Below are 140080 nucleotides of genomic sequence, written 5' to 3' on the forward strand. Positions count from 1 at the left end.
GAAATCAATCGACACAGGAAGCCCAGCGGCGGGAAGCTCCCCTTGCAGATTCGTATGGCCCTCCGCTAGCGACTGGTCCCGAACTACCTGCACCAGTGTACGGTGCTCCAGCAGTTGCTCACTATCCACCACCTCCGCCAGACATACCACCGCCCGCTCCCGCTCCTCCACCAGTGCCAGTTCCTCACAAGGAATATGGGGTTCCGGTGCAAAGTTACGGGCCTCCAAATGTCAACATTGAGTATGGACCACCGCCAGCACCTGTTCCGAAGCCCGTTTACCATCCACATCCCAAGCCTCAGTACCATGGACCTCCACCATCGCATCACAAGAAGTCTTCATCTTTCCTTGAACAGTTGTTCTCGACGTTTGGCTTCGGTGGAAGCGATGATGACCATCATTCCCATCACGGCCATCATCATCACGCTCCCAAGCCTGTGTATGGTCCTCCCTCCCAACCGGCACCGGTCTATGGGCCACCCTCAGGACCCGTAGCCCCACCAAAGCCTGTCTACGGACCACCCGCACCAGCTCCGCAGCCGATCTATGGTCCGCCAGTCCATCACGCACCTCCCAAACCTCTGTACGGTCCCCCCAAACCTGCGTATGGTGCGCCATTCCAGTCTGGTTTTTCCGTGCAGTCAGCTTCCTTCGGACACCAGTCCGCTTCCTTCGGGCACCATCCCGCCTCTCCAGTCCATGCTCCACCGACTCCCCCGGAGATCAAGTGTGACGGATGGAAACCTATTGCCGGTCCCGTCGTTCAGCCTGAAGTGCATGCGCCTGAATCATCCTATGGTCCTCCGCCGAGTGGTGACTTTTTGGGCACGCATCATCAGCTTGAGTCTAGTGGTGCCAGCGTGGCAACCAGCGATATTGGGCTACAGTTGCCCAAGCTAGAGCATGGGCCCGTCTTCAACGCCCACTCAGAGCATCATGCCGGTGTGGAATTGTCCAAGGGTAACAGCTATGAGGTAAGATGCCACTGTGCAGAACTAATTTCAGCATAATAACGTTGTTTTGTCACTCACCCCACAGGTTCATTCGAACTTCATCAGCGACTCTTATGGAGCTCCTCCGGTGGATTCATTCCTTCCCGGCAAGTACAAGCCTTCGTTTGCTAAGCCATTGGCTCCACCGCCGCAGAAGCTCCATTTTCCACCGGCTCCCCACTACGGTGCACCGCTGCGACATCCCGGTCTTGGCATTTCACACGGCAGCGTGAGTGGAAACTTGAAACCATGGCCCGTGTCTGGCTCACCGCCTCGCCATCCTATTGCATACCGCCCACCGGTACCGCAGGGTCTCATCGAATCCATTGGACATGCCGTTGAGCATCAGGAAAATTTTGGAACTAAGCCAGCCTATTCCGGCGACGTGTACCTGCCGCCACCAACGCGTGATGTGGCTCATTCGGGTCCGTCGAACTTGGAATTGAATGCACTGCCATCGGAACAGCCCGCTAGACCGTTCCTCACTCAGCATCAGCTGCCCGAAGCGCAATCTTACGTCCAGGAGCCACGCTACCAAGCGCATGACGTTGTTTCAGTCTCTAGCGACTGTGGACATGGCCCCACCTCTGTGGACGTCCAACAATCGATCCAAACGAACCAACTATCCATCGTCGGGCCATCGGCTACGGCCAGTTACTCAGCAGATTACAGCAACAGTCACAGCGCCCAGGAGCACTACGCTGGCGAGAGTTCGAGCAGACACGTCCAAGCATCCAGCCTGCCCGGACTCGACGGAGGTCTAGGAGGGTTGGAGCTGATTTCAGCCCAGAAATCCCAGAGCCTGACCATTCCGGTGCAGGGCCAGCATGGTTCCTACCATCTGCAGTTCCAATCGGCCGATCCGCAAGGTGCTGGTTCTGCTCCACATGAGCAGATCCTCTCCGAAGGGCTGTTGCAGTCAATTTTGAGTGCTATCGAACAGCCTCAGCAGCATCGTGCCACGGAAGAGCAAGATTCCTACGACCCCAACATTGATCACAGCGAAGTGTCCGTGTTTCTGAAAAGTCCCGAAGGTCAGAAAACGCTTCAAGATCACCCGAACGGGCACGTAGGTCACAAACGATGAGCTACCACGACATGATGGAATCAAGTCCCTCTCCCAACCACCTCCATTGTTTAACTTATTTCATTCCCCGAACCATCCTTCTAAGCAATCGTCCTCCAATATCGATGCTTCCTTGCGGCACTCCCTTCGTGCGGCTAATTATCAATTATACCCTGCATCGAGCATTCCCATCGTCACGAGGGCAGCATCGAGGAACGTGCCGCGCAGAGACCGCAATCTTTCATTAAGATGTCATCTTGGGTGGCGTTAGCTCAGTTGCACCGGTATTAAACAACCGCTATAGCCACGCGTTTCATCTATCATGTGGAAAGCTAGTCGGTTCATCAAACCAATGTACGAGAGGTGTGTTACACCTGGGCGGCCTTTGTGACAAGATGCTGCAAAGTGCGGGGAAAAATGCACCGAAATGCAGCGTGAGATGATGGTGTAGAATGAGTGTGCAAACAAGGAAGCATAGGGTAGCAGAAGGAGATGTGCGTTGTAATTAAGTATTTAATTATTTCATCTACCGTTGAACAGCGCTGTTCCGCGGTCGTTACTGTAAGGGTCGCATGGGTGTAGTGCTGGTGAGTGTATGAACGTACGAATGTATGTATACGTGTGTGAGTGTGTATTCGTATATGATAATTGTAATGTGCGTATGCTAAGTAGGTGCAAGCAACATGTAAACTACTTGGAAAAAAATAAAATCATAAATATCACGGGAGGCACAGCGTACATGCATATTAATGGTGTCGTAAAACATACAAAAGCTGCGCCACGGCCCCACGATGACATGGCCATTTTGGTGAGCAAGCGGTCCCATGGGATGAAACATATTATTACAGCTTCCCGTGTAGCAAATATCATTTGCTACAGACAATGTATATCACACCCGACTGCTACAACCACATACGCCGGCTGCCGGGAGAACAGGTTCGCCGTCGGTAATCGTAGATTTGCTCATAAAGCAGAGATTTCTTTTAAGTCAGTCACAAAAAGTTGACATACTAGCGAACACTGTCGGGCAAATGTATTCACAAGAGTTGCGTTTTATATCGCTTTTTTCATTCCCGAGTGATTATTTAATTTTTTTTATAGTCGTTTGTGCAAACGCGAAGGGAAATCCGTTGAATAAAATATTCTCCCAGGCAGAATTACTAATGAGTGCACTTTTATTTTTTTACATTTTCCACTTTGCGTTCAAATTTTTTTCTACCCCACCCATGGTCGCATAATACCATTCAACCTTCCCTTTTTTCTCTTCCGTACGCATCCGGTTCTTCAAACTGACCTACATCAGCTTCATGGTATTGATCTTGGCTTTGATTTGGCTTAACAGACCATCGAGAGTATGAGCAAAAAGTGCATGCAATTTTGCTGTAATATCGAAAACTCGTTTGCTTTAACGAATTGCCACGGGAGCGAATTGAAACGCACCAGCAAAACCAGCAGTAATCAATCTGCGTTCTCTATGGAAATAATTAAAATGTCTATCGAGTGTTTATGTTTTCAGCGCATGGCTCTCCGCCGATAATAATGGATCTTTTCCTGCGAAGCTCAGTGAAAGCTGTTATGTTTCTCCGACAATCCCTAAATCCCTTGATCGACAACTGCAATCGCACAGGCCCGGTTGTCGCGCTGCTACCACTGTGTCCCTTGAGGTCGTTTTGCTCTTTCCCCTGGAAGATTTACAAGTTCAAATCCCGGTCGTTTCGAGCTGAAAAACATAAATGCCGCGTCGTGATTTACTCCCACTTAGTGTCCCACTCCCGCATGCCGGTGGCAAAAAGACGTCGCAAGTTGGCCGCCGTAATCGCCATCTGGTTTCCATTTCCAGCTGACATGCTGTCGAAACGTGATTGGCGCGCAATGCAACCGAGTTTCTTCCATTATGCCAACGCAGAAACCGCCTGAGCTGTTGCATGACATTCTGTCCGAAAAGCGGTTGGCGGAAAGCGACTGTGCCGCCCAGTTCTATCGCATAATTTTCACTTTACACAATCGTCTGCTTCCGGATGGAGCTTGAGACTGGCTCAGTCCATGCCAAAATAGCAAGCAGCACACAGACAGAACCCGTTTTGTCCCGCTTGGAAGCAGCAGGAGGCCGTGAAAGTGTTTTACCAACCAAACTCGTTTCCTTCGAGCGTGGCTTGGTGTGTCGTATGAGTAGGAAGCTTGGCGTAGAAATCATAGTTTTATTTTAGTAATGCATTCAATATGGCAGTTAAATGGGCAGATTTATTGCATAAAATAATAGATGAGAACAACTTCAAACTGTATGCAACATTTAATTGTAATTTTATTTTGTCTTAAGGGTGAGCCACTAAAACCGAACCACCATTTCGTTTGACGCCAAACACACCCGGTCGTTCGTCGCACCGTGCTCAACAGCTTGCAGCCCATTTCATGCTGCCGAACAAAAAATATACCACAGTAACCAGCAAACCATCGCCAATACCCGTGTAATTACCGGTGGTGTCTGTGGACATGGCGTGGTCAGTGCAAATTACCGAAGCGAAAACCCCATTCAAAGGACGTGTCCCCATTGCGCTGCTATAAACGTACACCTTCATTACAGCCATTTCAATAATCTCACGGATAATCAACGCTTGGTAAAAGCACGATTATCAGCCCTCTCTGACCAGAAACATTCAAACACCTTCGCATTCTATGCTCTCTTGACTACGCTTTCCATCCGTTGTTCGATGTTCTTATCTAGTAGCAGCACAGGCCAGGCCAGCACACACTCCACTGCCCCAAACCATGCGGGTGTGGGTGTGGGGACTGCCCGAGCGCTTGGCCAATATGAACTCCTAGCTTCACCTTCTGTAGATATAAAAAGCAGATAACACGTTCCAGAATTGTCCTCACCTGGGATACTGCGAGGTTCGGGAGGTTTGCGGTTTATTCCTTTCACTCCCTCCATTGTATTGTGCTGTTAGAATGCACGTATTGTAGGGGGACGCGTGCTATGCGTCTGGTGCTATCGATCCGTGGCTAGATGTGTAGCGAAAAACCTGGAAACTCCACATTCTGATTATAGAAATATATTATTCATTTAATCATAAATTCTTGCACTCCAAATTCCACTACAATCCAGCAACAATCGTTCATTTGATATAGATTCGATTCGTGTTTTTGTTTTGCTACCAATCACAGGAATGTAATGCTTCTATCGTATATTAGACTTTTTGTTGAAGCTGCAACTCAGTTTCAAACCCGCCAACTATTGCAGATTATCCAGCACATTCATTATTTGAAATTTGCAGGTCGCAGATACATTTCATCTGTCGCTCCCATTCTGCTTTTTTTCCTACTACTCGCTCTAAACGATCCTACCTTTTTGCGTTGCTCTTTTATCTGTCTTGTTTATTATCATCAAAATTAATGTTTCTGAGCGCAGTTAATAATCGTAAAACGCCAAGGTTAAAATACTTACTCTGGAACTTCCTGCAGGATACTGCTGCACCACAACGCCGACGGTAAGGTGCTACCCATCAAAAAAGTAGCTTTTATTTCCATTGCATCCGGTCGAATCTTCATCCATTTCGAAAAAGGCATTTTTATCGTACCATTCTCTCATTCTGAAACCGAGCTATTTCCATTACCCGGGTTAGTGGGCGCATCGGTACGCGGTACCGGCGTACTGGAGGTGAACCGTAAGCCAGCCCTAAAGCTTGAAGTGTAGCACTCCTACCGTCCCAAAAGTACTCTCGTGTACTAACCGAAATATTGTCCAAAAATGATGCAATAAACATTCCGCCATATCTGAAGCCGAGTGGAAGGCTTTTCAAACCACAAGCAGATCTCTATTTACCACGAACCGTAAATACGTCCAATGATGAAATTCGTCAGTACAGTATTCTATCTATCGCTGGTTTGTACCTATGGATAATACACTTTTGCCTCTGCTTTGACTTTTTAAATATTGTAGACCTCGGTTGCTGTGCCAAAGAAGAAGAAGAAGAGGACACTTTTATATACCGAGCTACGGCGATAATGACGGCCTTTACAGACTTTGGAGACGTAAGAATAAGTTTCCACGCACCAGAATGGTCACAGTCCTTAAGTACGGAGGAACGGTCTCCATGTGAGTCTTGAACCCACAACGGGTATGTTGTTAATTCGTGCAAGTTGATGACTGTACCACGGGACAGCCCCGCAGCTGATCGATTGTACGTGAATTTCTTGTGAGCTATGAAAACAGCTACCTATTTTGGTGTATCACTAATACCGTTTCAGTGTGCGGTTAAAAATATCCGCAACATCTCGCGCTCATAAATCGTGCTGCTAATTTCACTTCGGCCGCTGCAGACAAAGAAATATGTGCAAAAATGGTTTCTTCAATATTTTATTACCAACTACATGGTAAGAATAAAATTCGCTAACACGTAAGAATAACAAAAACGAGCCCGCGCTAAATGATGGCCCATGAAAAGTCACGTGCATCCGAAGCTCTCGATGCATATGACGCCATTCGCTTACCCCGTCCTCCCTGCCTGGCACAGTGCATCATCAATCACCCGTGCTCCCGGTGCCGCATTGTCCAAAAGCGGAATTTGCATCGTTTATTTCATCTCGCCAAAACGAAAGTTTCCTTCCCGTCCAGCCGACCGCGTCTCCTTCTCAGGCTATCCCACCACTACACCCACGATGTCTCACTATCATGATGCATTTCACCGCTCGATGCTGCAATATCCAGCAGATCCGCGAAAGATTCAAGTGCACCAAGCAGTTTGCAGGAAATGCCACCGGCATGGGTTGATCGAGTGCCGTATGCTCTCCTCCCTTCCCTACTGGAGAATGATCACTGAAAGGCGACATGATGTTGCAATAGTTTGGCCGGAAGCATGGCGCATCTTTTTTCCCATCTCTTCCATCACCCCTTGCGCCGTGCTCCTGATCAAACCCCCCGGATCAAGCTACTTCAAAGAGCGTGCTTCAGCTCACGAACCTTGGCTTGCCGGACACGGCGAATGCCACATTGGATATTCCAGCACGGTGTTGTGAAAGAGAGGCAAATTGCCCGACGGTAGCTGCGCCCGTCCCTGAAGGAAATGCAACAGGACACAGTGGAAATAATGCAGCGAAAGGCCACACACATCTACGATGCATCCGAACAAGCGTGACAACCCGCACCTTGGAATTCTTTGCCGCGCTATTCGTTCCAACGGCCTGTTTTAGAGGGCGCCAAAAACTTTCACTTTTTTGCGCGACAGCTAAATTCGCGCCAAATCCTCCTAGAAACCATCGTGCAAAAAGTGAATGACTATCATAATTCATAATTATTGTAACTTTTTTTACGTTTGATTTGTCGCGGTGTGAATGTTTGAAGCGTCATCATGATGCACTTGGACAAAAGTGCGATGGCAATACTTTTCCCACTGCACTGTCCCAATTGCACAGAATATGTTACGCATCTTTAAGGTGTACACTCTTTCGCTGTATTCATCTTCCTGGGGGATGGATCGAACGATGTGCTTTGCCCACACAAGGACAAGCCTCGCTCGGGGCAATGCAGAAGTTACCGTTACCGAATGCGGATGTCGCGAAGAAGAGGATCCAGCATAACTGGGAACTGCAGTTTATGTTTATTGGCTCTCTTAGCAGACTATTAAAGCATCATGACTCTGTCGCAGCTGTTGGCCGGTTTGTAAAGAGCGGTGTGTCTGGTCTGCCGTGGCAGTCGCAAGATCGTACCGTTGCTCCACTGTCAGTGCAGTACGTTGGAGGCAGCACCATAGACGATAGGATACAATTCCCAGCCCGTATCTCTGTGCCGGGTACAGCGTAATGCCTCTCGATTTCAACGATTCGATTGAATTACCTCATCGTTACGATGAAACCGGCTAAGATAAAACCCAGCCAAGATTTCATCAGCCAAAGGGCGACACGAGCAACTTATGAGCATCCGGGGCCGTAGCTGCCGAAACCGTCTTCCGTCCTGTGGATGCTCCGGGTGCGACAACGAAACATTGACCTCTGGGTGTTTATCCGAGCGATGCACGGGGCTCCTCATTCGTTGCTGTCACGTTGAACTTGATTAAATTTGCAATGTCACCATGGCATCGGATAGATTTTCATTCTCCACGTGAACGAGCCTCTACAAGCAAGATATGGAATTCCCCGGAGCACGCTGAACCATCGTTGGCGAAACATTGAAACGAACAAGTGGCACATACTGACAGTTAATTGTATTCACACAATGAATAAATCATACTAAATGTCTTCTCTTCAGGTGAGAATTTGCCTTAAAGACAGTTAGTCGTTTGATGTAGCCCACTTATTGCCTTCGAACTGTGTCACAATTTCATACGCGATGCTGGTGATGCGTGAGCTTGCAAATGATTCTGGTATAAACGTTGTGTTATGCCAAATGCTAAAATGGTTACAACCACTGAAACAAAATACTAAAAACAAACTTAGACAGCAACTCAACCTATATAGTAACGCATTGCAGAATGCTGATTTGAATCGATTCAAAACGTTGTTACAGCTCAAGCACCTTACCTTACTTTCCCTTATCCATACAGTTCACTAATGATGACAAACTTATTATAACGTGCATATCCGTCAAAATCAGCAACCCACAGTGTAATGTTCCGAGAAAAGTTCATTTACTCTTGCAATACCTGTTGCAGTGGTACCACAACATGTTGTTTTTTTTTTCTTTTTGCATGCCAACCCAAAGACTGTTGAGATTTCCTCTCATGGAACGACCTTTGGCTTTAGCCATAGTACTTACTCTGGAATAGTCAGTTTTGTAGCACTTTTATTCGATGTATGAGAGATTTGTATTTTAATCGGAAGCACCTACCACGCGTTTGATCAAACAACGTCACTTAGATGCATCAAATAACCACCAGCTCGTGTAATTGGCGAAGATAAAACATCTATGCAAATAGAGCATTATGAACCTCACTTCGTCACGGGCCAGAGAGAAAAATATTGGGTAATGTTTCGTCCATTGGCCTCGAGCAATGATACAGAGTGGTCAGTGAACATTACCTAAGCGGCACTAGAGCAGTCGGTTGATGCTGTTGCTTCCCTCGATAATGATGTTGATCTTCGCCCCTGCAAGTGGCCAACACTAACAAACCCCGCCATTCACTGCAGCTACCCTCGCAAGTTCAGTCGCATCGAAGCTTCATCGAGACATAGGGCAACGAGCTGAAATATGGTCCGTTTATGAAAATGGACCAGGGCGAATATATTCCATGCTTATGTTTGCATGCGAAATTGTTCAACTATCTGAGCCGTATTTACTATGCGGGGCGGTATGTGGTAACGGTCAGGGAACGGTGACGAGATGCTTTCAGACAGACCGGTAAAAGAGAAATGTAAGCCAAGGTTCTTTGGTCCGGGTTGAGTCGTGGTGGATGGCTTTGTTTAGCTATGCACCGGATGCAGAATAGCCACCAGTACAAGCTGCCCCAGCGGTGTGGTCAAACATGCAGGCACGAGATGAAACAGCTGGACCAGCCTGCGACGTACGATGTATTTGTGGCGAGTTTCGTAGTCCATCGCACGCTTGAAGCATGCCAAAAACGTACTGTAAAACTGGATCCATTCTAACACGGTCGGCAGGACGAGAGTTACGCTTACAAATAAGCGGTAAATAGGTAAATTTTATGGTCATTTTGGTTTCCAGCACAGATGCTCTTCTGGAAAATTTAACCATCGTCATTACCCAGCATACCAACGGAGATGTTGGTAAGAGTCAAGACTTAAATATCTCCCCGATTCAGCTTTGCTGATGCTCTTAGTGTAAGAAAGCCCTTCCAATAATAATAAAACCATATCAAAGTGGAAATGACATTCACTTGTGGGTCGGTGCTAATAAATGCATTTAGAATCATGTTTGGAACCGCAATTGTAATTATGTGACTCCTCCTCTGGCTGGTATGTTAATTATATTAACTGGTCTTTAAGCACCTGGAAAGTATAATAGATATATATTCTAAATTTGAAGATACAATAGCAGTCTATTACCAGTTCATGGTCATATTATTGCCATTGTCTCCTCATTCCAAAGAATTAGCTAAAATGATACGATTGGTACACTAGCATAATAGGTTTGCATACTAATTACCTCTGCAATTAGCCAAAAGTGGCAATCACTTGCAGTGTCTCACGTGACATGAATATGGTCAAGCTTTGGGCACTTCACGCAAAGAGATAATTACTATAATATACATAATACCATGGTCAAACCGTGTCTAATGTAGCGTCCAAAACATCGCCACCCACATCACTATGGCAGCGTTCCGTCAAAAAGCTACCCAAACAAACACAGCACAGCACAAGGCAAATGCAGATCTGTCAAATGAACCTAACATGTTGAAAAGATGTGTATACGCAAGGAATTATATGCATTTCATCGGTGTCTGATTTCCTTCACGTCGTACCGGTGCGGTACTGTCACGTGACAGCGATTCTCCATTGATCCCATTATCGGTTCTGCTCGACTGTGTAATCTTTCGATGGAGAAGATTTCACAACACGTGGCGTCGCTCAGCAGTGTCCAGCATCCCGTGGTACCACATGGGTTGCGGATCGCATGCAAAACGTCAACCGTCACATAAATCACCTTCCGTTCCAATAAGTTGTACCCTGGGGAAACATCGAAACCGAAAGGCATCGGGTTTTCTCCGGTCCAGTCTCGTCTGCAGCGGGCTCGTGGCAAAAGGGTGTCGGTTTCAAAGGACCCCTCCCTTGCCTGGATACAACTCTTCCCTACGTCTCCGGTGAAACGCCGATACCCCAACCGGGACCAAACCGTAGGGGAACGTAATTCAAAATTTATTGCCACCTCTTTGCCGCTCACTTTGTTCACCACAATCGCATTACATTGAGCCACCATGGAAACCAACGACACCGTTGCCTGAGGTACACCTCCTGAGGCTCAACCATCCTTCCTGAAGGATCAGCCAAAATGTCGCCTTAGCCACCCCGCAACTACTCCCCTTTACGGGGGATGAAGCACGGGCAACCGGGAACAAGAATCCTGCTCTCACGTGGACAAACCGAATGCCGTCTACGACTGCACTTCGCATTGTAAAACAATGTCCAACATCATCCTAGCACCCCAAGAGTCGCCGCCTTGGTCAACATCATCAATATAAGCAGCATGGGCGACGGAATAGCCCGAGCAACAGAGGGGGAGAATGAATTAGCATATTATTGACGATGCCGAGGGTGCTCCTGGCGTTGATGGATTACCAGCACAGTGCTTCGTTTGCGGCGTTTGTTGCATTAAATTGGCCACGCTACCTGGCGGGTAGTGCAGCGTGGCACCGTCTGTTACGAAGCCTTTAGAAAACAGCCGCAAGGATATGGGAACACGACATAATTTATTTCAATCACTGTCGGGTGGTTAATAACGCTTGGCTTCCACATACCAATTTTTTTAGTACATTGAAGCTAACTCAATGGACTGCATTTCCAACCCATTTCCCATGCATGTTGTGTGCCTTGTTACAATGCAACAACAGCAAATCCTTGGAAATGGAACAGAAGCTATGCTAAAGCTGAACTAATGGAAACGGTGCTTGTCCGTCAAAAATGAAGGCTGAATCCTGTATGATCAATTTTTATTAGCCCAACCGTGTGCACGCTATATGAACATACCATTAAAACACGATCTATTACCAATTATTTTCCCTATCATTTACTAACTAGCTTAACATTACGATAAACCCTTTTAAATTGTGTGTTTTGTTAATCTGCCACTCAATGCATACGACACAACTTTCAAACGCTTATTTAAACTAAACAAACGCCTGTGTCCAGCCTTCGTGTAGGTGTTATCCTGTTAAAATTAGACCGCACGGGTTGGCATTGTATGTCTCATAATGGCTTTATTTTTGGTCGCTCGATTCAATGGCCTCTCTTGTAAGCATCAAAAAAGAACGAAAAATATCCCTGTGATAAACCTGTGAGCGGTTTCCCGATTGTCCTAACGGCTGTGCGCTCCCGTAACTTCTACCAGCCAACCGAACCAACCAGCTCCAATCATCAATTATCGTTTACACCCACGATTCATCCATTAATCATTTCCACCACCGATGTTATCGGCGGTTTAATGTGACCCTTTTTGAATAATTAATTCTACCCATCGAATTCATCTGGTTCCGGACGGGCGAGCATGGTCCCAGATCATTCAATGGTGACCAACTGACTGAGAAGTAGTCGCACCTTTTTTCCCCCCAGTGAACGTGAAGTGTGAAGCGTTTCAAGCGCGATGAGCCGATTATTTGAGGCAAAAAGCTTCGTGCAAACTCTTCGAATCTTGTACTACATCGCCAAAACCTTCGGTCTTATTTCGTTCACTACAACATTTGATACAGTTGGTATTCGGCGCAGCTTCAAGGATGTGCTCGTTTTTGTCGGGTTCATGTTTTTCAATTGCTACATTGTGTTCAAATCGGGCATCCCACCAAAATCAGAAAGTCCCTCGTACTTTGACTCTTCGTTGATCCAATTCATCCTCGGTCTATTTCTTACGCTGCAGTTAATTGCCTTGATCGGTATCCCAATCACCAACTATGTGCAGGCATACAAGTACGATCGTCTCATCTGCTGCATCATGGAAGTGGACAAGGGGTTAGAGGAACTTTGCTTCAAACATGATTACAGTGTCGAGTACTTCTATAGCACAGTGTACTTAAGCGTAACGCTCGGGCTACAGCTTAGCTGCCTTACGGGGACCGCCTTCACCAATCCTTTTCTTGTTGATTATGATACATGGTGCAATTTCACAGCTCTCGTAGGCTTCATCATGTGCAACTTGGTGTACATCATGACCAGCTGCTTTTGCTGCGTTACACTTTGGGCAATTGTTTACCGATATCACAAGATTAATGCGACTTTTTGGTACGTATCACTCCACCAACCAGTTTGTTTGATCGGTTGCTCTTAACCATGTTTTGCTTAACTCCTTCGCCAGCATGTACTTTCATACCGAGTCTGAGTCTAACAAGCAGCTGTACCCATTATCCGAGAACGAGACTATCAAAACAATCGCAATGATTTACATGAAACTAGGAACGGCTGTCCAAGTGTACAATCGGTGCTTTTTTATTCACATATTCTACATAATTGCAAGTGCTTTCGGTCTTAATTTGGTATCATGTTTCACTATCATACACGTGTACTTGGCTAGCAGTAGCTACAGCATCGTTGATCCTATTATGATCTCTCAACTGTTTCTCAGTCTATTCTTCATTTTAATCATCATGCAAGTCATGTTTGCTGGAAACTTACTTCACAAAAAGGTGAAAATATATTAACTTTAGTAAGGCTCTTTTATTCATGACAAAAATGGCAACATTTGTAGGCAAAACAAATAGCGATACTCTTGCATAAGGCTGCTATCTATAACGATTGTGGTTCGCAAATTATCGAACAAGTAAGTAGCAATGCAATGCTGAACTACACCTGTGCTTATCTACTCTACTTGTTCTAGCTACGATCATTTTCCGTTCAGCTCTCTCACGGCATACCTAAAGCATCATGCTATTTCTATGATATTGACTGGACATTTCTGCTCTCGGTAAGTTAGGAATGCGCCTGGGTGACCTTTCTACACTTTATCCATTCTTCTACTCTATTCCTATAGATGATATCTTCGTTTGCCACTTATCTAAACATACTTGTACAGTTCGACATCATGCAACTCAGAGCATCGGGTGCCAACAACAATGATACCTTACTGTCGTTTGAAAGATCTTAAACCCAAATCCTTTCATTCTTTAAATAAAGTTATATGAAGTACCGTCGTCTCCCTATCCGAAACAATCCTGAGTATATTAACACTCAGAAAAAAACCCTTAAACTTCCATTTATCTATGGTAAGCTTTTCCAGTGTAATGCGCCTGAATGTCTGCAATATAATACCGATATCCAAATTGAGCATAGCTCCCTTTTTGTCCGTCGTCAAGGAAACGCTCCATTGCATCCATTCATCAGATCCATCGTTTTGCGCTTGCCACTGCGAAAGAGCATCCGCATTATCGCCTTCATTGGCGTCATTTGGCATGATTCCAGTAATAGTTTTACAAAGCCAAGCAGTTATATCAAAGCGGAAGCAATTGCGCTGATTTTGATGCAATTGCATTCCCTTAGTTTTTGTCCACTACTCGTGACTTCGAGTACAGATTTGTTCCTCCACTTCCTGTATTTACATTGTTACGAATCAAACATCGTTTGATTCTCCATTTCGCTTACACTAAAAAGTAACAATAACAGCAACAACTTAACTTCACCACTCATTTATCATATATTTACATAAAGATAGCAAGATTACTGTCCATTTTCCTGCTGCCACATTTTTTTAAATTCATTTAAATTTTACACATTTTAATTACTTAACCATTCGCCCTTTGTACAAAACGATGAAGCCAACCCATTTAATTAAAGACTCCGTTTCAACTGAATTCTTCGTTTCGTGAACAGCAAACGCCTTCTTACAATTCACAGGTCAACTCAATCAAAAGCGCTCATTAAATATTCATAAACATATTTATTATTAATGCAAATGAGGCATGAAGCCTCTTAAAATGTGGCTGCTTACCGCCACATTAACTGTCCCTGTCTTTGGAAGCAGTAAAAAATCGAAAGATGCTTCTCGGTATTCAAGCAGACTCTTGTTCATTTTAGAATGCTTCTTGTCAACATTTTTAGTTTAGTTTGTGGTTTGATTTTACCGATTTTTCTAGGGTTTGAAACCATGACAGGCATGTTATTGCCTCGTACGAGTTCATGACTGTTCCACAGAACCTCCCCATTCCCAAATATTCTAACTATTGACAGTCAATAAAATATACCTCTGCCCGCAATTTATCTAAGGCTATGATAAAATGTTAGTGATTGACCCTCGGCAATAACGTGTTGCATTATATTCTTATTCATTCGGAAGACTTTTCCTTTCGCAACTGCTAATCTTTTCTGAGATCCAACTACTTAAAGCTGCTTCCAGAAACCGACAAAAATAGCATTTCTACTATCGAATTCGTTTGCACCTCCGCTGGTCAGCTGAAAACTGTCGAAATCAGCTCACGTACAACAGGCAGATAATTTTGCCTTCGACAGGCCAGTCCTTCTACCGTCGATAGCTATACATCCTTTGGCGGTCCACAATGCCACTTGATTTGCTTGTGTGTGATTACCTCGATAAGCAGCCTCCACTCGCACCAGCCAACGCATTGTCCCTTTTGATAGCCACACTAAATACGGTAAGATGGAAGGATGGAAGTGCAACCAAGCCATGAATAATAGATGACGAGCTATGAAAACAAGACCGGATGCGGTTTGACAGGGCCGGGATTGGCAAAACGCACTGACGCCGACGCATGGTACGGCGTGTGGCCGCCAGCGATGGATCCACCCAGCCGAGCTTGCGTTGGGGTTTTTGCTACGTGATAAATTTCCTGTCATTTTGGTCGGTTTCGCATTCGTCCTGGCAGTTTCCTATTAACTTATGCGAATTGCGTTATTTCTGTTATATTTCTGCTAAACTGTGAGGCGCTTGAACCAGCTTTAGACACCCAAAGAAGCATCCGGAACCCTAGATAATACTCATCCCAGCCATGATATCCAACATATCGTCCTGCACAAGTTCTGCAAAAGATATATTCGATACTGTCACTCACTGCACCGACCACTTCTTATCTTTCTCGAGCTTAGATTGCCTTTTCCTGCAAAGCTGATTTGTTGAGTCGAAAGATGGCAGCAAGTTGGATTTCAGGAGCATTAGCTGCCAGGGTTGTGGGATTTAAACGCTAACTTTTCAATTTTCAGCTCTTGCATCTCTCTGCTGCAACGCGATGCACTCACCATAACTAATGCTTTGACGAACAGCTAAATGATGGATGCATCGGCTCTTACGAACATTAATCTTGTGTAACTTCAGAAATTCTACACCATCGTTTTTGTTACCGTTGATTAATAGCTCCGCACATGGGAAAGCAGACGCTTTAATCCAAGAAACATGTGAAGGAAATTTTGTAGAAACACATTCCCAATTTGCCCCACATAGTTACATCCCTAATGGACTATGACGTAGCGGTGCTGTGGTTTCATACTTTATTGGCAATAATTGACAGATCAAATTGAACGAGAATAACGACATGCATCACAAGCGTAGCAGCAACCTGCAATTGAAGAGTTTATACTCAGTGAAATGTGTTGATCATTTGTGGAAATTTAAAATATCTTACCGAAACTAGAAATGGCCACTCAAAATCAAACAACAAGCATGAAACACGTGGCGCAATGCTCCGTAGCTGCTGGGAAAGGAATTTAATCTGTAGAAGTATGGGCATATCGTAGTAACCGTAGCATACTGCTTTGTGAACAAATATTACAGTTCTTTTGCACTGTAACAATAAACATAAGCGCATATTATCCAATCAAGACGTACTGAGAGCTTACCCGGCTTTGCTTACCTCTTTTGTCACTAAACTTCCCGCAACAACAACCTGAATAATGAAGGATAGATAGATACAACCGTACACCATATTGTTCATCGATACTTGATGTGATTCATCTGCTTCTACTTGTGAGAATGCGTGAATAAGGCCAAAAATGGAAAACAGCGTATAGCCAAAGGCAGATGCCATCATCAAAAGTATTTGTAGAGCAAAGCAGTAGTTAAAGTCGACTATGGTTTCGCTAAGTTGTTCGTGGATGTCTCCAATACAACGCACGATACCGACCACTTCCGTCACTGATGAGTTGCTATGTTTGTAGGGATCTGCCGTCCGTGACGTTGGAAATTTCTCACTGCAAAACAACAATGTTTACCTACTCCTTAGCACAATCAAACTACACATATTTTCTTACCTGATCATTTTGTTCAACGCACGAAAGCGCATGTAAATTGTTGTCAGAGCTACAGTAATGTACGATCCGAAGATCGTAAACACAAGGGATGATCGTAGAAAAACTACCATTTCTGTTGCAGTAAACTGTTGCGATGATTGATCTTGGACAATAAAAAATGTTGATATCATCAAAAAAAAATTGACGAGTATCGGGATCGCCATGTAAATGCAACTGAGTAGATGATTCAATTGATGATTCAACCGGTAACCATCGCGTTTGAGGATTTGATCCACGCCATCGAGTGTACTAAACATTCTGAACATCCGTCCCACAACGAATCGATTGCAGAGCGAAATGCTAAGAGAAATGATAATTCCCAAATTCACCGAGCAATAGATTCCCACATTTAAAAGGATCGAATTGGAGAAGCTGTACGATACTCTAGTTGATACTGTAAGAGCATACACATCCATCAGAATCGCCACTACCAGCAAAACCTGATCCCGTGTATTTGTACTCAGCAGTTGTCGCTCGAAGTCGATTGTGTGGGTGAAAATTCCTATCAATTTACCCGCTCGATACACGGGTCGGATAGAGTCATATACTGAATCTACTGAAAACCACTTCATTTTTATTTTTATCAATTGAACTAGAATCCAAACTGCTAAGTGTGTACAATATACCATGAACCTTCGAATATATGTACTTTTCTGCATGTATCGATAGCTTTCCATGCATATTTTAAGCCAAATAACCGTGAATTGTTTGCTTTAAGAGGATAACATTTTTCTCTGTTGATCTTCAACGGATAAACAGGGCATTGCCGACCTTTGTAGGAGTTTTATCGTATAGCCGCATCAAATTGCAACAGAATCACCAAATAGGACACCAAAACCGCTATAGTCTGTGGGAGATATGGAATGTTATCGAATCGGAAGCAATTATGTATACTTCAATTAGCTTATTAAACGCACTTGAAATATGAACGGCCAATCTATTACGATGTTTCTTGATGCGATAATAGCTGACCTGTTACGGATCTGTCTTGAGAATAGCATCATAGATCGTATCAATGCGCCATTAGATTCATTATTCATAGCCTTGTGTAGTAGTACGCCCGTTAGCTTGCTCTGAAATTGTTTTCACTCGAAAGAATCAGTAAATACAGCGCAACACTAACCCAGACCCACTTAGCCTTGCACAAAACGCCTCACCTCTTTGGATACCATTTGCGACAGTCCAACGATTGGCAAGAACATCAAAGAGTAAAACAACCCACCACATAGGTTAAACACGGAGAACATTAGTGTACGAGAATCGTCGCTGGCGTAAACCTTAAGCAGAGCAAAGATATTAAATACGCTAAACATTAGCATCACTACTATATTAAGCGCCAGCACATCTGCAAACTGTCCGTTCAACTGAAACGTGATTTCGGTAAGCTGATGGTATATGTTGGCAATTTTCTGCACCGCTCTTATGCGCTCCTGTAAACTTCCACCGCGATGACTGTTTTCACCCAGCAAAAACCCCTGCCGGTCGCCATTTGATGTGTCAAATCGAAGCTTCAGTGTTTGGTTCAAATGCACAAACCGAAAAGACATTATGTACGACATGCAAAAGAAAAGGCATACAATTGAGAAGTACACTATATTGAAGTAGATCTGTCCAAGTATCATTTGCCACGAAACAGTTTGATCTTCAATGTGCTTCGTAGTGTTAATGTTGTAGAAGAGCAGGATGGATTGATGTAGAAACAAGCTCAGACCGCTGCCTAGCAGGATGTGTTGTCTATGGGTAGTGAAATCAACTGGATGTTTCATCAACTGAAACTGAATCGAAATCATGCATTTTATTCCATTCTAGACATCAATTACAGCCACCAACGCTAAACGTTACCTTCAGATCTATTTGGTGAATTTCTTGCAAAACACGAATGACTGATTTCCAGTTCCAAGCATAAATCATTATGACGCCACACGTTCCAAACATGCCACCAACAAGTAGTGTTCTTATACCGTACGTCACAAGTATGGACCCATTATTTAGAAGATCGTACGGAATGTTCGCATGTACAGCGGCTACAGCTACAAGCAGCAGATTCAATATCACAAAATTTACAACCTTCACAGTACTAAGCCTGGCATCTCCGTTCGCCGGATTGCCAACATATTGGTAAATGTTTATTCCAAGTATACTACAGAACAGTTCATGATACTTAAGAACATCAAACACATGACGTGGCTCCGCGTTAAACCAATTGCTTATTCGTTGACCCATGTTCGGTGCACTGAAGTCAACTTTTCCCTGTTGCTCGTGTTTTTATACCGACAACTGGAATGCAACGCGTTAATGTCTTTTTAATTACCTATTTAATCCATCTCTTTTATAATGGGAATGTAAAGCACTGCTACTTAATCCACAACAGTTTTACTGTGACCAGTGCAACAGTACGGTTTTTACTGTGAAGGTGACAATGGATTTGTTTGGGTTGGAAAATAGTCGAGAGCTCGTTGTGTCCTGGTGGCCCAAGATCAACGATGTCGTTCACGCGATATCACCCATTTGGAATACATCTCGTGCATTTGGCATTCATGTGCTTCGTTTTGATACAACAACAGACCGACCGACTCTTCTTGAGCTAGTTTTATCATTCGCCATTACTATTATACGAATATACATGATCTACATCATTTTAGTGACGGATGCTTGGGACTTGATCTTCATGTCCAGCTCTCAGCTGGTTGAGAAAGGCTTGGACATTGTACTCAAGATTCCGTTTGTCATGATGCTGTTTGTTCCATGGATATTTTTGTTTAGGAAAACAAAAATTTTCTACATATCTCGTGATTTGGACATTTTTGACGCTTTGGTAAATGAAACATTCCTCTTTTTTGTTCTTACTGGCTGTTTTCCATTTTCTGCTATTATATTTCTTTTCATACAGATTGCCAAATACAACTATCCTGCAAACTACCAATTTTTTCACATGTTTTCAACCTTATTTGCTACTGCTGCCATCAGCATTCCACTTTTAAGCCTAGCATCTATTCGGGGATTAGAATTTTGGATGGATCACTTCCTCGTGCTGACGTTTGTTGGATTCTCTTGGTCAGGTGGTTTGCTGTACAATAACATTTGCAATGTGTTACTCTTCCATATTTTGTATCGCATTGAAGTAATCAACGATTTCCTACGGTAAGTCTATTGGTTTCTATTGCTATGCATCATTTTTCTTATTTATTCATTTATAATGTAAAGAAAAAGTATTACTCGCGATCGGATAGAAGATGATTTGGGAAGCATTTTACAACTCATCAAATCATTAATGCGTCTACATGACAAATTGAGCGATATCTCGACCAATTGTTCACAATGTTTTGGATTCTCGGTAGGAGCAAGTGTAGCAAGTGGGTTAAATCGGGCTTTGCTTACTTTTCTTCTACTTTGTTCCAGGTTTTCATAACTATGATTCACGTTTTGATTTCGCAGCTGATTACTACCTTTGCCTTTATTCGCGTCATGTTTTATCATTACAATGAAACAGAGTTGAACGATTGCATAATTTACACGATTGGTACCACAAGCTACTGCTGTCTTCCGATCATTACGATCTGGATTGCTGGCCATATCAAAAAGCGAAATGTCATCACATTCAAGTTAGTGCATCGTATCATCAATACCACCAATGTTGTTGAAATCGAAGATCTTCTTCAACAGTTTTCGGAGCAGATGAACCACCGTTCACCTAGTGTTGATTTTCGGTTTTTTGATGTAGATTGGCCACTGCTTGTAAAGGTAAGTTGATAAACAAGCAACAAACTGTACTGCATTTTAACCGGACGATTTTGCAGGCATGCAGTGAAGCAGCCACATATTTGATTATCATGATACAATTTGAAACAAAAATATAAATCCAACTGCAGATAGTGTAGTTCCATCTTTAAATTCAATACTTACAAACACAAACGTGCTTCGCCAAAGAGCCATAGAAGCTCCATTATGTTACAGTTTCTGGTTTTATTCACAAGGCAATAAATTTATAGTTCAGTGTTCAGCACAACATTGTGTCGTGTATCATAAAACTGCTACAAACAATAAACTCAGAAAACCATCATAAAATTTGCGTACCGTCCTGCAACAAATTTTTATGATTTGGTATCGGTATCAGTTTAGTGTCAAAACTAATCAAATTAATATCAAATTCCCTGCCTTCTTCACCTTTGCGGCGTGAGTTTTGAACGAAATAATAGATGACAAATCAAATTAATGCTCCGAAATACATTTAACTGAACACCAAAGCTATCCGCAACGCGTCGTCCCAAAGGAATACTCAATTTATCAACCATGACGGTAGATTGTGACTGCAATCAAATATGTGCCGCCCATATAATCCTGTTACGATATACGATTTTACGCTTGCCATGTGTTGCTGAATGCACACAGCGAAAGACGGCAACGATTAATTTGCCAGAAATTGTCAGTGGTTTTAATTTGCAGATCAGGTGATGGGCTATCGAAATCAGGTTCACACGCAACAGATGCCTTTGTGAATTGGCTAACGTCAGGAATAAAGATTTTTATTTATCAATTAGTGAAGTGTAGCTTTTTTCGCAAACTTTCACACAGCAATGCCGTTAATTAATCAGATACAATTAAGCTGGTGGTAGTGGGACGTAGCAATACAGGCGGTTTGATTGGAGAAGAGCCCGATGATAAACGGCATAAAAAGTCGCAAAAACATTTAAAACTTCATTCACTCAATTAATTTCATCATTTACGATGGAATCACATTTTACTCGAACGCGACTGCCCCTGCTGGTAGACTGCATTCTCAATTCATTGTATCGCTCTCTGCTCTTTCAATCCCGTCGCATGGGAATTTGAATAGTGTCCGAGTTGTTTCATCTGTTTGTTGCCTGTTGTTGTGGTTGCTTTTATGATGTTAAAAAATTCTTTTTTGATGCGTCGTCTGAGAATTTATCAAACTGCAGCAATATGATGAGATAGGTAACAACAAACCCCAACAAGCATCTGTAACAGTTTCAGCATGAAATCTAGAACCAATCTTCGATTGAGATTTTCTTACTTACATTATACATCGTTTTCCAGTCGTAGTCGTAAAAAATGCAGCGCAGCTTTGGTCGTCGAAAGAGTATTTGCTGAGAGAACCAGATCAGCTTTCTTTTCGTCGAAGAGTCTACCACTCGCTGGATAGCCTCGTGCAGTAAACCCGCAATGTCGTTGCTAGTGTTTTCTACATCCACCCCGGCGAAGAAAATCAGCCCAATCATGATGATGTAAACCACACAAGCGGTCAGTAATATTAGAGTCAAACGAGTTTCTCTCGTCCTCCCAACATAATAGCTAAACGAGGTAGCATATATCACGAAAATACTAAACATTCCTACGCCAGTAATTAAGGCTGTGATTTGGTTGGAGTAGATCCGATTGACTCGATCAACTACATCAATCAGGGCAGCGAAGTCCTCCGCAAGTTCTGATACTACATCCACTGGGTCTACCCTGCGTCCCCAGCGTTGCTTCTGCTCAATACACCATGACCCTGTGTCCAAGTGTTTCTTGAGACTGCACTTTATTGCGTCCAACCGAAACGAAACAAGCCGAGCAGCGGCGACAAAATGAAAGTTCACTATCGTAAACTGGATTCCAGTAAAAGCATAGGAAAATGAGTTGATCAAGTGATTACGAAGAGAAAACTCAGAAGTTGTACTCATACCAAGTGCAAACACGGTCCCCACCGCGATGAGCATTAGTACCACGAACAGAATCCTAACAAGTGTCACATATTGTCGCCTGTGGTCAAGTTGATGCCCAATACGTTGCAGATATCGATCTACTTTAAACAACTCTCCTATGATTTGGCAGGTTGCACCCCGACGCATGAAATTATCAATCGCCAGCACGATCATAATGATAGCTCCCAGAGGAAACAGAAAACCAAGCCCCAAGTTCATCACCGCGGAACCTGTCCACCGGGACGACCGGCTGTTGATGACATTTATATAAACACAGAACGAATTCGCCACAAAATTCATCAATAAAGCCGCGTACTCAACACCAGTTACTTTAATCTGTACGTACGGCGGTTCACCCACTATGGAGAATGCAGTTAGGCCAAAGTACTTCGAGAATGCCAGTAAAGGCCGTAATACGTCATAAACGTGGCGTGGATTTTTATACGAGCAACCCATGTTTTCTTATGGCTGCCGACAAAGTACTAGCTATTGGCTCCAAAAATAAGACTACAATTGGTGTTGGTGCTTAGTGCAATGAACAGCCGAATAACTCATAAATGGCTTTTCATCATTAAGCGAACTTCCCAACAGCCATAAGCCAAACATTAGTTCAGTTCAGGTATTCACAGCAAGTTTACTTTTGGTCCTCCCGATGGTATTGATAATTGAAGCTGATAAGATAAAAGCCTTGGTATTATCAATTATTTAATATGCATTATTTGACCACCATTATTTGATCGACAACCAACAAGACAACGGGCAGCTTTTCGAAAATACTTTACGATGTTTTAGATTGTGGATCATCTTTCTGGTCCATCATTCATTACTTTGGAATCAGATTAGAATAGAGTCGTGTACAAGGTTGAGAGACCCTTTTTCTAAATTATTCACATCAAACTCATGACTCCAAATTATCCAAACAGCTTAAATAAAGAAACACTACAACTATGAATGATTGTTCATTCTTCAATTATTTCAGTTGAATTAGCTTTGAGTATCATATTTCTAATTGAATAGAGCTTACTATACGTTTGACAACCTTCATTCTAACAGACGCTTCATTCCATCGCGTATGCATACTACTGAGTGTATAGCTTGTAGTTATGTCACCATGTATCAAACATGAAATTGTTGCCTTATCGGATCATCAATGGTTCTCCCAGGTCTGATGGGATGAAACAACAAACACAACAACAACCTACCATTCTGTTGTCCCCATGGGACTCTTCCATGGTGATAACGCGCTCAATGTTGTACCACTTGCTGCTATGACGATTCCATCCGTCTTGCTTTGTATTGGTGCGCTTGTGCCAGACTGACCTCTGCCATTGCCGGGATGCTGATCCCATATGAAATACTGATAGCATTTCGAGCCAACTGATTACCAAGCAGTTCGGCGGAACGGATCGAGAGGCTCTTTATTTGTGCATAACAAGTGAAAGTGATACGTTCGCCCATTCCAATAGACCGTCGAGAATGCAAAGTTCCATTCTTCGCCATGTGGTGCGATCGGGATATAGCCGTGCCTCCGGTCCTGCCACCCGCATAGCACTAATCAGACACCTTTCCACGGATAAAACTCCAAGCCGAACAGCTCTCTACGAATTCCATCAGAAACATGGTGGGAAATTGGTGGATTTTGCCGGCTACTGGCTACCGGTGCAGTATAACGATCAGAGCATTATTAAGTCGCACCTATACACACGGCAGTATGGCTCCATCTTTGACGTTTCTCATATGCTGCAGACGTATCTGAAAGGTAATAACCACTATCTGTATCTGAAAGGCCTACCATTTGCTCTTAACGGCTTAATTGTAAACTGTTTTGTACTTTAACGCATATATTATAACTGTTTCAGGCAAGGATGTGATCAGCTGCTTCGAATCCATCTGCACAGCAGATATCAAGGGCTTGCGCAATGGAACCGGCACACTCACAGTGTTCACCAACAGCTCCGGAGGCATTCTAGATGATTTGATCGTTAACCGAGTTGCGGATGATGTTCTGTACGTCGTATCAAACGCATCAAGGAAAGATGTTGATATGGCCAACATATCGAACGCCGTCTCGTCCTTCAAAACCAATGGGAAAGATGTGTCAGTGCAGTTTCTTTCCTCCGACGATCAGTCGCTTCTGGCCGTCCAGGGACCGAACGCTGTCAAAACATTGCAGAAACTATGCTCGAAAGATCTTTCGCAATTGTTTTTCATGAACACCACCACTGACACGATCGCAGGTGTAGAAGGCTGTCGTATAACGCGCTGCGGTTACACGGGTGAGGATGGGGTTGAAATCTCGATTCCTTCAGCGCAAGCAGAACATATTGCTACAGCTTTGCTCGACCCAACCATTGGCAATCTAAAAATGGCCGGTCTGGGAGCACGAGACTCACTGCGCGTTGAAGCCGGTCTCTGTCTTTACGGCAACGATATCGATGAGACTACGACACCGGTCGAAGCTAATTTGCTGTGGTTGGTGGCGAAGCCGCGGCGTGTCGAGAACAACTTTCCGGGATCGGACAAAATCAACGCTCAAATAAAAAATGGTGTCACACGCCGACGGGTAGGCTTCAAGATGGATTCCGGAGCTGCTCCGGCACGACAACACGTAGAAATCTACAACAATGAACAGCAGAAGGTTGGTGAAATTACTAGTGGCTGCCCCAGTCCATGCTTGCAGCAAAACATAGCGATGGGCTACATTCGCGAAGAATACAAAAAGCTTGGAACAGAAATTACCCTGAAAGTTCGCGATAAGCATTACCACAGTGCTGTGGCAAAGATGCCATTCGTAGCAACACACTATTATCAGGCGCCAAAATAAGATTCATAGTTAGTGACGAAAATAAATTGATTGTGATAATGAGAATAAAAAAACATACCACAATCATATTCGAATGTTTTTATTTTAAAACGTTAAACCAATTCGAACAAAATAGCAATTTTACAAAAGAGTTTCCACCTTCACCCTTCCGCCTGGCCGTGTTTTCGACTTCAACCAAATCAAACTATCCCGCACTGGTGCGGTCGAATTGAATCAGAATTATTAGATAGGAAATTATAGTGCCAATCATCTAAGAAAAATCAAACAAGTTTATTAGTTTACAATAATTCCATCCATTAGCTGTGGAAATCTTACAGAAAAAGCTAGCTTCCAGTTCAGTTCCACTGGTCCCACATGAAGTGCTACATTGTCGCGGTTTACTTCATCAGCGCTGACCTTGATCATGCTTTCGAATTCAACATTGTTAAGGTTGGTAAAATGATGAAAACATTCAATCAGTCGTTGAGTCTGTTAAGAAATGAAAGTTTTTTTGTTTTAAGCAGTAAGCAGTAAACCACCATTGACAACATTACATTACCTCATACTTGATACTGGTGGAAAGAAAGATCAGCAAAAAGTAGGCCATCAAATACATCATGCTCGATGCAGCCATGGTAATAATCAAGTTCTGCATGTCATAGTTTGACGTCATAAATGAACGATACATCGCAAACAATGCCAATGTAGGAGACGGAATATTTGAAACAGTCATACTAAGCAGCTGTACTGAGTACGCTCTATGCATAAGGCGCACAGCTTCTCGCAGTGTATCGTACAACTCCATCACAGTGTTGAATGCAGTAGAGTCCGCAAGACGCCGAAACTGATTAACAGTTGTCAATTCACTAAGAAAAATCAAGCCAGGCTTCCATGGAAGAAAATTCACTTCATAGAAACGACGTAGGTGATAAAATCTATAGCTGGCCAAATACATTACTATCACGATTTGGCATAGCATCGATACGATAACCATTACGAAAATTATTATTTGCGTAATAGTGACAATCTGCAGCAGAATGTTTGAATAATTTGTAGAGATTGCAAACACAAATCCCAGCATAAAACTCGAAACACCTACGACAAACACCAAAGTCCACGCCACGATCACCAACTTCTGTGTACGATGATCGACAGGGGCGTTAAGTATCTGCATACGTTTGTCAAACCTATCGAGGCAGTCTAGGATGGCCCAGATTCTTCTTCCAACGATTGCATTACTGATGGAAATTACTACAGCAAACACTCCCGAAAATCTTATCAGTATACTGGTCCCCCGATGAAGATAGGTTGCGTCCTCCTTGCCATACGACCGCTGAGCAAAATATCCACCAACTACAAGCATTATCAGACAGATCAATTGCGCTACAAAACTAGCGAAACTTTTCCACGACACATACAACTGGCCAGTGCTTCGATTCCGGCACACAAAAAGCTCGCCACATATTTTCAATGCTATCAAATGCAGATTTATTACGTCGTACATGTTTTCATGCCTGATGATATACTTCCAAACACCTTTTACAGAAGCCATCAGATCTAACCGCGCCATTCTGTGCAGTTGTGAAAACACTTTCAATCCTAATCTTTAGCAGGCTTCTGAACAAATTCATCAACGTCGTTCGTGTAAACTGATGTCAATATTGTGAAAATGCTTTGCCGGACCTGCGCCATCACGCAACCCAATGCATAATTTATGACCTAGCACCACAAGTTTATGGAGCGTGAAATTTATTGTCTTAATTAAAATGAAATCCTGCCACACGCGCGTTACATGATCGATAAGCTCCGTTACGGAATGCCGGCTATTGATATCAAGATTCTCGTTTCAGATTAGCATTGACATGCACACCTCAAACTGCCATCAATTTATGAAACGCACATGATAATGCGTATGCAATGATTATTAGTTTTTGTGCATCTTGACCACGCATCAAGGAGTTATTTTAATCATCCGAAAGCGAGGTAAGGCGTGTTGGGGCTTATTATCCGTGTTCTATCGTGTCCGGATAATAAACGCAAACAGATAATTAAGGTGATAATTTGAAACCATTTGCGGAATAAAAAAACAACTACTCGAATCAGCTGCTGGACGAAGCCGGTAACCTTACTGAATCATTAGTCTAGCTGTTTCGTTAATTAAAATGGCACACCTAACAAACCATATCACTGGCAAATCGGCAGTGTTGTAATAAGATGATTTACGAAGCATCTTACTCATCGCCGGTCTCACACACACACACAACCGACGGAAGAGAGGCCCATCGAAAGGGTTAGATTAATTCCGAACGATTACAAGCAAACGGTGCCAGACTCGCAGTCAACTTCTGGTAATTGATTCCGAAGGTCGTAAATCGTTTCTCACCGGGTGACAAAGTGCGTTGCGGACCGGGTTGAAATGTGGCAAGCAATCACGGTTGCCTCCCATCGGAGGTGGCGGATTGAAGCTCTCTTAATTGCTTTTGTTTGAAGTTGAATGAGACTGCTGGGAGATAGATTTTACAAACTGTATACCGTCTGCTCGGATACCGCCGCCATGTTCCGCTTCCGCAACAATACACACCGCACGCACGCTCAATGGCTCGTGATGCGAATCCTTCACACAGTCCGGAATGGCTCATGGTGAAAATAATCGTAATTTCTCACTCATTATCTGAAGGGCAAGTGAATTCGGCTCGTCCCACGGAGAGCTGCTCGGTTTACATTGGTGGTTCGCGTGCTCGCAACACATCCCACAACATACTTAAGAAGACTTCATTAATTTGCCTCTTCGCCAAGCGCACCTCGGTTACCGTTTGCCAACACACTCGTCGAACATCAGGGCGGTATGCATATTCACCTGCGAGTGACAAATTACGGCAAATTATGGCCCAGACTCACCACATGGCGAAACTTTCGTTGAACCCATCTTTGGCACTGCCTTCGTATGTCTGTAAGGCTCAACCAGGGCAGGCAGGCTCAGTGGTTAGTTCACTGCGGTTTTACAACGATAAGTACACCCGACAGGACAATTTACAGGAAACACAACAGTTCAGGACATTTCACATTCTATGCAACACTGTACCACATACCAGTTCTACGCTATATACTATTGTATCCTGGATCCTAGTTTTGATTTTACCATTGTTTCAATTCACAGTCCACACAAAAGGGTTAACTTCAACGAAAACAAAAAAAACGATATCCCCAAAAGAGATATCCCAAGTTTTAAACGTCATCAAAGTGCAAAGCAACTGTTGAACATGGAGCAAAAAAATGCATCTAAACTACCATTCAGCGTTGCAAAAATCCCACCTGAGCATACTAAATAGATAACTGCCACCTCGTTTGCAAATCGTTGGTCCTTCGGGAGGTCCCAAAACAGCACGACTCCAAAATCTTAAAACACTCTTTTGCATTCCGTTTTGGGATCGTAAGCAATGAAATGCGTCTTTTGCATGAACTCTCTCGCGATTGGTACGAGCGTGTCAATTCGGTATCGCACGACTGACTTTGTAAATTCATACGGATCCTTCCACCTCCTTCAGCGGGTACACAGGAATAAATAAGAGGGGATTTTCAAGAAGATTCATTCCTTGCATGAAATCTAATAAACGATGCTCTAACGATGCGAACGTGGCTAAACATTTATAATTTCATTACGCGATACCTGCCATATTCTGAACGCCATATTCTATAGTAGTAAAAAGTGCTTGTTCAGAGCGCGCTGTTAAATTATATTTATTCAATTATTTTCAATGCTTGATGCAAATACTTTATTCTCATCTCATGAGCTCACATTCCGGTGGAAAGTTTGAAGCGTTGATACTTTGAAAAAATACGTTGCTTTTCCAGACTGTCTTAGGAATGCAGGACAATAAAAAATTAGAATATTTTACAACCAGTATTGATTTTTAATCTATTGACACTTCTAACAAGAAGTCCTGCATTGTCCTACATACTGAATAAAAAACCTTTTTCTCGCACAAACCAATTGTATTACACCGAGGATGTGAAATCTCGAACAAAAGCCCACAAGATGAATCTTACGAATCCAACAACGCTCTGCTATATTACTTCAAACCCCATAACTCCGTATTGAGATTTGCGCATCTCCTTTTTTACCTGTTACATCGAAGAACTGTTGAAACATTGTATTTGTTTTCATTTTACCGCGCGAGTTTCGTTGAAAGTCTTCCTCGGGATTGTATCGACAGAAACCGCTACCCATCATGCTTGGAGGACCTACGCATGCACATACTTAAGGCAATCAGAATTAATGAAATCAATTTTTCATAAACCCCAATTACACTCGCGATCCGTATCTGATCGTTCGCTCTGGTTCACCATATCAAAACCGAGCAGCGTGAAAATTCTCATAGTCATTCAAGCGTTAAACGCAAGCACGGTGATAAGGTTTTTTTGTTACAAAATTGGCTGCCGGTGCTCGGGCGCCTTGTGAGAATGGAAAACTTACAATTCATGCTGCTCCTGGCACGCCTTTTTGGCTGCAACACCTACCTTTATCACGAAACGAACGATGGCTTCGTGGCAACACTTTCTTGGTCGGGAGTTTGTTTCTACGTCGTGAACATACTGCTGTACACGTACTTTTCCGTCGCAAATGTGCTCAACCCTAAGGTATACACCTACACTGGCTCGAAAACTGTAGACATAGCAGGAAAAATCATCCTTGAATTAGGTTTCTGCGATTTGATTCTGATTGCGACGGAACGAGTGTATCGGAGCGGTTGGACCACGGAGCTGTTGAACGCATTTCGCTCGGTCGATAAGCAGATCATCGCTTTAGGTGCTCATCGGATTCGTTCCATACGCAACAGTGAGCAGCTGAACCAAATGATTCTACTGACACTATGCACTATCAGTGCAATCGTTTACTCAGTGTATGCATTCATACGGACGAACATCATTTACAACATACCCATGTTTGTCGGCCATCTCCTAGTTGGCGTTTCGTTGATAATTATTACTAGCATTTTCTACGCAGAAGTTTACGAAATACGCTACAGATTGAGTGCTGTTAATAGCCATATCAGGTGAGCACGCATGCTTCAAGCGGTAGAAAGGGAAATATCGATTACCCAAAACAGTCTATCCCGGCAGCAAACAGCTATGCGATGAGGATTTCCACAAACTGCGACCAAATTTTGGAAGGCGTATGATAAAAGTAAGCAGTAACGACGAAATCAAACTGCGAAAAGATTTTATCGCGCGCGTGGGATTGATCTACGAAGAGCTGCACAGCATTGCTACGAAAATTAGCAATCGCTATATGTTTGAGGTATGTGTGCCGATAATTGCTTTTAAACCCATCAGTATATAATGCAGTTGTTTTGCAGTTTTCAGGATACTGTATAGTGAATGTGTTTTATGGCATTATGGCGATCTACATCTTCTATCGAGCTGTTTTTGTCACTTTTTACGAAGCACGATACTCCATCAGTATATTTCTGGTTTGGGCATTGATATACAAGATTAGCCTTTTTCAAATGATTTTTAACTGTCACTTGCTGCATGCAGAGGTTAGTCAAACCAAAAACACCGTTCAAATCCTCAAAAGCAAAGTCTCATTTTCGATATTTAAACAGGGCAAAAGACTAGGATCGATCATGAGTTATGTAGCGTCACAGGAAAATGATGTGATTTGCATCAAGAAGGTAAGGCTTGTAATTGCATGCTAGAGGTTCCTTTCAACAAACGCTCGCTACAGTTTATACCTAAATATTGCTTCCCATGATGCCAGATGCATAGCTTGCTTTGCCAAATACAACATAATCCCATCAAGATTACCACCTACACTTTTGACATAAATTTAGGCGTATTCTTCGGGGTAAGTCTTTTTCAACAAATTACTTCAATCGATTCAACACTAATCTTTCTAAATCGTTTTGCTTCTCTTTCCTTATCGCTACATACAAGATTGCTAGTACCATCCTAACATATTTATTCATATTGCTACAGTTTTCTCTATAACTAGTAGCTTCACTCCTAATCCGTCTATAGGAAACCAGACAAGTGGAATAGTTACTTCTCTTCTGATCTCTCTCACTCTCACTTACCGTCGTATCGTTCTCATCCGCAACCCATATCCATGGATGATGACGAATCTAAAGCTTCATCAATTCTTCGCATCAAGAATCCCACAGCCCACAATCTGTTTTTAACTTCCAGTCAGCCGCCTCTTCCAATGGAGCCGCCTAGCCGCCGTTTAAAGTTGTGAACCGCTTTCAACCTGTTCCATCTAACTCTGCGACCATCGGGAAAGAGAGAGAGAGAGAGAACCAAGGAAAACACGAGTCAACGTATATGTGCCTCGAGCTACTCTTTTGTAACAGCGCATGTCCAACGAGCATGGTGCACGCGGCGAATGCCGGCTTCGGATCCATCGCTCTTCCGCTCAGGACACGTTCGAGCGGAAACGGATGTTTAGAACCTTTCCAGTCTCGCCATAACCGTGGATCAGTACATTCGTTCCCACGCGTGTGTTTTAGCGATTGTTGGGCACTCCTTTGTGACGTACTCTCACCCTGAACCACCTTCAAGAGCGTAGACGTGGGTGTTAGCGATGTTTTCGTAATAGTTCCTCAAAGCGTTTAGTCCCGCACAGCAATCGTCCCGGAATCAACGTTCAGATTGTGCGCTTAAGTTACCTATCGCAGCATCTTAGCATGTAGTGTACCGAAAGTTTGTTTTGTCATACATTGATTATGTAAATATAGCTTACGGCTGTTTCGTAAGGGCATATGACAAATTTCTTTCGATCGTTCGTCTTGAAGTGCGTGAAAGGTGTGCTTTTCAGTGAATCAAGTAAAAAAATATAATCCCTGCAAGCCGGGTACCGCCACACACGGCAACAGTGCAAGGCTAACACATTGCATCTGCTGGATTATTCCTCATTACCATGTCATCAAAAGAAGATACAAAAGGTGGCAGCTTGTGAGAGAAAAACAAATTAAACGTGTCATTGAATGTGAGGTGAAAATGGGCACGAATGTTTCATTTTTTTTAATGGAGTGTGTGCTATGTGGATTGTCTAGTTCAGCGAAGATGATGACAAGGGTAGAAATGTCGTAAGCTAAGCCGTCGCTGGTTGTGTCATGAGTTCGGTGTTGAAATAACTTCAATTGCAATCCACACACTAATAAGCTCATAGGCGGTTCCATAGGCATTTGCAACTAAATGGAAAGTTTTCTGCCAAATCGGAAGTGGTACGGTGAGGTGTGATACAGTGAAAGCGGTTGTGTTCTAATGTTTTCCCCGCTAAGCGAATAGCAGGGTGATAGTAGCCCAGAATCTGTACGGTGCTATACCGGGCGCAATGCCGAGGATACGACACGAAAATGGCAGTTAAATTGTGCGAAAATTGATCCAAGTTTGTGGGCAAAAGAAACTTCCAGCCTTCACGCCCATACCATCGACGAGGCCCAGGGGTGCCGTGTTTGTTATGTATTTTAATGTGTGATGACTTCTCGTACGGTGGTGGTCTGGCATGGCCGAGCGTGATAGAACGTAAAACGCATCGTACTGGGCGAGGTAAGCTGGCATCTGAGAAAAGGAAACTTTAAGTAGGACGTCATGTGAAGCTACGAGGTTTGTTTATATAAAGACAGGGCAGACGAGCATTACCGAAGGGATACGTGCCACGCCAGGCTAAGCTGGAGCTGGTGGATGGACATAAAATCGATAAACTTTACTTTTCGCCCGTTACAAGGATGCGGTTCTGTGCCATACAAACCAGATAACGTTTCTATTGCATGACGCCGGTCAAGCAGGAGTAAAACTGTTTCAAATCGCTTATGGATTTATCTTTTCCCCGCTCCAGCGGTAATGGACTTTTGTTCTTGATGTTTCTATACACTCATTGCGTTAAGGGTGAGATTGTTTCTCCTCTTATGCTTGCGATACACTACAGACTGTACAGATAAACAATGAAGCTTTTCAAATTATGCTTCTTTCCACGTAGGGCGTGGTTTCCATGCAACCACAACCTGCCCTCATAACGAATGCCAAATTTACTCGTTTCACACTTCGCCATGAGAGTTATTGGTTTTCTAAATTCGGTATTGTGTTAAAATTGCTTTTCACTCCATCGCACCCAATCTAACTCCCATCACGTAGCGGATTCTCCCTCACACGCTCAGTACACAGTGAAACCCCGTCCCCGAGGGACAAAGTCACTGAAAACAATTTCTTCGCTCTTTAATTGACTCACAAAACAAACGCCTGACAGATGCTTGATGTAACCGACTAACCATGAAAACTCAATTATCCTTTTTTCCCGTGCTGGGTTGCAGCGACAGGGACGAACGCCTCCCTTGACAAACTCTTCACCAGCCTACATTGGTCAACTTTCCCACCCATTTGGCCTAGTACGGTAATTTTCCACAATGGTGAATACGTAACATTGCCAGCAAAACAAAAAAAAAATATATAACCAAAAAACCAGGAGGCCTGTGAACAACGAGGATCTCGCGTACGCTCTCCGTTTGCAAGCTGTCCTTCCAACACGGACAGCTTCCCGGAACTGTCCACTGCGGACCAAACGCCGCTCTGAATTATGGTCGTTTGTTGTGCGAAGGTCGCTTTGCTCTTTTCTTTTCCGCTCTCTTCATCCACTCGTTTGTTCATCGGAACCACCATCCAGGCAGGATCGACAGAATTAAACCAAGCTGGTGGAGAATGTGTGGGAATCAACTTGAAGGCAGACTGCACTGCACTCAAGCTCATCAGGGTGCTTGTGTCCTGATCGATCCATCAGCTCTGTCCCTGCCCCATGGCGTCTCTGTTTAGTTTCCTTTCTTCCCCGCCAACGCCGATGGGCGTGTGGCCTCGTGTGATAAATTTACTACACCCGCTGTTGCCGCCACTGCTGCTACTATTATTATTGCTGTTGCTGATAGGAAACTTGTCCAGCAAGAGCTCTATCTTTTCTTATCAAACTTCCCCCTCCGCCTCTTGAGCTTTGAGCACGATTTTTCCTAAGCTATCAGTTAGAAAAACTGGATTCAAACGCAGAACACATCAAAACTCAATTACCCATGTGCTTCCGCCTGTCCAAGCAAACCTCCATCAAGGGGGTTAACCTAGAATGCGCTCTGGCATGGTTTGTATGTATGCATGTATGTATGCTTGTGAGTGCTGATACGGCAAAGTTAGTACCGTACACACAATCGCACATCTAGTTCGCTTTCTTGTCGAGTCGCAAATCGCTTACCACAAGGGCGATCTAGACACCCGAGTGGTGCAGTAACAGTGGAAATGAGCCGGTAACCGGTAACTGGTTGAGTAAATAAAAATCCCTCCATGTCCTCAGGCACGGAAACGCTCTGGCACCAACAGGCCCGGAACAAGGAAATAACCACTCTGTGAGTGGCTCGCTCGCTGCACAATAGGAGTGATTGATTGGGTTATGGATTGAATTTCTTCCCACCACTCTTACGATGGGCCTTTGGGTACGCCCATCCCCTTTCCCCACGTTATGCATATCACGTTATGGTACAGTCGAAACCGACTGTCCATCGAATCGGAAACTCACTTACAGATGTCCGCACGACGCACACGTGGTACAATCGGTTCGATGCAGTTGAAAAAATACTTCCATGTGTTCAAACCACTTGAAACCACCTACGGGACATTTTACGAACCCCATGCCACGTTGCATTTACAGTGAACGAATAGAACCGACAAGAAGAAGAATAATTCAATCGTTGCATTCCGACACATTTCCCACACATCATCATTGAACCGTTCAGGGTGGCTCAATGTCCTTCGGGACACTGCAGTCGCCTGCCTGCTGATGAGTTCGTCAAATCGCCATCCTCAGCAAAACGATCATGGGCTACCGCTACCGTTAGTCTAGCTACTCGGCAGTATTTGCCACTTCAGGAGACACTTCTACTCTGCTCCAGCTACTGCAAAGTGGCTCAAAGTGACAGGCACTACGTCAGTTAGCAGCACATTCACTGTCACTTCGCCGTCTCCAGACGAAACAAGCAACTTCCGTTGGCAAACCGTCTCCAAGCCCTCCCTTTGCTTCTACTGCCAATTGCTATGCGAGAAACGTTGTCATTCTACCCCCTGCCAGAATGGTAAAGAAGAAAACGACTCAACTCATCTTAACGTTCGCTAAGGATAGCGGGCACTCAGTGAAAAAAATAAAATACTCGCAGCCCCATCGTCTCGTGGGCATGTGCGTGGGTTTGATGCCTTTTATCTGTATGTGGCAGTGTGCACCATCCTCACACATGTACGAGAAGCCCAGGGATGTTGCCCCAAAATCTTGGAACCATCTTGTAAAAAGCGAGCGACAGACATCAGAGAGGGTTGCTAACCATTGCAAGGATAATTGAATAAAATGGTATTTTTATATAATTTACAGTTTTCCCTTGGGCCATTGCGTTTCGTTCGGTTTTTCTTTGCTTTCTTGTTGATTTTTGGCCAAAAGAGGATTCTCTGTTGAATGAGTACTGAATACAACCAGCTTTGCTTCAAACAAGAATATACAGGGTAATGGGATAACCATTCGCAAGCAACATGAATATCTTTTTCGCGAACAAATGTTATCACTCACAGATCAAGTTATGTAACACGTGAATTTTTCATCTTATAGCATACAAGAGATGGACATTTATTTGTAACATTGTACCACATCAATATTTTAATATTTAATAAATATGAAATACATCCAAAAGCTTGCTTACAACCAACAAACATATTAACAATTATAATGTAAACGATTCCAACTTATTGTTCCAGAAGTTTTCATTTACTTCAAACGAACTTGATGTTGTTTTATTTCATTAGTCACATAAATATGAACTATGTAGTGCAATTCAGTAATTATTTGAATACAAACATTCACTCCACTTGGCGCAATTGTAGCTAATTTCATTCCCCGTGAAAAACCTTCGCTCGTGTCGCGAGTAACCACTCAAATCTACGCCTTCAAGAAACCATCAAACCATAAACATCTACGTCTCTTCCTTGCAATTAACTCTACGATCAATTCCAAGTCCATTCAATCAACAGACCCATAAATTTCCACCACATCGAATCCGAATTCAGTTTCCAAAGCCACAAATATCATCTCACCTTCCTTTACTCCTACCTTCGTTCTCCCGAATATGTGCTCACACACTACTAACTTTTCCTGCCATATTCCGGCCTCTCTATATACTTCAACGTACCTAAACCACTACGACAGGCAGAGTTTGTGCTTGACTTACAAATAAATTAAGCTTATTTAGAGGCTGCCTATGTCGATGGTTCCGTATGGTTCGGTTAGTTGGTGCGGGTATATTGTGGTGCCGGAGCGGGTAAATGAATTGATAAATGAAATAGCTCCGAACTGAATGCAGCATTTTTAGAAGTAACAACGATGCCAATCTTGTTTTTCCAACCAGTACAGAAAACAAATCACCAACATTTTATTTCACAATAAAACCTACACTCAATCGCGAAACACTTAGTGACAAACCTTCCCTTCGCAGTATCTCGCGCTATTTGAGCATTCTAGACAAGACTTAAGCTCACTGAATGATACAGATGTTCCGATATTTCTCGATTAATAAAGCTCTCTAGGGAAAAAGTTCAAAATATATGACTTATTTCCGAGAACACTTAAGGCCGAACGAAATCGATAGCGATCTTTGAAAATTTTTTGGCCTACAGCGTGCAGACAAAACCCCAAATCAAGCACTTAAAGATTGAGCGATTGAGTGCTTTTATTTATATTTATTACAATCGATTGCCGTACTGGGACCAACTTTTTGCCGAGGAAAGCTATTAAATTGATTTTTATTTTATATCTGCTCTCGTTAGGGCTAAATGGTTTCCATTTCTTGTGCAAAGGAAAAGAAAACTTCCCCTGCCGAATCTTTGCTAATGTTCCTACGTTACAGCCTCAACAAACGAATGGCAATGTTAATGTATCGCATCGATTTTTTTATTCCTTTGCCGAATATATCCATTTAGCGATCGGTTGAATGCGTACCCATCGACGTTTTTCGAAAGCCTTACACCGTGTATCCGAGACGTTGCTATTAGAATGATAAGAATCTTCCCATCAGTTGGCAGTCCAGTCCGCGAAAAACATTGCGGTTTTCTTGTCTCATGTCAACAGCAGTGTTTACAACAACTCCTACTGCTGCTGATACGTCATCCATGAATAGTAGATTTTTTTATGATACACGTCATTGTCATAGTGAAACCTCAATATCTGATTGGCGCCGGGATGACAGAAATTTTGGAAATGTATTGTGTTGCTTTTTCTCACGTATACGACACTATCGCATGCGGTTTCTGTCTCAACTAATTCCTTTATTTTACTTTATTTTTTCCAGTCCACTGATGATCATCAGGAACCATTCAACGAACCAAAAAAGATCTATTTCTCGGACTGGAAATACAAGAACATGTTCAAGTTTTAAGCTTTTGGACCACATATGCGGAAGAAGCGATTAATTTGCAGTGTACGAGTGGACCTATATTCGATATTCGGGATTTCTTTTTAAATTTTTTCTTCAACAAACCACCAAGGCTAAGGACAAACCAACAATATAGTACCATCAGTTTTGCTACATTCAGCCAAACGAAACTGCCCCAAAATCGTACAGACAGCCGGGAAAAACTAAATTATGGCAGCAGAGGGCTGAGGAAATAACTTCCAAAACAACGACGTTAGACATTGAGACGAGTAAGCGATGGAAAGCTATGCTGATGCAAACTCTACTATTCCAAAAGACGGACTCAACTTAAAAAACAGACAAGATTATTCTTCTTTCTAGCTCTGGACTCATGCAAAAGACACCACCAGCACTTAGGATACGCACGGCATCACTCATCGACAAGCATAGACTGGTGAAACTGACTTACAAAAACAGCGTTTCTTTAAAGCACCGTACCGTACTGCATATCTGTGACTGAACAGTTTCTTCATGTTTAAGGAAACTACCGTGAACCACAATGAGATACACTATCTTCTTTTAGGTTAAGTTTCTTACAAAAATCGTACTGTATGGTTCTTCTGCCAAGAATGTTTCTTTAAAGCACAACACGATCGATACAACAAAACACTGTAGATCTTTTAAACCTTATGGAAAACCAAACAACGGTTGCTATTTTGGTTGCTTTTTGAACATCACATTCACGAGGGCAACGTCAGACAAACAACACCACAGCACCACGATACCCCATTAAATACTGACGAAATATGAATGTCCTTTCCATCTGTCAATCAATCGATCTGTCTGGTGCAATTTATCGAAATTGATGGCAGTGTCGCTTAGGGAACACGTTAGCAATCATCAAATCTTCCAATCAGAAATCAAAAGTGTTAAAAGTTCGGTCCCGCCTCAGTGAAGAACCAATCAATACATCCGGTGATGCTAGCAAGTGTTAGTGAGTGTAAGAGCCTTCATCCTCGATGCAAACGAATTCCCACCCGTCAAAAAGGGCCACAAAAAGGACGCCTACGGAGTGAAAAAATGTATATTTAGCTCGCACGTAAAAAGCGTCTGGCTCAGATTGGCACAATGTGAGAAATTTGTTGTCAGGTGAAAAGTGTTTGAATTTTCCTTCCACCACACCCTATGCTCATGCACGTGCAACCTGTTCGCGAAAGAATTTCTCGCCCTAAAAAAGAAAAGCTGTTTGCTTTCGATGTGCCCTTTCATGAGTGTATGTGTGTTTGGTATGTTCTCATGTGTGTACTTCTTCACTACTTAGCAACCGTGTCCGGTGGTATCGTTGTGTGGTAAGCAGCTGTACGACGGACGACAATACTGGGAAAGTCAAACCATACTTAAAGGCCAAACGGGGCGCTTTGCGCCTCAATCCGAAAGTGTTTCGCGAGTGTGTATTTGTGAGTTTGTGTGTGTGTGTGTGTGTCTTTATGTGATGTGAAAAATGATAAAAAAACGCGCAAACAGCTCATGCAGTCTCCGCCATCGCTCCCAGGTTTCTGTTAGCGAGTTCCCTGTAGATGCATTGAGCTGTTGTTGATTTTACCGTCGGCAGTGTTGCTGTCGTGGTTTGACTCGAACCACTCCACTGTTGGCAAACGCCACGCAGTCAAAGATGACTTTGAGCGGAAGTAAAATGACGGGGAAAAACATGGCATCATTTTCTACGACATTTCTACTACTAATATGGAGCACAGGTAAGCAACATAACAGAGCTGAACTAGGTTTAGAAAGCATATACAAAATGTACTTTTTGATCATACTTAAACATGTGTTTGATGCGTTGTTGGCTTAGATAGCTTATTTGAATGCTTATCTTTACATGCAACAATACTAAAATTCAAACATACTCAGATTTAATCGCGATCAACTGCCATTAACTGAGATTATTCGTTGTCATCTGTTCAATTATCTATTGTTGGTTGATCGGAATCAGTTACCAGTTTATAATCAATTCATGAAGTTGGATTGCGACATCTATCAATTCATTTCATTTTTTCCAAGTTCAAACGATTGCTCGTATTGCTACTGATAATTAGTTGCTATGTTTACATACGTTTTTTTTCATTACTACCTATTATTCGAAGTGTCCATAATATTGTTTGTTTAGAAAATGTAAACTACATTTCATTTGGGATCCCGCATCCCGCACCAAACACATCATTGATTTTATACTACCTACATTTTGCGTTGCTAGGCAAAGTTCATTTCCACGCACACAGTTTTACACCCACAAACACACACTAACACCATTGCAAGTACAAATCATACTAATCGCGAGTAACGGAAGGCACGCATACCTGTCGACTTTACGACGACCCGTGACGAAATTGCATGACATTTTATGAATAGCTCTTTGTGGTATGATTAATGACGCTACTTAGACCCCTAACGACGTGCCCGAAATCTTTTTTAACCAACCTAATATTTCTTCCCCGTGACTTTTGTCATTCGTATACTTCTTTTCCCCAGTGAAACAATATTGAATCTCTGGCAAAATGTACTATGAAAACTGTCTGTTTGTATCAGGGCGTGATTGATTGCAATACAGAAATCAAACATTTTGCATTAAAAGTTGTGGAAAGACAATATAAAAAAAAATACATGTGAAGAGAACGTCATGGACTGTAATACCACGTGAACCTAAAGCTTTTGGTAGTCGAGTTTTGTGTTTCTAATGCCTTCTAACTTTGACACTGAACTATTCATTAAATAAAGCACAATAACATGGCATATGCTAGACAAAACCCTTTGAATATTTAGCATATAATTATTGAACAAGTTTCATTGACTGTGATGAATTTAAATTTGACTTTAGTTCCTTTTCTCAAACAATTTTCTTCTTCCCATTCTGATTGAACAGTTGCTCTGCTTTTTATTAGGACAAACAATATTCTCATTCGTATATACAGTTTAATTTCATGTTTAACTAAGGGTTAGATTATTAATATTTGCTCAATGCCTATGGACAAATGAAGCGGTGATTTGCGCAATTAGTTAGTACAATAAAAACGATGAATCCTTTTCTCCCTTACTATCGACGATTGCTCATTTCCTGCTCTGTTTTCACAACTTTATTCCCTTCTCTCCAGAATTAACCATTGGCAGCATTAGAGTGGACGAAAATCGGGATAACAGCGAAGGTACCTATATACAATATTGCTATAACTTCTCTTTTGCGTTTGCGTCAAATTGCTTCTTGCTTGCATTTCGTAGTTGCTAGCGCTCATTTTGACGGTAGAATAGCGGTTTCCTTTATGCATTTTATGATAGCGTTCGTTTATCTGCAAGATATGTTGCAGAATGAGTACCTTTCACACTGACCTTTGTGGTATACAATGACAAGGAAATCCAAAACTCATTGCCAAAGCTTTTCACTCTTCGCTTTATAGCTCTACATACAACAATTCGCTTAGCACCTTTTTAAAACTGCATTGCTTAGCATAACACTCACACGAATATTATGTTGATAGCCACCAACCTCCACCAAAACTTTCTAGCCATGAAAAATGCAATATCCTTACGGCTAATCATAAACATGAAACATTATCAACGACTCATATTTCAACGGCTTTTCGTCGGTCCGAAAGCTTCTCCGGCAGTGTTGAATGGCGGAAAACGAACTCAAGGCGCTCTACAACCACGAAACGGCCCGGCAAAAATGACTTATGAAGGAAACAACACAAAAATGGCACCCAAACAGCCAGCCAGCCCAAACGCCGCAGCAGGCAAATAATGCCAACCTTTTAACGGAGCTGATTATGATAATTAATTCATGTATTCTTGGAGTGTGACTTTCAACCGTTTTGTTTCTTTCCCTTTTTGTCTTCGGGCTGCTTCCCGCCGTCGTACGTACGTATGCCACACCGCCAATATGCGCATTCTCCCATTTGGCAAATAAAAATTATTTCCCTAATTGTTTCAGTATGGTCGGTCTCAGCTGTCCTTTCGGAGCATGATAGCAGCTCTATGCAGGAGCTTTAACCAAGCATTGTTGGCGAGAATGCCAACAGTAGCCGTTTCCCGATGCGCCTTTTTAAACATGGAAATTATTTTTCTCGCCACCGCTTCTAACGCGCGTTTTATTGCTTTTTCACTCATAAAATGTTTCCGTTTTAAGCCAAATTTCGCTCCCGTTGCGCCCGACATTTCATAGGTAGCACAGTTTTTTGTTATCTTTTTTATGGTTAGTGCATGTTCTGGAAACAGCAACTGTTCTCTGACACAACAAAACAGATCACAAAACATAGCAAACTAGACATATACGTTTTATTATTATTATTATTATTATTTATATATTTGTTTTACTTGCACTGAAAAGCTTACACCTTCATTTTATTTACATTCCATTCAAAGTTTCGTTATTTGAGATGCTGTATGTTGCTCATGCATTCTTAAAAAATGCCCACTTTCTTTCAGTATGACTATACTTTTTTATCTCTTGGCATTCTCGTTATAGTCTTCTCGGCATAGTCTCGTTCATACTTTGTAGTTCCTTTCTATACATAAAATATTATTGCCATCAACGTCACGATCACAGCTAAAGAGCGTTTTTTCAGCGTATAATCAACCTTTGCTATCCGTTGTTGCATCGTTCAATGAAGGATGTATTCAGCTGAAACCGCAACGCCACTGATTGCATTATCGCGCGCGACGCTATTCAAACGCCATGCGAGCTTCCTTTCGCCTTGATGACACCGATGCTGCTAACCCAGGTTGCCGTTCGATGCTTTAATTTGCCAACCCCTTTTCCTTGCCACTAGACCCTTGCCTTTTCAAAGATAACTGATCTTGTAAGGTTCTCGCTCGACATTTACCCGCACGAGGTATCCCTCGGTGACATCCTTGTTGGCACATTGCAGCGAATACGCTTTTATACGACATACACATACACAAACACAGAGTCAGTGAGCAAACTAACCGACATCCCTGTTGCCTGACCAATCCTCCTGTCTTCATCCTCTTTGCTTTACTTTGAGATTGGATTTCCTCAAGCATAAATAGCGCAACCGCGGGATAGCGTCAGCGTGCTTTAATCATGTTCCTGCCCTCACGTAGTCTACGCTGACATGAATAAGTTCTGACGATGGTTCCATTTTAACACCTGTTCCTGTGCTTCGTGTCGTCCTAATCCTTTTTGGTGATTTTTCCACCGGTAGCGCTAACCAACACTCTAGATAAATGAACGGAAGCTGAGCCAAAACTAGTTACAACAAGATTCTCAGCATCGCCATTCCAGCGTTCAACGTGTTCAACGGTCGTACAATTTTCCACAATCTTTTCTTTCGTCTTTCAAAGATGCACTACCATTCACGAAGAGTGCAAGCATCGTGCCCGTTCCTCCGACTTTCGTCTGAAGACCCACTTTAGCCCAATGCATTTTGCAAAAGTAAATTTAACGGTTTCCCGGTTTTACTGAAAAACATAATTATCGCTTTCGTACAAACACATCAGTGCACACACACACACACACTCACTACATGTAATAATACCATGTGAATGTTCTTCGCCTGACTCGGAGAAAATTGTGTTCATAAACTTTCCTGTCTCTAGATTCGCTTCAAGCCCGTCCTTTCCATTGTTTCCCGCTAGCACCAATGTCTTGCTTCCTCAAGACTGTGCTTAATTCTTTACTATATGATCAACGGAGTAGAAGAGAGAAAAAATGGGAACTCTTCTCCCGTAACATTCGCGTTCATTCCAGCTAAAAGGATCCGGTTTCGCTTGAACCAATGCTGGCAACTGTAGCAAAGCATCGATGAGACAAAAAAAACAACTCAGTGACAAAACTTTTCATACCATCTCCCCTTTTTGCTCACTCTACACATTTCACCTCAAACTCTCGGGTAAATTGAGCTTCGCACATCCCTTTCCTGATCCTTTCGAATTTCTCTACAGTATTTTTCCTTCCGGAAACACTCATCTTGCACACGCCGGTAACACTCTTTTGGTTTGCACCTCTCAGAAAAAGCATGATGGTGCGAGTACAGTTACGGTAGCCGAATACCTTTGAAAAGAGCATGGTACAACATCTAGCTACTTGGAACTCCTAGTTTAACGTATTTAAATTCAGTTCCCAAGCCCCCGCCCAGGAACGGTACGGAACGGCACCGAGAGTCCAAAGAATGAGCAGAGAGGTGAAATGAAAAATGACGACATACCTTCAAGCAAAACTTTCTCGCTTGTTTAATTTAGTCGTTAATTAGATTATGCATGTCAATTGTGCAATTCTGAAAGGACGAATCATACCCCGCTTACACTGCCAGTACCGACCAAAGAAATGCTTCAAACAGACAGCTCGGTGTGTCTGACAAACATGCCACGTAAATTGCTTCAGTCCATGCGGCTCACGCTTCCTCGCTGTGGCCATTTCTTTTCGATGCTTCCGGTTCAACTGAATGAGCCACAAATTCAAGCCGTCGTAGCAAAATGAGACAAAATTAAGAGGACAAATTTCATTTCGTAATTCGCGACACTGACAGGCGAATGGAACGGAACGGTGCTGTATTTTGCCGTGGATGAATATGCCCGGTAATGGGAATAAATGAATTTGCAACCAAACTTAACACCGTGACTTTCCTACAATTTGTGACCATGGGAGGAAATTAGAACGAAAGACAAACACACACAATTAATTTATTTGTTTGAAATTATTTCATTATTAAGATTATACTCGGCAGGAACAGCAATGCAATAGGGCGAGCTCTTTGATGGTACGAGTCTTTTCGAATTATACATTACCACAAGGTACATCTGTCGTTAGCAATTCAAATGACTGAAATTAATTTCTTACTCATAAGTTTTTATTGCTTCACGCATTCGAAACAGTTTGTAATCGTTCAAACAATTGCTCTTCCCTTAATTAAGAAACACACTTAAACTAAAGTCTTAAAATTACCTATTTTCACCTTCATGGCTTACTAATAGCCATTGCTGAACAGTTAACTGTGCAAATGAACGGAAGAAAGTCATTAAGAGAGCAGAAACTGTGGATTAAGTAACAATTGAATGACGGAAATGACACGGAAATCGGACCATTTTTTCTTCCGATTAAAGAACTTCATGACTCCTTGTTCGTAGAAAACGAAGAGATTTTTAATTATTGCTGAAAATTAGTAGGACTTAGTAAAATTAACTTTCAATTAACATTTATGCTACGTCACTTTTAAAAATAACTCATTTTAATTAAGCAAAGTGAATATTTCATCCTCCTTCCAATAACTCTAAAATTGGAGAAAATTTCTCAGCAAATCCTCAGAAAAAAGATCGCATCATAAATCAAAGATATTTTTGAGTCTATCGCCGGTCTTCCATTTTCGTTCTCGTATACAAATCATTGAGTTAAGCAAGTTGTTAGCCGTGAAAAGAGGATTTTTTATCTCTTCCTTTACAAACAACCATCTTGGCCGTCTCTCCATCGCCCTGCCATACACAAGCTGACTACTGTCGCACAAGTCGTGTGCCAAACAATTGTGTTACAAAATTGTGCTCTAGCACAACTGCGTCTATGCTCGCACGCCAACAATGCTGACCTTTTCGGGATGCTGTCCCAAAATCCCCCAACACCAAGCGAAAGGATACAAGCATGGGATAATTTATCGCTATTTTATGGAAAATTTACGCACAACACTTCACGCGTCGTCCCTCCGCCGGCTTATCATGTGCCTCGTGCAACAGCCACCCGTTGTCGTCTGCATGTACAGCGACACTGTAGGGCTTGCGCCGACTGGGGGCGCCTCGAACACGCATGTCCTTGGCGCGTACAACGAAACACCAAAATTCAAGGACCATGTTAACTTCGCGAAACAGCCTGTTTCAGATGCTTAGATTTATGATGATTACCAATGCAGAAGGCTAACGACATCGGCCATCCAAAAGCTGTGAGACATTCTTGCTCTCTACCTCCACTCCTGGGGTAGCGGCAACAGGATACTGGACAACCTACTGATTGCAAATGATTACTGCTGTGATATTTGATTACAATGTTTTATGATGATCCCACTCTGATGGGATAGCCAATAAAAATAATCGCCGAGCCAACTGTGCATGGCCACACGCATCACAGGTTTGTCTGCTTGTTTTTCATTAGCTATGGTGTACATTTGTTTAAGTCGTATCTCGTAGAATATTGTAATTTGATCAAAATACAAAATCTTCTATTCCATATCACTAAACTTGTATCCAAGGGGCCCGTGGTATCCTCTGGAACAGTCGTCAAATTGCACGTTTAACAACATGCCCGTCTTGGGTTCAATCCTCATAAAGCCTGCCCCCCCGAAGCAAGGGCTCACTATACGGGTGCGTGGTATCTAATAAGTCTCGAAAGCATGTGTAGGCATGACCGGCGCAAATCGTTACGCCAGTTAGTAGAAACTGGTATCCTTGCTTGAGAAAAAGATAAGTATTGAATCCTTAAATTCAGTTCCGAAAATCACTACATCTTCTTCTTCAGTATGTATTGGAGTACTTTTAATCGAAAGCCGAAGGAATGATAACAAAGTCTAGGGATGGCAGTTTTTTTTTCTAAGAGAAACTGTGCATATTTTTGGAAAGACACTCAAATCAAATAAAGATTATCACCAACAATACCTTTAATACTTAAAAATAGTCATTCGTTGGATTCTTTAAATACTGCGGAGAAATGATTATCTAGAGCTCTTTGGAATCCACATCGCTTATTCACACATAATGCATTGAAAAGATGAGTTCAGGTTTCCATCTCGCTAGGTAATGTTTGCCCTTAAACACAACGGTGAATCGCGTAATTGGAACTTCCTCCACAACATGAATCAATTAATAAACAAAAACAACCAACCATTGATTATTTAAATAAAATAGAAATGTCAACACTTTTTGCTCATATATGCTGAACCAGCAAGTCGTTAAACAATGTATTTTTAATTACAATGCAATGGTATTACAATTTGTTACTCTCCCACAAGCCTCGCTAGAGATTCCCGTCCAAAAGCTACACTTTACACAACAATGGCACAGCAAGTAAACCAACACTCTACCCACGTGATACTTTCATTATCAGCGTGATACTTGTGATTATTTTGCAACCAACAAAACCACTCATCGGACAGGTCATCGGTAGATACCGACATGTTTTTCTCCGGTCATCCAACCAGTACTGCATTTCAATCACATTCTCACACAGCATCTGACATGATTTTAACACTGTGGCAGCCACTATCACTGCTGTGCCAACTATTTATTTACATTATGCACAGTTGATGCCATCGGACGAGCTGTCCCCATCGATCCGTGACCAAGGCAACATATTGAATTTCGAAGCAACTCGATTGCAGAATCAATTTTCACTGCACTCGGGATATTCCTCCTCGCCATCCTGATCCCGCTGCAATCGACAACGTAACTAGTTCTTGGAAGGGGACGCATACTTGGATCGTTTTCCACTGAGCGTTACGTGGATGAAAAATCGAAATGCAAATAAATTGCTAGCAGTTCTACGAATTTAGTAAGCTATAGATGTCTACATTTTATGATCTAAACTCTTTGTGCAAAGCTATCCCAACAAGGGTTACTATAAACATTATTTACCGTGAATTGCAACAGTGAAACAAGCATCTACCCGTCATGAGCACCAATCCTGCTGATAAATCTCAACAACATTTTCGCTTTCATTTTCTACTTAGTAAAAACTTTGACATTCAACTGTCCAAAGTTGCTGCGCCTCACTGGCCCAGCATCAGGTGCTTCGGAATAGCATGCCCAATTAATCACGACAACAAAACTCTTTCAGTCAAACGTTTTGCTTCCAACTCCATGTCAAGATAAACTTTTCGAACTCTTATCCAAGTGTCAGCGGCTCGATTGAGCGGCTTCAATAAAAACTGGCCTCGGACAAGATGAAAAATATTTGGTAGATGATATGGGTAGGAAAATGTCCTATCCGTTCTTCTTTTGCACTGTTCCGGGTCATTATTTACTGAAAGAAACACACAAAAAGCTAGTTCATTGTTTCATTGACGATTAATAGTCTAAATATTGCAAATATCTATTCAAAACAATGCATCTCCTAGTTAATGATAACATTGATCGCTATTGCGCAGTTCATTCCACAGAATGCTGCCAAATAAGCTCAACAGTGTTTATCTCATGTGCGCGAATGAAGCATTGAAAACGTACAAATTTCAAATATCAGCCAAATTGATAAATCCCACTGATGTAAGCCAAACATTTCTACATAAACCCTTCAAACCCATACCTACTACACATTCCAAACATCCATCCCTAAAGCTAATCATTTCAATCAAACTAACGTTCTTTCGACGCCACGGCACCTATTTTGCGATATCGAAAGAACCATCAACCTCCAAAGCTTTTCGCACAAAAGGTTACTACCGTTCAAACAGCTGTAGACCTTTTAAAGCGCTAGACTTTGTTTTGTATCGCAAATCCCTCGCCAGCACGGGATGGAATGTTGCAAAAAAGGCTATGAATTCGAATTTGACACAACCTTTAGGGACTCCCTTGGGCTATCGGGAACACATCGAACGAGGTCGACCTTGCGGTAGAATCTTACAACCCACAGAGGAAACATATTCCATCCCTTCCGACAAAGATGATAGTACCAGCAATCCAACGAATTTCGGTACAAATCTTTCCAATATGCGTGAAATATGCTTCCGAAGCCATTCGCTCCTTTACGCTCAGGCCACTTCCACAACTAGCTCACCTTCTCCGCATCCATCATCAAACTCTCAGCTTATCGAATTTCCATCCCATCTCACAGTTGCAGCAGAGTACCGCATAAAATACGCCGTCAGAGGAGCGAGAAAAAAAAGGCACCATCGATCCCACATTCCCCCGAGAGCTCACGACTCGGTGCCGAATGTTGGTTGGATATTTCGGTCCGATGGAAGCGTTATATGAATATTGAATGAATTTTGCGATTCCAGTCGGATTGCCCAGCTTCATACTGAGGAAGGGGTCGTCTGCTTTCTGCCTCCTTTCGTCGCAAACCTGACTACCCTGACCTCGGAAAAGCCGCTGAGCCTAGGTGCTGATTGTGCACAGCGAAATCGCTACGATCGTCGCACACCGAGCCAACCATGGAACTTGGCAACGGCTGGAAAATTGAACCAAGCGTGAAGAAGGACGAGAAAAAAAAACTCAGGGAATACGACCCTGAGGGAAAGTGGTGTTAGCTGTGGTTGGCAAAGCTGTTGAAAAGGAAAATGACGATCGAAAACTTGGAACCACTCATCGTGTCGGAATGTTTGTGTCAGTGATACAGGCTGCATGGTGGACGGGGAACGAGATGTAGCTCGCGAAGTAAGCCTTACACCCATTTCTGGAGTCACCAAGCCGACAACTTTTCCATACCTCACGTGTCCGCATGAACACACACACACACAGATATTTTTTGTTACACTCATTCTCAAACATACATCATTCAGCAGAACATGCCTGAAAAGCAAAGAAAACTTGTACCGTCAAAGGCGGTTATGGCGTTCTTCGCTTTTTATTTATGCGTATTTGCTATCTTCTCTTGATGGAATATATGGATTAGCTCATGAGAGACCTAGTTGCAAAGTTGGAAGAAGTATTATTCGTGTAATGTTTATCTCCTGCAGAATAAAAGTATCTCTTGCTGCTTGCTTCGCTTTCATTACCAAACCTCGAAGACTAACGAAATGTTACGAACGATCACCAACGCCAAACAGTTTTCTACAGCCTCATCAGCGAGCCTTTGTCATTGGACTTACGGATCATGTGCAAAACTTTTCATCATGTTGTGTCTACCTTCGATCAGCATTTCCAAACAGGCTCAATCCCTCCTGTACCACCTTGCAGAGCTTACCATATACAAAAGCCCAGTTGCTGTTACACCACCTGACATTTTCGATGGGGTACTTTTTTTCCTTTCTCCGATAGATCTTTTGATGTTTTGACAACCAAAAACAGCGAAACATTTTACAGCACGGCACATTCACCGATACGGTGTTGTGCAAATGTTTGAATATGCGCACCGAGTGCGTGCTCAAGTTTTGCATTGCGTTGCCTCACATTTTGTTATTTTGCCATTCTGTTGATTTGCTGTCACCGTTCGTTTGTTACATTTTGCAGATATGACAGACAACATCACAAAGGCAAACATTGGAGTACCTTCTGTCATCGATACATGTGTTTACTTTTTATTATCACTCCTTGTTACGGATTGTTCAGTAGGCTGAGCAGTATCTTTCGCTGCTGTTCGGATATTTCCACCCTGTCGTATTAAACCTGATTCCAATACAGATGTAGTAATATTTGTTTAAAACAGCTGTTCAGATTTTTCTCTGTACATCCATTTGCTTCACGGAAGCCTTTGATGCCAGTGCTTTTCTATAAACATACACACCTTTACGTTTTGAACTTGACGGACCTGGATGTTGCGTCTACATACATCGGTTAACGAACAGGGACATTCTCGAAAGGCAAATATCCACTTCTACCAGATGGCACCAGATGGAAGTAGTCGAAAATCTATCCAAAATAAATTCAATTATTTCCGCCCGATAGAGCTGTCCTTTGCTAGGCTACAGATGACCATTTCAAAACTCGTTCTGTTTGCATCAAAACTCCGACGTTACCTTACACTATCATTTCTGTGACAGATTCAATTTCGTACCAGTCCCATGGGAATCATACCACTGGGCAGTTGATCTAGGACATTCGCTTGACTCTCCTGGCGGTAATGTAAATAAAAAAGTAGCATTAAATTAAATCAACTCAAGTCGTTAGCAAATCAAAACAGTGCCTAACGAACGGGTCACGGTCTCTGGGTTGCGTTCAACGTTTTTGACAGGTAGCAACAACAAAAAACAAAAACATTTCAAACCAGTTTAGCTGTTTGTACAGTCCTTGTTTATCGATTCCATGGGGTCAAACGAGAAAAAGCCGTCCAGGATACAGCCTGATTTCTTTAGAAATTACTTACTTCATCGGAAATGACGAATGAACAGCTACTGTTCGCTCCATTTCTTTGCCTACATTCATGTCATGCGTCGTTCAATGTTTAAATTGTGTTAGATTGGAATGGAGTCTGGAAAAAAATGCTGAAGATTTGACTTTAGTTACAGTTACTGAACAGTTACAGTTACACTCAATCTTGAGAATATTAGATGATTCTTGTGACATGTGTTCCATGAAAAATAATTAAAATTTTCTCCAGCGGCATTTATCATTTATTCCAGAGAAATCCCAGTTTACTGAAAAGGTTTCATACACAAATACAGCGAAGATATCAAAAGTTTACCCAACCTACATCCCGTAGTATTTCTCTTCGTACTGCTTACTTTCTGAGAAATCCATCAAATATTCAAGCGTTCGCTAACAATGTCCCCAGGTTTTATTCAATCGTGCGTTAGTGCATTGGGTCTGTTTAGGGACAAATTAAACTTTTGCCCCAAAAATAGACCTGCGCGACGCCCCTTTCATAACACCACATTTCTTGCTTACTTCCTACATTTTTGACAAAACTTTAGACCCACGCTTGGTCAAACCTTTTCTTAAAACATTTCTCTATACAACCCGCACTTCCAGCTTCCAACCTTTTAGAACCTCTCTCACTCACATCACATCAACAATGAACCTCCATCAAGGGCATGTCGTACTGCTGCCCGGAGGAAATGCCAGATTTGCCCGCACTCGTTATAGATACTACAGTAGCCGACCGGGATCATTCCGGGTCCTTTTATTAATTAAAAACTTTCTTCCGGGTCACTGGAACAGTGGCACTGGAGCCGCACATAGCAGAAAATAGGACCGACCACTTAATTTGAATGCCAATAAAATTGCCGAGGCTAATTTCTCCCCCTCTATTGCGCTCGTTCCAATGCTTGGACAAGCGGGTAATTCGTTAATTCGTGGCAAAAGTAAAGTTCGCGTTCCGGTCCGTCTACGTGATCCCTTGAAAAATGCTGTGCCGCCATTTTCCAGCGCACAAGAAAACTCCCGTAGCTAAGGCACACTTCTAACCGGGCGGGCATCACACATAAATCGTATCGTACTAATTATGAAATTAGCGCCGTTATAAATCTGTTATCTTCTGGGCCTCTACCCTCAAGGAAGCGTAAAGCTTTACTGTAGGAAAAATCTTTTGATAGGAAGGAAACGCCATCCTCCATATCAGCATCTGGGCCCCTTATTCTAGCACGGAGCAAAACGGCATGTTTTATGGTGCCTATTTCTCGGTCATCCTCACACCTTGCGCTTCTGCTGCTGTTGCTTTCAGCGTATCCTTCACGGACCTCTTCCGGATGATCGCTACGTGCGAACTAAAGTCAAGATTAAAGGCAGACAATAAACTTTACTTCTTTTCCTTGTGCAAACCTCTCTCATTCCTTTGCATACATATACACATAAATCCAAAGTTACGATACACTGCGGAACCGCAAGAATTATAGCCCGGAAGGCAAAATTTTGTAGCCTTCGAATGAATATCAGTGAATAATGAGCAATAAAATGCTTCATTGCTACTGCTGGTGCCCTTTCCAGTGCTCATCCAAAGGCATTCTCTGAAGCATAAACACATACTTTCATGCTCCAACCCTAGTGCATTTGCAAATGGTATGCGTGAGAACTACAACAACATCATAGTATTAAATTATTTGCACTTTAAACGGTTTCAAACTGCCATAAGCCCCTGATTCAACATTCAAAATTGTTAAATGTTTGCGTGAAAAAATGTGTTACATTAAAATAGGAGCTTCAAAATTGGTTGAAAAGTCAGAACGTTACTTTGCTGGTGCTTATCGCTATCCGTCCCGTTACGCTAAACAAAATCAAACCAAATCGATAGTTTTTATTCTCAATAACTATTTACTAGTCTCTATAGTCAACGTGCTAGATCGAGTCTACGTTCGTTTCTCTTTGCAAAACTCATTTCTCCATTTCTTTCTGGTTGGTGTTCGTTCAGCTTTATCTTAAAGTGTAGATTGATGGCATCTCAACATGAAAGCTTTCTTTGCCACGATTCTCTCGACGGCTGCGGATACTAGAAAACAAACCTATTGAAGCGTCTAAACAAAGGTTCTTTTATCACGATTCATCTTTTCTTTGAAAGTGAAAAGAATTGTATGTTTCATCGTGTTGCTTCTTTTGCATTCCAGCCTATCTGAAAACAAACAGTCTACGCATCCCCTATTTATATAATACACTGAATCCAGCGAATACATCACTCTCTTGAAAAGAATTTGCCTAACTGTGCCAGGCATCAGTGTACCAACGCCAGCAAGATAGAACCAACATACCCCACCAGCGCTATCATCACCATCACTGTCAGAGTCATTACTGGTTAGGAAATTTTCAGCTACACCTTGCTATCCGGTTCCACGTACCTGCATAAAGCCTAAAAGCCTTACACCCCTTTTGTTGCTTGAATGTCCTAGACTAAAAGCGTTGCGGTTTGGCTGTTTGCTGCGCGAAACCACTATAAAACGAGAGTGCACATAAAGGCGGTATACTACAGAATTCACGCAAGCATCGCTCATTTCTTCTTCATCGGAGACCTGACGCAAATAAAAAATCATACTCCATGTACCAATACAGTATGGTTATGGTTATTTGAAATAATCTTTAACATTTTACAGACCATGACGTGATTGTTTTCCAATATTATCACACCTTATATGCTTGAAATGTTGGCTTTTATCATGCTTTGCAGTTCACATAATTCATTGCTTGTCACTTAAGGCTGTTAATTATACGAAAAAAGACAATCACTACAAACATGCGAGTTTACTTAACTGCTTCCGGCAAGCAACAACTCGTTTCCATAAGGCATGAGTTTTCTTTCGTGACAGATAGCAGCACAAAGCCCGTAAGATATTTACGAAGCGAAACGGAGGTACAACCGTTGCTGTTCCTGTTGTGCCATGGCCAACCATTTTCTCTCCTTCTCTTTAGTTCTGTTTATTTACTCCTCTTAGCTTTGCTCGCTCAGTCTCTTGCTTTCCTACTCACACACGCTGTTTGTAAAATTATTATGCAACAAAAGAAACAACCCAAATCCTTGACACAAACACGCTGCAGGCATTGTTGCCAATGCTTCCTTTGGTGTATCGAAACAAAGACGCTCGTTGGAAATGTTACTCCATTATGTTTCTTTTTTGTCAAACAAGGCTTCGGATTCCCCAGCGGGAAAGTAGATCGATTTTGGCCGTGAATATTTTCAAGTGTTGGTGATAGTAGTAAAATCTGATTTTTTTTATGAGTGGTTGACAATTTACTGCTTAAAACAGCTTAAAATGTATACAACAGTGCAATTCTATGGTTACGAGAAGGATCTATGCACAATCTAGCATCAATGAATGTGACAATCGCGCTTGCAACCCATCAGTTTTAATAAATATTCCTTACATAATTCGCTTTCTGCTGCTCGTAACAGAATCTACATCCTGCTACATATCCTTGCATGCACCATTTACTGTAAAACCGCCCACCATTTGGCGCATTATCTCCGCGATTTCGACGTATTCTGATCATAGAGCGATTAATAATCTTATGTTCACGATTCAAAACACAGCCATGGTCATAACTTACATAGTGGACTTTGCCTCCGAACATAATTTTATACATCCACGAACGCCTAGCATAGGATGTATGATGCTCAATAAATTCCCCAACAATCCATGCGTTTATGCTCTCTACGCTGATTGATTCGTGGTAGTGGCCCAATTTTAGTATCGTTTAGATTGTTCCGCTAACTGCGCCCACAACCGGTCTACGGGACCAGCCCCAAGCAGTAATGGTTTGTTAGTTAGCACTGTAACATTTCGCACATGCCACATCGCACATACTCGCTAATTCTGCCCAACTTACAGCGTTCCAATGTTCCGTGGGTACGGTAAAACCGGGATGAGTAGCAGGATATAATTATGATTTATTTACCACCATAATTCTCGCATAATTGCCCTTTGCCCTTTTACCTTCATTTTCTTTCGGATACGCGCATCGTCCGAACCGAAACCGAATGCAAGGCAACCAGAATAATGGACTGCTGCCTGGAAGGTGCCTCCTACTAGTAGGCCACATCGTGTCTTTTCATTCCCGCTTGCGGTTTCCTTGCATTCCCAAAAGGGTTTGGCCTACGGTCTGACTTTTGGATCGCGACAGGGCCAACATTTTTGTCCCATTCCACGCTCTGTGCAGCCGTAAAACGCGTTACAGAACCTAAGGCGAAAAAGGACGAGCACAGCAAAACCAACCCTCACGCCGTTTGCGCCACGCAAATAGCCACATACACACACACACGGAACCATTAATTTAATGAACGCTATGATGATCTATCGTAATGATCTTGGCACGTTTTCCAAGGGTACGAAGGGTAGGATTTGCCTGCGGAGCGGGTATTGTGGTAGGATACGGCTGGTCGGTTTTTGGGCCGCTTGGATGATGACGGAAATGATGAATACAGTCGTGAATTGTTTGAATTTATGGAATTTGTTGCCGGCTAATTTCCAATGCTGCCGAAGCGGCCCCGCCAGGATGAACTGGCGAAATCCTCACAGCAAATAGAACGGAAGCCGTCCATAAACACGGAAGTGTGTAAATCATACCAAACGCATCCGCAGACGAAGCAGAACGGAGCGGTAATTGATTCAAGCGGACCATTAACACGATACAGCGGGATGGCTTTCGTGGGTCCCAGCTATCCGAGCAATTTGCCGGCCACCAGACCCAGTGCTCTCTGTTGCTTTGTTTTTCTCGCTAATGTACTATGCCCGTTCCACGTTGCAAGCACGTTGACACTTTTCTATCTCTTTGTTACGTCGCAAAAACCAATCAGCACGTCCGTTTAGACGCCCCGGTTCAGATGGGCATCGTCGGAAAATCAATAACGTCATCAGGGCAAACAGGCAGAAAGAAAGCACTGCCCCAGCGTTCGGCGGGAAGAATATCTTCGCCACTAATCCGCCCACGGAACCATGCACACAAAAACACGACAATGTTTGCCATGAACAACAATCAAGATTAGAACAATACTCACATCGGCTTTGGTTTCGGTGTTGGCTTTACGACTACCTGCCTGCCTGCCTTATCTTATTCTTTTATCGGCGTCATCGTGTAGGCTGAACGAACGAACACGATACAAGCTATCTCGACGTCTGCTGAACGAACGAACTTTTAATCTGAAGCTTTCTTGCTCATTCTTAGTCATCGGCGGCAGCTTATCATACCTTTTCTTGAACACGTCCCAACGAAACTCGAGACGCTTCTTCGAACGCCCATCTTCGGACATGCACACAGCGGCACCGATCGACTTATGAGCGAAAAGTTTCCTCCATTCGTTCCGCCTAATTGGCATCGCAGCTTACTTTATGATGTATCCTGGGGGTCAATTTATTTCGCTCTAGCCGACCAGGGCCCGGAGGGAAAATTATTTTTCCACGAATTTGCATACCATTTTTCATTGGACTTTAACAAAAGTTCTATTTCTTAAAAAGCGCTCATAGTTATCGCCCGATGGCAAAAGACAACACCGAAAAGCGATGGAGCTAAACAGATACAAACCCTTGGCAACAAACTGACTGTGTACAAAACATACATATTTATTATCATCAAGTGACAACCAAAGCCATTTCCATCATTTTATTTTGCTCGGGACCGGTGTTGATAAAACAGTTTGTCGATAGAATTTGATACAGCAACGGTTCTTTTTTCGACAAGGAGCGGTAGTTCATATCACGAACTATTTATTCAACAACCATATTGCCCACGAGACTTGTACACAAGGACAGATGATAGAATTGTTGTTTTGGGAATCTATCTCAAGCACCAAAATTTGCTCACTAATTGGAGCACTGCTCCAATGGCAGAGGAAGTTTTCCGTCTAATTTATTTAAAAGTTGTTCATCTACAAAATATGACCCAAGGGTTTCCCGGCCTGTGTGCGCAGGATGAACCTGCTCATTTGAAAGAATTGGAGCTGCTTTTTTGGAAAGTGCAGACATATTACGACATCGCCCAATGAGCTATGACGCTACCTGATCGTAGTTATGTTTTCCGGGATAAACGGTTTGACGAAACAATATTTTTCAAGATTAATTGAATCATCCTCCATTACCGAAAACAACTCAATCTGTTTCATCCTGTCCCGGTTCCACCAAATTGTTCCTGCTATTAAGCTATTGGCTGATGATTCGATTCATTTCATTCCGCAAACCAATAGATTGGAAATGGTTTGATTTTTTGTCTCGTCTCTGAACCGATTATGGGAGAGATTTCCTTCCCCTTTTTTGAACCGAAAACACAGCTCTATGGAACGCCGAACACCGCAAAATCCAATGCACAAAAAAACCCCACGCTGACCTTAAAACCAATTTGGGGAAAAGTTCAAAACCCAATTTCGAATGCTTCACCGGTGTCGGGGTGTATTGGGAGCGAAAGAAGGGGGGCGAAATTTCTCAATGAACCTTTCCGTTCTTAATAGCCTTATGCGAACGCTAGCCTCCGAACGCATAAAACATACCGCTCCAAGGCACATGTACCGCCACATGTGTGTGCACACGTTTCGTGGAACGAAGCACGGAAAGTAGTGGTTGATCTGATATCTAGTATACATTAAACTGGATTTTATTTATTCGATTCGAGCTTCTTCCGGGGTTTCGCCACGCCACCGCGAAACGACACGGTACGGCGTACCACGCGCAAGCCCGCTGAAACTGGATAAGATTGCGGACCCATCAGCAGCAGCAGCAGCAGCAAGCAACCCTTCGATCCACTCTTTGGCGAAAAAAGCACCCCGAATAGCCAAGGGAGAAAAGTCAAACTACAACTACCCTTGGGTAGAGCTTGAGTTTGTGGTGAAGAATAAATTCTTGCTTCGCTTATCTTCTGCCCTGCCCCGAGCCAACGCAAGCCCCGAAGCCTGGCTTCTATTGTTTTCCCTGGTTCTTTGCCGAGCCTGTGTAGCCGCCGCGGTGCTCATGGCACGTTCATTGGGCCATCTCCATGATGGGTTTACGAAGAATTTTATTTTCTTGTTGACTTTCGCTGTCGTAGTCGAGTCATCTACTTTCTCCATCCCGTCCCCGTCCCTTCAGCCTTGCCAAGATCCTTCCGACTTTAACCAGTACACAGCGCCATAGGCTGTTGATTTTAAGTGGAAAACATTGATTGCACAGCCCCATTGCATGCTGAAGCAAGTAAAATAGTAAAATTTACATCATCCTACATAAAAGCAGTTCTCGCTCACGGAAACGCTCTCCCTCCAGCAGTTACTAGCTTGCTGCTTCACAATGCAGTTCCAGTGGAAGCATATCGCGTGCCGGTCTGTGAGCGAACCAAACCTGCCAGGCAATGGTCGTAAAATCTCGGAAACCTTAAAACTACTCGGTAGAAAGTGAAGCATTTCATTGCGCAATAAACATGCAGTAAACACTGAAACGAAAATCTCCGAGCACGTTTCTTCATGATAACAACAGATTTCCTCCACACTTTCCCGCGCATCTCCGAAAAATGTATTAAAGTTGTTGTGATCTATGCTGCTCACAGCTCCGAGGTCAATGTATTAGGATATAGTGTACCGGTGACACTATCGTTACATTTTCACGATAACACGCTCCTTGGCCAATCGGTGAAAATGTTTGCTGCAGAGTTCTAAGTATTTGATTCAACTTTGTGTTTCTTTTGCTAATTAGTCGCAGAGGAAAAACTTTCAGAAACTTCCATTGTTACCCGTTTTTCTACATGTTATCCTTCACACACTGTGCTACCGAACAATCAGACCGAGCAATCTTTTTGCTTCCATAAATTGTTTACTTGCTCGGCAACCCACCACGGTTTAGTGGCCAACCCCGAACAGAGGGTTATTTCCGATTGTTGATTTTTGGTTTTCACCACAAATTTTCCTTTCGCTGCACAAGCGAACCAATCTGGCGAAGAATCATGTGCTCGTATAAAAACCACCGTTCTGCAAACGCCCCGTATTTGCCACGACCATCAACCGGAAACCACTTCGCAACTCGGATGTTAGTTCGCGGTGGCACCGATGGATTTGGGGCGGAATGGAAGTGTGTTTAAAAAAAAACTTTCTTCGCACGAAACCATAACAAGCACATTCGCCGTTTCTGTTGCCGAATGGAAGACGGCAAAATTGATTTCTGGAAGATTTATTGGATAACATCCAGTATGATGCCATCGGATAAGCGACGCCGAGCGATAAGCTAGTTGCAGAAAACGTTCTACTGCTTTTCAAACAAAAGCTGACCGGCAAGCGGTTCTGCGGGGAAATGAGAAATTGAAAATGAAAAAACAACCAACTCCAACTCTCCAACCGCAACAGGCAACATCACACACTACGGCACCATTGCCTCACTACAGCGACGCGTCCTCACTTCCGCCCTTCTAAAGGCGGAAATTTCTGTCACTTTCTTTAAGGCAAACTCTTTCACCCGTTAACCCCACAACCAGTCAAGGGAATATTCACCGCAACTGTGCTTGCTCCAACGCTGCGCTCACTTTCCAGCTGTCGACATTCGTTTTACTCAAAATGTGGCCACAAACTTTTGGAACCCATCACCGTTCAAGTGGATGTAATCGATCGTTGTCAGAACGTTGGTCATGCGACACCACTGCATTGCCCGAATATGTCTACTCTACGATGCAATAGCGTGGCTTATTTGTATGCTCCATCGGTGCGGAATGGTGCCGTCCTGCTCTGTGATGCTAAAATTATAATTGATGGTCCGCTTCGCAATCGTAGCGAAAATTGATGACCTTTCCTTAACTTACTTTCAAAGCACTTAAGAACTGATGCTAGCGTTCACGGTTTATCGATTTAGCTTGAAAAAAAAAACAATCTACTGATTGCGTTTTCAACAATAAATTTGTTGAAATAACATTCCATATCAGTACATCATTCTTGAAGCGTGCAGCAGCTCTGTATTGTTGGCAATTGTTATTCATTATTCCGGCTATAATATTCTAAAAACGTACATTGATTCTCGAACGAACGTATCGATACATGTGTCGGTCGGATCTCATTTCCATTCCTTTCATCCAGCGCTGCTATGATGATTTTCGATCGACTCTTTAAATGCTGTATCAAGCTTTCACAGTACTCGGTAAGAGCTTCATAACACAAAAGTAGCGAAACCTCCTGTCCATCCACACACCAGCATTCATACACTGCAACAACACAGGCCAACTCGGGCCGTTCGATTCTTGATATATGCAAATGTTTTCATTCGAGCAATGCACATTTTACGCTTTTCGACTTTTTCAAGCACTTGATGGGATTTTAAGCATCGTTTCAATGCCACCGCTCTACTAAAAATAAATCTATCATCAAGTCCTTAGCCAGCATTAGGAAAATGGCTTCGGCAATTTCTAACCCCCATTGTCTAGTATTTTTACCGTCGTTAGCACACCACCCCACAATCACTTAGAGTTTTTATGGTTCCGTATTTCACTCACTATTTTCTATAATCCGCTTTTGCTTCCTCTTTATGGTGTTGGCTTGATCTACTTAAACCAGAGCTAGGCAGCTAAGTTTTTGTAGTCATTTGCAGTTTATGCTGTTATGCACAGCCACAACAAAACAAATAATGCAAGAAATGGTTTCTCCAAATTTACACCCATCTATAACGTTTCCTTTTTCTGTTTCCGAACAAAATTCATCATTGACATTAAACATTTCAGTCTATATTTCTTATCAAAAGCCTTTGTGTTGGGCCATACTCTTTTGTTGCATATATTTTCTTTTGTCTCTGCTCAATATGCAAATTTGGTGCCATTTTTCAATGTTGTACGTGTGTCCTCCCGAGTACTCAACGCTACCGAACTCAGAATCTCAGTCGCACAGTATAGCAACACTAAAACAAAGATCGTTTTATTCTAATGTCAAAATCCCAACATCACGACCCTCATAGAAATATTTTTGGTACTGCCTTTTTCTGCGAAATTTCTACATTGTTATATCTCGCACATCTATTAACACGATAAAAAACCCCGTGCAAATTGAGACCATTTGATTTAGAACCATACATCGTTTTCTATGACAATCAACTAGGAAAATGAGGGCAACCAGTGTATGGCGAATGTATTCGTGTAACTTTCATTGTCAATGATAGCAAAGATAAAATGAAATATGTTTAGTATTCTTATTCAATGTTTGAGTGTCTTTACGAAAATCATAACGTTTCCAAAGGTCATTCATCCACTACGCCCATTCAGCTTTGTACATCCTCTACATGCATCCTCTGCAGTACAAATGAGAAAGGGTAAGGTTAATTATCTTAACATTCCTTCCAACACATCCCTATTCATCCGTAAAACATAGCAACCACTTGAAAAAACATCGCTACAAACACTGATACCAGGTTGAACATACCATAACCTTTCCGTTGTTTAGTCACATGCTAATACACTCGTACAAGCACTGAAATGAAATACATTCCTGTCCGTTTGTTTGCTATGTTTTTTTTTTTTCGCCCATATATCTAACGACGGTTGATTTTGGTCTTCTTGAGACGTGATGAATTTATTTCCTGACCTTACCGGCATTTCTCCCAACCTGGAGCGTACGGAACGGTACGATACGGACGGATGATGGCATTCGTCTTATCACTTGTGTTCGAACGCAGCCCTACAGCACTATCTTACCACTGCCGAATTTAAGACCGAACAAAAAAGGTACTCATGTAAGGATGGAGACTACGGTAAACCTGGAAACTTCCGGACGACACAGCACAGCGTTCCCATTCTCGTAGCAAGTAGAGAAGAAACATAATCAGCACCAGAATAAATAATAAGCTCCGATGTCCTCGAGACGTGATTGTGATGATTGGTATGGTTTGCTCCCGCTACTATGCCTTTCACATAATACCTAACAAGTCTACTGAAGCTCAATGACTTACACCCTTAGTCTGTGGTCAGTTCGCTGGATTGATAATTCGCTTGGACGTTCCTACGGCAATGACGGATTAGGTAGGCTTTGATACGAATATGGAATGTAAGATTGGATGATCAATTAGTGACACCGTTTCAATCGATTGCCTAAATTTTCATCTCACATGACATTATAATCCTATCCGTAGTATTCCTTTTACGAAAAGAATCTCGGATCAGCGCTATTTTTTTTTTACAGGCCTCTTTTACATGCAAGCATCTCAAAGCAGAGATACACAAACAACGCTACAATACAGTACGCTCACGTTGAACACAAGCTTACATAAATCACCACACCAATCCACCTTGCTCTAGAATCAATTAACTCTCCTCTTCCTTGGGCTATTCTAACTTTCTGAGATATGTGTTTGTTTCTAGTTCATATTGTTGAATTATTTCACAGCGTTAAGTTGTCCTTCCCCTGTCAACATAGATATAAAATGTCAACCCTCTTTAGGATGACATGTTGCATTCTTTACTAAAGCCTATCGAATAAGGGTTCAATGACATCTAGCTGTCTAAGCGGTCTGACCTAATCTATGAAGGGCAGTAAAAGAAATTCAGTCCAGTGTTTGGATCCACTAGCCATTACCATCAATGCTTTCAAATAAAACTTAATCTTCCATTAATCCTACGAAGTTTTACGACCTAACTACTGAATGCTGGCAACGCATAAAACACGCGATTCCTGGTACGCGATATCACGGGGTCGAAAAGCAGAACGGAATCAATTTACTCATTAAACACTTCGGTTGCATAGTCTTTCCGAATGGTATTTTTAATCCTCCCTACAGTAAGAACTTCAAATAGACTGTGATCCAAATTGAAAGTAAATACTTTCTTCAAGATGTACATTTACTCTCTATAAGCTTCGTTTTAATTATACATTCTATAAACCGTTGTATTTATTTCGATTTTCTGAGCACGTAAAATGCTCCCAACATTTTAATGACTGTTTCACTCCGGCTGTTTATTTTCTAACCAATTTCTACTTGCTTTTGTGCGGGTGGATTAGTTTTTTTTTTTTTGGGTTTCTCTCCACAATATACGTTTAGTAATATGCTACCTTCACAAACATTGCCGTTTCTTGTTCTGTTTATGCCTCTGGCACTGCATAAAAAATGCAAATCCATTGCAAGCATAAACTCTTACACCGAAATGATCGTGCGTGTAAATGAGTGGGCCCTTTTTCATGGTTTCGGCACTGCTTTGGCTGGTAAATAAAAAAGAAATACGAGAAAAAACAAGGCTTCCAATTTACACGTTGTTCTTTCCTTGCCAAATCAGCACAAGCACTGTTCTGTGTTGCGACGCATCTACCGTTCTGCCATTACGCCAGGTTAGAACGACGACGTAATCGTTTCGATCAAGAAGCACGCCATTGGTACCGAAATGTGTGAAAATCTCAAAACGTGCTCTCGTGCTCATTTCCACACATACCATAGCAACTATAACAGAGCATCCCCGCTCAAAATGTGCTTGCGAAGCAACAGCAACGGTGACAATTTTATGGTTCCTGCATTGGTAGGCAAATTTCCATGATTTCCTCACACTCGAGATTCACTGTGGGGTTGATTTTTTTCTCTTGCTTTCCTCTTCAACCACTTCAAAACTTCACCTGTTTCATATGACCTGTAAATGTATCTGTAACTTGTCCCCATTCCCACACCAAACATCACAAGGAATACAGATGAATGCACATTAAAGCTATCTCTAACATGTCCAACACTTTATAAGTTGATGTACAAAATAAAACCAAACTTCACTCACCATATAATTACAATTATGTTTATCAAGCAAGGTTTTCGTTAAGTTTTTTAACATTGTTTTTTTTTATTTCGACCCTATATGTGCGAACCTAACCTTTCTCAAATAAAATAACAATAAACTTTGCACGCTCATCGACATTGATGCAGCACCAATAATGTTACATCCTAACTACAACCCATGTTATTGCTTTTGCTCTACCGTATCCTTTATGTTATGGGGATTCACATGAGGTATGAAGGGATACCGTGCTCTGTTGTATCACGATAACAACGAGTCTTAAGCCCACATGGAGCAAGTGAAAGGAATTGAAAACGGAAATCCTTTTTATCTTTATTGAGTTCATTTACAATACACATTAAACGTACCACCCTCCCACCTACTCTATAACACACAATGTCTCTGGTCCCGCTTGTAAGCATCATCAGTCATGAACGTATGCAAACGTGATCGTGAGACGGATTAGGTAAATACTATGTCAAACATATTGTAAGAGTTTCTCACGTTCCTACCAAACCCGACCATTATCAGCGCATGATTTTACCAACGTTTAACGACACTTGTTTATGGGAAAACTTTCTCGCACTTCATACGCCCCACTGCAAAAATGTTCTTTGGAAGGATGAGATTTTTACAGCGCACAGCCCAACTGTCACATTCCGATAGCATAAATGATGGCAATTTTCATTGCGGTAACTTCCACCAAGCCACATCACAATGTATGTTGGTTCGATTTTGAAGCTCATATTTTACTGTTCGATGTTATACTGCTCCTCCTAGAATTAACACCAAACAATTCCCTCCCCTTCTCTCGTTATCACGCACGGCTATGTAGGAGGATGGCCAAAATATCCACCTCCGAGAAAGTTCAACAGCTTAAGCACTTTGGTTGAAAAATGTTAACCCCTAATGCCAAGACTAACTTCATTATGTTTCATTAACTTTTGCCTTTTTGTTGCACGTTACTGTTCGCTCCGGAATTTGCCAGTCTGTCTCAACACTCGCCCACCTAGTACGGCTTTTCGGTCACCGCTTTCAACTCTCTGTCGTTCGGTACGCAAAAGAGCATACGGGTGGTTCTAAGAAATCTGAAAAACATTTTCTACCCACAACCTTCCCAACTCCCAGGACGATCAATTGTCGCTTGTCGCAGGACATTTTTCTCCTGCACCTACTGTCCGCATACCTTCTCACGCCTTCAGCGCTATGTTCACTTTTACTTCCACGGCACTTGACCCCGTGGCCAGGAGGAGCAGCGCATGGCCTCTGCAGTAGTGGTGAACGTCGAACCAAACGAGGCCCCTGACCGTTTTATGAAGGTAAAGCAGTAACGAAGCATTCAGAAGGAACTTTCAAACGCAATTCGCTTCCACCAGGGAGGTCCAATTGAGCCCACAGCCGTAGCCGAACGGAGCTAAAGGAGTTGCGATTCTTCGCCTTAAGCCAACATCTTCCAGCACAACGTTTCATCCCCATCTACACCATAGTATTCACTTTTGCGTTAGGAAAGTTAAAAGCAGGAAGCTTGTATTTTCTAGCTGAATATCCAAAACCTCAACATTCTATTCCGATTTTTTTATCGTTTCCCTAATTTACGACAAGCGACTAACTTACCAAAGCTCTGCAGTCCATTCCCAGTGGGATGCCCCTGAAATTTACTGCTACAGTTTGCTACAGTGCCGCTACACGGTTGGACGCGGAGAAAATTCACAGATTCACCACAGGGTGAGAGCATAAAATGGGTTTGAAAAATATTAAACGATGGAATCCCATTAAAAAAGTTTCCCTTCTTCGATATTCCATCACGGCGCCCGTTGTGATTGTGGCCCCCGCTAAGGAAGAGCAACACAAAATATTAACTGGCTTAAGTCCTACCGACGCACGTACGCATTGTGATCATAATTTATGATGGTCGGAAGCCGTTTTTGACATCGTTACTGATCTATATTGTTTCACCGTGTTATGCAAATTTGAATAAAACCTCTTTATAATGATAAACAATCGGTATAGTTTCAAAGCAAACCGGGCATGTTGATCCCGTTGCTGGTCAAAGGCACACCGCACAAAACTGTGGATCTTTCCTCTGTGTGGCCGTTGTCCTCTTGAAAATTGTTTTCTGTAGTTTTGCGTCTCCATCCCCAATTATACACTCAAAAACGCACAAACATTTACACAACCGTAAACCAAAAACCACACGAAGGTTTCTCTTGGGTCGAGCAACAATACCTCGCCGGAAATGGCAGCGTTCTCCACACAAAACCTCATCATACAGTCGCATCCATGTAGAGCGGAAATAGCGAAGCCTACGGTAAAAAATGAAACTCATTCATCCACCTCGCCTCGGACCCGACGGTGCGAAAGCAAGTGGAAGAGCCCTGTGTTCCAGGGCACACATTTCCCTTTATGTGTTTGTGTGTATGTGTGTGTGTGTATCTACGCCCACACGTGGTTTCAATACCGATTGAAACTGTTCCCAGTGTGCTGCATCACATACTCTGTATTCTGATCTACGGACGACCTCCGGCAAGCAAAAAAAAGTTAACACAACATAACAAAAAATGCGAAACATGATTATGACGAAAACGATTTGTTTGCCCCATTTTTAATTTTGCTCTCCCCCATAGACTCATTCACACCTAACTGCAGGTGTTTTTCCTGTTTTTACTACGGCACTAGCAAAGCTGGAAGCTTTGCTATGCAAAAGTTCATAAACCAATCCCTAACGAATGCAAACACCAGCACATCGATTGGATTAGATTTATTGAATTTTATGATTGTGCACAATAAAAAAGGAAACTCAATACTCTGATAAAAACATTTAAATGTCATTGAAGCAGTGCTATACTTTTCAATCAACATGCACGATATTTGATGTTCAATGCTCAATATGATATTTAAAAATCTCAAATATATTGCATTTGTTTAATCCTTTCATTGTTCGTCGAGGGCTTTCTCCGCAATTACCCAACATCAAGACCCTTTCTCAAATGAACAGTTTTGTAAAGATGAATCCAACGATCCAACAGACCGCAGCATTTAAAAGAGCCTCCTTAAAGAAAAGGCTACAATTCTTAAGATATTTCTTCCCATCAACTCATTCACCACTTCTACTTGTTCGTTTGAGTGCTGCAAAAAAACCCTCTTCACATACGATTCAAGTCTTTATCTTCCCAACAGCACTCTGCAAACCGAACCCTTTACATATCGCTTGCTCATTTTCCTCTGTGGTATATGAATTCTTGCAAAGTGTCCTCCAACCATCGAATTGGAGAGTTTTTTTTTTTTTTTGCTTTTTGCAACCCAACCTTATCTCTGTCGCTCAGCTCATCTTGATGAATATATTTGATCCTTCCGGATTTTGGACATCCATCTTACACGTTCCTTCGTCGATTTTCCTACCGCTTTCCTCTTACTTGTTGACCATGATTTCTCCATCTTGTCTATCACCTTTCAACGACAAGTGTGTGGTCTAGGTCAAATATCATTGCCACACGTCACGTGTTTTTGCACGACATAGGACATAGGGAATGTACGTTTCTCCGAATACTCAAGCACCAATCTCAACCAGCATGAGGTTTTTCTTGAATTTGGATAACATGCGGTGCAATTGGTGTATAGCTGAATAACATGAATTGATGATCTAATGATGTGCATTGTTTTGTGAGCTTTTTGCGGACCAAAACTAAAGATACATTTCATGCGTTGAATAAAAATTTCGTTCGAATCATTCTGTTCCTAGTATTAAACGTAATGCTGCACAAATATATCTCTAATATCTGTCTTGTCATAGAGCAAACTGAAGGTGATTTCTGTTCCAAAGTAAATGGTTTTTATCAAATACTAGCTTTCGAAGAAGAAAAAACCAATCAAACCTACAAAATTGCTAACGTATCTCGCACAATATCACAGCTCTAATTCCTAAATGTATCACAATTGCCACAATCCATCTGGATTACTAAAAATAAAGACATCTCCATGCTCGCTCCAGTTTATATACCTGTATCGATTTTTTTTTCTTTTCTGGATGATTGAGCGCACAAACCGAAACGATGCGATCTCAGACGAAAGTAAAAGCCAACAGAACTATGTTATCTCGACCCGGTAACCTTCTCCAAAAATGGCTGCAATATCGAATCCTTCCTTCCGGATTGACTACCGTTTCTTGCACCTCGCTGATCATCTTCCACAGTACCGAATGCTCGCTCGTCTTTCGCTGTAGAAGTGTAACAAAATTGTGAGTAAGCTACAGGGTGTGGAGGCTTCCCGTACAAACAGCGCCCTTTATTGGCAAACAAAATTGATAGAGATAAAACATCTTTTCGACATTTCTCAACCCCAGAGTTACGAGTCCATTCGCCTGTCACATTACACTTGTGCGTACCAGCAGTTCGTGCATCGTCATTGCCACGATGGGCCCAGAGACAGAGACATGCTTCTTCAACACAACTGTTGGTTTTTCTTCATTCAGTGTACTCCGTTCGATGCGCGATGAACCGAAAGCTTTGGTTGCCACTTCTTTAGCTGCATGAAATGAAAATGTCTCAGACATAAACGTAATAAACTTGACTCGCTCCTGAAATTACACAATTTATCAAACAGCTCCCATCGACAGCACATGTTCCGAAAGGTGACCTATCTAACCTACATTTGGTGTAAGGAACGGGGTAAATTGCTTTGATGGATACCTCCGCCAGTGTTGGATGGAAGAAGGGTAAAAATAAATTCATCTCCTTCTCTAGTGCCCAACACTGTGCCAGTAAATTTTGACACAACTCACTATCGTACCAAGCAAGATGGATACGTAAGAAGCACACATTTCAGTCCTTTGCCATACGAAAAGTATCTGCCGTTGGTACATACGCACGCACGAACACGTGTTATCTCCAGCGTTTTTGCGAAGAAAATGATCATTTTCATGTGACTTTTTTTTGTACAATCTTACCCAGAATATCATCTGACCAATATATCTGTTTTGGTGTTGCACAACAACGTGCAGCAAACCCTAGCTCTTTATGAAATTGTGGGCTGCTTATATTTTGGGACAAGCGTTTGCCATAAACCCCCGAAAATGCTATACGGCTACCCTCTGTTTGGTAATTTGGTATGAGGGCAACAGCATCACTTTATACATCAACCTCGTACGCATTAGACTGCTGTAATGTAAATATACCATTTTAAAGGGATCAAAATAATATATCATATAATATATCATGTAATGTATCATGTTAAGAAGGAGGAGGGGAGATTACCATAACCATAACATCTTAATGACAACTGAAATTGTATCGATTAGTATAGACGTAAGACATAAAAAGCTGCTCGAATGCAAATAAGTCTATCTGCAATACCCTTTGGACTTTTAATGAAGTCCATGAATGAATCCTAGTGTACCAAGCGTAGTGTACAGTTTGAGAATTCAGCTCTTTAATAACTTAACTTTCGTTAACTTTCGTCAAAACCATTACTTACCAAGGTTCCATTGTTATAGTCGGAGTTCAAAGTTCGTCTTTGTCCTTACCATTCCTAGAAAATCATGCATCTGAACCAATGACCTTGACACTGCACAAGTTTGGTAAAGGTTATTACAAGCTATGCTGTGCGAACGTACAATTTCGTTGGAACTTTAAATCTATGTTTCGTACCTCGTAACTTGGCAGCTCATGCTATCAATGTGCATTCGACAGACAAAATCCATCCTCGTCACAGTTCTTACTTAACGCCAATTATTGCAACCATCAAAACTTTTACCTACTCATTAATCGAAGTAGTCAGTTTGCGTTTTGTGTTTTTCTTGTAATTACGTAATCGCGCGTTCGAGTTCTTTTGCTGTTAAAAAATAACATTTATCTCATCTGCAATTAATTGTGATATGATATACTTCTTTTAACAGAATGTATTTACAGGTAAAGTAGAAAAACATGTCCTTACAATTGCAGTTTGAACAGAATGCTTAACGTTTACTGTATTTTTCTGGAAAAATATGAAATTTAGACTCTATCAAAAACTGAAATCCGATCACGCTCTCAAAATGCTTTTTATTAACTGTAAGTAAATTTGTTTAAAGTATTGTTCATACATTCTCATCGTGAGGATTTATATGCAATCTTTATGCACTTCCACTTACTGATAGAATTTCGCACAAGTGAAAAACAAAGAGTCAAAGGTGGTTCAACAGAGCCACTCTTCAAGCTAATACGCTTTTCAAATTCAGGCAAGTGTAATAAACATGCACTCGTGTATGTTGAAAAACTTTTCACAAGTGAAATCTTCTTACTTAGCTAACTATAGTAACCAAGCTAGGAGAGCAGCTAGATACGCACAAGTCTTGTAAATTGCAAAACTTTTGCATATTGCATGATGGTTCTTCTTTGACAAGTTTTACAGAATCCGCGCAATAGATGTTGCTCGTATGTCAAAAGAGATACTCGTCGCACGACTTAACAGCATGCCCGCGTGCCTCATAGTAGAATTGACTATCCTGCTATGGGTGATCAATTAGTCACTGAGAGCCAAGCCCATTAGTGGCACAGGCTGGCCTTCACTACCAACGGTTTTTGGGTCACTAAAAAGAATATAGCAAAAAAATAGTAATCAGACGTGCCGGTTCTTACAAGGCTAGAAAAGATCCATTCCCGTCCACACTGAAAACATTGCTTAAATTCATTTTTGAAAAATATGTCCTGTTTCATGTCCGTTATATATTCAAAACCTTCCCCAACCACCATATCGATCGAACAGACACACGAACAGTCGCTCCTAGTTCCCATTAGGGAACAAAACTTAATGCATGCAGCAATGCGGAATGTGTTGGGTGTCCTGTCAACTAGTTTAATTTTAGGATTGTACCCACTTTAAACCACCAACATCCGTTTGTTTTGCTTTTTATGTCTAGCATTGGGCTATATACCTCCATAATATACGCTTGGAAATTGTTTCCTAATCTATTCCATACGCACCGTTCAGCCCAATTTGACTCTGCCGAATTTCCCTTGTATTTAAAAATTCCTCTCGACTTTACCTTATTTTTAGCTCTGTCTTATTCACTATTTCTCTCATTCTCTCTCTTTCTCTCTATCTTCCTCTCTCTCTCTATTTCTCTCTCTATTTCTCACTGGATTGCATAACCTAGCTTTGATAAGAAAAAGAGATATAAGCATAATCGACCCTTATCTTGCTTTTATATATTACGCGCTCAGTCTTTCCCTTCCATTGCAAATACAATCCTTTTCGAACTCTATATCTACCTGTCTCTATCTATTTTAATAGTCACCGACCTACGTTCAACGATCAAAAGGCCCCCGCAACATGGAACCTAGGTTCAAATAAACCGTAAAACCACGTACCCCACACCATTCCCTGCTAACACCCTCCAAACACCCACTTCATAGGATCGGGGCGAATTTGTATATGATTATGATTATTGCCGTATCGTTTATTTTGAGTGCGTGTCGTGCCATTCGCTATTAAAAATGTTCCCAACCAAAACTCGCTGTCGACCCACACGCACTCACAAAAAGGGGTACGAAGGTTAGGCGGGGATTGTCTGCCAACCTCTGGCTTAATTTGATTGTCTGCTTTAGCTACTTTTTTATGCCCCTTTTGCGGAATCCTTTTTCAATTCACAATACATGGAAAGTATTTATACACGCACACACCGAAACGTAAGCAATCGACAAACGATCATCATCGAGATTCCTTTCAGGTACTAATCTGGGGTCTTTTCGAAACTGGCAATGGACCAAACAAGAAGAAGCTCACAATATCCTCACGACCCTTTTTCTAATGGCTTAGCCCATTACCTTCAGTTTGAAAACTTTCACCATTTTTCTCGTGCCAAATAATACACAATTAGGCTCTTATTTGTGGCAATTTAAGCCGGGACCTGTTTACTGCACTTTAAAGCAGAAGCATATGCTTTCATTCAATCATTCCCATGATTAGGTTCCTTTATATTACTCTTGCACATCTTACAAAACAATGACACAACTAGCAAATATGGTATCGTATGTGCAAATATATCAACAAATAAAAATCGTATATTCAGCACCTTTTCAACGCCTCATTCACCCATTACAATGAAGAGCAGCTGTTGAAAAACCTTGACAACCGAGTCATACTCACGCTACACCCATTAAAATCAGTTCGGATGTCGAGTTAAATGGATCGTGTGATATCGCCAAGAGCATGTCTATCTGAATGTGGTTTCTCTTTTGCTTTACAAAAGTATGTTTTACGTGGTAATAGCAAAATGAACGAAGAAACTACTTATCCTATCAGCATATTTTTTCAACCACTTTTTTTTAATGGTACATTGGCTGCATTAATGGTTGTTGGACTGGATTTCTCGGCGAGTCCGTTTGATACACGATGTTCTGCACTGAAAACATCATGTGAACTGTTTGCCCATTTTCTGAATCACCCATTCCTGTAGCCCGTATGGTTCCACTTGATTGCAGCACTTCCATTAGCCAAGTGCAATAAATTTAAATCGACATCCCTGCATCAGAGCAAATCTGCACAACTTCCAAAACATGCTCTCTGCCAAATCCGTTCCGGAAAGAAATTGATAAATGTCCTAGACAGCAATGGGCTTGCTGTGCTAGAAAATGCGCTGTTGCGACTGCTTCCATGGGAATTGCGCATTCTAACATCGTTCCATTCAATGGCCTTCTTTTCTTGCAACTGAAGATTCAGGTTGTTTTCCAACACAGCGTCACTGCACAATCTGATGCACGACGAAACGGCACGTCGTATAAATCAATTATTGTCACTTTTTGTAAGCATTAGTTTTTGTTATCAAATTATCAATGGAATTTTACCATGAGCAGCCATTTCACCGTGTACGAGAGTCTACTCAGATAAGCGGCTGCTTCTTGGGTTCTTTGAAATAACATCAAATGAAAAATGCATTTTCTTTACAACTCATGATTTTTGTGAACACCGGAGTGAAAACTGCATCTCACTTAGCATACGGAATCTTATCATAATCGTGTTCAGCAGTAAATCTCCATTTTTTATTATTTTTGTTGTACTTTCAAAAGCCATTACAGATGAGAGCCAAACCCCTTTCACTCGATGGGATCGTTGACGAAAAGCATTGTTAGCAAAAAATCATACCACTGTACGCAGAATACGTCGTTTTTTATGCGATCCTTTACACAAAAGACCACCAGTACCTTAGTGTAGAAGGCAGCGAGACATATTTACAAGGACCCGGATTCAAAGGATTTGTTTGTACCCGCTCTCACATCCAACAAATGCCTGACAACTGATGTGCCACCCTCAAATGTTCAATCCTGCAAAGCTACCGTTTCGGAAATAACCGCTTGCTGATTTACCTGCTCATACTGCCAAGAACCGCTTTCAATAATAAATGTAGACGAATTTATTGCGCAAATATTGTATAAAATCCAACAGACAACGTAGCTACAATAGTTGAATCTCTATTGTGATGATGGCATGTGCACTACATGATAAACCACGCGTTTGATACATTCAAAGCATTAAAAAAAGTTTCTTGAAGTAACAACTGAAACTATTCGTAGAATTATGTATAAATTACTTCAATTTGATGTGAATAAGACAATGACCTTACAACTCTTTATTCAAAGATATGATTTTTTAAACAACAAAAAATACAACGCTCAAATTACGAGCTTCTCAAATTCTAGCAAAACAACCAAAAATTAACTTACAATTAAGGTGTGTTTAGAATAAATACACCAACACTTGTGGCATTATCGTTCTTTCAGTCGTTGTTGAAGGTCTGTCGCTGTGACGAGACTAATGAACATTTAATTAGGGCGTACCATACGGGGTTTTGGCTCACATGTTTGCAGCTGACAGTTGTAAGATCAAAGTGGAAGAAATGTAAGAACTCATTCGCAACCAACAGCCTCGGATTCTGTTATGACAAATAACCGGCTAACCGGGTACAGCTAAAGACTTCACGCCGGAAATTAGCCCGGAAGCGTTACACCCGAATTCTATGGGTGATTCATAATTATATTGTCCAACTGACGTTAATTGCTTTCGAAGTGCCAATTCTTGCCCGTACCATGAACCGCTCCTTGTAACTTGTGAACAGAAATTTGTTGAATATAAGCTAAGTGCACATATATTAATCATGAAACACCCAAAGCAAATGTATACCATCCATCAAGAGATGAAAGTGATCGATTGCTTATCGCAAATGGTTTAAGCTCTGGCAGAAAAATCACAAACCGTGTCCTTTCTTTACATTTTCCTTGTGCCTTCCAATTTACCGATGGCACTTTTCCAAAAAACCGCAGCCAAATCAAATACGATTCTGTTCAACTGAATCCGTGATCCATCTTAGATGACACATTTCCATTATCTTTAAGAAAATCTAAAATGTATAAAAAAAATATCAACCCGATGCGTATGATATACTTCATATAAAATAAGACAGAGTTGATTGTAAAATATGTCTTAGATTTTCTCAAAAGTTTCTTGTTTTCTGCGTACAATACAATCCACATTGCACGATAAGCCATTATCTACTTTTGCTAAAACGAGCAATGTACCAGCTGCATTCACATCATGTTCCGGCTGCTCGTCTACTTATAACATGTTTGATAACTCTGCACACAACACTGTTTCAGCAGGAACCACAACAATGTATCTTATTTCCGTTTCAATTTTACAACCAATTTTTGTGTCAGCTGCAAGGCTTACAATTGCCAGAAGCAAGAATCATTTCGCCCGGCTGGGAAAGGAAATGAATGGAATTATAGCGTCACAAAGGAAATGAAAATCTTGCCAATATTTTCCCATCGTATGTCTCGACTACAAACGTATACAAATCCTACATTCAATGACTATTTTATCTCCACGTTTCCATCAATGGGATTTCAAGTTACCCCTTTCATCGTCTCTGTATGTCAATGGTGTGTGGACAAAAATGACTGAAACTTGGCACGAGCACATGTCTCGTCGTTTCAATGGTGCGGCTTAAAAATTGCACTGCTTTCAAGCATGCTTTCATTAAAGATGAGCAACCCCAACATTTCATCTGCGTAATCCATTACAAAACGTTTTCAACGCTCAGTCCATTCTCGGTCATATGCAATATTTATGCTATCTGTACGGAACCTCCGAATCTGACCAACTTTCAGATAAATTATCAATTTAACACTCTCGAGATATGCTAGGCAAATTTCATGGAACGCATTCCACAACTCTTCCATTTTGTAACCCACCATGGATTGGGTACATGGAAAAGCTAACGAATTTAATGCCGGCTAGATTAAATCGAATTTATGTAAATAACACATTATCCTCTTTGTCGTTACCTGATCTGATTAATTCAAAAGCATCGATACAAACAAGAACCCAAACTGCCCAATACCGATTGCTTATTATTTAATGCATTCAATCGCGTGCATCTACCGCGCTACGTGCAGAATGCAGAACCTGCTGCACTTGCTGGAAACAAAAACAAACATCATCACCATGCAAACAAGTTGCCGTGTTCGTATGTTTACGAAATGCACTACCTTTAATTTTTGCATCCAATCTATCGATTTAATTCAGCAAATTCGAAGCAAAATCAAATTGTTTCAATTGAATCACCCTCCGCCTGTAGAGCGACCTCATACACGAGCTCTTTCCTCTTGCGTGACCTTCCGTGCTTTGAGCGATTGCAAAGGTAGTGAGTATTTACATTATTTGCACATCGTTGCACACTCAGGTTGATTAAAAAGCTGAACTCAGCATTACATTCTGCCTTATTGATAGTGAAGTAAACTACTAACCAACACGATTAAAAAGCACCCACTCCGCCTGCGGAGGTTTCCTATGTAGATTAAAAAACAACAAATAAACAAGCCATTCCTGCACCATTGGACATTTGGGGAAAGTTAAATTCAGTACCAAAAGTCCGGACGAAAGATTTTCCAATTACTGAACCTGCCATACCCAACTGCCGACCAGGCGTCTCCAGCAAATCCATTCAAGTGCTCTCTCATGTTCATGCCCACCAAAATAATGCTTTCCGCAAATGCTCCATCCCTTTTGCAAACTTTATCTGGGTTTTAATCTCATCGAGTGCGCTATGGGTCCCTCGGACTGGCGGCTGTGTGGCACGGTTCATTCATTTAATGTTAATCTCGGAACTCGTGAAAGCGCGCTCCGATACAAAAACATAGCCTCAAATCCTGTAAAAGCCTAACAAGCGTGCAATGGATGAATGGCATTATGTATCGCGCATGATGGATGCCTTTTGAGCGCCTTCGCTCCGCTGTTTGCGATAATTATAACAAACATATTCGTTTAACCATTATTTTCATTTCCCCTATTTCCCTCTTTCGCAAAGCATATCGCCACAAAAAAAGCTATACAGCGCACGGTCCCCGCGGAGGTCAGGGCACAGTGGACACAATAGGGGAAAAACAACAACCTGGAATGAAATCACGTTGCACGGTAATTGAAAGCCAAATCAGATCAATCATTCTGCTGACATGGTCATGAATACACACACTCGAAAAAGGGATCCCGCGTGGCGCGTGCAACAACAAGGGAAGAGTTTATTTTTTGCACCACCCGTAAATGCCCCTGGGAACGTTTCTCATTCCCTTCACCGAACAGCTGTCTGCGAACAGCTACACGAAACCTTTGTTTTTACGGTTACCTTTGGGTGCACTTCGTTTCACAAAGTACCCCTGGATTGGATTGTTCTGTCACACTGAAATCCTGACAACGTCAAACCCTTCGCACCGTTGACAACAGATGATACTTTGGGGCAGTAACGACACAAAAGCTCACCTTACCGATTTTTTTCTTTCATTATCTATCTTTTTCTCTCTCTCTCTCTCTTTATGTTTTATGGTACTGGCTTTCAAGTAATATAAATCATCTTTTCGAATTTTTAAACTGTCATTACCACGCAATGTTAGACGCAATGTTAAAACATCTCGTTCAATTCTAGAAATACTTAACAATCTTTTACCCTTTACTCTGTTCCACAAATTTTAAAATCTTCTATTACTTGCTTTGCCACAAGCGAAACAATTGTTTTTATCCTTTGCATCGCCAACGACGCTCAAGTTACGTCGACATTAAATAAACTTCCATTTCGTTTCGACTCTCTAGCACATTACCTGCAGTGCACATTACCTTTTGTCACAGCATTAAAACATGACTCTGACATTTTCTAGTCGACACGTTCCAATGCTCCTACCCCTCTCATTTCACGGTAACCTAAGTCACGTGCTGTTTCAACGCCAAATACGCCACAAATGCCAAATACGCCAGCGGCAGCAAAAGAATAATCCTCATTGCGCGCCTGTCATTTCATTTGTTCTCGGCTCAACAACGCATAAAGAAAAACTCATTCTTCTGCCCTCGAAGTCAGCCACGCTTCTGGGATGAGAGGCACATTCACATCTTCTTTTGCGTATGCGAAGCTTTCTCGTTCGCGTTCGGGAACACCACGGCACTTGTTAATATTTAAATTCCACTTCTCGCAGAATTATCGACGTAAGCTTAGACATGACGCCAGGGTGCGTCACGAGCATGGAAACAAATTCTAAACAATCACTGGCAACGGTAGCGAGAATGGTGGATGTGGGATGTGGAAGCAAGCGCTTCCAAATAAACAGCAACAAAGTTTAATGTTTCAATTTGTTAGCAGTTTTCTCTTCTCTGCTTTAGGTGCATGTTACGCAAATTCTACCCCCGACGTTTTGAGCTCAACTTTTAGCTTTCGAAGTTTTGCCTCATAGCCAAGAATATACATCTAGACTATGTAGACTTTACCAGCATCCATAACTAATGCCACAGATCTCTTCTCTATTTTTTTCTCTCCACCGCTCTCTCTTTTGCTTTTTCTCTCTCTATATATATTTCTCTCTCTCTCTTATTATCTCTTCATTGTAGCTGAACTTGCCGGTGGATCCCGAAAATTTCGCACCGAATTCCTCCAGGAGTGGCCAACGCCAGGAACTGGGCCTTATTTTGATACCACCGTTCCAAGCAACATCACCGGTTTGGTCGGCAAGACGGTCCTGCTAAACTGCAAGGTGAAAAACCTCGGCAATCGAACGGTAAGCTATTGAATACTTCATGAAATCATATTTTCCAATATCTTCCGGCAAACCCATAATCTATCACTGCAGGCATCTTCAGGTTGTGGAGCCCAAGGCTTGTAACGCTACTAAGAATGTTTTACCTCCAGTAGAAAAAATCCCAACATTGGAAGCATTTTGGCCGTACCAGCTAATTAACGCTGGGGCGTACCATTCCGTCAATGTCCGGGATTACGGTGCTAATCACAATCTCACTCCAACGATCCAGCTAAACATCCTCTTTGCTGAGTCCTTCTCGTTCCGGTGCAGCATTCTCGCGGCTCGTTTGAGAAGATTGCTTAATCTTCAGCCATGGTCTGCACCATTGACATGGGTTTTTTTGCTACCAACGTTGCAGCTTCCTTCGCCTGGAACTCGAGAGGGCAAGCAGTTTCAGTTCGGAATTTGAAGCAGGATTAGGCCGGATGATAATTATCGTCATCTCCGCTTCTATTCAGTGAAATCTGCTTAAATCTCACCTAATGGGTTAATGCCAATGACTGCTTCGAGGCGACACATTTCTGAAAACGAACCTTGTTTGCTGTTTTCTGCTGTGAGATAAAACCGGTTAGTTTTTCTCTTTGCGAAGCACCAGTCATTTAAAAACATCCCAAGCTCAAACAAAACGCACTGAAATCGGATAATCATAAGCGTACGTCAGTAGAAAAACATGGTCACATGAGATTCCATGGAGTTGGTCTCCATCTGCAGGTTGGTCTGTAGTCTGAAGAGGTTCTGGTTCGCAGTAAAAGGATTGTGTCGATGGTTTCCGCGTACTGGCTGAAAATGGACACTATCCCAACAAAACGAATGGCTACATAAATGTTTGCCTTCGTTGCTAATGCCTTTAGGCGTGACTATCGTTTAGCCAAACAATGGTGTAACTATGGCAGCATTTGCGTTTTTGCTTCAGAATCTCTTTCATTATTAACCATGCGATACACTCGGTATGCCAACTAACGAGTATTACACCAGTCGGTAGAGGTGCCTGGATTTGCGCAACCCATTGTTCAAGGCTAAAAATTAATACACAAGTTAGAAAAACCTTGCGTTCACACTAATTAAAAACTCACTTGCAGCAAGAGTTCATTATTTTACTGCCCGAGTTTTTTGCTTTGGTTAATCATGTGCCTGTTGCGCTCACCCACTTACCCGTAGAAATTTCGTTTCACTGACAATTAATTGAAAGGTTCACTTTCAAAACAAACTTTTCCCATTTTGTACACTTGTGTGCTTTCGACACCGTTCATTGCACTAACAAACAATATACATCGTTGACCTTATTGACTCGATCCAATTCGCCATGCTTATTCAAACGAAAATTAGAATAAATGTTCATCCTGCAGCGTTATGTCTCATTCTGTGCAGGAATATCATGTTCATATCAGCCGTCTAATACCACCCGGCCAATTGTATGAGCCGGTCTGTCGTGCCGATTTTCTAAAGAGTTCCAATGACGCCACGCTCGCTGGGTCTACCGTCCATTCATAGCCGTCTCGCGGTTCTTCCTGGCCTCAGGAATGAGGTTACCTCGCGAGTTCAAGTGCCGGTGTTGAGAGAACAAAAATTACCCACTTATTATCATCGTTGCCATTACTGTTATTATTATTATTATTGTAATAAGGCTTTGCTCCAGCCTTTTAAGAGTGAATGTACGCATTCACGGCGGCAACGTACGAGCCACGCTCCGTCGATCACACACGTGCCCGAGCACACACAGGCAAACATCAATTCATTCCACCGTAATTCATCGTCTAACACACGTAATGAGAAAAAATAACACGGTCGGCATCCGGCAGACTCCCGCGGCGTTGAAATTTTCCACGTGAGCCACAAAGGCAAAAACTGTGCAAGAAATAACGATGTTCGCGAGATTTCTGAACAGCATCGCGTGGGGCTGGTTACGGATGCCGCGAACTCAGCTAGGATGCCTCTTAAAGAGTCACCCAGCGTGGCTAACGTCTCCAGATGATTGTGGTGTTGAAGTTTTCAAAAGGCTGTTAAGCATGAGCACGGTGAATTGAGGATGAGAAATGTCGATGTTTTCACATCCTTGTTTGTGTACTACCCACCGACCGTCCCGGAACCCGCCTAGTCATCCCAAAGGTGCCAAATTGCTTTGTTCCGAGAGAAAAGGGTAACCTACTTCAACCAGTGGGAGACTGTAGAAACTGCAGGCTTTTACAAATTGGCTCCGTTTTCCCTCACAGGCCACGTTTTATACAGCACGGACCCGATTAATTTAATTCCATTTCATAATTGGGTTCATTTGTCCCACACTTGCGATCATTGGCTTCTGTTACAGCAGCATTGCGTTACATTTATACTGCTTCCAAGACTAACGGGGCCAATAAATATGTACTTATCGTATGGACAATCTGAACTCCGAAAGTAAATCGTTGCTACAGACTACACGCTAGCTAAGCTCCGATTCAACGCAATTTCTCTACCATCGATATGCACTTCCGAAATCGAGACATTTCTATGACTCTGCAAGGATTTCTCTTTATGAACATCGACAGTTCAATCCGATTTCAACCTACCGTCTGTACGTAGTTCGCTCCCCTCGTCCAAAGTATGCAACCGTTGCTGGTAGAAAGCTTGGAAAAACAAACACTGCTTCTTGTCTTAGCTTTCTAGCAAGCATTTTTCCCACGTAGCACAACATACACACCCCTCGATCTAGCGTGGAGTATCGTTTCGTTACGATTCTACATCTCTCCTTTTTCTTCCTCTCTCTCTCACCCACACACTCTTTCCTTTTATTTCTACCTCTCTTTTTCTCTTTTCCATCAGGTTTCGTGGGTTCGACATCGAGATATTCACCTCTTAACTGTCGGACGCTACACCTACACCTCCGACCAACGCTTCGAAGCGATGCATTCACCCCACACGGAAGAGTGGACACTCAGGATTCGGTACGCCCAGCGCAAAGACTCTGGCATTTACGAGTGTCAAATATCGACCACGCCACCTATAGGACACTTTGTCTATCTCACGATAGTGGGTGAGTATTACGTAACACCTTGAAAATCGTTCCCAACCTCTCGATCCTCGACAGTCCCGATCAACTTTCCGTTCCAAAAACGCACCACCAAACTATTTCCAATTACTCGCCTTTTTCGCCTTCTTGACTTGCCTGCCAAAGAGCAACTGTGCGACTGCCGGGCACACTGTTCACTTGCCTACGGGGAAACGGCGAGCTTTTAGCACTGGTTTTCGATACCTTCCCAAAACCTTTTCCACTGGGCCAATCCACCCTGCACTATCCCCGTGGGAGTTCCCAACCCGAACGATGCTGCATCAGCAAAATGCACGAGCAAAACTGCTATCATTTCGAAGGCGCCGTTTGGCGCAGAAAATTGCAATACACGAAAAAGCATGGCGAAACTTTTTGACTTCAACATTGTTTCCAGCATTTGCGCGAGCGAAGCAAGCAGAACGGTGCTTCGCTTTTTTTTTGTTGATATTTCGTTTACCGTTCTGTTTTGCGCTGGCAACATGCTTTAAAAAAGTGGAACTCCGTTTGAGCGATACAGCTATGGATAGACACACGGATCGCTTTAAAATGCTGTTTTTGAGCAACTTAATTTCATTTTTCACTCGTTCCGGGTGGCTAATTTCTAGCTTCCTAAATTCTTCAAATCCTTGCGTCGTACTGCGCCTTCCCGCTTGTCATCCACGCAATATCCTTGTGTGGCCGTTAGCTGGCATCGTTTGATATACAAATAAAGAAACACAATCCCTGCCAGACGTAGGCTACGGGTTTGCTGATTTCTTCCGAAACATGTGTATCGGCCCAACGAGGTCTACTACCGCTCGAAGCCAACAAATGGTAAAAGCAACATTAAAAGCATTCCTTCTAATATGCTTTCCCCTCGTGTGCACATCCGAATGGGCTGGCGAGCAAACCGCACGAAGGATTTGCCACGTGCAGGCGCTGCTGGCAAGCGAGCACCATCGACAAATCAGTACGCCGGAACCGGAACCATCGCAATGCGGAACTGCGGGTGCGGCCCGGTACGCTCGTAGAAAACATACGGCTTCCGGATGTTATGAAATATGTAGAACATGTACAATATTATGAGCAGCTGACAGTTCTCGTATTCGGCCCCACGGGGATTGAGTGTATTTTTATAAACCCCCACCAGACCTCACCTCATCCATAAACTGCTACCACTTCCCATTCAACTTACAGTCCCAATCAGTCACCACCAGTGCTTTCCCACGTCTTCCTGAATATTCTGTATAACTCTTCGCCCGTGGTGGTGTACTGTTGCTTTTATGGATGCCTTTACCGCACGATTCACGATTTGTGACCCAATAAGCCCGGGAAGATATAACCTTCACTACTGTTCACTCACACTAGCCACAAGGATTGGCCAATATGAAAACCTATGTTTCCTTTGCGAAAATTATGTCGTTGACTAGTAACGAGTGTTACACACACACAAACACACACACACATACAGATGCACCCATCAGTGCTTCATGAAGCTTTAACAAATGTTAGCCTTTATTACAATCACAAGGCCACAATTTCGATAGCACTTACCGATGCTACTTGGTAGCAACGCAACAAGGTGGCAATTTGTTTTGGATTCATCCCACAAAAGTAACACGGCGTTAAACCTATTGGTGTAGTCTGCAAAGTGCGACACTGTACAGCTCCATCACACTTGTCGTGTTTCATACATTGTTGTATTTGTTGTATTTGCTTAGCACTCGATCTACTTGTTGCCGCCCAAATGCTGTCCTCACACGCCAAAATTGATTGTTCATTTCCCTAATAATTTGCGCACCATCATAATGGCTCCCCCTGCACAGAAGCATTGTTTAACAAAGTGCGAAAAACATGTCACAAATTGCCCTCCTACTTTGCGCCGTTGCAAGTCTAGAAGGCACGACGCCACACTTTTAACGGTGCTACGTTTATGATACTTTTACGACAGTCCGCGTCCTAATTTTCCACCGTCATCGGGTACCCTTTGGCATCGTAAAGAAAGGTCCCGACGGGCGAATGGCAAGTCACTTCACCGTCATTTTACCATTTTCTTCAACGGGCCATCATTCTTATTCGCCTAGTCTCTCTCTCTCTTTCTATATCGTTCTTTGTCAACCGCTTTGTGCACCGTTTCGATGCTAAATGTATATTTAATAAACTTCCTTATTTTCTTTTGCTCTTTCCGTTTCCGTACTGTCCCCTCTTCAATCTGTCAATTTTGACGTCGTTTGCTTGATTGGGGACCATTGTGCGTTCATCAAATCCAACAACGATTTCTCTACGCGATCGCTCCATCATTGACCCTGGCACCGCAATCGCCGACCACTGTCCCACTGTGCCACTGGCCAACACTTCTTCCTTCAAGAACCAGTGACAGAGATTAACGGAGGACCTGATTTATTTATCAATAAAGGCTCGACGATAAATCTCACCTGCATCGTGAAGTACGCCCCCGAGCCGCCACCCGCCGTCGTGTGGAAGCACAATCGTGATGTAAGTACTCACTGGCTCTCGTTTTGCGACACGGGGTGCCGGTGGGTCCTTTGGGGCCTACGGTGCGCTCTCGAGCGACTTTTCGTTCAGCCGATAACCGTTTGTCGAAACGTTTCGCTCTCGCAACCTGCTCCGATTCTTTTCGCAGGACATTAATTTCGACTCACCCAGGGGAGGCATTTCGCTCGTCACCGAGAAGGGCATCCTGACGACTAGCCGGCTGTTGGTGCAGAAGGCCATCGCGAGCGACTCCGGTCTGTACACCTGCGAGCCCTCGAACGCCAATCCGGCCTCCGTGCGGGTGCACATCCTGAACGGTAAGTGTTCTCCCGCGTTGGGTGTGTTGTCCAGGCATTTTCCTTTCACACTTTCCAATGAGCTCATCGGCCGCTGTTACACCGCTCTGCTAGTGAAAACATTCCTCTTGTTCCTTCCCATTCGTTCCAGGAGAACACCCCGCGGCAATGCATCACGGCATCTCCACCATCCTCTCCGGACCTAGCTTGGTCGCATTCGTCCTCTCGACCATTTTACTGTTCTACCATCACAGTATTCGATGGAAGGACTTTCGGCTAACGTAGTAAATCCACCTAGTTCTTTCCGTTTGCCTGTTCCTGGTTTCGTCACTGTACAGAACATTTGAGTGTCCACGAGTGTGCGTTCATGTCAATGAGTTATTTCAACACACAAATGAAACAGCCATAGAACCATACTATCTTTAAATTCGTTCCATGCACCCATCCGTCATTGATTAATTGGGCTGTGTATTATGGTGACATGGCTTCGTGCACATGCTCATTTTTCTAAATCATTACATGACGTTTTATCGATATGACACCTGACCATAATTGGTGCTTATTATTTATTACTTACACACATATGTATTGTGTGTTCTTTGAAAAGGTTGCAAATAATGCAGATTATATCAACGGACGCAACCAAACAATCAGTGGTTTATAACCATTAATTTCGTATTACATTTATTGGCTTTTCGCCGAAATGCTTTTTTATCAGATTTTGTTTTGTCGAAACAATATGTTTACATTCACTCTCACTCGAATAGCTTATTTATTAACAATCCCCAATGTATTAGCAGTTAATGTACGGAGACGGTTAGTTAATTCAATTATCTAATTTGTACAGCATCAAATTTGTAAATATATCTCGTTTAGATGATAAAATACTATTTGTACAAATACATTTAATAAACAGTTTAGTAGATCTCTGAAATAAACCCATATATAGAAATAATAAAAATGTTAGGAAAGTCCCCTAACCCGAAAAACAAGGTTAAGGGAAATACAAGTATTGTTTTTAATTTAAAGGCACGAAAGATGAATAGCGAAATTTGTTAGACGTTTTCTATATTCGTCAAAATGTCAAAAATTTTAAAACATTTTCTAACCGTTGGAAACGTAATTTCTATTAAAATGTGTTCAACAACACAACAATAAACGAATTTATTGCTTTTAGTTCTCACTTAAGTTTTTGAAAAGGGATGCGAAATTCTCAAATAGGAGTTTGCTTTTTACACAACAAATGTTGACATATCAGACAAAATTATGAAAATGAAATGAGAGAGGAAACAACAAAATGGTACATACATCGTCGACGACTCCTAACTGTTCACCGAATTCGCCGAATGATTCAACACTCTTCTATACGTCATAGATTATGTAGCATCAAAGCTAGAAAAGCCGAAAAACTGAGCACTACGATGTCGAAACTTTTGATTTACTCGATGTAAACTCTTCATCTAAAATATCAAACCTTAAAAAATCATCAAATGTTTCGGACTAATCGCTCAGAACACTGTTCAGGCTTTCGTGTTGAAATTCGCGAATACCAAAAACAATCAATAATCGCGAGTAACAAAACAGGCATCTCAAAGTTGAAAACAATTTGATGTTACACCTTTTGGTTCAAACGGTTCAACGGTAAATTACCAACAAAAAGTCGATCGCTCCGTAGCCTGCCCTTCACTCTCGAACTTGTTCAACAAGACCGAGTGAAATGCTAGATCGACCCACAATTACCAGATGAGCTGATTGCTATGTACTCAAAAATGTATTTAAAAAATTCTGGTCGAATACATAAATTGCTATTGATTAAAATCCAACTAGACCAGAAAACAAGGCATTAAGGCAAGACTTTTTTAACAGTAAGTCCAAGTAAAGAGCAACTCTGACGTAAATACGCGATAGCAGAAAAAAACAATTTGTCCAATAGGCACTAATACTTTAGTGAGAAAGGCTTGGTGTAGTCCCCACTGATTACCAGTAACAACAAATGTTCCCCACAAAATCGATTGATGCCTTCGCCAGATCTGCGTTATTCGCCAACGGAAAAACTAATTCTGAAGAAGATTCATGTTTGCTTCTTTGGTATCAACGCTCTTGTAGCTAAATTGCGAACAATATGCTACATGAAAATAAAAGGCGATAAAACGCTGCGGCATCGTGAAAAGCCTCTCACTCCAAGGCGGTGCTGGGACAGGAATTGTCATAAAACTGTAAAGTTAGGACATTCCTTCATTGGCTCAACATCACTCCCTGTACCCTCGTCCGACGAAAAGTTTGTACCATGAGTTTCACAGCAACTCCCAACGCCAGGAGAGGCTAGTGGCCGTGTCTAGGAAAGAATAACGGCAATAAAGCAGACACGATAAACGAAAACCATGCGCGAGTAGCAAGAAGCAAGAATCTTTTAGATACGCAGGTAACCAATAAAATAAGCTAGAATGGTGCGCTAAAAATGAATGCGACAAAACAGGACACAAACGAAAAGTTTCGGTCCGTTTGATGGAAACGTAAGTTCAAAATTGTTTACTACACAAAACAGAGCAAACCGTGTAAACCACTTTAAACCACAAACAAGTTGCTCACAAATTTTGGAGACAAAGAAGCAACACCATTCCAATACAAAATAAGTACGAACAAAAAAGTTGCAAAAGAACTATAGTCATGAAATGTCGATTCGTTACGACAGACAGGGGAAAATAGTCAAATAATGTGCACACGTTTTGCAACACTTTGTATCTAAAATGTGTAATAAATTAAACACAATCGGAAAGAATATTGATCAAAATAATAAAGATGAGAGCGAAATCAACATTAAACCTAAAGCGTTATTGATGTAGTTTTATTTATACCCTCCTTCTTGTTATTATTATATGACACCCCAATCTTATCCGATCTAGGTCACCATACCCACTTATTATCTTGACTATCTATACCAGTGCTGTTGGTGTGCTCATAAACAAAATTCTCAAAGTTCTGCTCTTGCTCGGTCCTTGCGGAACTTGAACGCATTACGGGCAAGAAGTTAGACATGTGAGTAGACGGCTGTACGACAAGATTTTTGTACAGTTTTTTATATATATACAAATAACAATCACATCAACAAGGCATTCGGGTTGATTTCATGGTAATAAAGTAGTTTTATAAACATTCTCGCAAGGCCTCTTAAGCCTTTTTTTATACAGCACATTCAAATCTAAACAATTGTATACAAATGAAAGAACAGACAAGTAGTGCACTAATACAGTAATACAAAGTAGATGCAATACTTTGAGCTGCTAGTAATCAGTAAAGCATAAAGTTGGGTGTTCTCTTCAAAAGAAAGGAAAAAGAAAAAAAAACAGAAACATAACAAACTTCAATCTACATCTAATGATGGTTTCTTAGTAAAATTGTGTTATTTGTATTACTTACAGGCGACGTATGTTTCGAACTGATAACACGCCCAACCACAGCAGTCTCATTTTAATCTTCTTCCATTTGCTGATCAGTTCATGCGCACGATGGCTGGGACGCGGTTCGTTATACTAACTCATTGCGTTGCTTCTTTGTTTTTGTTAACTGTAGCAAATGGAGCTATAATACGTCTCAATTGTGATACCGTTGATGACAAGTGTTTGTTAAAGAATGTCTTCGCATCCGAGGATGATCGCTTCAAAGAAATTCGCAACGAGAGATACCAGAGCATCATCGAGTTCTTCGACTGTCACATCCACACTTTACCACCAATACCCTATATTAACAAAGTGAAAGCAAATGCGATCAATCTTGTTCGAGTCGAGGAAAACACCTTCAGCACCATACATCGTTTGGACGTTTCCTACAATAGACTGCGTGAAATTTCAACAAAAGCTTTTGAATATCCAGAAGAACTTTTAGAATTGAATCTAAATGGCAATCCAACACTCAAAGATTTTGCTTTTCTATCAAAGCTTACTGGTCTGAGAAGTCTTGATATGGCTGACATGAAGCTGGAGCTGGAACTCTTGGATATCAACACATTTGCTGGCATGGCGGAGCTATCTACACTTAATATGAGCGATAATAGAATTACCTCGATACCGGTAGGAATGTTTGCTCCACTCGTCGGATTAACTGATTTAGATCTAAGCAGAAACTCTATCACAAAAATTGCATCCGGAACGTTTGCAATTGCTACAACGCACAGCTACCTACGTGATGGAATATACCATCAAGCGCTTAATTTTGATCTGTCATCAAACAACGTAAGCATCATCGAGAACAACGCCTTTTTGCACGCCTCTAAGGTCAACCTGCGAAACAATAAGCTAATCGGTATCGGTCAGTACGCATTCGACAATCAAACAGCCCTAGAGCATTTGGATCTTTCCGGTAACGATCAGCTGAAAAACTTTGACTTCCTGCACAATCTTCGTGCCCTGCACTATCTCGATATGTCGCACATGAATTTCTCCTTCGACGGCGTTCCACGTAATATCTTCGATGATCTCGATTCACTGACAACGCTCGATCTGTCAAACAATCGAATACTCGAAATTCCAATCGGAATCTTTGCCGAGCTACAATCGCTAAACTTTATCAACCTGCGACACAATAGCATCTCGCACATCGAGTTCGGTACATTCTCTATGCGCAAATATGATCTAATAGACGAGATTGATCTCTCATACAACAATATTAAAGAGTTAAACTTCCTAGTCTTCGTGCCGCTCAAGTACCTCAAGACGCTGCTTTTACATGGAAATAAAATATCGTATGTTAACGCCAAGCAGCTGACTCGCAACAAAAGCCTCTATAATTTTGGCATTCAAAATAGCAATGTGCGCTGTTATGACCTAATAGACCTGCTCGGATCGCTAAAGCTTGTACTTGAACCAAATGAATTTATTTCACACCTACCAAATGTAGACGGAATTAGATGCCAACCATAAGGCTGGCAACAATGTTTCTTCAACTCGATTGTACAATAAACATGGCTTTAAGTAATCATGGTTTCTTTTCTTTGTTGTATCATATTTTAAAATGATTTTAAATGCTTTCAGGTGTAATGTGACATCGATCAAACTCATCATAATACAAACTAGCAGGAGGCCAAGGAGATGTATATCTTTCCATGATTATTGTAAAATGTTAGCTGAAAGTGTGTTTTCGCTTTAGTCATTGCGGGTAAGAATACAAACAGTTGTAGTTTATCTTTGGAAACATTTGATTTTCTTTTCACGACAATACCCTTTAAGCTGTTAATTCATTCAATGCCATATCATTTTGTTTCAGTAATCAGTCCAAAAAATATAGTACTAACTTTGCATGTAACTTTGTATGTAAGAATTCCATCAGAAATTTAAAATTATTCATTTTTACAAACTGTTTTTTTTTTATAAATGATATTCAGTCTAGAAATGCTCGTGAAACCACCTATATTTTAAATAACAGGATGATACTTAATTATACTTAAATTTCAAATGTACACCACTCTCCGAATCTAAATGATTTTCCATCGTACCAATTTGATATCACATCAAGTCGTCCACATCTGCAAATAGCTAACTCAAACAACATTCATTAGATTTGAATTCTGCGTTCGAATTACCACTTTGTAGACGCCTGGTTACGCCATTTGGACATTTACATAATTCGATTCACTGTTTCAAAATCGATGCAAATACCCCATGCGCACCAGAACGGAAATGGCGACCCATCGGATCGATTCCGCTAGTGTCCCAAATTGCACTAGCACTCCGCGTTCCGTCGTCCCATGCGGAAAGGGGTGTTAGTAAATGGCAAAAAGCTTTACCCAATAAAGGTAACAGCGAAAAAACTTACACCAGAAACAACCAAATGCTCTCGATGGTCAGTAATTTACACTTTGAAATGGTTTTACCCTTTTGAAGCATAACATCCCGTTACCGTCCCTCTAGGATCACGAAATATATGTATGGGTGTGACCTTTTTTATGGTCAGTGTGTGGCGCCAACGGTTCTGCTGTAGCTCTTCATGAATTTTCTGTCGTTAGTCACCCACGAGTAAGGGTATTAAAAGTAAATTCTCCCACTCTGTTGTTCTGTAACAAAATCAAACTCGTCCCGCGTGGTTCGGTTGAACCGATCTAGTGCTACAATCCATGCACTCATGCCCATACATTGGAGCTCTGGATCTGTCCTACAGCATCTCACCACAAGCAACGAACCAATGGAAGGAAAAAGGGAAGGTAGCAGCTCTAAATCCCCCACCACAAAGAGCCTGCGCGGGTGCGAATTGGCGTGTGAATAGCTCGCAAGTTGAGCGCGAGTGTTGAATTTTAATTAATTTCCAAATAAATTACTTTAATCGATTTCTACCGCTTTCATCGCTTGCCACTGGCGTTCACATGCGTATGCACTCTGGTCACGTGACTTTGGTGAGTATAGAAGTGTAACAGAAAGGATTATATCTCCAGGATCGAGGCAAACGTAGTACAGGCATAAAAATGTTACGCAGGAGAAAAAAAAGAAAACCATCTACGCAGCTATAAATTTTAACTTTATAATTTCGGTATCCCTTAGTGGCATCCATTTCGCGATCACTAGTCAAAACATTTGTGTGAACAGAACATGTTCACAGGCAATAATTCGCACAGTTTGTGAAATTGTGCTCTGAAAACGTCCCTAGGTCTATTTTACCCTAGGTGTAATATTAACGTCCCACTAGGTATATTTAACGATGGTACGAAATACGTCTATACGAGATACTAATCAGAGAAATATTACCTTTATAATGGAATGTAATTAACTCTGAAAAAAATATTCCATTTCATTTCAAGTACATCAGTTTTTGTTATTACTCCGACACACCTTGTCTATTTTTGTTTGGAGAAGTTGGTGGAAATATTATATCCCTCCTCAACGATACATACATATATCGAATATTACACTTAATAACTAATTACATACATATAGAGGTTTTTAAGGGTTCTCATGTTGTTTGGACACTTTCTTTTTTCTTTTCCTACGGGAAGTGAAGTTTACGTTATACTGCATATATTGTAATCATCGCACGTATAATATTATGTTTAAAAGTTGTAACATTCTACTGAAGAACATGCCAAGAATACCATTTGAGACAGATGTCGAAACTATTGATCCCTTCACAATCAGATTTTTGGCAAATGATGCAAGCCCTTTTTGGTGAAATGATAGAAGAGTTACAAAAAGGTGCCACCGTAACTTCCACAACGCCGTACTTTACAAAATCTTCCAGGGTCCATTATCAAGTGAACGGACCAACCACCTCTAATCATTTCCGACCTATAACGTTCTTGCCAACCGTTAGGCTAACCACAACCAATTCTGACCAACCAATAACTACCACAGTCTGAAACCGTTTCAGAAAGTGCTGAACCGTGCTGTGGTTTCGCACGAGTTTCTTCCTCTGAACGAACGAGCGAGATTTCCTTACGAAATAGTTACGAGAATGGCTTCATCCTCTTTTTTCAGGAAGCAACAACGGTAAATCAACCACTTAAATTTTGCATCTCTAACATACACTTCAGACCCAAACGATAATCGATATGGTTTTGGTTTACTATCCTAGTTAACTATCGCGACGTTATTGTAATTTATTTCAGAAGTAATTTAGTTCAGAAATCATGTAGCGTGTGAACAAGAACTACGACACTGACTATTCAAAACTGCTCTAAAATCCATGCTTTTATAGGCAAATTGCAAAGATTCATCTTTCATAGTGGTTTTACTAACTGCCATAGCATAAACATTTAGTCTTGATATAAAGTTACTTAATAGTGACAACACAAGTGTTTTCAACTATAGCACATTAGTAGACAATGCTGGCATTTGAGACAGACATACTAACAATTGTACATCTCGTAGAGTAAGTGCACCTTTGATTGTTTTTGCGTGCTGCAAGGCAACTCTAAACCATTTTATTTAAGCGGCAGTGAAATACACCGTCCAGTTTCGAAAATCCTTCACCTAAAAGCATGGTTATCCGTGCTGGCATCTGGTTTCTTGCTCCCTTGAGATTGTTTGCTACGGTCGAAAGCGATAGGCACGATGCGCAAATGTATTTTACCAAGAATGGGCAGAAAGAATATGTCCAACCGTGTGCTGACCGGTAGCACCCGCAAAACTTGTCAGAATGGGAAGCCGCTTCGCATCCACAGGGCTCTCCACTGGACACCACGCCCGCAGTCATATTCTGCAAAAGCCTTTGGGCGTAAAATAGAGGCAGACAGCACAAACCACCACCGGAAAAACCAAGCGTGCCACCTATGGAAATTTATCATCGAAAACTCTTTAGTTCACTTCTCTCACACGCTGCTTCTCTCATTTTCCCTCTCTTTCGTTCTTTTTTTATTACCTCCCTCTCTATCTCTCTCTCTCTCTCTCTCTCTCTCAGTCTCTCTCTCTCTTTCTTTCTATCTCTCTCTGTCATTGGTCACTCGCTCACTCTAATTCATTTCCCAACGGGTTGAAGTTGTCGAGTTTCGGGGACTCGATTTGCATACGACCAACTCGTCCGGTCAATCCAGCCAACGTGCGCCTGACGATCCATGCGCCATCTATTTCCGTCCTCATGAGGAAATGGGGGAGTTTCTTTGTCTCTCGAAGTGTGGAGGCCCAGTTTTCCGGCTGAATGCCTTGTACGATACGGTTGAGTTTTCTCTGTTCCGTAGCCATTCAGCGTATCGAGTCAGCTTGTCTACCGTTGCTAAACTGATCCTTTCCCTCTGCATGCCTCCCTCGGGATGAAATGACGGCTGAAGCCACTTTCCCGATAATCAGTACCCGAATATCAACGATCCTTCGTAGAGAACGCCGGACAGGTTACGCGTTTTGAGGAGAGTCAGCGAATTGAATTACTTTCGCCTCGGACAGTCGACCGATGTCCGACCCGACCCAGGAGAACATAGAAAATCCCACCGGGGCAACGGTCGGAGCGAGGCTACCCGTCCAGGAATAATCTGATAGACGCACTTAAGGATCTGTGGACAAACCCACAACACGCCCATACTCTTCATGGTAATTTCACTTGAGGGAAAATTCACGACCAGCAACGCACATCCTTTTGGCGGTCAATCAGCGAAAATTAGAATTAATTTCCTTCGTCACTACGCGTCAAGCTGTTGGTAGACTCATTCCACGGGACGTTTTGATCCTGGCGCGCAGCCTTACCAGTATCATTATTTATTCTGCCTTTTCAATTTACTTCACTCTTTTTTTAACAATCGGTAAGGAAAAATTCTGCTAACAAAAAAAAATAACAAAGGCGGTGCACCAAGGTAAGCATTTCGCAACCCTTTTTTATCTGTCCTGCATGTTGACCCCTGATATGGACAGTGTAAAATTCATCCGAAAAAATTAGCTTTGTAAAGTATTCTTTTTTGTGTACTTATATGCTGGCAGGTTCCAAAAATGAAATTTCATTCCTTGCCCCAACCAATCAGGCTCCTTTATCTGGTCTTTCCGTTATGAGAGGTTTTTATTCAAATTCTTTAACGATGTGTCCCATTTGGTAATGATCCTTATCCTAAAAGTAATTCAAGGGTCGTTCGATCTTCCATTTTCCCCAGAACAATTCTATTGTTACTTAACGTCACATTTAGAAACTAAAAGAGTAACACTGAATATTAAAAAAGCGCTTTACTTAGATTTGTATGTAGTGGTTCTCAGTTCTACCTAGCAAACGAACAAAGAATTTTTATCCCCCAAAGCGTGGTTCTACTGAATCTTCACTTTTGTGTTCCTAATCGAATTAGAATTAATCACACCATCCCACCCTTAATCGAACCCCCTCGTGCAGTTAACTTTTGCTTACATTTCTCATTAACAACCCGACCATGGTCGTCCGCAGGGCAACCATCTTCATCCAAACTCTAACAATTCCTCTTCAAATGCAGACAAACAAAGCCGCTGGCTAAGAGAAGGCCAATGGATTTTGTGGAGCGGATTTACTCCACCGGCCAACTGGCGCTAGCAAAAACAAGGGCCGAAGAACTTATAATTACAGTGCAAACCTTTTAACTTCTTGCAACCCGCAGTACACACCTCCTTATCCGGTGCCATCACGTTCCCGGCATATTCCGCCGGCAAACAGACGACCCCGACTCAAGTACGAATTTCGCTTCATTCCAGAACCACAAAGGATTCTCTTAATTCGACCATTCTACTGAATATGGGTGATTGTAAATCAACGAGCACTTTTCAGTTTCTTGCACTTTCTAGGCTAGCCTACTCGGAAAAGTAGCCTGGCGACAATCGGCTAAGGACTGAGAATACTTTAACCTTGGTACTGTAGGCAAAATAACAATCATTCATCTCGCTAACTGACATCGACTAAATGCGGCCCCAAATGAAGAAGACCTCATGGTCCATATTTTACGCCCCATTCGTTCTCGGATTTTCCAACAAGTCACACTTTTCCAGTCAAGCTGCGTATCATGCATTCTACCAAAGATACATCCACTGCAGTTCTGACAAATCGCCACTAAAGCACGATGCCACTTACTAACGATCCATTTTCAGCGCATTTATAACTGCTAACTGCTTTCCTTTTCGGTTTTGCATTCACCTCGCTTCAATATACACTCACGTGCTAGGATGGTATTTGCAGTTTGCCAGAAATTGTCTCGATGACTTGTTCAGGCTCGTTCAAGATCCGCAACCTCTTAAGTACCATTTATCCTCCGAACCAATGAGTTTGTTGCAATGCTTCTGCTTTCTTTGCTGCGCCATCTGCCCAAGTCGTAGAAATTGGGCATTGGTCCTGAAATGCATGAGTAGGAAGAAGCATTTTTTGTCTCGTTCTGGTTCTGGTGCAAACAAACCATCCATTACTAGGGCAAAACAAGCTGGCAGCGAAACGGAATCTCCGTGCTAAGTGGCACATTATTGATTTGAACTCAACCGTTTTACCTAGGCTAGCTCTCGTTAAACGACGTAAAACTAGTGTCAACCTCAGTATACCACACACGAGATGGTGCAAAAGAAAAATGTTCAACGCTTTTATCGCATCCGGTACTTGCACCATGATCCTTTGTAACGAGCTATTTTCCTTCAGCGCATGCATGCATTGCTAATGCTTGATCATGTTAAACAAGCGCATATTGGCAACACTTGGCAATAGAAACTTGTTCCATTATAATCCAGAGTGTTGGCATTGCAGTAAAATCAATTTAGTAGTTGAAACCTGTCAGCAAGTACACTGGTTCACAGTAGCAGAAACTTATGCAAACGTATGTACTTTAGAATATCGACTACAAATTGATAGCATTTTATAACATGATGAAACTTGATATTTATTGATTACTCATAGATTTAAAAAAAACATATGAATACAATTACCATTATCTGGCAAATTTCCGATAGCTCTCACATGTTCAGATATTAAGTAGACTCTTTCCTCGCTTCCAACAACCATCATGTAATACATATTCGCCTCGTCCGACATCCACAAAGAGGATCCATCGAAAGAAAAATACTGGAAAAGGCGTTGCCAAATCGAATTGTGCATCCCAAAAGCAAAACTGTCTGTTTGCATCCCAGGATAATCGTGCACTTTGATGGTAGCCTTCGAACGATACCTACCATTTGGTTGCTGATAGCTTTCGGCCGTTTTTCGGTCATTATAAGCCAGATAATAGATGACATCAAGTATTTGCTGTTCAGGGCATTTCCTTTTTCCAATGTGCGCTGGCTGAACTAAGCTAAGCTGGTCATGGAGCGTTTGCCTGCTATTTGGAAAATCGTTTCCGCCATCTTGTAATAGACATTTAATGTTCTTTTGCTGGCAAGTCGTACCCTTTCCACCTGAAGCCGACCAGCGATCAGCAAACGTTTTAAAAATGGTTGAACCAATGCTACTTCTATTACTGTGCCCGACGGTTCCGGACAAAGGAAAACATAGCAAACGAGCGAATAGTGCTGCGAAAACTCATTTGCTTTTTCCTTTCCTAGCAATACCTTTCATGGTGTGCCATTTCCAACACCATGAGAACACTTTTTTACTTCAATAGAACTACGATGCACTAAACCCTTTGCGAGCCAACTACATCCAGTAGTTTCGTCAAAGGGAACAGCTAGCTAAAAACTTTGCAATCTTAGTCTTCAGCACTTAGTATCCTCGGCAGAAACGGTTGCAGTGGGCAGAGGAAGCTGGAAATATAGTTATTAAGAGCTGGAAAAACATCGTTATTATATCTGCTTTACCTCAACCCCGTACACTAACTCTTCAGCCCTTATGGTTCTCTGTACTATGGTGCCAGCACTAAGTTCTAACTGGCTGCCGTTAGTGCATCGTATGTTATTAAATACTCACCTCACTTCTTACACTCCAATCCGCAGGTTTGGATCTACTGCTTTTCCATCCTGTTCACGCTTTCAGCCATCATCATCGACCACAACCAGTGAAGAGTGAAGAAAATGGGAAATTTATTTCCCACATTTTACCCTCTCACAACTTTGCGTCCTGATTCACTTCTCTCAACGCGAAGAATTGCCGCCATTTCTCGCTCAAAACATACAAAAAAATCTTGTAGCCATTCAACCAGAACCGATATCGCGCAGCTTTTAATGAAAAAAAATGTCAAAAAGATAAAAAGCTGCCATACCCGGTTGTTCTCCCGAAGAACGAAGCATAACTCTGTGGCCTTTATCACAGCAAATGGAATAAAATGCAACCACGCTTAAAACACTTGCATCACCTCTATGCGCTTTCGCTACTTTTGCTATTGACTTCCTGTTTCTGTTTGTTCCAAACGTTTTATTGGTTCTATTGGATAAAAACTATTCAAAGGCTGCAACTTCAGCGGCAACGCAGGAAAAGATATCACAAATCCATTTAAAGTTGCTATCTCCAAAATTATCTTTTTATCACTTGCAAATCTAGATGTGTTGAAACTGTGTTAAATCTTTACTGTGTTTGAATAATACCACAGGCCATGGAGTGAATACTTAAAAGAACTTTCATTTAGTATAAACGGGATAGCCTTTACCTATATGCCTGATTAGATATCAATAATTAAAAAAAAATGTAATAATTGATATAAACAATCCATAGTACGAAGAAAAGACTTTCCACAAACATATTTAAACACAAAAAACATACTCTGCCGAAACCCGGGATTGAACCGGGGACCTTTAGATCTTCAGTCTAACGCTCTCCCAACTGAGCTATTTCGGCGCATATTTTTTACCTCGGTATTATATTTTTAGTTTCCAATGCGCGGCATTACGAGATCAAACAGGCCGTTTGTTCCACCAGATAAGTACGGGAGTAAGCACCCCCTTATCTACATGAGATTGTTGTTGCTGGTGCACCTTTCCTTCATGTTTGACATTATCACACTGTAATACCGTAAACTCATTGACCACACTCCCGGCGCCTTTTAATTGCAACCATGCGGTGAGTGTCATTCATTGGTTGCTTTGTATACTCACAGTGATTAAACTTCCACCACACGGTGTCTGATTAAAAATACTCATACGTGACATGTGGGTACATTGCTAAGCCGTAACGTTACACTTCGCTAGCGCTTCCGCCACAGCTGACACATCCAACCCATGATCATAGGGTGTGGTCTGGCTTATTGTTAACTTCGGTATGTCTGATGTATCTTCCACTTGTTTCAGTAATTTCTGTTGACAGACAATACAGAGTTTACAGCTCTGATTCTTATTCCAACTGAAAATTATAAAACAGATTAAATAGGAAATTAATACAAATTAAAATAATATAAAACACACATTTTCCGTTTTATTAAACAGTAATGTTACCAGGTTATATTTCTTCAATATGTTAATCGAACCTACAAACACAGTGGCAAAGGGTAAGAGCAGTCGAGCAGTCCATGTAAAATGCCGATAATTAGCATTGACAAATTCACGCTCTCAGGGGGCTGTGGATGTAACCCATAAAATGCACAACGGCTCTCTACAAAATACGTGAATTCGATTTTCTGGGCTATTCAAACCAAACGTTTTCCCTGACACACCATTCTAACAACCCTTCCAAAGTAACGTCATTGGCCACGTCGTTGTAGAACACTCATAAATAACCTGCTAAACGTCCACACAGCTGCAGCCTAGGGCCAAACACCACCATCACAGCGTGCTCTGCGACTACATTTTAGCGCCATCATCGTGGGACGAGCGTTTTGTCAGCACGTAAAGCACTAGCCGTGCGCTAACGACATCTAAACAAACAACCCTACTGCGTCCACCCGCATTTCGTCAAAGACATGGTGTTGCTACGTTCGGTTTGGGTTGTGTTCTATTTGGCGTGAACGAACGCAACAACAATTACCGGTTCGGGCACAGCCGTTGCGGATGCGATTTATCGTTCCGCAGCCGGGAACATAATTAGTTTCTTAATCAATGCGTGCTTTCACCTGCAACGTACACGAATTCAAACATTGAATAGTAAGGACATCTGATCGATCAATATATTTAATTTTACTCTCAAACTGTCATTAAAACTTCGACTAATAGCTTAATTTAATGTTGTAAAAAACTGAAAACAGACAAATAAATGAAAACTGTTACCTAGCCGCCCTCCCTCCCTCTCCCTGTCGTTCAAAATTTTGTTTGATTTGAGAATTCGAATATTAAAATTAAAAAACACACACTGATCGATCGGAGAATACTGTTCCCTGTGCGATTAATTTCAGCAGTAGAAGGCTCCGGCGAGATTCGAACTCACGATCTCCTGTTTACTAGACAGGCGCTTTAACCAACTAAGCCACGGCGCCACCTTACTTATTGCAATTTTTATTTACAACACAGTATCGCTCCATCAACATTTCCGTTCAAAGTCTAGCTTTGTAATGCCACATCTAAAAACAACGATCTCATAAACCTCCACACACGCGCCATCCGCTGCACAATGCATGGAACAGTAAACACAGCATAATAGATGTCACAGCGTGAACGATGAATCAGATCTACGTACTGGCACACAATGCCATTGGGTCACCGGAACTGTGTCTTCGCTCCCCTAGGCTATTTCAAACGCTTGTCGTGTCTGTCTGCGTTGGTGAATATTTGAGTGTTAGATTATTCCATTCCAGCACTGCGAATAACGGTTTACGACCGTGTCACTGCATTAGTATTCGCATTGATAACAAGATTAGAACATGTGAGCGAGTGTGTCTATGTGCGCTACGGTCCTTAATATCTCTGCCACGTTGTGCTTGGTGCAAGGTCGACCACAGTCAACAAACACCGGATACATTTCCACCCCATTCCACCGTGGCAACATATCTCCATTGTCCCAGTTTCAGCCCGCCCGTTTTGGCAAGTTGCTGGCTGAACCATCGTGCATAGAACTCATCCGATCAGCGCAGCTCACGACCTATGCGGCAAGAGCTCATCTCAGCCATTATCGAAATTAACCATGGCAAAATGGGAAAATTATTGGGGCAATGTTTTCTGGCATTCGTTGCTAGCCTGTAGTGTTTTCATTACCTTCCTACGTTCGCTGTTCCAGCACGCCACAGGAACTAGACTGAACGATATCCAAACGAGGTTGTGAGGACATCCGTTGGTCAACACTTTTGATCAAATTATGCAACCATGCAACAGCTCCTATCGAGCTTTATGGCACTTCCTGCTTGGTTCCTGTTGACCTACAAGAGACGATTGAGATCTCCAGGGCTGAATGCGATGTTCTGGGTCTTTTAAAACTCGTAACTTGATACTTTACAATGCTTTTCGACTTAGACTTTCGAATACATTTTTTTAAATACTGACCACTTTTCTTTTTCAGCCAAACATTCGACTCGGAAACCCTTTTCAATCTATTTGTATACTCTCATCCAGCCTGGAAAGGTTTATCATCTTGTAATTAATCATTCTGACGGCGTAGAAAAATTATGTCCGACTGGTCATTTCTTCGCCATTCTCAATGTATGCCATTTGGCATAACCACATTCATAAGGAGGCTTCACAAATGTGATTATAATTTGAAAATGATGACATTTTACCCATACAGCCGCACAAAAACGGGCGAACAATGTATGCGTCCTTTATCATCGTGTCATTAAAAACACATAAAAACCTTGAAAAATGATCAAACATGGTTTACCTTGAAACCTGATGTGAACCTTTAAGTGATGGACAGAACACCATATACAAATATTTAATTTTTATCATTATGATGTCAGTAACGATTTTAAGCACCATATGGAAAAAACAACACGTGTTTATAGTAAAACAAAAATTTGTTTTAAGTCGCTTTCTACAACACAACTGGCACAACATTTATTTTATTATAAGTTTATCATTATATACCATCTGCATCCATCTGCAATACCATCTGCAACAAATGCAAACGATACACTATTCTCATAACATTTTCACACATTGTGGTAGTGTTGCAGAACTGACCAGAGCATCACATGAACAAGCCCAACGATAACAATAACAGGCTTGTTATTCTGTACTGAATTCCACAACAAACCAAGAGTTTATAAGATTAGAACTCGATACACCATGCAGCCGCATTTATACGATCATCGATCCTAATTGAATCAATGCAATTGCACACCAAATGCTCAACGTATACACTACACTTTTGAACGACCGTTCGAGCCTTATTCCGGTTCATTCTGGGCGCCTTGTTCCGGAATAAATTAAATTAATTTTGCCCCGTTACTACTGGCACTCAAATCGTTCTACGGGTTGGAGGCGGATGTGACTAATCATACCAAACCTCTTGCGAATGATGCCAGCGCATTTCCACTGACACTCTGGACTTAATCGACTGCTCGAGCAATACATACACATTTCTCCAGTACGTCTGCCTGTTCCGACTTGTCGTGAAAACCGAATGAACAAGATGTTCATGTCCTAACATCCAACGAATTTTCACAGCTTGTAGTGAACAGAAACGCAATCACCAGCAAAGTCATTATCTGCCAAGAAGATGATGACGATTAAAATCCTTTGGTTTACATCCAGAACCAATGGCAGAAATCTTTGATCCTTACAACTCTCTCATGTTTTCTTGACGCATACAACATGCCGAACCTGCGATAGATACCCTACCCAAAGTTGTAAATTTCTCTCCGCAAACGTTCTTCGAGGAATGAAGCACTCGTCTAGTATGTGACACATTGAAGGCATATTGCATCCTCTAAGCATAAGCTTTTAACGTTCGTACCTCATCCTAGTTCTGTGCTCTACTGTTTCCAAACTATTGCATCAGTCACACAGAGGAATTTGCATCTACGTAATGTAATTTACCGAATCATTACTAACTATAATCGCCATTCTTCATCCACTTTTAAGGATCACGTAGTGCAGCGCATAACGATTGACTTCCGTTAATCCGTTTTAAAAGACATTCAACCTTAAAAACCGGCTAGCTAGGGAAGTCCCAGTTCAAATGGTCGCCCAAACGAAGCTTTCGTTCCTAACGTAGCAGTTTCGTTTAATCTCGTTTGCAGTCTGGTTCATATTTTTCGGATTTACTTCATACCTCCCGTTTGCGAATGATCGAAATGAGAAAACCAACACCCCCAAAGCAGTTTAGTCAGCCCTTTTTACAAAGCTCAAAGCTACCGCTATCTATTTGAACGTTGGTTCGGTTTTAGACCCTCAGCTTTACCCTCTCATCAATGTATTAACGCTTGATGTCACTGGCAACGATTATCCTTTTCGACGATTCTCACTCATTTTGGTATGGGACCATATTTTGCAACTTCATCAAAACAAAGCAAGGAGCTTTTTCTCACCATACAACGATTATAGCTATGGTTAGCAAATTCAACTAACTAAGACTGTTTCGTTTCCACTGCGTTCCCTTTTTTCTCACTCATTCTGCTGGTTCCGAAAGGATCACACAGCTCTGTTGAACGCTTTACCGATTGCAGCTTGCTTCAGTCGGAAACCAGCATTTTCCTTTTCCTCTTGCCATAAATTTTACATTTTGCTTAAGCTGCCTTTCAAAAGGCTCACCCTGCCCTCGGCAAGGCACGAACAGGAGAGCAAACATCGCACGCCATTAAACCGTGTAATTAAAATGGTGTAAAAGATCACGGGATCCAGAACCCACGGACGGTGGCAAGGGTTAAATTGATTCGATTTTCACAGATAATGCTGCCTGATAGCGTTCCACATTGTGACGAAAAGATCGTGCCAACTAGCCGGTGGACCACCATTCTCGATGGAGCAAAACAAGGACATTGCGGGAGGGGACAGTGTGAACATTGCGGCAACGCTTTACTCGAGATGAACCAAATGCTTGCTTTTCCGTTGACTCTGCCTGCTGGTGCGGATCACGTTTAATCACACCCCTCGCTTCCACTCCAGCCAGTCAGCCGTAACGGTTGCATTTAATTGCAGCGAGCGAGATAATCATTGAGCAACTGCCATTTACGCCGGTTAAATTATATATTTCCCCATATTGCTGTGAACGGAGCTTTCGTCCGCCATGTCCTTTCCGTTATTTCTGTCACCTTCATTTTCCTCCGCATTTGCATTTCTATTTTGGTCTTACTTGCACCACCGACACAAACATGCAACCATCCTTTGCCGTCTTCCGTCTTAATCACTATGATGCTCTGACTTGCAATGTGCAAATGCACAGGAAAGCAGCGCAGGGAAATGAAAAGCAAACACTGCAAACAAACCAATGCTCTACAATCTACATAACAATTCTTCATTTTGAATATTCCATTACCATATTTCACAGGAACCTTCCGAGTCTGGACGCCTGCCGTTTCCTTGCTCCAGCCGGTCGATTCGCTGTACATCTTGAGCAAGAGCGCCGACCGTCACAAGGGAATTGTAGTTAGCGTATATAGAAGGGCAGAAGCAGCAGAAGCAGAGCGAGGAAAAGTTAAGGCATATTATCATTACTTGAATAGTGCATGCTACAGACTGTTTGGTAAATTTACCCGGGACTTCGATTACATATATTTGAACTTTCAATACAATTTCTATCCCATAAAAAGTTAATCGAAAAACTGCACCAGAAGCACAATTTCTAGTTAGATGCCTTCCCCCATTTAAAGAGTACCTCTAGTAGATGGATCAATATTTTGTTTTAATCAAGCTTGTTCACTTTCCAGTCTGCAGTGAGCTACTAATTCACTAAATTATACCACCAAAGCTTGCTCAATATTATCTCCAAACCCACCTACACAGCCAATACCTTCACTCGTTAACGTATTCACCGAATATTATTACTTAGACATTGAAAAATGGGACACTCATTAAAATTTTACATTCCCTTGCCCCGAACCATTCCTTCAACAAGCAAACGTGCAAGTGTGACACAGTCTAATTGTTTTCATCCATTTATACCATCCATGAGAACAGCTTCAACGGCCTAGCCCGTACAGCCAGCTGTGTTGCACACTCCCGGGAGCCCACAAAATGTAGCCGACTGTCCTCCGAGACTTAATAATGGAAATGAAAAATTCGAGCTACTGAGGCACGGACACTATTTAATTAACAAAGCACACAAGGTGTATGTGAGTACACGTTGCACGGACTGTTCGCATCGAATTGCACGTGGACTGTGCGCTACAATCCAAACCTCCACGGGGCCGGAAATGCACGGCACCTAATGCAAATGGGGCAACAGCATCTTCGCCCACTAATGGTGGCAAGTCCGTTGTTTTTTCTTCTTTCTGTACCTCCGTTACTTGACAGCTTGGAACACTCTTCCGTCGCGCGGAATTACGTGCTCGCTGTCCCTTCTGCCAGGAAGCATGGTGTCCGAAAATTCTTCTGTTTTGCCATCTGTTTGGACCTGGCTGTTACACCCCACCAACAATCCCAGCCACAACTTGACACCAGTGGCCAGTATTGCCATGGCCAACCAACACCAAATTTAATACTACGCAGTCTCAAAAGTTATGGTACGGAAAATTCAGCATCTTTTATTCATTTTTTACGGGTTTGCGGTTTTGTTTATCATTCATCCAGGCGTTAGTTCCTTTTGGGCATGCCACCATTTATCCTTTCCTTGTTGTGGTTGTGTATTTTTTTGTTCCCCCGCAATGTCCCGTACGCTTCACTGTTCGAGTTTTTTGTTTCCATTCCTCCGACGTCCAAGCACGCGCGGCACTAGGAAGGCCCGACAGTGAGATGCTAGGGAAGAAGCACCATGCACGGTCAAACGGTTTTCCCGGGAGAATCAAATGGCTCGGCGAGCCGTCTGATGGAGAAATGCGGAACTAAGCCGTTCAGTAAATATGCAAAGGCATCCATTGCGTCCCCCGGTAAAGAATGGTCAGAACGTAGTGCGCGCATATTTCAAGATTTAATTGGTTAGGATGGGGTTGGCTGCTAATGGGTTTCGAAATTAATGAGTTCCTTAGTAATATTGCTTTGTTTGTTTCGAAAAGAGATTACTCATAGACGTTTGCTGCGCGCCATCACTTTCAAAATACAAAGCACAGACAGAATGCGCATAGGACCTTCGTGTTTTTGCACACATCATTTGCGCTCTGATTTCGGTTGTTGCCATACTCAAGTTTCCATTTTAGTAGCCATTTTTACAATCACATTTTTTCACGATTTTTCAGCTGTACGTGACCGAAACACGTAAGCTCTTAAAATAAATTGCCTATGAAGTTATCGTTCTTTCAATTCCTGGTTTTCATTGGTGTTTCTACCGACTGCTTATAGCGTTCTTTTTCAAAGCGTCAGAATTACTTTAACCTTCCATTCCGCGAGCTAAGTAGCGAATAGTTTTATCATCCCCGAGAAATGTATCACATTCTATCGTAAATATATTATTTCTCATTAAAAACAGGTATGCCACTAGAAAATCGATCCGATATTGTATTTTTCCCATCATCTTCACCACGAACCATCGACTTGTAAACGTCGCACTATACCTGCCTCTATCAGTACTGCTATATTTTATTGGATTGCCTCGCCAATTCTCAGCACTGGAATGACTTTCACATGTTCCAGCAGCGTTTGGCGTACGAAGAGAAAACACTTTTTGCAATATGCAAATTTGATCCTCTTATCGAAACACATAGCCCAAGAAGCGTATCTTTCCACTTTGGTTCCCTACCTTCACGCACCTTCCTCGACCCTCTTGCAACATCAACAAGCTCAATTCAATCTTGCTCAACGGCAAACATCCCATGCGGCTAAACAACCTCCGGCGCGCGTCATCCATTTCAAAACATGGGTACGACGGTACACAGAATAATGGCAAGACTTTAAAATAACCTTTTTCCAGTATCGACTTACGAGGCGATCAAGCGTTTCCCAAATTTCAGAACTTTGTACACTATCCAAACAGTTCTGAGCAACACCATGCGTCTCCATTTATGAACACGACGGACGCGACGAACACATTGGTTTATGTAAACTATTTGCAACGCTCGCAATCCTCCTTATTGGCTTATTAGGTTATGCACTCACCGCATTGCTCACTCATTTGATTCAAATTTAAACATCTCGTCTAAATGAGCTCATTTTTCAACCAACAAAATGGGGCGCAAAAAGCTACTTTCTCAGCATTTCTTGACCATCCTTCATAGGTCGCTCGCTCATGATTATAGCCAGAAACACACACACCACTCAACATCCTCTCACAATACTGCTGCGCTCGAAATACAGTTTGGTCTCATTTTTTAGTTTTAATTAAGTTCTTTTATTCCCCATCGTTACTCAAGCGGTTATTTTACTTTCAAGAGTTTGGTCATTGTCGTTTTTCTACCGAAGGTCCTTCGTAAGTACAGACGGCAAACTGAATTGGTTAGCCGCATCCGCCACTATCCCTAGCTTGAGCAGCTCAACCGACATACGAGCTAAATGCCTTAGCAACACTTACCATCTCTTAGGAAGTGGCTCGAGTCCTGTGCTTTTGTAAAAAGAGAAAAAAAAATCCGAATGAAGCGAGGCAAAATACCGCGAGTTTATAACTGAACTCAACTTACAAATGAACGTACCAAATTACACTCGACTTGCCTCGGTATACCGTTCTACAGCGAGAGCTTCTGGTGCTAATGACTGATGAGAACCATCCACAAGCACTCGGCATACGGACCAGCCCGGCTTGTGTGCGAGGAAAGACACCAGCATAGTCGTCCTAAACTATGCCAATTGGGTGTGGCTGGGGCTTTGGAAAAGATCCAATCATTTGTTTTCCTTTCTTTGAGCGTTGCAATTAGTTCCTCGTTCGACCCAGCAACGTAAACAACTCAGATGCGAAAAAACCGAAGGCTCATTGATACGCTATGCTCGGTTGAGACAAAACCATTGCAACATGTTTGTTTGTGCCCAAACTTCTTTGTACTATAGTTGTAATACTCAGTGTATGCAATTGTAATTAATTTTTGGTAGCGGGGTTGCTTATTTCGTTTTATTTTGCTATTAAAATATCACGTGTTTGATAATTTAAATATGTTTTACTACCTATGCTAAATTTGTACAAGTATATAGAAGTGATGTAAAAACACGTTGAACCGATATTATTTTCATACTACATTGGGATTTATACCAACTCATTGTTAGATATTCAATTAATATTCTCATATATTAGATATTCATTAATCATCTTTAATTGTTACTGTTAACGTTAAGAACTTGGTTTACTTCTTTATATGAATGAACATTATGTTGTACTGTATTTTTTGTTGCCACATTCATATTGTGCAGTTTCAGGGCCATCCGCACCATACTAAGCTTCTCACTAAAAAGATACTGACGACTGAAAAAATAATAGACTGCGGGGAACAGAAACTCAAGATTGCATTCCTTGCTGTAATAGTGGCCCAGTCTTAAAAATTTATAGGAAAGATATCATGCTACCAAGCGAAGGGTTAACGTACAAACTTTGCAGTGTACGAGGAGACTGTTTCAATTCTCACATGTTTCTTGCACATCCGGCAAACAGGATTATCTGCTAATAGGAAGAACGGAGCAAATCTCCTTTTCAAGAACTCTTTATGAATATTTGCTCAAGGTCGGCTTCATAGCATAGTAGATTCACTTGGCATCCTGCCTACATCAGTATGCAGTTCATTTGCATCTTCGTCCGGTTTTTGATCAGCATTTCTATATTAAAAATTCATTCCAACCCACTGAAGAACAGCTGTCTCTATCTTACATTGTTGCTAATAATGCTCAGTGCATCCATCTTAACCTTCAGTGTTCTTCTCCGCTTAGTTTCAACAGAAAATCTTGAGATTTTCTCAACAAAGAGTACCAAACCACAACAGATTATATTTCATTTTATCCAATCCATCAAGATTACTTTCAACTCATTCAAACCGCTTTTCCGATATTTCAAAAGCCATTCTATTGAGAAAAAATACATGGCTAACCCGTAGAAAACAGGATCTTCTACACTGCCAAACACCTACCAGTTGAAAAATGCAACCTCACCAGCATTACAGCCCTCTTTTCCAACACATGTGTTTTGCACACGCCTCCGCAATGAGTTTGAAAATATTTTTCTCCACTGTCATCCGTTCACTAGTCCATTTCCCAGGCTACACCAGCGGTTTACGAAATAAGGAAATTAACTTATCGATAAGGCCGTCGACACACATTTTGACGACGGGCGTCGAAATTGAAATTCTAATCCCACCGAAAAATGATGACACAACCGACGACGATTCATCATCTTTCTTCGCCATCTGCTTTCATACTTCCCCGTCTCTGTCGATATAACTCCAACGAGCCTATCTTATTGCCAGATACCAGATAAGCCGTCTAAAGTGCCTACAAGGATCCCATTTTTGGTTACGACCCAGACTCTGCTGGAACCGGTCCAAATAAGGATCTTCCTCAGAACCCTTCTTCCTTCCACCTGCTGGCTGACATTCAAAATCGATTGAAAACTTCAATTTACACACAATTCAAATGTAAATACAAACAGAAACCCATTTTTCATACCCGGAACCAACTTGAACTGCCTCCCTAAGACCAACCCCGGTAAGGACCGAGAGTCCTTTTGGGGTAGCCAAAACCCCAAATCCTATCTCGGCGGGACAACACACAGTACAACATAGCCCCAACCAACTAAACGCCAATGCGTGGCATTTCTCCCAACGTTCCACCCTCTTTTTGTACCATTTCAACAAACATGGCAAAAGGGTGCCGCACGTGGTATCACGTCACGAAGGTTTCTGCTTTCCGAGGAAAAACTTGCCGAGTGAAATATTCATATGCGCTTTTCAATGAATTAGCTACATTTCTAGCAGCCCTTTAGGTTCAGGACCTTTCATCTATATATTTCATCAATTCCTACGCCATACCTTCCATACCTTAGCCTTCCAGTGCTCATACCATCCTACTTCCTTCAAATACTTCATCATAACGATTGGGGACAACAAACACTCAACATAAGCTTTCAAAATCATCGCCAATCAATCATCAGTGAGAAATGGCTAAATTTGCAAAGAAGCTCTAATTTCATGGAACGAGTTAAGAGTTTTGTGGTTTATCTACACGAGACGTACCTTATCGCCATGATGGTTACCATTTGCACATTACGCAACGGTACGATCGGAGTAAACCCTCCAAGACGCTTCTAGTCTATAACCAATTTGGCATCACAGCCAAGGTACTAGGACATGGTGGCAATATATGTGCATAGCCATGATGGCGCAAAAACACTGCTACACGAATCCTCGAGAAATAGATATAATCATTCAACCAGCTCTACACAATGAGCACGGTACTTAAATAGCATAATCGTAATCATACCCAGTCAACAAGCATGCGAAATAATGAAGCTGATTGTGGCAGTTGGCAAGCATGATTCAAAAGCCTTAATGATGCTGCATAACATTAGCGTAGCCGGATGTATTTATGTTACTTTCATTATTTATTATTGATCCTTTAAATCCATGGCACAACATGCTTTGAATAACACTTCTAATGTACCCTCTATTAAGTATATATAGTACTTAAGAGCTTGATGTTATGTGCAAGCTCCTCAATACGCTTTTCTAAGTCAATTTTTTTTTCATTAGCAAACAACATACTTAATGTATAAAAAATGTATTTGATTATCTTCCGTTCCGCACCTGACTAACAAAGTCATTGAACCAACATGCCTGAATGCTTGACGAACTTCCGACTTGGGCTCTCATATGACCAATTCTCATATTACTCTTTACAACAGCTTTAAATTGGTCAACTGTTTGCTCCGTTTAACAGCTAGATTCACTTATACAGATTGACACAACTGAGACAAGTTGCCGGGGCATGCAGAGTATTATGTTCACTTTTAAAATGCTATTTGCTTAATTCATACATTGGAACCTACCTATCTATATTGGATGTTTAAAGGTTGTAAAGCCCATAACACCTTCCTGAAGAGTTGCATTAAGTTCTTATCAATTGATATCTACTAGTGTTAAAAAACATCACGCATCGGGCTCCAAACGTTGTATACAATACAGCCGTATAAAGATTCTCTATCTTTGTCTTTTTCTAACAAAAAAAAACACATCCCAAGCATCATAGATCATAACCATGCATTGTAGAAACACAGTGAACAATTTATGTTTACTTTGGAAAAGAAGCAAACTTCACTCGACCCAATCGCTTTCCGTTTGATTCAACCACGAACGTTTACGACAGACATGTCGTGTTCGCACATTCCCATTGAAACGCATTTAGAAAACAGACAGACGTTCGGAGCCTCACAACGATGGAACGTGCAAAATAGCGCTATATTTTTTACGCTGAAAGGAAACGAAAGCGCCAGTACAAATCGAATGGTCCATCGATTTCCGTTGTTGTATCATACGTTTTGCAGCAGAAACGATTCCGAAAGGTGAGATTCTGTCGTTCTCTCGCTTCCGGTGTCGGTTACCCATTTTAGCACAAGTTTCATACGACAACGACAAAAGAACGAATGTAACAGGATATACAAGGATATGCTACGTAATGTCGACTGAGTTTCCGAAATCCACTCGTTACATTGCAACAAATATTGATTCCGTTTTTTATCGTTTTAGGCGTCTGTTGTGTGGTACCAAAACACCGAGTGCAATGCTAAACCATGTTTCACCAACACTTTGCACTTAAACTCAAACGCTAATCACAACAATGTTTGTTCGATCTAGCCCTCCAACACGTTCAGCTCCAAATATATTGATTTACAAAACCATTTGATAAATGAATACATTCGCGATTCATCCAATCGGACGCATTCGGACTATTCGGAAAATACATACTATCCTTTTCACGGATTTGCTATGCTTGATAGTATGCTTCTGCAATCGATATCGAAAACGATTGAAATTGAAAAGAAGATTGTCATCAATAGAAACACTATCTACAAAACATTCAGCACTAATCCCATTTTGCGTAATGCTATTTTCTTATAATTTATACATGTATCACGTTTAGTTAAATTCAACCAATGCTTCGAATACACGTTATTATATTAAATGTAATTAAAGTCAATATCCTAACTTCAAAGGATGTGTTGCATCAATCGAAAACAGCAAAAGCCTTGAAGACCTCAAAAAGCATTACCACAAAAAAAAATTCAATGCAACTCTTAAACGAACAAAAAACTTTACACTTCACCATCATTCACTACACCATCGAAAACATCAAACGGTGCGAATAGTGCGAATCAACCGTCTGCCGATCTAGCTAAAGGTTGGAGGGCAGTGTCACCGGCGCGACCAAGTGCTTTTGCAGAGCCTCTCCAGAACGTGTTGCAGAAGTTCTGCATAAAAAATTACACTCATTGGGTAACTAGAGCGATATAGCAGTGGAAAGCTAGTGCAACTGCCGGTGCTTTGCTTGTCGAGCTACTGAACCATTGGCTCATCGAACTTGAAGCTAGACAGAACATTGCACTCCTCGAACAGCCCCCGGCATGGGGCAACAAATGGTTATCGACTATCAGCAGAGAGCACTGCGCTAAAAAGCTTTGCAATGTAGCGCTGATGAAGTTGCTCTACCACCCACAAACCAAACGAAAGTTCGCGGTGGTCATTTGGCGTTGCATTAGTAACTAAATCCATTTGTTACGATTCCAAAATTAATAGAGCTCTACAATCGATGTTCGAACAGCTCTGCTCTCTCACTGGAAGGTTTGTTATCGGTCGGGTTAAGCTTGTCCAGTGCGTCGTCTGACCGTTCCGGGAAGGTATCGGATCAGGATTGGACAAGCCACTATCGTACGTAGCAGTGATGGCGTTCTTCGTTGACACCGTCTAACAGGAAGGTCAGCTAAATGCCAGCATCTATGAACGAATAGAGCGAACCCATGGCAGTCATTTAGCTTCCCATTCAAACGTATCGTAAAGGTGCTACTAAGCGTTATCAAGCCGATTCAATGGTTCGAATATACCATGCTTTTTGTACGGTTGAATTTGTACGAGTTTCATGTTGGTAGAACCTCCTGTAAATTCTCTAAGTGAAATCCGGTTTAACGAAACGAACGTATTAAGCTTAACCAATTGGCATTTACAATACTGAACGCTACATATAATTGCTGCATCGCGGCAGCGACTAATGTACTAAAAAGGAACTAATAAACTGCATACTAGTCCTTGAAATTGTTCTACCGTTCTCAAAGTAAGCCGTTCACTTTGACTCCAATAACTGTTGTATAACAAATAGAAAGCTATTTTTAATAATTTTCATAAATACACGACAGTATGAACCAGTTTATACAAGAAAGACGAGAAAACTCACCATCACCATTGATATGCTTTACGGACGATGTGCGTATCTCAGGTGTACGCTGTGAATGTTGTTTAACTAGCTTGAATTTATTCACATGTTTGTCTAGTTGAAAAGCAAGTCCACATCAAACTGAAAGCAGCTGAAAACTTTCTACACAACCAAATAAGACCAGCACCAAGATGTCATTTGCTTCCCCATTCTACGGAACTTGAGTGAAAGCCTCGAACCCAGTCATTAGAGAGCTTAAGGGCAGGGTTTAAGCTAATTGATTAAACCTAGTCAAGCTCATCAGTCACTGGGCAGTTGCCTCGGACTTTTTGGGTTAACTGAAAGTTTCGTAGAAGATACTCCAGCAAAGCTAGACAGAGCAGACCGACATTAACATAATTTTAGCTCACATGGTTTTAGGACGAAGGTTTCAAATGCAAATACAGAACGTAATAAAGGATAGCCCAGGGATGTTTAGGTTGACAGTATTATGTGTATGTGTGAGTTAACATTGACTTCCGATTCCGCCATATTTGCTAAATCGAATGCAATAGCCTAAGAAGTATCTGTTGGGAATGTATACATTGATTATACATCCATTCCCAATTGATTCTCTGTTGGTACAGTTTAAAAAAAACCCCAACTATTGGTAAACTATGTTCCTGATTTGTATATGTTTGATTTGTAATCAGCTTTACTGGCATTAGCATTTACTTCAGTCCCCAAATACCCAATGCATATCGACCATCAGCCGTGTCAGTGTATGCGGGAAAAGCGGTCCCAAATCGAATAATCATTTCGAACAGCATAAATCTCAAATTGCGAACCATTTGTAACGGTAGCTGGGTGTGTGTGTGTGTGTGTGCTTTGCCTCCCATCCTCTCTGTATTATGAATTAGTTCGAAGCATTTCTCGATTTTCGACCTGGCCAGTCCAAAAACACAGCCGCATGTCAGTTGCCTCAGAGTCTTATGCCTCAACCCGGTACAATTTGTGCCAGTTCACTCGGTAGCAGGCGCTATATCGCTGCAGTTGGGCTTAGCAATTAACAAGCATAATTAGATTTTAAATATATAATGCATCGACCCGGCCGGTCACCGGTCCTGGTCAAAACAGCCAGCAGCAGGTGCAAAAAGCTCACCGCTGCACTGATCCGGCTGCACGATTTATCGAGGATAATAATAAAATTCAATAAATCCTCAGTCAATTGCTTCCGACGTATCCATCATGCGCGAGACGGCCCGGCCCTTCAAACGCTGCAGAACACGTGAAAAACGGAACACATACATACGGCTTCCGGTGCGGAGAACACAGCTCTGCCGCATTGCATGCCGCTTGCCAACAAGTTTGGTGACCCTGCTACTGCTGCCCGGTCCTTGTTTTCATTCGACACCGAAGTCAGCAGTCCGATGATGATCGTCATCATAATCATCAACATTGGCTATCGGTCACTTTGGGTTGGTTTTTCGTTGAGGTTTCGCTGCCACAAATACGACACACGGGACGGGCACTAAATTGAATTTCGGTCAGATGATCAGTGATGAGCTGCGGATCTAGTAGCAGATAATTGTTTTTGGGCACAGACCAAAGCAACAACGGAGGAAACGGACCGGTCGTTTGTTCGATTTGTTACCGAAATCCTTGAAATCTAATTAAAATACGTCAAACAAATGTTGTTCTTTTCTGTCTGCTACTAACGCACGGATGTATTGTTAATTGTCATCACTTAACTTTCCAATCATTGAAACAAAAACTATTCCATTCGCCGCGGCACATATTTGCTGCGCATCGCTATCCGAGAACGAACACAAAAAGGATAATCCTTCGTGTTCGCAGTTTTACTAGCGAATAAAGCTTAATTATTCCATTAACCTGCAAAACCACCATGTGATTGTGTCTAAAGTGACCTCCTGATTGAAGGGGATTTCACAATAATTTATAACGTTGTCCTAACGAAAGCTTATGTGACCCCGGGATGAACCCGAGCGTGATTAATGAGATAAACAACACGGCTTTATGGAGATATCATTCTTCCCATCATCCCGTGGATGTGATTACCATTTTAACAACGAAAATTTGTGCTTTTGCATATAATGGCTGCGAACTGTTGCGCTCTGTATGAAGCAATCAGTTTGGATAAAATCATTATATTACCTAACAGATAGTTTGAACTACTGTTTAACAGAATGATGTTCAACAGACTGTATTATTATTTATGTTCAGTATAGAGCCACATCAAAAAACCTTCAAAAACACAATTCTCAAACCAGAATCAACAATCTCAAGACAGTCAATCACATTTCGTCTCTAATAATATCCAACATTGGACAGTAACGATACTAAATACATAATGCTAAATAAAACTTTTACCCAACTTACCTCAATACTGTAGCGTATTTTTAATCGGAGCCAAATTTAATTTGCAATACCATCTGTATCTTCAACAAAATTCTCGCCAAATCGACAATCAGTGTCAATGTACCTCGTAATTTTGCTTCTTCCCATCTCGCACCACAGCAATCCACGCCAGCGTGTGCCGTACGATGCATCCAATCCTTCGTCTTCGCCAAAAAACAACCGATCTCCCGTCTAGCTCCTTTCCATACGGAATACAACGCCGTGCACCAACGATTGTTTTATACAAACTTTACTTTACGCTTCGATGGATGAGCGTTTCGTGCTTCGTTGCTGCGACTCCACCAAACGGCCTGTGCAACAAAAACAAACTGGAAAAGTTATTCTCCTTCAATCCTCTCCTTCAGCTCTCTGTGCACACCATGATGTTCAACTACTGACCTAAGAATGGAACCAAACATCCACGTCCACCAACGAAGCGCGCGGGTGTTGGTTCGCGTAAAACTTTTATCCATGCTGCTGCATCGTAGACGGCGGGAAGATGCTTGTGTGTGTGTATGCGTGAGTGTGTGGTTGTGTGTGCGCTCCCGGCACACTGCCATGAGATAAATATGGGATACATCTGCATCTTTATTTCATCGCTTACTTAGACTACGCCTGAAAAAGGATACTGAGGGAAGTAAAAAGTAAAATGATCATCATAACAAGATGTTATTGTTTTTCGCTTCCTTTACCTCTTCGCATGTTTCATGTTGACGAACGAGTTTCAATCCAGGACAACCTCCCCAACCGCAACCCCAAGATGTAAGACTAGCAGCACAAAACGAAACTACGGAATTCAATGATTCAAGCCAAGCTAGGCCTGATATTATTTATTTTTATGGTTCATTCTGTTACATAAAACATAAAATCAATAGCTTTCGATACCGGCGCCATACGTACCATCATCCCAGCAATAGCAAACTTTGCCGGAGTCCCAAACTCTGCGAATGGCAATTTTGAGCGAAACGTGCCACACTGACGATAGTGTGCAGTGTGGGTTTCCCCTTTCCCAAGCCTTCCTCCTTTGCCACAGACAAAAAGGAAAGCCTATTTCACTTATCTACAAAAAGAAAAGAACAAATATCAAAATGTTACCCTCGCCGTCAACTGACCACCCGGTTACGGAAGGAAGTCAATAAAACACCAACGCACACAGTATGACCGCGATAAAAACGGACTATGCCCAATCATTTCCCAAACTTGGTGGGTTGTTGCCTGGCAACTCGACTCGCCCAGCAAGACAAAGGACGATCATGGATGCGACTCTCTCTCTCTCTCTCTCCCGTGGTCATATCCTAACGACTTTCGAACACACAAGAACAAGAACACGCTCACACAAGAACAAGAACACGCTCACACTCGCTTACCCACCGGTGCGCGTCACGGACAAATTAGATACTATAGATAGATAGGCATCATGCCGGTGCGGTTGGCCAGAGATTCTTCCGTTAAAAACCCGCACGCACATACCACAGCCCATTAACCACGATGCAGTTTTAACGACGGATGGGTAGGCGTTGATGCGAACAACTTTTTTACGCCAGCCTATTTTACGACATTCGCAGGTTTTCTTCAAAATGTCGTTACCCACACCCCGCCGATAAGCACTTTGTTCGGCTGGCTTCATCTTTACGAGCTGATTCGGCATTTGTTTCGTCTTTCTATCAATGGCGATATACATAAAATGTAACTGTTCAATACAAAGTATAAAAATTACACATATGTATCTCAAAGCATTGACTGCATGCACTACCGGTGGATAATACACCGTCTTTAAGCGGGATTACTAGGATAAGTGAAACGGATCAGTAATTTAGAACACACATTTTCCGCGCACAAGTAATCTTAAAGTGCATTAATTGCAAACCAATATCGAGCTTCGCCACTACGTATTTGTCATGCACAACCCTGGATCACATTCATGTATGAACCAATTTCTCTACCTGCAACATCGAAAATATACGTACCATATTCATCTACACTTAATCGATTCCGTCGTTCGCAGGGCGTTATACCGAATGCTCACCGCGGGATATGCACATGCATGCAGGAGATGCACAAAATAACAACACACATCACTGCATCGCTTGGAGCAAAACACTCTCATCGACCCAGTACAGTGTCCTTCTGCCTGGGCCACTAAACAACAACGTTTTGGTAGAGTTCGTATAATACCAGCACATCTCCAAAGCACACGGTTATTATCGTAGTGACATTAAACATATTCGGTATATGCACATAAACATCGGCACCATTAGCACAAGAAATATGCGCATAAGAGGAAAAAAAAGCGGTAGCAAAACAGAGAGGCCAACTAAGCACAGGCTACTCAGCACGTACGATACACGGTGCACGAGAACAAAATTCCACATCACTGAAACCAAAAGCATATCCAATGTTGTGCTGCACGATAAACCTTCGCAAACCACGCTGTCTAGTGTCATCTATATGATAGTCAAAAGAGCATTACTATTATATTCATTTGGAATGACGAATTATTTACTTGATTTTTTTTTCTTTTTCTCTTGATTTTTTTTTTCGTTCGCAGCGCCAAAAATGAGTTTTACAAAATTTAGACTCCACACACTTTTATACCGTTAACACTCTTCCCTCTGCCTTGCAAAGGCCATTCCATACCGTTAACATCCTTCTTCATCCGTTCATCTCTCTTCTCTCTCTTTCTCTCTCTCTGTCTTCCTCACTTCATTTCCGTATCCCTATCCACTGCGACTCCAAGCTGGATTCTAACGTTTTCCGTTTTTGTTCATTCCATAAAGATGGTTCACATTTCAATTTAGTATTTGCGCATATTCTCTCTCATCAGTTGTTGAAATATTTCTACTTTGCTATTTGTTTTTTTTTCTTTTTTCTGCCTCCATTTCCTATTCCTCAAACATGAGTTAAATGAAATGCTAGCATTTAATCGCTGTTCGATTATTGCTCCGGAAATCCTCTTTCATTAGCAGATCGGACGCATTTCAACAACATGACGCAAGCATCTTTCTGCTGTTCTACCACTCACGCTGCATAAATTAACTCTAAAAATATAATATAAATTATCGTGTTTCGTCTTCGGAATCTAGACATTTGTTTTTTTTTTCGTAACACTTGGGCAGTATCAATACACTCGACCCGATTCAGCCAGCCAGGCGCGTACGTTATGCTAGTAGTAGTAGTAGTTTTATATCTCTGATTTCACAGCCATATTTCTTATTACCTTTAAACACGTCTACTTTTAAAACAGAGACTCTTTCAATAAAGTATTGCTTTAGATTCGTGACGATGCGCGCTTACTTTTTTTTGTTTCATTGGCGAAATGTTGTATGTCTTTCCTTTTGTTTTGCTACATATTCCTTCATCTATTGCTTATCATGATGATCTCTGTATGAATTGCTAATTGTCTAACGCTTTCAACGTTTGTAGCAAATTCTCACTCTGGAGAAGTGTTTAGGTTTTAGAAGACAAAAAACCCTTTGTATCAAAGAAGTATCTGTCTTCTCGGAATCAATGTATCCAGCAAGACGCGCTCTACACGATCATACTAACTGTGAATTCCGCCACGACAACTCCTTTCATTAACTAGAGCATTATGTGGACATGTGTAAAATGCCATCTTGCTACGTTTCCCTCCCTTCTCGCTTCCTAACTACTACTTCTACTATTAAACCATGTTTTTTTGGTCCTCACAAGGTAGTATAGTACTCTTTTTGTTTATTCGCAGATCATGTAGATCCAGCATGACGAGCATCGGTTACCGATTTGCTATACGATCTCTTTTTCAATACTTATGTTTTCACTTTTTTTCTTTTCTTTTTAATGGCACCATAACTGGTTGTTTAAGTTTTACTAAACGAGATCATTGCATGATACTTTCCAGTAATTTCTGGACATCACCTTGGTTTTTTTTCTTATTCATTCTTTTTTTAACATTCTCCTATATCTTCTTTCTTTGTATATTTTTCCACTTTCACTAGAGTTTTTTTTTCTTTGTTTTTTAGTACCACTCATAGTAATAATTGTGCATAAACTACAGGAGCGCCCAAGGAATATTAAGAAACCGCCTAATCATTGCATGTCCTCAGATATCAACGATAATATGTGTAACAATCACCAGTATTACTGTATTGCTTAAGCCTTACATTGCTTGAACATGGCAGCGAGTTTATAGCTTATTAAATCAAAATACTTGTAACAATGCGAGCTAGGCTTCTGTTTGGGACAAGTATATCATTTATCTTAGGCGATCGATAAATGTATTCCTGTGACGCACTGCACACTTTCTTTACGACTCCTGCCGGGACAAACCCGTGCAGCAGTATTCGTTACATCAGTCTTTTCACACAATTTTCGTTCACTTTTCTGGTATTTGGATTCCATTTGCACGGATACATCCTACCGAAATCGTAACACAAATGCCACCAAGCACGTTAAACGTCCGATGTACATTATAAAGTTCCAGTCTTATGCAAACGACTAATGATCACGATGTTATAGACAGTGTCGAAGTGACCGGAGTAAATAATGGCTCGCCGAATAAAACACTCAAGCTTTTGCTATCTTTTAGCATCCGCCACGAGGTTGCAAAGGTGGACTTTATCTGTTCGAAAACATCACCATCAAATACCGACCGAGCTGTGTTGGTAAAGTCGAACGGTTCTGCAAATAAATGGAAGGGAAAACATACGGCGAAAGAGATTATATTTGTTTTCTCTCTCAATCAGCTTCTACTGCAACCTACCTTCTATGCACAAATGCTTCCAATGGTGAGGATCATTTTTGTAGCTTCTTGCTAGCCGACATTCTTCTATCGGTATGATGGTACTTGTTCTTACAGATATAGCGTAGTGTTCATAACTGAAATAGAATCGACAAAAACATTTACTGATACAGATGCCTGTAGCTGTATCCACGATACATCATATACCATCATATATACTTACTCGAATTTTGTATAATAATCCAAGAAACTTAGCAACAATTCTCCCAAGCTTTCCTTGTTATCTGTGTGATATGGTTCGATGCGTTCGATCATTTCTATATTATGGATGTCGATGATTTTCTGTAACAATGCATTGTAACCATAATATAGTTGAATACGGCCGCTATTCAAGGGTAGTAGCTAACAACTCACCATAAACTTTTCAGGATGTAAGGCATGCAAACATGGAAGAACTGGTGGGCTTGTTCCGTACTGCAGGAAATGAATAACCATCAATACCAGAGAGTAGCTGGATATAGTCATGTTTTTAGCGTCGTTTATGTTGTGATGCCGAGCCCACAACTTTACCACCAACACCAACGGTCTAACGCGCCAGTCCACTGCAAATATTCATCACCCAACATTGTTACACCAGGTAGCTCTCAGATACACTACTTATCTCACATATACTTACTCTGCGAATAACAGTGCAATAAATGCGTATTTCTAATCCCAACGCAATTGTTGAAATTCAGATCCACCTCAATGCCGTGCTTGCTGTCTTGAAAACGGAGAATTGGCACTTTCGCTTGAATCAAGCTGAAGTCGTTGAAGCTTGACGATGGCATACTCATGAAATATTCCTTCACCAGTGACAAATTCAGCAACGCTTCCAAGCGAGGATCGTAGCAGCTAGGAGCGCTTCGCGAAACAAGGCACATGTCCACATCTGAACTGTCAGCACCAAAGCCAGAGATCGTGCTGCCGACCAGATAAAGGCTATACTTCGGAAAGCCTTTCTTGATCGAGATATACAGATCACGCCATAGTTGCATCTTTTCAAGATATTTTTCTTCCGACTGCTGGGCAGCAGTGAACTTTTCCCAGATCGCTAACGATAGATTGTCCCAAATGCTGCCATCAGTGAGCGCAACCGGCGGAGACTTCATTTCGACATCATCCGCACGCTGAATGAATCGATCTGCCGGTGTGTATTGAAAATCGGCGGGCAATGATGAACGATGCACATAGCTCATGGAAACATGATTATTTTTGCGCACGGTTCCACCGGCGGACGATTGTCCTTTAGTGGTGGTGCTGAACAGTGATCCAGCAACATTAGTTCCCATCGATCGGTGCGACCGGTAATGTGTGTTAGTGGCGGGTGATGTTCGCCCCGATTGACTGCTGTAGAAGTAAACAAATAATACAAGGTAAACGACACATTTACTTTCGCAAGCTTCACAAAATACGTACCGTGTCTTTGGATGTCCGCTCTGCATCGACTGAGAATCGTTGGGCGGCACCGATGACGCAGACAGCGACGACGAACTTGAAGAACTGGCGGCTGCTGCTTGCAGTGCCAGTTCCAAAGATGAGCTACTTCCAAAACTTCCTGCCGTCTGGCCGTTTATGAATTGGATTGGGTTCGGATGGCTATGGCTAGCGTTACCGAACAGTTCTCCAAACACCGGCACTGACTGGGTGCCCGTAACAGTTCTCGATGTTCCTTTCGGCGAGCCTATTGGAGGGCTATGGTCGCCAACACTTCCGCCGCCACTGCTAGTGTACGTCATGAGGTTCTGATGTGAGCCATGAAAACTTTGACTTCGAACGATAAATTCACCAACCAGCCCCGCGGTTGACGCATGCAGAGACGAAGGTGCCGAAGGGACAAACTCGGTCAACGTCGGATATGCGGAGGAGGACGATATTCCTGATGAGGTGGACGATGACGACCGGAACCCTTTCTCTTCGTTCGTTTCATTGTACTTCAAATAGCGATACGTACCCTCTGGATACTCGGAAGAATGGGACGAATCCGATTCGTAGTCGTGTACATTGGCGTGTGTAGATTCCAACAGATGTGTTTGAGACGTATTACTAGACAGCACCGATGAATCTGTCGACGGAATCGACACCACCGAAGAAGAGGATGACGAACGAGGAACGCTGCATCTTTTCGTCCCTTTATAAACACGCTCTATGTGCAATTCAGAGTTCTTCGTGGTATCCGGTACGTCTTCCGCCCCACGAAAAGCATTATTGGCCACCGTCTGTTGTTGTTGTTGTTGTGTATCGGAGGGTACTGAATCTGTGGATGATGATTCGTTGCGCCCATCATTCTCTTTTGTTGCTACTGAATTTTCATTTTTTTCAACCGCACTTCCGTCCCCTGCTTGTTGCGGTGATGTAGGACGCTCTACTTCCGTTTGTTTTATCTCCTGCTGCTGATTCGCGTTGGTAAATTCGCCTGAAGATGCAGCACCATGCCCTCTATCATAACCACGGACGTATACAAGGTTTCGGTGCAAATGTTGCTGTTTATAATGATTTTGATGATGCTGAGGGTGGTGCTGTTGCTGTTGCTGCAGTGATTGTTGCTGCTGATGCGGCTGCATCGTGATATGTTCGTAGTAGTGATTTCCACCAGCAGCAGTATGATTATAGTAATGGTTATAGTTTTTTCGGTACCCATAACCAATGTTTTGCACTTTGTTCACGTGTTTATTTCCGTTGGTCTGTATGGAACCATTTTTTCCTTTTCCGTGAGTATTCCAGTGCTTTTTACTACCACCAGTCCTTCCTTGATCGTCTCTACCATTTACCGTACCAATGGCCCTAGTGACACCTTGCGAAACGTAGCTTAATTGATTGCCACCCCCACCATTACCGGTATTGCCGTTGCGGTTGTGATACTGATAGTTGTTATTTTGATGATAGTTGGTATGCATCTGCTGAACGTGGTGCTCAGGCGCCTGTTGCGTGTAATGTACCGCTTGGTGTTGCGTATGGACACCTCCATTTTGGTTGTACAGGTAGGAAGATACTTCAAAATGTTTACCAACGTTCATGGAGTTGTGTCCGTCACCCGGATTCAGCAGTGCGTAGTTGGTATATGGTTGGGATTCGACCATTCCGCACTGTTGCGTAGCTAGCTCATCTCCACCGTACATGCTTTGGGAACGATTGTACTGTCCCGTGTGCTGTGGAATAATCCTATGCAATTGTACCAGCGGTTGTTGCTGGTGCGGCGACTGCCGGGAACTGCGCTGGTGCAGCTGATTGTTGTGATGATGCTGCATCATATGCTGCTGGAATTGTTGAGTAAAATTATAGTTCACTTGAGACGTCGAACCACGGTACATCGTAATGTCGCCCGATGAGCTGTTGTTACTTGCTCCATTGGTAACAGTGCAGAGGGACATTTTTAAACCGACATCACGTAAAAAGTCATACGAATATTGATGAGGAACGGTATTATTGTGCTGTTGCAACGACTGATGGTGGTCGTGTGCATTGTGAATCAGTACCTGCTGTTTTGATGGATTTTGCGATCCAAGTGTAGGAATGTATGACGCTTGATTTGGATTAACAACATGTTGATTCGCATGGCCAGCTTTCGAAATGACGGAAGATACGGCCGTATTACTAGTGAATTGTTTTAAACGAAGTGCTTCATTCTGCTGCTGCTTCGAGCTGCCCTGCAACATCAGAGACATAACTGAAACATGGGTTTGATCAGCGGTAGATGATCCAGATTCTTTACACTCTCGGCTTCCGTCTGTTGCTGACTTTTCCGAGCTATTTGCAGACGCACTGATCGGTACGTTTGCGGGACTGGCAGCAGTACAATGGCTGGATGAGCGAACATATGATTTATGTGAGTGTTTTTGTTGATTTGCTTTTGCAGCAAAGGATGACGAAGCTTGGAACTCCGGAGGCAATGAAGTCGAGGTTTTTTTTACAGACGGCACATTACCAGCACGTCCGTAATACATTTCTGCCCTCGAACCGGTTAACGTGTCGGCGTGATGAGAGGATGCCGCATGATTATTAACCACACTTCCAACGTCACCCTCTTCTGCAGCAGCAGGTTCGAGAGATCTTGCATGCTTCATAGATAAAGCAGAAAACCCCACAAAAAAATCATTAAAATAGTAGTTGAACTCGCACAAAAAAGATAAATTCTAGCAACATCTACTACACATTTTAGCTTATACAACTTTACTTACCTTAGTATTTTTGTGCACCATTTCATTAGTAGCATTGTCTCGGTCTACCTTCGATACCACGGCCAACGGATGCTCCGCTTTCGCTTCCTCCGGTTTAAACTTACTGCCAATAAATTCCGGCACTTTCTTTTTCGACGACGACTTGCGGATGCTTTCCGTGATAAAGCCCACCGCTCTATTATCTTGCTCGTAATCATCCAATGCATCAGCGTTCGGGCATGTGGACGCGGAAGGGCACGCAAACTCTTTCTTCTGATTCGATGCGACGGTTACTGCCACTGAATCCTCTTCGGACTTGTCCAGGCCACTAGGTGCTATGTTGAGATTCCATGATTTCAAACTATCGATGATGTGCTGCTGTTTTTTTCGATTGGACGCATTATTGTAATACTTTTTACTCTTGCTCGACCCGTACATCATCGAAACCGTCGCCGACGGGAACTGTGGCAGGGTTGATTTTTTAAACACTTTGTTGGAGTTGGACTGTTTTTCGCAATTATCTTCATTTCCAATCGGTCGGTCTCGGTCCATCTCCGTGCAAGTCGTTTGCGGTGCCTCTGGCACGACGGTAGACGGCGAGCTGCACGAATTCGTTAGACACAGGCTGATGGGCATTTTTGCAATGGATCAGTCGCAGAGTGTTTTTAATTTATATGACGTACGCTAACGCCGACTTATACAGTATGCGCATGCATCTTTTTTTTAAACAGTGTGAATAATAAATATACATAAATACAGCTTCTCTTAAAACGAAAGGAACTATTTGAATATCCTTGCAGTTGGTTCGAGTTAGATCGCTTTTGTAGTTTTTGAGCAATCGGAAGCAGTGCAATGGTTAGACATTACTTCATCTGTCCTACGCTATACGGTGAATAATCGCCACCTAATTTTGTTCTCCGAATAAAGATCAACTTATGGAACAATTCCTGTAATCAGCCAGCTACAGTTACAGCTACAGTGTATCCTAAAAAGAGAAGTAATACATATTAGGTAAATATTAGCAATGGCAATGAGGGAAGTGGGAAATACAGTGGTCGTCCCTTGCGCTATATCTCAATACAAAGTTTTTACAGCCAGCTAGCTATGGAAATAACTTCACAGTGTTCTCTACCACCATGTCAATGCTGCGAGCTGAATGCGAACAATCGTCAGCCAGGCTCTACCAAACCCACCCCATCTTCACCAAAATGTTCTGTGAAGCGTTGACAATCGAATGAAAAAAAAAACAGCATGCGTTTGAAGCCTCCTACCGCATCATATAACCTTACCTTCGTTTCGTTTGTGAGCCACAGCCAATTTCCGCATTTACTTTTATCAACCGAAACACAACTTCTTCGTACGAATGGCTCATTTGCCTAAGGTGTTCTATATCGACGACTCCGGGGGTTTCGCTCATTTCAGTTTTCCGATCTTCACGCTCATGTTTTATGCTCATGCTTGATACCGATATGATACCGCTGAAATCGTACAGCACCGATTCATTGCATTATCGTCCACGTGAAGTAAAGCGAAAAAAAAAACCCAAAATGGACAACCACCACCAACCGCCGTGCGCCGTTAAGAGATACTCTACTAGAAGATCTTTTCACACTCCTTTTGGCAGGGACGAAACTATGGCTGCAAACTGCAATTGGCGACGGAACCGTACCCGCGCCATCAAATCTACCGAGGAGAGAGAAACGCCCGCAAGACAAATCTTCGCGCACACATACATACACACACACACACAAACACTTTGAATCGCTGCTGCTGCTGTCGCTAGTCTGTGGATGTTCTATGTACGCGATGGCGGTATATCCGAAGCAATTTCCCGGAACAATTTTTAGGCAGTTTCAACTACAAATCTTTTCTAGCGCATAAGCTTCCCGAGCCCATCTTTTCAGTGAGGCATTGTTCTTGCAAATGTACTTGGCTGCTGACCACACTGCGCATCGTTGTTTGTTAGCTAACACATCCCAGATGACAGATGCGGTTCATGCCGGGTGCAGTGTGCTATTACAGAGTGGTAAAGAAAATCTATCCAAATCTCATGGATCGGTAAAACACGATTACAATAAAAAAAAAAAAGCACAGGGCATATTATTACCCACAAACACGCTCACTTACTGCAAAATAATAGTCTACATTTTGGCAGCCATAAAAGCACGCAACGTATGGAACGGTAGTTGACGTAAAACACCTTGTGAAACGTGTGGGCTGCAGCTTCGTCGCTAAAAGTAAACAATGGCCGAGCAGCTGTCAGTGTATCAAAACATCACATAGATAACAGAAACGCTCGGTGCAGAAAAAAACCCGTAAACATTAGAAGTTCAGATATCAGATATCTTTCACTACTTGGCTGACCTGAAATATGTACACCGTGCAACGATGTACAGCAAGACGCCCGACGCCCGACGCCAACATGAACGCAACACCAGCAACTAAACTAGCACCAATGAAGGACGAGTTATCACGAGCCTTGCGAACAGTTTCTGCATCCGGTTGTGATCCAAAAATCATTTACCTTGATCGAGTCTGTCGAACGTGCCTGGTAGAGAGAGAAAAGGATCAGCTTAAAGATTTGTTCGAATTTTGTCTGGCGGATACCATCATGAGCTGCACGCGCATTACGGTAAACTCCTTTGCTAGTCACGTTGTCCCAGAGTGTAAGAAGTAAATGCTTGACCTTTTAGGTGGCCGAATCCGATGGACTTCCGTGTCATATATGTACGGACTGTTGTTTGGAGCTGGAAAGAAGCTTCAACTTTCAGCAAATGACCAAAGCATCGGATGCTACGATCCGATCACTGCTCGAGGAGTCGGTCGTCATCAAACAAGACAGCGAAACGAAGTATGAGGTGTTAAATGTGGTGGTAACGGACCTTCACGGCAACTCAAAAACGTCGGCCGTTGTTGTACCTATTGAGGAACTACGATTTCAGCTTGTAAATTCAAACGACAGCACGCTGGTGGATGACCGACCCGAGGATAGTGTTAATATTCCGCCCAGCGATTCAACAGCTAATGATACGAGCCCCAAAGCTGCTGCGATTGAGGAAAACTTGCAAACAGTAAATCCTACCACTGCACTAACCATGTCAACTGCTACACCGGCACCAGATAAACTTACCTCGGATCAACCCTCCACCGCAAAGTCGTTAAGGGAATCTATCATTCTTCGCACCCTGAAGCAGGAACTTTCGGAATTCATAAGCGGCAACAGCAGTGCTGATGTATCGAAAAATGTAGAAATCGTTGACGAAAATGTAGACGACGAGCTAATCCATGTGGACTATCTGAAAGATGCACTTACGGAGGAATACATTCAAATCATGGAAAATCAGCTGGCGTCTTCCGTACCATGTAGTAAGGAGGAGGAACAGCTGGAACAAGAGCATTTGAATAATCTAATTCACGCCTCGATGGAAGCGGAGGAACCGCGAGAACGGCCCAAAAGCGAAGACGCCAATGAAATCAATACCATGTATTGCAAGATTTGCGATGTACAGTTTAGCAAACGGCGGTTGTACCGAAAGCACGTCGATCGTAAGCACTCGGAAGTAAATGTTAACCACTGTGGTGTGTGCACAGCTATTGCGTATTAACCATCTCAATCCATTCCGTTTCCAGAAACGCTTCGAATGTCAGCTGTGTTCGAGAAAGTTTGCAGAAAAGTCGGTACTCAAGAATCATATGCTTCGGCACACTGGAGAAAAGTCGCACGTGTGCGATGTTTGCGATGCACGGTTCTACGAAAAAGCCCTTCTAAACGTGCATATGCGACGACACTCTGGTTCGCGACCGTACGGTTGCGAGCTGTGCGATAAACGGTTTGCCACGCGGAGCATGCTCAACACGCACCAAAAGGTGCATAGCGATCCTCGGCCTCACGTGTGTAATGTTTGCCAGAAGGGTTTCAAATTATCCTGGCAGCTGAAGGCACACGGACGAATTCACACTAACGAAAAGCCGTTCGAGTGCCCTTACTGCCAGAAACGGTTCAATCAAAATGGCAATCTCGCAGTGCACATACGAACCCATTCCGGAGAAAAGCCCTATGTGTGCAAAATCTGCGAAAAAGCCTACCCAAGCCAGGGAGAATTACAGGTAGGTATTAGATTCGGGAAACAATCATTCAACCAAAGGTAATGCGTATCAACTTCGGTTCCTTGCAGTGCCATATGCGACAACACACCGGTGAGGAAAAAGTGAAGAAAGTTGTATGCACCGTTTGCAGCAAAGCGTTACCCACCAATCACGATCTCCTCATCCACATGCGAACACACACGAAGGAAAAGCCGTACGGGTGCACGGTGTGCGAGAAACGATTTATGCTGCGCGTCCATCTTACCGTGCACATGCGTTCCCACACGGGCGAAAAACCGTTTGCTTGCAATTTGTGTGAAAAAGGTGCGTCAGAAACGGTAACCATAGACCAAATCGATCCAAACAATGTGCTCACAATAGATTCCTTCACAGCATTCCCTACCAACTATCAGCTGAAGATGCACAACTATGTGCATACAGGAGAGAAAAACTATTCCTGCGAGGTGTGCAATCGGAAATTCAGCAGTTCAGCCAATCGCAACACGCATAGGAAAATACACGATCGAAAGACAAATTAGCAAACCAATACATGTAGGCATGCACAATAAAATCATTAAAATGCGAGTACATGTTGTTAGTCTGACGTGCCGTCGTTGTTGTACAATATTCAGCAAAGAAACGTGTTAGAAAATGCGTTAGAAATTTCGGATAAAAGTGTTAAACCCCTACCGTGCAAGTTGCATTCAAAACAAAATATTTTATTGGCCAACACAAAAATACGGAATCTATCAGTAGCCTATCCACTGGTGAAGAATTTTGAGATGTTTAAGCTTCTTCAGAGCATAGAGTGAATACGTTCTGTAGATACCTTAAGTTGAATCGGCAAACTTAGTGCTACTTGTTCAATACGGCCTCATGGTCTTGGGTGTGACCGTATTCTGTCTACCTGCCTCTCTATACCGTACTTAATTGAAAGAACTCAAAATAATCAGCTGATGAACCAAATAACCGAAACGAGGGATGCGTTTTAACTTGAACGCTGTATTGTCACATCGTACGATGCCTGTAACATCGCGTGTAGTGTATGAGCTGTTGGAATAATAGTGCACAGTTGCAAAATGCACCCTGATGGTGACATAGCTTCAATTGGACGATTGTTGCTCACGAAAAGGTTCGCTAACGATCATCAGTTACGGAGCACAGGATCGACAGCGAATTGAAAACTGCAGTCATTCGCTGACGAGAGCAATCTTCGACCATTGCACTCTAATTTGTTGTTTGTACTTGTATTGTACTGTACTTGAGTTTGGGGAAAAACACGCTCATTCTAGAGATAATGGCCTTTTCGCGCGATAAAGAAAACTGATGGGTCAGACCAATCGTCTGAAAAAAAAAATATGTTGGAACTACGAATGCAACAGACAAAACAATAGAACAAAAGAACACACAGCAGCAGCTACAAAACAGCCATGAGCTTTGAGCTGTTACATTGCAGAATGGAAATGTCCATTCAGCAAATCACGGCAAACCGCCCACAATACTTTGGTACCATTAACCATCAAGCTGGCCGTTGGATGTTAGTTGTTTACTGCTCAGCCCATTCGTTTCAGATTACTGAATGCGCCAGGGTACATGAGACATCCTGTGCAAAGCCTTTCGTGCCAACAATGCTATTGGAGCTGATTGTGGTATCCTTACCGCTGTCCGCTTTAACAGCAAGCGAGTGAGATGCAACCCGATTCGAGACCTTCGTTAGAGTCAATGAATTCCCTGCTCTCTAACGGTTGCCGCCATCGGTCCACAGTTAAGTCCCGTTTGTTATCCGTCCCAACGAAATGGCACTCATTCCGCCTCTCGGACAACAGCTTTTGCCGGATGCATTTAATGGCCTGCGAACGGTTCGCACCACGCTGTGATTGCTCTTACGGGTTTGTCGTAAGCCTCGAGCAAGCCTTTGCATGAATTTGCTCGCTCGATAAAATCGTGCTTCCCTCTGTATGGTTCACCGTGTCGTATGTGTTGAATGATAGCTTTGCATCGGTTTAGCATTCCAGCTTTTAAAATTGTTCCGCCAGTCCAGTTTTATCAGTAGGGTTGGGAAAACTGCGAACTCGAGTGCAGTTCGAACGGCAGACGGTCGCCCGGCCCGGATTGGCTGTGATAGTTAGACTCCTGCGACAAGATGTTATCCATCTGTGACTGATACTCGCCCATGTAATCCTGCGAAAATTCTGGCTGCTGCGATAGGCTAAAGCCCGGCTGAGACATGTTTTGCGACATGCCCTGCGTAAGCGATGCGTTCGCCGTACCGCTGATGTGCGCATTGTTGCCGCTGCTGCTTGGTGGGCCTATCGGACGTGGACGGCTCGACTTGCCACCGCTGGATGTCGATACTGAGCCAGATGCAAGCAGTTGGCTAGCCGTCTTACCAACCACCGGGCGACGTGTTTGTTTTGCCGCCTGAATTGCTGCCTGCTGCTGCTGCTGATAGAAGCGGGAGGGAGCATTGGACATATTGATGAACATTCCCACCGGGACTGGCATATTGCTCACTGCAGGATGGGTGCGCTGGGGCGAAATGTAGCCAATAGGGTCGTGCACCTTACGCATAAACGCGTCTAGCGGTGTATTCGCGCTAGCAGTAGTGCCGCTTCCACCGTGGCCCGGCACATCCACAAATCCACCCTGCTGTTGGTGATAAGCACTCGCGTTTCCGTACCCTGCCAACGGGTTGTGCGCGTAACTTGTTGATGGTCCGGGATTGCGATCAAAATAACCACCGCCCAGCACTTCCTTCGCGTCGTACATGGCATTGGTCATGAAATGTGATCCAGGATTGAGCGTATTGATGATCTTTTTCGGTTTGGTAAACTGGATCATCGATTCCTTCAGATTGTTCAGCGACCCTTCCACCAACACCTTTTTGTCCTTGTAGAAGTTCAGCAAATGGTTCCACAGCTCTTGCTTCGCCAGTACCTTCGGGTTGCCCACTATAATGATACCGTATTTGGCACGGGTCAGAGCTACGTTCAGCCGTCGGGGGTCGTTCAGAAAACCGATGCCCTGGTGCTCATTCGCCCGCACACAAGACATGATAATGATATCTTTCTCGCGTCCCTGGAACGCATCCACGCTGGCAATTTCGATCTCCTGATACAGCTTCGAGTGCAATGAGCCCTGGTACTGCATGTACTGTACCAGGTACGCTCGCTGCCCTTCGTACGGCGTGATGATGCCGATTTGATCGGGTTTAATACCGGCCTTCAAAAATCGGGTCGTTATTTTTTCCACATTCGATGCCTCCGTGCGGTTCAGATACGAGGTACCCGATCCCGCGATTTCTTCCTGGCCCTGTGTGACCAAGAAAAACATCGGACAGTCTGGAGAGGGCCATGGAAAGTCGACTTTGAGCTTACGCTCATCCGCGCACACGCCGTTTTGCAGGCTGCCTTCATAGAAGAAGTTCGAAGGAAATTGTGACAACTCCGGGTGCATTCTGTATTGCACCTCGAGCCGGAATGGACGGATGCCTAGCGCCACTAGCCGCTCGAACAGACTTTGCGACAGGCCGGCCTTAGCTGCCTTTTTACACATCACGACCGGGCCCAGCTGACAGTGGTCTCCGACCAGGATGAGCTGTTTGGCACCCAGCACTACAGGCACCATACATTCCGGCTCCGTTGACTGCATCGATTCATCGATCAAGATGGAGTTGAACTTAATACGCTGCAGACGAAGATCGCCCGCTCCGACGCAGGTGCAGCATATCACATCAGCCGCTTCCAACAGTTCGCGCTCGGCCTGTTTCTTCAACGATCGATAACGTCGCTCATCCGAGAGGCTTAGCTCACCCGTTTCGTCTTTTAACTGTTGTAGCTTTTTCAGCTCCGAATTTTGTGCCATATTTCGAATTTGATTGTGCAGCGCTAGGAAGCTGACTGGGGAATCGATCGCTTCGCGTGATCTGGCACACACGCGCACAACTTTCAGATTCGTGCGATGAATCTTCTCCGTCAGCTGATCAACAGCAGTGTTACTCGGTGCGCAGACCAATATGGGACCACTGTTTAACCGCGCCAACTGGTACACGATCGTTGCTGAAGTGACCGTCTTGCCCGTGCCCGGTGGACCCTGGATAAGGCTCAAGGGGCGCTGCAGTGCGTGGCGAACCGCGTAAACCTGAGACCGATTCAGGTCGGGCAGGTTGGGGGCACTGAAATGCTTGGGCAAATTCAGCCTAAACAGTACCTCTTCGGCACCATCGGCACGGACGTTTCCCAGCAAGCGTGCGTAAATGTAGTTCGAAACACTTTTCGCGTCCATCGCAAACTTGCGAAGCGCTTGCTGCATGCGCTCGAAAGACGTGCCCTTCCAGATGAAATCGACCGAGAAGTTGCTGGTACGCTCGATCGGTGCCTGATGGTTGTGCTTCAGCTCCAACCCCACATCATCGCCATAGTTGTCCGGCACCTTGATTACGTGCCCGATGCAGCTCCACGGTTTGTGCAGCTCTCCGACGTAGCGCAACTTTAGCTCATCTCCATGCATCAGCTTCATGTCACCGTCGTTCTTTGCCAGTGTAAAGTATGCGATCGTTTTCTTGTTCAACCCAGTGTCCCAACGGATTTCAATGTTTTCCTGCGTTTGACTCTCTTTCAGCTTTTCATCATAATCCGCTTCCAGCTTTACCAGCGGCCCGAACGTGTTCTGATACTGATATCCGTCAACGTAACGCAACTGTACCTGCTGTGGTTCCTTGTCGATGCCGGGCTTCTCGAGATCCTGAAAAGTTGCGTCCACATTTTCCTTCCACAGCTCTTCCAGCTTGTTAATTTGGGCAGCAGACACCTTGCGGGCACGCAATTGATCCTGCTCGGTTGGAATCTTCACCAGCCAAAACAAGAAGCAACGATCGGCGATCAACGGCTTCCACTGCTCCTGGTCCCAGTTCATGTCCTTGATGGAGTTCTGTGCTGCACAGGGTTGTCTGCAAGCGATACATTTTATTCAAACCAATGCTACCAAGCCCCAAAATCGCACGTGTACGATGTGTACTATGGAAATCAACTGACCTGCACAACAGCACAACTACAGAGTCGCTTTTGGCTGGGATAAACCCAAGCACGAACACGTTCCGGACGGCACAGGAGTAACACTCCAGGACCGTCTCTCCGAGGGGACCGTCCGCATGTAAGGTAACCTCGCGGTGCTTTGCGCGAACAAGATGATTCACAATGTGTGACCCAGACGTGCTGCCGCGTCCGTTGCAGAACCATTTTTTACATATGTTACACATAACCACCGTACTTGGCTCGTGTATACCACAGTAACGGCAGGCGTGCGGAGGTAAATCCTTATTCTCCGCTGGATCTATCTCATCCTCATCCTCCTCAAACTGCAGCTCACCGATGGCCGAGGTAATTCCGGACAATTTCGTCGGATCCACACCGATGCGGCGGCCAAATCCATTCACCTGCAACAATGCAAAACGCGTAATGCTTCTCCCGCCAAACGACTGCGGCACGGTCCGTGCTTTCTCTTACCTGGCTCCCACCGCCCAGATGATCGAGCTGCGAAGCTTGGGTTTGACTTTGCGAAGGAATCGTAAAGTCGCGAAAATCGTAGTCCGTTCCCTGCGAATCGGCTCCCACGAAATAGTTCTCCTCTGTATCGACAAAGGTCAACGATTGGGAACCCGTGGTTCCGTCGTAAGCGTCGACACTCATCTTTTGCCTAGCTCGTGCTTTTTTCGCGGACTCTTGTTTCAGGCGCAGCACAACTACCTATCTGCTTCTGCTATACCGCGCTGCGTGTTCGCCAAAACACCACCTGGACGGAACCCCGGATGGACCGTACACCTCGCAACGCTCGTCCCGAATTACAACGATCAGCGCTTTACTTCCCGCTCCGCTATTCGATGCTGCTCGTATTTGGTGAGTAATTTTATTTTGCTCGTTCCAGTGGCACTTTTCCTCTAGACGTTTTCAGAATGTGGGGGTAAAATTCCTACACGACGTAGATTATATCGTCGCTTCCTGACTCACGTCAACTGTCACTTCTGTCATGTGACAAATATTCCACATTAATTGGTCGTTTTCTGAAAGTAGATTACTAGACACGTCTGCCAATTCAATGAGAGGGTATTTTTACAAACGAAACAATTTACCTTTTCTATATTTTGACTATTTTCCCAACATTGGGTACCACTTTGTAAATTGTCGGAAGTCTGCTTCGGCCTCCTTTGTCGGAAGTCGACATTAGGCCGCCGCACTGTCGGACGATACGTTTGGTGTGTCAAGTGTCAAGCCCGAACCGACATGGTTCGGCAATTTTTCCAACATTTCATAACAAACCCGGGCCGTGTAGTGAAAATGCTGTCCAGAAACTTTCGACCAAATCTGTGGCTTCTGGGCCGCCATGGCCACCGTGCTCTTGCATCCCGGCCTCTTCCGAGCAAGGAGCACGAATACACCAACTCCCCAGAATATCCACCCATTCAAGATTTAAGCTTCCCGGCCAAAAAGAAACGCGAACGTGAATCATGGCACCAGAAGATTGCCAAACTAAGCTCGGTGGAGGAGAAGCTGTTCGAAATCAACATGCCCAAGTACTACGGATACAAGATGAACATGCTGACTGATGAAAAGTTCCCATACAACATTAAACCTTTCATGCAGTACGCTACGAGAACGTGCTTCCAGACTGGGCTCCCGCAGTACTATGATCCACTGAAGGAGGAAGCGGCAAAAATTCTTGAATCGATACAGAGCGAGCTGGAGGACACGATCGCTTTGGAACTCTCGAACTACAGGTAATCATGAGCCAACCGATCGATCTGCTTGCTAATTGCTAATTGCACTTTTTCCCCTCCATTGTTTCAGACATGTTAAGCGCGACGAAACCGTGTCTCCGGTGGAAAAGGAAGAAACAGTGGTGCGATCGCTGCTCGTACAGCTCAACCGAACTATAGCGAATGCACTTGCGCCCAAGTTCAATCATTTGAATGAGATTGAAACCGATGTCGATCCTCGACATGAAGCATTTTGGTTCCTTGGTGGCATTTATCCCCCGAATCTGGTGCGCAAGATAAAGGAAGGAGTGGAATGGCAGAAGCAGTATGCCAATGACCCGTATGATCGCAACATCCAATACGTTGGCAAGCCATACATGGCCCTAAGGCACAAGCTGCTGCTGGAGCCCTTGCTCTCGAAAGACTTGGAATCGTTTAATGTAAAGCAAGATGGCGCCGAAATACCGGACTACCGATACGATCCACTGGCATTGGGGTACATCGCCGACTTCCGTCATGCCACAACTGTGCCAGGATTTTGGCCTGGAGAGCAGCACGAGTTTGGTTTGTTGTCTTTTCAACGACGAAGCCACGCACTGAATCGCCACAAGTATTGTGCGGTTGATGATTTGAGCGAAGCTATCGATGCGCAAGGAATTTTGTCCAGTTTCGCGTGGTTGTTGGGTCAGGCTTGCTACCAAGGGTTCTCAGTGTTCAACGATGTAACGTATCCGCTAACTACTCAGACGGTAATAACCGATGGCAAATACTGGTCGTTCTATGCCTATCAGCTCAACACGACTCTTCTCCACTCGGATCAAGTTGACGCTAACAGTCGATACAACCTGTGCTGGGGAACGGATGCGATGCAACTGTACGAGTCGATCGATGAGAATGGCAAAATTAATGGGCTCAACAAAGAAGTGCTTCAACAAATAATAATGTTCTACATCAATCAACCGAAGGAACGTGACGTGAATCTGAAGCCATACCTCTGCCCAACGGAGACGCGCGTTGCAGACATTGAGGATGAAAACCGACGGGTGTTTATGGAACGAGCGTACAAGCACATGGCATCAAATCGTCCCCGGCACCGGCTAGTGCCGGAGGTATATCAGTGGGAAAAGATATACAAGATCGATAATAAGACTCGACCGATGGAGCCAAAACGCAGACCATTTGAGTTGGGTGAAAATATGTACAATCGACGCATGGACGAGCACGCACTTAAATACATTCCTCGTGCTGTGCGACCAGGTGGACCGAAGAGCCGGCCCAAGTTCGAAGCTACATACTACCCTAACGTACGAAGACAGTAGCAGCAACGCATTTGTAGCAGCGCATTATTGAATAAACATCTTTAACGCTACTAAACAGTGCTTTCGAAAAAAAACGATCAATTTTATTTTCCTTATCAAAATTTTTATTGAAGTTTTAATAATACGTTACTAACAGATCAGCACAAGGAAGAAAAAAATATTGTAAAGTAGGTAAAAGGATAAACATCGTTCGATTTAAATTAAAAACACCATATCATCATGAACCATGATGTTGTTGCTTTCGGTCATCTGATTCACGGCTGCCGTTATTTCACCGGGAGTAAACGCTTCATCGCCGCTGTTTTCGTTGATGTGTGTCGTCAATCGGGCAAGCGAGACCGATTGATCATGGAAATGTTTAAATGCCATAAACACGCCCTGGCGGAACAGTTTGAGGCGCGCTTCGCTGATCGCAACAACACTACTTTCGGCTGCCTCCTCCGTGTCCATGGTGGCGCTCTCGGCCACTCTCGGGCTGGTAATGGTAGTTCGGCGAGTGAGATCGCCCCGATCCGGAGGGGACGTTAGCAGCTCCTCGTGATCGGAATCATCGTGGTGTTCGACACGGGTTCGCTTGGAACGGCGCGTGCCTTGTGATGCTGCAGTCTCTTCCTGTACTGCTGCTTCTTCTTCGTCGTCCTCCATCTCATCCTGCGAATCATCGTTCTCTGTGCGACGGCGCTTTTTCTTCTCCTTCTCCAACACCTTCTTGAAGTAAGCGAACTGTATCAGTTCGATCGCTGCTTGAGCATCCTGCTCGGCAACCGAGCGGGACATGCGCGCTTTGGCGTGGGCCGTCGATAGACGAATCAACGTTTCCAGCGTACGCGCTGTCACCGGTTGCGTGCGGGCAACGTCCGAATCCATCAAATCTTGCGACCGTAAACGGGAGTACTCATTCGAAATCATCTCACATGCTGTTTCAGTCAATTTCGGCTTCAGACATTTAGCAATGTGTATGTACTTGCGCATAAACTCCATCGAGAGGATCTGGTCGGTGCGCTTGCGCGACGCCCCATGCAGCAGTGGATCGTACTTTTCATACATCGGAGTTTCTTTGTCTTCCAGCGTGTCGGGATTGATGGTGGACAACATATCCACGGCGCTGACGCCCATGGGAAGCACATCGCCATCCTGCTCCTTCGGGTTGCGATAGCGATGCATGCGGACCACATGGTCGGAAATCATACGATCGTGATCGCTGTCGATTACATCCAACATTACGAACAGCAGATCGAACCGAGAAAGCAGCGAATCCTGCAGCCCAATGTTTTCCATCGGTGTTTTGTATTGGTCGTACTGCAATGAGAAAGGGAAAGATTACTTAGCAAAGCCCTCGCTTGAATGCGTTTGGCAGCATTTGCTACTTACTCGTCCGTATACGGGATTCGCTGCAGCAAGCACGGAGCAACGAGCGTTCAGCGACGCATGTATACCGGCCTTCGAAATGGTTACACGGCCTTGCTCCATCACCTCGTGGATAGCGGTTCGGTCGATGTCACTCATCTTGTCGAACTCGTCGATACACACCACGCCACGATCGGCTAAAACCATGGCACCGGCCTCGAGACGACGCTCGCCCGTCTCCTGATCGGTGGTAACGGCTGCAGTCAAACCGACACCGCTCGATCCGCGACCGGTCGTTGTGATTGCACGCGGTGCTGTATTCAGTACGTAGCGCAGAAGCTGCGACTTTGCGACACTCGGATCTCCGATCAGCAGCACATTCACGTCACCACGCAGACGCGTTCCGTTGGCCAGATTCTTCTCGATTCCTCCCAAGAGCAGGCACAGGATTGCCTTCTTCACGTACTCGTGTCCGTGTATCGACGGGGCTAAGCTTTTCGCGAGCAGATCGAAAATGTCATTGTTCTTGGCCAGCTTCTTGCACATATTGATCTCCTCACGAGTGACGCTCAGTGTGCTTTCCTTATTTAGCTGCGAAATGTTATTCGCGATCAGGATCGTGCGGAACGTGCCCGTTGTGTATCCGCCCTGCTTTCCGGGCAGACAACGGTAGTTACCCACGATCTGTACACGATCGCCCGGTTTGCAACGATCAACTAGATCATCGTCGCACACAACGTCCACCGAACGGGGCAGCTGACCCGCGGGGGCTTTCTCTGGCATTTCCTGAATGCTAAGCGTTTGATGGTCTTTGTACACCGACAGGCCAAACTCCGTCTCCAGCAGGTTGCCATCGTCATCCTTGGTCGGGTAGACGGCACTGGACGGCACGGCTTCAAACGAAGTGAGGTCCGTGTACCGGCGTTCCATCACCTTCTTCGTCGCCGGACAATAGTGCACACTCTTGACCACTTTGGGTCGGATAAGCGATACCTTCGTCACGATACCCTCGACGCACACGAGATTACCCAGAAAGCGCGAAGTCAACGAGCGTGGAGTTACATGCTTGTTGCCAAAGCTTCCCTCGAACGCTACGTGAAAGTCTTCCTGCGTCTTTGCGTAGCTCATATCGAGGGTTGAAACATAATCCTTCAACGCTCGCGAAAACGCCAGCTGCTCATCAAATGCGCTGTTCAGCAGAGCCAACGCACGGCCGGGATTCTTCCGCCGGATGTCGTTAATATTTACAACCAACCGTTTACTCTTATCGTTGATCATTTTTCGTACGTGGGCCGTGTATGTACCCTGGTCTTCCTACAGATAATCAACGAAAAGATCGTCCAGTTAGTACCTACTCTCGTGGGCTTCGGCTCATTTCCTCAGCAATCCGACCCGTAAACTTACCTCATCATCAAGGAAGTTGAGATATTCGTTTTGAATAGAGGCAAGTCGTTGATCGTCCTCTGCCATTTTTGCGTATTACGTTTGCGTATTGGAAACAAACAACAATCGAAGGCAAAACGGTTGCGCGTTAGTTTTTCACCCACTTAATTCACGGAGCACAGCGAAGCAAAACGTACCAACTGGCGTGGGCAACAATCATCAACATAGAAATGCGCGCGAAATGTTGACAATGACAGCCAACATAAAACGATCAAAACGATCAAATCGAACTGCAACACTAGCGCCACCCTGACGGTGTCGAAAAAGGGCAACTAGCGATGACAGCCGTAGGACAAGGGAAAAAATCACAAAACCAATCACCGTGGTCGCTACCAAGTCCTACTGCGAAACCCACGTAGAGTTGCCTAATAATTTGATTACACTACTGCTGCTCGATAGAACGACTGGCGTTTTATCAATGTGAATTGAATTCATCAACCATGTCTTACAACGTAGAAGAAATGAGTTGGTCAGGTAGGTGTAGGCAAGAGGGCGTTTTGGTTCCACCACCACCCCATGCTCGGTGACACCGAGCAGTGAAAGGGAATAGATTTACGATAATTATGTTCAATCTTTTCCTTCAGATGCCAGGAACTTGCTGCGAAAGTGGCGCGATGATAATGAAAGAAAGAGCGACGATGTAATGCAACTCTGGGATAATGTTCTGTCCAGCAAGCAGAGTAAACTGGGCAATGAACGTCACCTGGTGCTAGAACAGGTGATAATCGCTGCCCTGGACTGTAACCGCATCGAGACTGCGGAACACTGCGTTAGTATCCTATCTGCCGAGTTTCCCGGCAGTCTTCGTATACAAAAATACCGGTCAATGCTGTTGGAAGCATTGGAGCGATACGATGATGCGCTGGACGAGCTCGAGCAAATCATACGGAAGGATGAGACGAACGCAGCGCCGCGTAAGCGCAAAGTGGCTATCCTGAAAACGCAAGGCCGCACCGCAGAAGCTATCAAAGAGCTGTGCGACTACATGAAAATCTTCATGTCGGACCAGGAGGGCTGGCACGAGTTGTGCAATCTGTATCTAGCAGAGGGCGAGTATGCGAAGGCAGCATTCTGCATGGAGGAGTTGCTGCTGCACAATCCGCATAGTCACCTGATCCACCAACGATTGGCTGACATACGGTACACGATGGTAAGCAACGCTGTGCGGAATCAATTGCACCAACAATAGGCTGAACAATCATTTCGGTTTCCTTCCAGGGTGGTCTCGACAACATCGAGATGGCTAAAACCCACTACTGCAAAGCGGTAAAGTTGAACGTTAACAACCTACGGGCTCTGTATGGCTTGTTTTTGGTAAGCGTACCGTACAATGTACAAAAAAGCTGCAGCTGGAATTCTGATCGATTTCGTACTTTTCCTTTGCAGTGCTGCGGACACATTTCCAACTCCAAGCTTGTAATAGGTAAACGGAAGGAGGCGCAGAAGCTGGCCCAATGGGCAATGGCGCAGATTCAAGCGCGAACGCAGCCAACGGCTAAGGATACCAAAGGTGCAATAAAAACTGGCAAAAGCAAAGCCGCAGGATGTGAGGACGAGCTGCAAGCGCTCGAGCAAGCATTTGGAGGATTGGACGTTGGGAAAGTGGCCAATTGACCATCTTTTTTACGTCAATTAGTCTTTTAAATGCACTTTTACAGAAAAATAATCACTGTACGTTTTTTATCCAATTATTTCATACTGTTTGGTCAGTTTCTTTCGTTAACTGTTTGTTCTTGCGAGTTCATGCTGTGGCAAGAAGGCACTTTCACCCTAGCCCTTGTAACGATTAGTTTCAATGCAGTTAGGCGGCATAGGAATTAGCAGATACTTTTCCTAAGTGTTTATTTAATTAACATTCAAACATTCATGATCATGTGCAGTATAGACCCTTCTTCGCAGTGCAACAATGTAGACTCATTGTTTTGTTGATTTCTGGTGGTGGTAATAACACAGAAAAGGAAACTGTACGAAGCGCTGCTGAATAAATGATGTTTCATTGGTAATACGTGTGTTTCGATGCTTTAAAGCGAATAATCAGTACCCCTGGTCACTCTGTAGCTCTGGTAATGTCCAACGTTTTACTATCGAACTGTATCAAAATTACAACGTACGTGCTGATATAGCCAATTACCTGGAACCGGAAACAAATGGCATTTAATACCGGCCCATGAGGCTCCACACCTGTTCCATGCATGCCGTCTTACCGTAGCATATACAGGCCAATTAATTGTGTAATACCAAGGACGTATTGTTAGCGAATAATGTTCCAATTGCTGCGATAAAATGAATAACTAAAAGAGGTACTCTCTTTAAGTGCTGCTTAACTTAAACGCTCATAAACACACACACACACACACACACACACACACACCTGATTTTGTACCATATACTCGTTAGCATGCCGAAGATGATGATGAACCAGTTTTGTTAATTGGTTTGAACTCTGTCGAATCCAGGCACCAAACAAAACTTTCGGTATCTGAAAGCAACTGTTGTACAGACTCCAACATATCGTTAGCCAGGCAAAGTTTGTTTCGATCTCGCCCATAACGACGGCCGCTCGGTAGTAGGAAAAAATGCAGAAGATCAGCAAAATTGTGTACGCGGACAGGCTGATAGTCACCTGTACGCAGAATATAGCACTCACATGCCCAACAATAGAAGAAAGGTCGGCGTGCAAATTGGTAACGCCTGCTAGCAATTGACTGGCCCGTTTGACCATTTCTATCCTTCTGCTGGT

At 42.8% G+C, this 140080-nt stretch overlaps 15 protein-coding genes, 1 long non-coding RNA gene and 2 other non-coding genes across 32 annotated transcripts in view; 8 read left to right on the forward strand and 10 right to left on the reverse strand.

Moving 5' to 3' along the window:
* LOC121589800 (ras-associated and pleckstrin homology domains-containing protein 1-like) overlaps window positions 1–3175 on the forward strand; it is a 20137-nt gene extending 16962 nt beyond the window's left edge. Inside the window, exons 2-3 of the mRNA XM_041908965.1 lie at window positions 1–974; window positions 1039–3175. The exon at window positions 1–974 is cut by the window's left edge and continues 76 nt beyond it. Coding sequence (XP_041764899.1) covers window positions 1–974; window positions 1039–2079 — 2015 coding nt within the window. The 3' untranslated portion in view covers window positions 2080–3175. The remainder of the gene's footprint in view (window positions 975–1038) is intronic.
* A 9072-nt stretch (window positions 3176–12247) lies between these two features.
* Window positions 12248–13858, forward strand: LOC121589805. The gene is made up of 5 exons (XM_041908977.1): window positions 12248–12936; window positions 13010–13337; window positions 13400–13471; window positions 13529–13615; window positions 13682–13858. The coding sequence occupies exons 1-5, from the start codon at window positions 12305–12307 to the stop codon at window positions 13793–13795; spliced, it is 1233 nt and encodes a 410-aa protein (XP_041764911.1). The 5' UTR covers window positions 12248–12304; the 3' UTR covers window positions 13796–13858.
* Window positions 13859–15920: 2062 nt separating this feature from the next.
* On the reverse strand, window positions 15921–16913 carry LOC121589657. Its single transcript, XM_041908735.1, has 4 exons — window positions 16906–16913; window positions 16509–16845; window positions 16281–16439; window positions 15921–16214 (listed from the first exon to the last, which is right to left on the reverse strand). The coding sequence occupies exons 1-4, from the start codon at window positions 16911–16913 to the stop codon at window positions 16140–16142; spliced, it is 579 nt and encodes a 192-aa protein (XP_041764669.1). The 3' UTR covers window positions 15921–16139.
* Window positions 16914–17711: 798 nt separating this feature from the next.
* LOC121589807 (gustatory and pheromone receptor 33a-like) lies at window positions 17712–18900 on the reverse strand. The gene is made up of 4 exons (XM_041908979.1): window positions 18787–18900; window positions 18102–18719; window positions 17862–18017; window positions 17712–17791 (listed from the first exon to the last, which is right to left on the reverse strand). The coding sequence occupies exons 1-4, from the start codon at window positions 18877–18879 to the stop codon at window positions 17729–17731; spliced, it is 930 nt and encodes a 309-aa protein (XP_041764913.1). The 5' UTR covers window positions 18880–18900; the 3' UTR covers window positions 17712–17728.
* Window positions 18901–24032: 5132 nt separating this feature from the next.
* LOC121589804 (aminomethyltransferase, mitochondrial) lies at window positions 24033–25538 on the forward strand. Its single transcript, XM_041908975.1, has 2 exons — window positions 24033–24405; window positions 24506–25538. The coding sequence occupies exons 1-2, from the start codon at window positions 24123–24125 to the stop codon at window positions 25468–25470; spliced, it is 1248 nt and encodes a 415-aa protein (XP_041764909.1). The 5' UTR covers window positions 24033–24122; the 3' UTR covers window positions 25471–25538.
* Window positions 25539–25630: 92 nt separating this feature from the next.
* LOC121589808 lies at window positions 25631–26389 on the reverse strand. The gene is made up of 3 exons (XM_041908980.1): window positions 26009–26389; window positions 25786–25938; window positions 25631–25720 (listed from the first exon to the last, which is right to left on the reverse strand). The coding sequence occupies exons 1-3, from the start codon at window positions 26252–26254 to the stop codon at window positions 25655–25657; spliced, it is 465 nt and encodes a 154-aa protein (XP_041764914.1). The 5' UTR covers window positions 26255–26389; the 3' UTR covers window positions 25631–25654.
* Window positions 26390–31816: 5427 nt separating this feature from the next.
* LOC121588828 (zwei Ig domain protein zig-8-like) lies at window positions 31817–86100 on the forward strand. 10 transcript variants are annotated; one of them, XM_041907226.1, is made up of 8 exons: window positions 31817–32176; window positions 39193–39625; window positions 41021–41071; window positions 77499–77665; window positions 80483–80693; window positions 83056–83183; window positions 83332–83500; window positions 83631–86100. In XM_041907226.1, the coding sequence occupies exons 2-8, from the start codon at window positions 39544–39546 to the stop codon at window positions 83762–83764; spliced, it is 942 nt and encodes a 313-aa protein (XP_041763160.1). In that variant the 5' UTR covers window positions 31817–32176; window positions 39193–39543; the 3' UTR covers window positions 83765–86100. The 10 variants fall into 10 exon arrangements, with proteins under 10 accessions (XP_041763160.1, XP_041763162.1, XP_041763158.1 ...); XM_041907228.1 differs by having other exon boundaries at window positions 31817–32151; XM_041907224.1 differs by having other exon boundaries at window positions 31817–32137; window positions 38744–39625.
* LOC121588829 lies at window positions 44087–44933 on the reverse strand. The gene is made up of 2 exons (XR_006004221.1): window positions 44602–44933; window positions 44087–44507 (listed from the first exon to the last, which is right to left on the reverse strand). It is a non-coding gene; the product is annotated as an uncharacterized LOC121588829 (long non-coding RNA).
* Window positions 86101–86951: 851 nt separating the features above from the next.
* On the forward strand, window positions 86952–89085 carry LOC121590145 (platelet glycoprotein V-like). 2 transcript variants are annotated; one of them, XM_041909570.1, is made up of 3 exons: window positions 86952–88446; window positions 88507–88630; window positions 89065–89085. In XM_041909570.1, exon 1 carries the CDS (start codon window positions 86977–86979, stop codon window positions 88393–88395), a length of 1419 nt encoding a protein of 472 aa, XP_041765504.1. In that variant the 5' UTR covers window positions 86952–86976; the 3' UTR covers window positions 88396–88446; window positions 88507–88630; window positions 89065–89085. The 2 variants fall into 2 exon arrangements, with proteins under 2 accessions (XP_041765504.1, XP_041765503.1); XM_041909569.1 differs by lacking the exon at window positions 89065–89085 and having other exon boundaries at window positions 88507–88905.
* A 7482-nt stretch (window positions 89086–96567) lies between these two features.
* Trnaf-gaa lies at window positions 96568–96640 on the reverse strand. Its single transcript has one exon. It is a non-coding gene; the product is annotated as a tRNA-Phe (tRNA).
* Window positions 96641–98133: 1493 nt separating this feature from the next.
* Trnat-agu lies at window positions 98134–98207 on the reverse strand. Its single transcript has one exon. It is a non-coding gene; the product is annotated as a tRNA-Thr (tRNA).
* An 18144-nt stretch (window positions 98208–116351) lies between these two features.
* On the reverse strand, window positions 116352–124845 carry LOC121588264 (poly(A) RNA polymerase gld-2 homolog B). 3 transcript variants are annotated; one of them, XM_041905996.1, is made up of 10 exons: window positions 124759–124845; window positions 124522–124625; window positions 123684–123872; window positions 122416–123379; window positions 119657–122295; window positions 118875–119587; window positions 118613–118800; window positions 118422–118540; window positions 118220–118335; window positions 116352–118137 (listed from the first exon to the last, which is right to left on the reverse strand). In XM_041905996.1, exons 4-10 carry the CDS (start codon window positions 123028–123030, stop codon window positions 117962–117964), a joined length of 4566 nt encoding a protein of 1521 aa, XP_041761930.1. In that variant the 5' UTR covers window positions 123031–123379; window positions 123684–123872; window positions 124522–124625; window positions 124759–124845; the 3' UTR covers window positions 116352–117961. The 3 variants fall into 3 exon arrangements, with proteins under 3 accessions (XP_041761930.1, XP_041761929.1, XP_041761932.1); XM_041905995.1 differs by having other exon boundaries at window positions 123684–124431; XM_041905998.1 differs by lacking the exons at window positions 123684–123872; window positions 124522–124625; window positions 124759–124845 and adding an exon at window positions 123445–123618.
* LOC121588265 (zinc finger protein 879-like) lies at window positions 124766–127077 on the forward strand. The gene is made up of 5 exons (XM_041905999.1): window positions 124766–125026; window positions 125088–125954; window positions 126025–126501; window positions 126570–126804; window positions 126874–127077. Exons 1-5 carry the CDS (start codon window positions 124766–124768, stop codon window positions 127017–127019), a joined length of 1986 nt encoding a protein of 661 aa, XP_041761933.1. The 3' UTR covers window positions 127020–127077.
* A 385-nt stretch (window positions 127078–127462) lies between these two features.
* LOC121589263 (regulator of nonsense transcripts 1 homolog) lies at window positions 127463–132471 on the reverse strand. The gene is made up of 3 exons (XM_041908035.1): window positions 131985–132471; window positions 131514–131914; window positions 127463–131428 (listed from the first exon to the last, which is right to left on the reverse strand). Exons 1-3 carry the CDS (start codon window positions 132165–132167, stop codon window positions 128527–128529), a joined length of 3486 nt encoding a protein of 1161 aa, XP_041763969.1. The 5' UTR covers window positions 132168–132471; the 3' UTR covers window positions 127463–128526.
* Window positions 132472–132566: 95 nt separating this feature from the next.
* On the forward strand, window positions 132567–134774 carry LOC121589265 (39S ribosomal protein S30, mitochondrial). Its single transcript, XM_041908037.1, has 2 exons — window positions 132567–133252; window positions 133323–134774. Exons 1-2 carry the CDS (start codon window positions 132759–132761, stop codon window positions 134548–134550), a joined length of 1722 nt encoding a protein of 573 aa, XP_041763971.1. The 5' UTR covers window positions 132567–132758; the 3' UTR covers window positions 134551–134774.
* Window positions 134746–137602, reverse strand: LOC121589264 (DNA replication licensing factor Mcm3). The gene is made up of 3 exons (XM_041908036.1): window positions 137302–137602; window positions 135922–137211; window positions 134746–135849 (listed from the first exon to the last, which is right to left on the reverse strand). Exons 1-3 carry the CDS (start codon window positions 137365–137367, stop codon window positions 134746–134748), a joined length of 2460 nt encoding a protein of 819 aa, XP_041763970.1. The 5' UTR covers window positions 137368–137602.
* A 17-nt stretch (window positions 137603–137619) lies between these two features.
* On the forward strand, window positions 137620–139343 carry LOC121589269 (ER membrane protein complex subunit 2-like). The gene is made up of 4 exons (XM_041908042.1): window positions 137620–137814; window positions 137925–138490; window positions 138559–138654; window positions 138727–139343. The coding sequence occupies exons 1-4, from the start codon at window positions 137781–137783 to the stop codon at window positions 138952–138954; spliced, it is 924 nt and encodes a 307-aa protein (XP_041763976.1). The 5' UTR covers window positions 137620–137780; the 3' UTR covers window positions 138955–139343.
* Window positions 139344–139377: 34 nt separating this feature from the next.
* LOC121589266 overlaps window positions 139378–140080 on the reverse strand; it is a 1490-nt gene continuing 787 nt past the window's right edge. For 2 of the 3 annotated variants that reach the window (XM_041908038.1, XM_041908040.1), the window contains exons 2-3: window positions 139712–140080; window positions 139422–139631 (exon numbers count right to left, since the gene is read on the reverse strand). The exon at window positions 139712–140080 is cut by the window's right edge. In XM_041908038.1, coding sequence (XP_041763972.1) covers window positions 139422–139631; window positions 139712–140080 — 579 coding nt within the window. Of the gene's footprint in view, window positions 139632–139711 lie in introns of all 3 variants that reach the window. The other variant, XM_041908039.1, reaches the window with a different exon arrangement.

This window comes from Anopheles merus, chromosome 2R (genome assembly GCF_017562075.2).
Source record: "Anopheles merus strain MAF chromosome 2R, AmerM5.1, whole genome shotgun sequence".
NCBI lineage: Eukaryota > Metazoa > Arthropoda > Insecta > Diptera > Culicidae > Anopheles > Anopheles merus.

What these genes read in the sequence shown, in the direction of transcription:
- LOC121589263 (XM_041908035.1), bottom strand. Translation starts at nt 132,167, where the DNA reads ATGAGTGTCGACGCTTACGACGGAACCACGGGTTCCCAATCGTTGACC. An exon ending in ATCTGGGCGGTGGGAGCCAG is followed by an intron (nt 131,915 to 131,984) that starts GTAAGAGAAAGC and finishes GCATTGTTGCAG; the next exon opens with GTGAATGGATTTGGCCGCCG. An exon ending in GTAGTTGTGCTGTTGTGCAG is followed by an intron (nt 131,429 to 131,513) that starts GTCAGTTGATTT and finishes TATCGCTTGCAG; the next exon opens with ACAACCCTGTGCAGCACAGA.
- LOC121589807 (XM_041908979.1), bottom strand. Translation starts at nt 18,879, where the DNA reads ATGTTTGGAACGTGTGGCGTCATAATGATTTATGCTTGGAACTGGAAA. An exon ending in TTCACCAAATAGATCTGAAG is followed by an intron (nt 18,720 to 18,786) that starts GTAACGTTTAGC and finishes ATTTCGATTCAG; the next exon opens with TTTCAGTTGATGAAACATCC. An exon ending in ATTGGCCGTTCATATTTCAA is followed by an intron (nt 17,792 to 17,861) that starts GTGCGTTTAATA and finishes TATCTCCCACAG; the next exon opens with ACTATAGCGGTTTTGGTGTC.
- LOC121589269 (XM_041908042.1), top strand. Translation starts at nt 137,781, where the DNA reads ATGTCTTACAACGTAGAAGAAATGAGTTGGTCAG. An exon ending in AGAAGAAATGAGTTGGTCAG is followed by an intron (nt 137,815 to 137,924) that starts GTAGGTGTAGGC and finishes CTTTTCCTTCAG; the next exon opens with ATGCCAGGAACTTGCTGCGA. An exon ending in CTGACATACGGTACACGATG is followed by an intron (nt 138,491 to 138,558) that starts GTAAGCAACGCT and finishes GTTTCCTTCCAG; the next exon opens with GGTGGTCTCGACAACATCGA.
- LOC121588264 (XM_041905996.1), bottom strand. Translation starts at nt 123,030, where the DNA reads ATGCCCATCAGCCTGTGTCTAACGAATTCGTGCAGCTCGCCGTCTACC. An exon ending in TGGTGCACAAAAATACTAAG is followed by an intron (nt 122,296 to 122,415) that starts GTAAGTAAAGTT and finishes TTATCTATGAAG; the next exon opens with CATGCAAGATCTCTCGAACC. An exon ending in ATTGCACTGTTATTCGCAGA is followed by an intron (nt 118,801 to 118,874) that starts GTAAGTATATGT and finishes GAATATTTGCAG; the next exon opens with TGGACTGGCGCGTTAGACCG.
- LOC121588828 (XM_041907226.1), top strand. Translation starts at nt 39,544, where the DNA reads ATGACTTTGAGCGGAAGTAAAATGACGGGGAAAAACATGGCATCATTT. An exon ending in AAATCGGGATAACAGCGAAG is followed by an intron (nt 41,072 to 77,498) that starts GTACCTATATAC and finishes TCTTCATTGTAG; the next exon opens with CTGAACTTGCCGGTGGATCC. An exon ending in GCGGGTGCACATCCTGAACG is followed by an intron (nt 83,501 to 83,630) that starts GTAAGTGTTCTC and finishes CATTCGTTCCAG; the next exon opens with GAGAACACCCCGCGGCAATG.
- LOC121589808 (XM_041908980.1), bottom strand. Translation starts at nt 26,254, where the DNA reads ATGGAGTTGTACGATACACTGCGAGAAGCTGTGCGCCTTATGCATAGA. An exon ending in CCACCAGTATCAAGTATGAG is followed by an intron (nt 25,939 to 26,008) that starts GTAATGTAATGT and finishes ATTTCTTAACAG; the next exon opens with ACTCAACGACTGATTGAATG. An exon ending in ACTGGAAGCTAGCTTTTTCT is followed by an intron (nt 25,721 to 25,785) that starts GTAAGATTTCCA and finishes GATTTTTCTTAG; the next exon opens with ATGATTGGCACTATAATTTC.
- LOC121588265 (XM_041905999.1), top strand. Translation starts at nt 124,766, where the DNA reads ATGTACACCGTGCAACGATGTACAGCAAGACGCCCGACGCCCGACGCC. An exon ending in TCGATCGTAAGCACTCGGAA is followed by an intron (nt 125,955 to 126,024) that starts GTAAATGTTAAC and finishes TTCCGTTTCCAG; the next exon opens with AAACGCTTCGAATGTCAGCT. An exon ending in CAAGCCAGGGAGAATTACAG is followed by an intron (nt 126,502 to 126,569) that starts GTAGGTATTAGA and finishes GGTTCCTTGCAG; the next exon opens with TGCCATATGCGACAACACAC.
- LOC121589805 (XM_041908977.1), top strand. Translation starts at nt 12,305, where the DNA reads ATGAGCCGATTATTTGAGGCAAAAAGCTTCGTGCAAACTCTTCGAATC. An exon ending in GTTCGCAAATTATCGAACAA is followed by an intron (nt 13,472 to 13,528) that starts GTAAGTAGCAAT and finishes TACTTGTTCTAG; the next exon opens with CTACGATCATTTTCCGTTCA. An exon ending in ACTGGACATTTCTGCTCTCG is followed by an intron (nt 13,616 to 13,681) that starts GTAAGTTAGGAA and finishes CTATTCCTATAG; the next exon opens with ATGATATCTTCGTTTGCCAC.
- LOC121589804 (XM_041908975.1), top strand. Translation starts at nt 24,123, where the DNA reads ATGCAAAGTTCCATTCTTCGCCATGTGGTGCGATCGGGATATAGCCGT. An exon ending in GCTGCAGACGTATCTGAAAG is followed by an intron (nt 24,406 to 24,505) that starts GTAATAACCACT and finishes TAACTGTTTCAG; the next exon opens with GCAAGGATGTGATCAGCTGC.
- LOC121590145 (XM_041909570.1), top strand. Translation starts at nt 86,977, where the DNA reads ATGCGCACGATGGCTGGGACGCGGTTCGTTATACTAACTCATTGCGTT.
- LOC121589264 (XM_041908036.1), bottom strand. Translation starts at nt 137,367, where the DNA reads ATGGCAGAGGACGATCAACGACTTGCCTCTATTCAAAACGAATATCTC. An exon ending in TCAACTTCCTTGATGATGAG is followed by an intron (nt 137,212 to 137,301) that starts GTAAGTTTACGG and finishes GATTATCTGTAG; the next exon opens with GAAGACCAGGGTACATACAC. An exon ending in CGAATCCCGTATACGGACGA is followed by an intron (nt 135,850 to 135,921) that starts GTAAGTAGCAAA and finishes TTCTCATTGCAG; the next exon opens with TACGACCAATACAAAACACC.
- LOC121589265 (XM_041908037.1), top strand. Translation starts at nt 132,759, where the DNA reads ATGGTTCGGCAATTTTTCCAACATTTCATAACAAACCCGGGCCGTGTA. An exon ending in TTGGAACTCTCGAACTACAG is followed by an intron (nt 133,253 to 133,322) that starts GTAATCATGAGC and finishes CCATTGTTTCAG; the next exon opens with ACATGTTAAGCGCGACGAAA.
- LOC121589657 (XM_041908735.1), bottom strand. An exon ending in GAAGTTTAGTGACAAAAGAG is followed by an intron (nt 16,440 to 16,508) that starts GTAAGCAAAGCC and finishes TTATTGTTACAG; the next exon opens with TGCAAAAGAACTGTAATATT. An exon ending in AGTGGCCATTTCTAGTTTCG is followed by an intron (nt 16,215 to 16,280) that starts GTAAGATATTTT and finishes CTTCAATTGCAG; the next exon opens with GTTGCTGCTACGCTTGTGAT.